This window comes from Hesperophylax consimilis, chromosome 3 (assembly GCF_061612785.1).
Source record: "Hesperophylax consimilis isolate HC1 chromosome 3, BYU_Hcon_1.0, whole genome shotgun sequence".
Lineage (NCBI taxonomy): Eukaryota > Metazoa > Arthropoda > Insecta > Trichoptera > Limnephilidae > Hesperophylax > Hesperophylax consimilis.
The window spans coordinates 37,357,734-37,459,611 of record NC_142838.1 but is presented as its reverse complement, the minus strand read 5'-3'; the positions used below and the strand labels follow the sequence as shown (position 1 = coordinate 37,459,611).

The 101,878-nt window shown below is 32.9% G+C and overlaps 2 protein-coding genes across 2 annotated transcripts; both read right to left on the bottom strand.

Moving 5' to 3' along the window:
- Positions 1-7,404: 7,404 nt before the first annotated feature.
- LOC149425425 (myrosinase 1-like) lies at positions 7,405-22,297 on the bottom strand. Its single transcript, XM_089651114.1, has 7 exons — positions 22,171-22,297; positions 21,129-21,226; positions 17,301-17,879; positions 17,113-17,207; positions 16,319-16,627; positions 9,038-9,276; positions 7,405-7,678 (listed from the first exon to the last, which is right to left on the bottom strand). The coding sequence occupies exons 1-7, from the start codon at positions 22,215-22,217 to the stop codon at positions 7,453-7,455; spliced, it is 1,593 nt and encodes a 530-aa protein (XP_089507240.1). The 5' UTR covers positions 22,218-22,297; the 3' UTR covers positions 7,405-7,452.
- A 5,945-nt stretch (positions 22,298-28,242) lies between these two features.
- On the bottom strand, positions 28,243-95,274 carry LOC149425424 (myrosinase 1-like). Its single transcript, XM_089651113.1, has 7 exons — positions 95,093-95,274; positions 37,607-37,707; positions 34,952-35,539; positions 33,041-33,135; positions 31,496-31,801; positions 30,932-31,170; positions 28,243-30,368 (listed from the first exon to the last, which is right to left on the bottom strand). The coding sequence occupies exons 1-7, from the start codon at positions 95,122-95,124 to the stop codon at positions 30,068-30,070; spliced, it is 1,662 nt and encodes a 553-aa protein (XP_089507239.1). The 5' UTR covers positions 95,125-95,274; the 3' UTR covers positions 28,243-30,067.
- Between the last annotated feature and the right edge of the window lie 6,604 nt (positions 95,275-101,878).

Genomic DNA, 101,878 nt, shown 5'->3' with positions numbered 1-101,878 from the left:
GCTATTGAGAGATGATTAATGATTTTTTATAGCCTAAATTGGATGGTATTAATCTACGTGCCACACATGCAACGAAACTATTGATCTTTTACGGGAAATATATCGAAATAACACCTCTTATTGGAAAACGCTGTATAATAATCAGAAAAAAATACTTTCAATCGTCCACATATTTTAATGGTGGTCATAGTTTGTGAAAATACCTGGTTAATGTGAATGCTAGATAAGTGTCCCAACTGCTTCTAACCGTCTGGAGACAGTCAGAATATGGCATTCTCAAATTGTGTATGTTATTTATTTTATATTATAGAAACAAACTGTACATTATTTACAGAGATGAAACAATATACAGGAATAAGATATTTCATGTTGGGTACCTATGATATGTTTCCTTGTAATGTCTGCTAAGTGGCATGTTTATTCCCTAATTACCGGATGACGTGTGTAGTATGTAGATGTGTGTGTAATGTAGGTGTGTATTGTGTGGTATTCGCATTGAACACCTTATATTATTGACATGATGTCACGTTTTAATTTGTTACGGGGCTGAAGGTAGGGGGGGGGGGAAGGAGATAGGGATGATGAAGGTGGAGGACTACCTGGATATTAAGATCTGGTCACAAAATACGGATTTTTATTTTGTTTATTTATTATTTATTTAAGCATTTATAAAAAAACGTTGTAAGAAACAAAAATAAAGTAGAAAAAAAGATAAAAGTCCCTATGAACTTAATGGTGGTCTTTTGGTGGTGGTTCTGACAGCATTTTGCACTCTGGGACAGTATATATAAAAGGACCTGGTTGGATTTTATTTTTCAGGTGATTAATATTATTTTTAATAATATAAAGGTGTCTATCATAGGTTCGACAGAGAACTTCATTATTATTGATCTTTTTTTCTATCTGTTCGATTGATGAATAATTTCTATATTTATTTTTTTGTTTCATCTAGTTCTCCATAAACGCTTATACACCAATATATTACTGAAAACATTACAAATTTGAGATACATTTATGTTTAAAAAGGTCATGGAAAGCAGTTTTACTATTTTCTCACATGCGTAAAAAGATAGTTGCTGAACAAATGTCAGTGTCAGCAAGTGACGAAGAAAATGTCGATGGTCAATACAGAATCTTTATAAATTATTATTATTGTCTGTACAACACAGTTGAACACTTCAACAGCGGCTTTTATACTCTCGTCTGAATGTGGTTTCAAAATCTGTTTTCAATAGAACAAGAGCTATTTTAAATGCAGCACGATTTTCTCATTAAGTACACATATTTTTAATAAAAATTGAAGAGATAGTTAATACACCAGAGAGTTAAAGTCGGAAACTAAACTGAAAAAATAACCTTTGCAAAAAATATATATAATATTTGAAATGTGATCACACTAGTCACTCAAGTTCTATTGCGTCTCCTTCACCTGATATACAATTTCAACAATAGTGAGATCACTTTATGGGTTCACTGAAGAAACATGTTACACCTGTATCATTCCCCTCAAAGGAACGTAAAATGTTCCCTTTCCTTTGTTCTAGAAAAAGGGTATCAACGAGTATTTTCTCTCTCTTGGTTAGCTAGCTGATCGCTGATGACGACGATTTACGAAGCGTCGCTGGAGTCTGTAGCTTAAATTTCTAGAGTAAGACATGACCTTTTACAGCTGTGATATACCTAGGGCTGCCAGATGGTCCAGATAAAAAAAATTTATCAAAGGGTCCCCCCTTTGATATTTTTCAGTACAACTTTGGTAATCATAAACCCCTTTGATTTTATTATTTTTTGGTAAACTAAGTTTAAGACAAGATTTTTTATGCATAGCACAAAGGGTAACAATTATTTTATAAGCAATAATTATTAGCCTGAAACACCGAGTCCCGTTGGCGTCATGTATCTTTTATCAGGAGATTTTTCAATGTAGATGAGTGTTTCAGGCTAATAATTATTGCTTATAAAATAATTGTTACCCTTTGATTATGGCCAGAATAAACAAAGAGAATTACTGAGGGTGAACACAATGAAACACTTAACATTAAAACTTATATTTATTTATACTATTGCCAAGCAAAAAATAACTTTTTAACATATTTGGCACTAGATGATACTGCTTTTAATAATCGTTTATTGCCTGAAATTGTATTTTTAAATTCAGTGCAACTGACATTTAAATTGAAAATAACACATAATTCGCTTTTTACGTTATTCACACGTATTAGATTTTTTTCATAAGTCCATACATTACCCATTACACTAAAAAATCTTTCTACGAAGGCTTTGGAGACGCGAACACTGCACACATATTGTACCATTTTCAACAGAAAACCTAAACCACATATCAATGAATTTTCCTTCAAGTAATCAAGAGACCTAATTACATATAAGTAAACAGTAGTCTAAAACAAAATCGAATGACCAAATCTTAGTTGATAAGCGAAATGGACCTGAAATTGGACTTCGGACTATGGAAGTAAAATGTAATATTATAATAATCATTCAATATTTGTACTCACTGTTGGTGTGTTTTCAAATCTTACTGACCTGTGATAAATATTGTATTATTTTCATATAAAACAAACCACTGTATAATTTTAGTCAGCAGGCCAAGCTGGGGTCAAAGGTTCTCCATTGCAGCGTGTTTGATATCATTTTATCTGTTTTACAATGTGTATGCAGTTTCAGTGCCAAACTATATCTGTAACATCATCATCATCATCAGGGCGTTTCATTCCTATACGTTTGTCCTTCTTCATAAATTATTTATTTATTAATCTTTGGGAAATAAACATCTGAATTTAAAATTTTCTAACAGAATTATATAAAACAAAAATGTAAACAAATGTTGTAATACAATACATAAAACAAATTACATTCATGACAGAAAAGTTACTCATGACGCGATAGAAAAACAATATTTCATGGACTTTTATATTTTATCAGCTCGCAATTGAAAATTTCCACTTTTCATATCATGTAATTGTAATTAATTAAGAGTATGTATGAGACGATGTATGAATGTGATTGAGGCAAGAAGTGTGTGCCAAGAACGAGTTGTTTGGCGGTGCGTTCTCTCTGCCTACCCCTGCGGGAAAACGGCGTGATGGTTGGTTAGTAAGTTTATTGTAGTTCAATCATCATTTTGTTCAGAATTTGATTGATTAAATTATGGTTGTTGCGCGATTTGCGAAAATATCATATTTTTTACGGAAATTGGGCTTGTAAGGCTTGGGGTGTACTTTGAAAGCCGTTTCAGTTTCTGACAGAAATTTTACTAAGGACGGGTTGTTTCGGAGAATTTGAACAATTCATCAAATTTCAACGTTCATTTACGGGTTTTGTGAAAGTCCTACTCAAATTCTGTTATTATATTATCATAGGCTAGTTGCTTGACAGAACTGAAATAAAAACAGAACTTAAAAATATCTTTCACAGAACTTGAAAATTAACTTTGAAAATTGAAGAATTGTTCAAGTTCTCCGAAACAACTCGTCCTAAGTGCACTAAGAATTATGTTCTAATGTCGAATCAATGACAAAATTAAGTAGCATTTGATTCCATGACAGATGATCCCCGGACAGTTATCCCACCGACAGTCGATTCCCCGGACAATTGATCCTTCTGCCAGTTGATCCCCTTAAGGATTATTTCTTCCATACATCCTCATTGGTGTAACAATAGTCAATATACTTATAACTGCAGGTGTCTTGAGTGGAATTCTGCCATATAAACATGTTTAGTAATAGTAATTCCGTGTGTTCGAAGAGGTAATCAGTGAAAATATAGGCCGAATAACAAAATACGACTAATATTTTAGAATCGTACTAAGAATTACGGTCTAAAAGGGAATCAATGACAAAATCTCAATAAAGTAGCATTTTTGGAAAAATCATCATTTTAAGGGCATAAAAATATGTAAGGCTTGGGTTCGAACTTTGAGAGCCCTTTTCTTATGCTCTATGGCGCCGAACGGACTGAAATTTTAGAATCGTACTAAGACTTACGGTCTTAAGGCGATGCCATACGTAGTAATGCAAAATCATGTGTTTTTGGTTTGAAAATTTGGTCGCCTAGAAATATTTCAGATGCTTTAATTAAATACTGCGAGTAGAATACATCTTGGCCTTTGAAATAATCGAGTATTTTTTAGACAAGTTTTTTTATAGGCACAGAAAAAAAAGTACAAGGCCCATAAAAACTTCTTTAAAGTTCAAAATCTCCTACTTACGAACTCATTTTTGGTTATAATTTTATTGTATAATGTGGCAAATTAAGTTATTTATAAAATGATCGAAAAAAAGATTTATGTTTGAACATCCACAAAATAAAATAAAAGCCACTTTTTGGCCATGTTTTTTTCTTGGATAAATCAAAACAGGCGGATGGTGTTAAGCGGGAATTTAAACCTTATCACCATCTACGTAAGGGTTGTTATTGATAGCGGTTCAATTTAAAATATTACACGACGTAGTGCATCGCCTTAAATGGAATCAATGACAAAATGTTAGTTAAGTCTTATTTGTGGAAAAATCATTATTCTTTCGGGCATAAATGTAATTACATGGTGAGTTTGAACTTTGAAAGCTGGTTTGTTAGGCTCTATGGCGTTGAACGGACCGAAATGGAGTTATGGTCTGAAATACGATCCTAAGAGGATTAAAACGCGCAACACGGTCGCTTCTACGCAGTTCACATATCTCTTCAGCTGTTTACCTTTGGTTGGCTTCCACTGGTGCAAAAAATGTTTAGCATTTTGTCATCTGGCATTCTTTCACCTTGTCCAGCCCAATGCAGTTTTTGAGATCTGCGGAATCTTACGATGTTTCCATGCTCAATTAGATTTATGATTTCATGGTTCATTTTCATTCCTAATATTTCAATAATTTTTGTTTTTAAATATATTTTGAAAATTGTCCCTATTTTGATATTATTTTCAGTAATGGTAATTATGTAATATTAACGGATCAGTAGGTACAGCTTCAGAAAACGTAATAAAGTCCTGATGAAGCTTTGGTACAAACAATACCTAGTAATCGTCTAAATTCTTAAATAGTACTAAAGTAGGTACCCAGTGGTGTTCAAATTAAGTTTATTTTGTTTTTCGTACAGTTATTTTTAATGTTCATACGAATAAAAAACCCTTTCAAGAATAAAATATTTAAGAGTTATATAAACCAACAAAGTATTTGATTTGTACTTTTTACAAAAATGATATGATTTTATTTGTTTTTTATTTTTTATTATTTATTTGGTACAATATTTTTTACATTTCAAAGTTTTCCTGTAATGTTGGCCTCACTGGGTGGCTTGCCCGTGCTGAGGCCTTCATTTTATAATATAAAAATATAATCTACATAATAGATTTAAAGAGAAAATAATACATTTAAAATATGATCTTGTGTGTTTGTAAGTGACGTGTGTTTTTATTGGTTTTGTGTATTACGTGTAGGTTTTATTTTTATTTTATGCTATGACATTTTGGTTATATTGTCTTTTTTGTTCTTCAATCCATTTTGTAATTTTGTGTGTGAATTTATTTTTATTTTCCTCATTTTAATTTAAAGTTTTACACCGTTGAAAGCTTTTATAGCGTGGTATTGGTAGTGTCTTTGTCCAAAGCTTGAATTTACTGTCGGAGTTTTCTTTGTAGGCTTGTCTAACTGGTCTGTTGGTGTTATTTTGTGTATGTTGAAATTTATTTTTATTGTCAAAAATGTAGTTTAGTAGTGTTTTAACGTATAATTGGCGTATATCTAGTACGTCACAGCTGTTGAATATTTGGTCTGTATCAGTCTGTATTAGTAATAAATATAGGATGTTAACATTTAGGACACTTTTTACATTAGCTACACACAGGAAACCGAGAGGAAATTAATTCTCCTCAGGGCCTGTCATCTTTAGGGATGCTGTGAGGAGGAACTTTTTAGGATATTAAGAATAGGTAATTCTGTGAAGGAAAAGGTGTGAGGAGTGGGTAGGAATCTGGGGATCAGTGTGTCCAGGAGTGACTTGCGTATGAATCCATCCCTCTCATTGCGGTGCAAGGCGATGTTTCGCGAGAGTCCTCCTGGAGGGGTCAAAAGGTCTCCTTCAACCAGTTTCTCCCGATCCTGCCTGCTATGCAGTTGATGGGAAGAGGCATCGGCCCAAACCCTTGACAGAGGTGTTAGTTATCCAACAAATGGTTTCTGGGGCGGCGGTACCTATATCCCTCCCAAATTGAAAAAACTCTTAACACAACTCGATTAAGAAATAAAAATAATGTCTTGAGGTGGTTTTATTTACATAATGATATAGCTTATAGCTAACATATTTACACGTTATTAATGAAAATTGTAATACATTATATATCTGTAAATCATTCAGTGAAAGTAAACACAGACAAAATATTAATTTAACTTATTTTAATATCATCATGATTTCAGCTACCTGTGATACTGTTTGAATTTGATGATGTCGAATATCAGAGTGGTACCATAACAACCTGCTACCCAAATATTTTTCGAATAAAATTGTATACAACAAGGACATACACAAACATAAAACTAGGACGTACAATCAAATTAGGCTACCAAAGAAGGACAAAGCGAATACCCAGAATACTATATTATATAAAGGGATGAAATACTATAACGCGCTGCCGGAAAACCTTAAGTCTGCCCCAATTGAAAAGTTCAAGATGTTGTGTAGGAGCCACATCAAGCAAGAAAAAAAACATAGTATATTTGAATGTAATAATTAATTAGTCATTTGTAAACTTAAATGTACAAATTACTAAAATAAAAACAATAAATAAAAAAAAAAAAATAGTGTTGCATATATTCTTTTATTTGCTAAAGTGTTAAATACAGGGTTTTCCAATAAGAGGTGTTATTTTGAATAGCCCGCTATTTCGCTAGGTGTTACTTTTGAAGCAATCATTTTTTAACATTTGACAAGTAAAAACTACGCCATTAATAAAAATGGAACGATACACGCTTCAACAACTTATTGAAATTATTATAATTCACTTGAATGATTCAAATGCAAATCATCTTGAATGATGAGGCCCATTTCCACCTCGGTGGCTTCGTCGACAAGCAAAATTGTCGCATCTGGAGCTCGGAAAACCCAAGAGTTATTGTTGAAAAGCCTCTCTATTCTCAACGTGTGACTCTGTTTGGTGCGGTTTATGGTCCGGCGGAGTCATTGGACCTTACTTTTTTGAGATTGCGCTATCGAGAGATGATTAATGATTTTTCATGGCCGGAATTGGATGGTATTGATCTAGACAACGTTTACTTTCAACAAGACGGCGCTACGTGCCACACAAATAACGAAACCATTAATCTTTTACGATTGAATATCAAAATAACACCTCTTATTGGAAAACCCTTTATATGGCATTAAATTTAGGGTGTCGTAACTTTAATTTCCTGGCTCAAACAATGTATTTATTTCATTTTATATTGATTAAAGACAGAAGAACAGTACTAGATGAATGGTGACAAGAACTGACACATATTTTAAATTGACTGCAGCAGCTGATGATGAGAAAATGCTTCTTGGAATCTCAGGCGTGTAAAAAGAATTCACAACTTTTGTTTCAATGATATTCTTGTAAACCAATGCTGAGACTCTTGTGGTTCGCGTCTTCTTCTTACTGTTGAAATCCACCTCGAACAGGCCAAAACGTTCACTGGAAATAATTAATAAGAAACCATTGATTACCATTGTTTTACTAGGTCTTATTATGGAAAGGTGAGAAGTCCATGCGTCGCACTTATCAACAACTGGAAGAATGTTCTTTTCACGACCTGTTAAGATTTTGAACACATTTTGAAGACTTCCGTGGTCGAGGGGTAAGGCCTTAGACTAGCAAGCTGGTGGTCGTGGGTTCAAATCCCGGCGTGCGCAAGTCAATTTTATTTGATTAATTTGTGTTATAACACAACTTACTAATTAAAAATAATGTACAGTATATTTGCTGCCCGTTTCAGAGTGGAAGATACTCTTAGTATCGCCATGGTGTAAGACCATCATTCAGACTTGAAACGTTGCTTGAAATGGCTTTGACCGTGTTTTGGACCAGATCTAAATAGCCAGGTACTTCCTTAGCTTCCTCTTCCACATCTCCTTCCCCTTCCCACTACCTCACAACGATTGGGGGTGCCATAGTCTCCCTGGTTCCAGACGGGAGGAGAGCGGTTTCACATAAAAAAGGACAACTAAACAAAATTTTACAAGGTATGATTTGAGATTTTCACGGCCAAAAGTATTATAGTGATTTGTTTTTGGGGTATTATGCCGTGTTGCGCTACCTCCTTTTTTAGCCAACGTTTCGGACAGCATTGAAGTCACTGTAATATTAAAATTTGAGGTTTTACTCACTAAGTTATTCCAAAAAATAAATATTCTTCCTAGACTTCCTAGAAAAGTCAATAGATGTCGCACATTAAAATAAAAATAAGATATTTTTATCTAAAGACACTCTCTAGATTGCATTTAGTTCGGGTTGAATCTTGCGATCATAAATAAAGATAATTAAAAAGAAGACAATATTGCTAGTTCTTATTCGAATTATGACACTGTTAAATATAACCGAAAGAGATAGGGTCCCATTACCTCAGTTGTTAGAGCGGTGCTCCGGCAAGGCAAGGGTCTTAGTCCTAGATGTGACCGTATCTTTTTCTGTCTCTGATTTTCGTTTAGGAATCGCTAATATTGTCTTAAATAATTACATATGTTTTTTTCACTACTTTTCTGTTTACTAGTGTTCTGTTTTTCACTGTTCTGTTTAGTCATGGAACCATTATTTAGGTTATGTAGGGTAGGTAAATGTGATTGGATTTCCTTTATAAGAACCATGATGAATTCATATAAAAGATTGAATTAATACACGACTGTGAAACATAGCGTATAATTCATTATCGGGTTAACTGCTAAGGTATTAGGGGCCTCTCAGACATGCATTCATGCCTTCTGTTACTTTTTTATTCTTCTCTTTCAAATGGTTTATCAACATCTCAGACATACGTTCAATAAAGTAAGTACTGACGTGTATCCGCTGGTCCACTGGAAGTTGTCCATGAGTGACCAGATGGCCAGGGCTGTCACGTTGCAGCCGTCCTGAACTGCTAGCGCCACGTAGCCCAGGGTCTGTTGCAGGAAGGCCACCCTGCCTAGGTCCATCAGACCCTGTTTGGTGGACAGCCCTGTCTCGGTGATGATGACCTCGGGGTTGTCATACTGGACCTTGATCCAGTTCAACACACTGCGGATTCCAGATGGGTTGATCTGGAATACAAAAATAATAAAAAATGCCTTACCTACTATGTAAAAATTATTAAATAAAAATAAATAAAAGAAATGTAATAATATCATAACATTTGTTCATCCACCTGCGTTTGTCCTAATAATACATGATGTTTTTTATGAACACTTGTTGAGTACACTAAAAGTTTATCAAGAAACTTATAAATTCATTCGTTAAGGGCCTGCAATCCCATTTTTAACCGGAATACTAACAATTAGAAGAGATTCTTAAAAAATAGCAATATTTTTGATCTGTAATTTTTCTCTGTGTATGCCAAGCCTGTTTCGATGTAGTAGGTGTCCTTATCTTTGCATTAAAATTTCGATTTCATGATAACTCTGGACAGTGGCAATTCAACACACTTTTAAAAAATGATGAAAAGAACCTAATCTAACCTAAAGTTAAATATTAAGTGCAGTTTTTTCATAGTTTGGCACGACTTTTTATCACTTTTAATTGCTGAATTTGAATTGTCTGGTTACCAAAATTTCCAATTATTTTATTGTATATTAAAATAGTAGGTTGTGCAATGTGTTTTTTTTAATTCTCTTAACTTGATTATCAAAATTGCCTCAAAAATGAATAAAAATGGATTTCTTTAATATCCTATATTTAAAAAAAAATAACTCAAATAAATAAAATAACTTTTATCAGTACCTGCAAGATATTTGCTATTTATTTTGATTTAGCCCGTTGTCCCACGGGTCGGTAATCAATCTACATAAACCGAGTGCTGTAAGACCCTGCGCAGAAAATTAAGCTCGTTATTGTAAGGTAACAGTCTGCAGCGCAGTTCATTGTTAAAGTTTTCTGCGCAAGGTCGTACAGCATTTGGTTAATGTCGACTGCTTACCGACCCATGGGATGTCGTGCTTAAAACACATTATTCAGGTCGGTTGGGTATTTTGGCCCCAAATCCAAAACAAAAAGAACAAGTAACAATTTCCAAGGCCATTTTCTTTTTAATTAATTAAATCGAAATCGAAGTAATTTGACAAAACAGATTTTTAAAATCTATTAGACATCGCCATCTGTGTATTGTTAGCGTAAATAAATTGTAAAGTACCTACCTAATAAAACTGTACGATAGGTTTGATAAGTGTTTCTTCTTCGAGCAGAACACACTCATTGCTGTGCATTAGGCACTTCCACACGTACACTTTGGAGCGGCGGTACCACGCGCCACTCCAGAACGCCGCGCAGAAGATTAATGTTCGAAAGTAAGACTTTTCTGCGCGGCGGCCTGGAGCGGCGCGTGGTACCGCCGCTCCAAAGTGCACGTGTGGCAGAGCCTATTGTAATTATAGAATTAAATCAGTAACTGCTATTTTACTTAATAACTAACAACGGTAAGTTGTGATTGTAGCTCTGTTATTATTTCATAATGACATATTTAGGAAGAAGGAAATTTGTGATTTTCACTGTTATTATTAATTTTTGATTATTATTTTTTGGTAAACTAATGTTTAAAACAAGATTTTTTATGCATAGCACAAAGGGTAACAATTATTTTACAAGCAATATTTATTCGCCTGAAACACTCATCCACATTTTATCAGGAAATTTTTCAATGCTTGTAACTCTGACCACTCAGCTATTTTATCAGGAGATTTTTCAATGTGGATGAGTGTTTCAGAATAATAATTATTGCTTATAAAAATAATTGTTACCCTTTGTGCTATGCATAAAAAATCTTGTCGTAAACATTAGTTTACAAAAAAATAATAATTAATATTTGACAAGTTCTAGTATTTCACCTAAAAATGTAGACAATTTGTCTCGACGCCATCTAGTGAGAGAGTTAGCACTTACAATGTCTTTCTCATATAAAATAAAGTTGGCTGTTTTCAGGTGAAAAAATGTAACAAGCAGTAATTGTTGAATGAAACACTAGTATATATTGAATTATTTCGCGGATAAGAGATAAGCCGCCATTAATATAACTATCAAATATGTGAACTCTGTACCTAAAATTATTGAATGTGCGCCAAAAAACTGAAACAACAAAAAATAAAATGCTACTACCAAAATGTGAGAGGGATCCGCACTAAACTTCCCATGTTGCTGACTTCGGCGGCAACTATCAGCAGTGATATCTTCATTTTAACCGAAACATGGCTCGACTCAGGAATCAATTCGGCCGAATTAGGCTTCCCTAATTTCAACATCTACCGTATGGATAGGAATTCTAAAACAAGTGCCAAAACGAGAGGAGGTGGTGTAGCCATTGCTATCTCAAAATATCTCAGTTCTTCAAAAATATCCACAAAAAACACATCCATCGATCAACTATTTGTCAATGTGAACACTTCTAGAGGTAAAATAATAGTGGGATGTGCATACTTACCTCCGAATTCTGATGTCCAAAGCTACAGCAATCACTGCGACGAGGTTGAATCAATTTGTGCTAAATATCCTAATACTAAACTACTTCTAGTTGGTGATTACAATCTGCCACATTATGATTGGTGTAATATGAATTCTGTCAATTCTTGTTCTAATGTTAATATTCGTGTTATTAGAGATATGGCACTGTTCTTAGGTCTAACACAATGTAATAATGTTCATAATATAGGAGGTCGTACGTTGGATTTGGCACTGTCAAATGTGTCTGACATCTGTGTTGTGAGAAGTACCGAAATTCTATTACCTGTCGATGTTTACCATCCACCACTAGAAATATGCATGTCTAATCTCAAACCAATTCCTATCGTAAAAAAGGTAGTAGAAACTCGAAATTTCAAAAAAGCCGACTATGTTAAAATTTCAAATTTCCTTAAACAGACTGACTGGTCATTCTTTGATAGCGACGATGAAATTAATGTACACCTTAAAAAATTTTACTTCATCGTTAATTCTGCAATTGAACAATTTGTTCCTTTAACGACTTACAGAGAAACTCTATACCCAAAATGGTTCTCAAAAGACCTGATAGACTTAATTTACCTCAAAAAATTATCTCATAAGAGATTCAAACAAAGTCGCCTGGCCATCGATTATACTGCGTTTCAAAAATTGAGGGCAGAGTGCAATAAGCTCTCCGCAAAATGTTACAAAAATTACATTAGTGATGTCGAAGGCTCTATCATGGACGACTCAAATTTCTTTTGGAAATATGTTAAATCCCAAAAAGAAAATGGTACTTACATACCTAGTAGTGTGTCATTCGATTCTAAATTATCCCAAAATCTTCAGGAAACTGTTAATCTTTTTGCTGATTTTTTTAGCGGCGTTTACATTAATGCAAGTGAAGACAGCAATATTTCGTGCTTTGATTTGGTTGAAACTCTTGATATATCTGACTGTAATGTAACCATAGACGATATTATATCTAAGCTGAAGAGTCTTGATTCCCGAAAATCCGCAGGACCTGATAATGTTCCGCCCAGGTTTTTAGTAAATTGTATGCATACATTGTCATATCCTATTCATAAGTTATTTACAAAGTCACTCTCATCAGGTGTATTCCCGGACCTTTGGAAGTTTAGTCTTTTAACGCCCATTTTCAAAAAAGGTAATAAGAGCGAAGTAACAAATTATAGGCCAATATGTATAATGTCTACTTTACCCAAACTTTTTGAAAGCCTAGTACTAGATAAGTTGATATCCCGAATCAATCGAACCATCTCTCCCCTTCAACATGGATTCATTAAAGGTAGATCTACTCTTACCAATTTGATATTGTACACGAATGATATCGTTAATGCCCTTAATGCATCACATCAAACTGATTCCATATATACTGACTTCAGTAAGGCATTTGATAAAGTAAACCACAAAATATTATTACGTAAACTAAAATTGTTGGGAATAAGAGGGAGTATGTTGGAATGGTTTAAGAGTTATCTATTAGGAAGGTACTTAGCAGTCAAGATAGATTCGTTCACTTCTTATACATTTGCTGCCTCGAGCGGAGTACCACAGGGATCTCACTTGGGCCCAATTTTATTTTGTTTGTTTATCAATGATATTGTTAATATTTTTACCAATGTTAAAGTCCTGTTATTTGCCGACGATCTGAAGATATACAGAATAATCAAAGACGATGACGATCGCGCAATTTTGCAGTTGAACCTTAATAAACTATGTGCGTGGTGTTCTGTCAATGATTTGCAACTAAATTTAGGTAAATGCCAGATTATCAGTTTTTACAAAGGCAAAAATCCACTTAATTTTTCCTATTTTATGAATGGTGCTAATCTTCTTCGTGTATCACAGATTCGTGATCTTGGTGTTATATTCCACGAGAGTCTACAGTTTAACGAACACATCGATGAAATAACAAGCGATGCGATGAGAATACTAGGTTTTATTTTGAGAATGGGAGCAAATTTTAAAAGTATGTCAACATTAAAACATCTGTATTGCTCGTTAGTACGAAGCAAATTAGAATACAATTCCACCGTATGGTCACCGTACTACAAGGTCCATTCTCAATCATTAGAAAAGGTACAAAATAAATTCCTTCGGTACATTAATTTTAAAATGAAAATTCCAATCGAATTTATAAATTACAATAACTTGCTTGCTGAAACTAAACTTCTTAAATTATCTGATAGAAGAGAGTTAATTGATTTGCTATTTTTATTCAAAATTATTAAATCTTTAATTGACAGCCCTAATTTGTTGGAACTTATTTGCATTAATGTTCCTGCTAGGCAAACTCGCAGTAAAGATACTTTTAAATTTAACAAGAACCTCAACACTAATTATTCTATTTTTTCACCAATTCCTAGAATTCACAACCTTGCGAATAAATACTGTGAACTTATAGATATATTTGGTTTTGACAATTTTGTGAGCTTTAAAAGGCAACTTATTTCGATTCTATCGGCTAATAATTAACTTTTATAGCTTTAATAATTTTATTACATCTTCTCCCATTCGAAACCTTTCAAGTAAATTATATCCATATTTGTTTGTTTTTTATTTGCTCTACTATACACTTATAATTGTATGCATATACCTACTAACTACTTTTTATACATAACACTATGTTCCATCTCAGATCTTATTATTTCTTATTCATGTCGATATTGCTAAATTCTATTAGTTTTTGCTTTTTACAGGTGCAACTCTTATTTTGTTATTTTTTTTTTTTTTTTTAAATCTCTGTTATAATGTTCTTTACCTCACGAGTAAGTTACACTCTAATTTATATTGGTTTATCGATTTGTTAAACACACAATTAATACTGGGTTTAAACACACCCACTTACTTACTTTTTATGTTGAACTTTCTTTTACTTACTATTTCATGCTTGGGTATATTTTATATTGAATCCATCTTATTAGTGTTTTGCTAATTTGCACAAAATTTTATTATATGTGTTGCTTTCTTACAATTAACTCCATTTATCTTCTTATGTTCAATTATTGTAATCAATGTAAATGTATATTTTCATGTAAAAGCCCATAAGGGCGTAAATAAAATAATAATAATAATAATAATAATAATAGCTCAGTGGTCAGAGCTGTCGACCGGAAATCGAAGGCACACGGGTTCGAGTCCAGTTGGCGTCATGTATCTTTTATCAGGAGATTTTTCAATGTGGATGAGTGTTTCAGGCGAATAATTATTGCTTGTGAAATAAATAATTTTTGAGTTACTACGCCGTATTACGATACCTCCTTCTTTAGCCAACGTTTCGGACAGCGTTACCGTGTCCATCAATAGGGCAGATATATAGATTGTGGTGAAGTGTGTGTTTACGCATGTAGATTGTAGAAGCTATCGTCTTAAGGCCCTTATTTAAGTATGTTGCCGTCAAGTACCAGATACCAAGAACTATTAAGTTTAACCACGTTGTCCCTGATAAAATTGTAGTGTTTTTGTGGATTTCTTGTAATATTTTCATTTTTATAATTATTTTTCAAAACTTCTAATATTTCTATTATGTAGTCAATTAATAAATAAAAATCTTTAAGTAGAAATAAAAATCCATATCGTATAAAGTTATGTGGTAAAATTCGAAAATCTCTTTAATTTAGATTTGGTCTCTACTGCTAAAAGAACACATTATTTCATTGATGTTTCTTACAAGCGGTGCAAATGCATTTTGTAGTTTAACTTTTGACTCAAAAGAAAAACAGACCAACATAGATTATAGTCATTTGTTTTTGGGGTATTATGCCGTGTGGCGCTAACTCCTTCAGCCAACGTTTGGCTAAAGAAGGAAGTAACTCAACACGGTATAATTACCCCAAAAGTAAGTCACTATAATAGACCATGTTTGTTTAGAAATCGGTTTTGAAATCTGCTAGAGAGTTGATTTTACAGTACCTAATTTTTCCAGGTTCATATTTGTGAGTTAGGTGAACTGAGAAATGAACCTAATCGGAAATTTAATGTACCAATTTTCACAGAATTGTATAAAAAACACCATAATATTATATCAAATTAATAAAGAATTTTTCATCAATAAAATACACCCCTTAGATAGCACAAGCAATAGATTCAAAACAAAGGGCCTAATGGGCATCCCAACGCTCGATCACGACTCAGAACCCCACTAAATATATTTAGGTGTGAAATGGTACAGTATATTATTGTCCAAAAATAAAATTAATGTCACGGAAACATTGAAATATGAACAATTCAAAACGAAAATTAACTCCCTAAACTTGGATAATGATATATTGTACCCTTAATATACGAATACATTCTATACTATCTAGCATTTAAAAAAAATCTTTGGCTATTGTTATAATACTAATTCTTTAAAATTATGTATATTGAATTATGTTTATAGTCAATTTAAAGATTGAATTATGTTTGTAGCTCATTTAAATATTGAATTATGTTAATTTGTAAGTTGAATTACGTTCGTAGTTTTTAAGATTAGACTTTGAATATTGTTCACACATCACCTTTTAAACATTATTTTCTTTTTGTATTAACTTACTCCTCTCATAAACACCAGCTCCTGGAGCTAACCTTATGGAGTAGTAGAATAAGCAGGAGAACAAATATTTTTCACACTGTTATAATTTGAAATCTTGTATTATTTTGAAATAATCTCACCCTTAACCATTTTGAAGCTGATTTCTCCCAAAATTTCGATTCCAACAATTCCAATCCCAGATCATCGGCCACAGATGGTTCGGGGTAGTTTGGCCTTTGCCCTTTAAAATCCCGGTAGTACAGAGAGGTGTAGTAGTTCAATCCCAGGAAGTCTGCGGACCCCTTTAGACGCTGTATCTCCTCAGCTGTGAATTCCGGGAGACGGGACGCGGAGTACCCTTGCAGAACACTACGGTTGTACACCCTGGCCTTCATCAGCGCCGGGTAGTCTCCATCCTTGGAGAAGATTGGGTTGGCTTGCCATCCAAGCTGTAAAATAAATAAACTGTGAAAGACTCCTGGTCGATACATGGTTTTAGCTTCGTATAGTGCCAAAAAAGTAAATATTTTGGAAAATTACTTTAATTAGCGTCATGTTAGAAGTATTGCTACTTTGGATTCTTTTACATACGTGTGCAGCGCCTGCAACACAATTTGAGATGAACATCCTTTCTAATAATTTACTTCTTCCCAATTTTTACTGATGCTTTCATTAACCTTATTGCCACAGTCATCACGCATCATGTCTGAACAGTGAGCGTAACTAATCCTCAAAAACATGTCTCCAAACATAGGTCCTCAAAGCTTGCGAATTATTTAATATTTACGTGAAATTTCTTAAAATTCGGATTGACCACTTTTGGCATTGACAAATACCGAGGAAATACATTTGGAAAGCTAGCTCGGCTCAAGGGACGATCATTAATGTCTCATGGTGCAATTGGGCTATATTGAGATAAATGTATTGTGCTTACTGAAAACTGCATGGCTTTTTCTGCTGCTTCTTTGTCCTCCGTTGAATTGGATAATGGCTCTACCCAGGGAGAGTATAATGCAATGCCCACACGTCCTGAAATTAATGATGAAAACATATCAATGGTCAATACATTAATAGCCTAGGGCAGACACTTCATAATATTCTTAAAGTGATCAATGAAGTTACCTTGTTGAATGGGCTTGTAATCCTTGTTGTATAACTGGTATACTGCGGAGTGAGCTAACAAGATATGATGGCCGCACAAATACTCCATCACTCCCTGAAATTGCACTGATGGTGCATAATCCATGTCAGTTCCATAACCATTGGTACAGATCAGGGTCGGTCCGTTGAAGGTAATCCAAGTTTTAACTTTGGTTCCAAAGTACTCAAAGACTACTCTTGCGTATTCCAAGTAGTACCCGGTCATTAGAGGATTGCTCCAACCTCCTAGCTCCTGCAGTCTGTTTGGAAGATCCCAGTGGTATAAAGTGATGACTGGCGTGATGTTATGCAGGAGGAGTTCGTCTATGAGGTTCGTGTAGTATAGAAGTCCATCGCGGCTGACTTTGTCGCTGAAGCCAGAGGGGAGGAGGCGAGGCCAGGAAATTGAGAATCTGTAGAAGTCCACGCCAAGTTCCCGCAACATCTGGACATCTCTCTTGTAGAAATGATAGGAGTCGCAAGCCTCGTCTCCCGTAGAGCAATCAACTATTCTTGAAGGCTTTGCATGCGTGAAGTTGTCCCAAATGCTCTCTGCTTTGTCTAGAAACATTTAAAAATAACCATAACTGCACATAAATAGAAGTATGGTAGATGGCTACCGCTTATGAACTTTTCCTAACCATGTGCTTCTCCAATTTTGGAGTATTGTCAGGCTGAAGGTAGCGAGGAGGGGAATCATATAGTGAAGTGGAAGGTGGAGACGTACCTAGCTATTCATGGTCAGCAAACACGCCTAAAGTAATTTCAAGCAACGATTCTATAATTTCTCAATAATATAACAGTTTCCTAAATGGGTAATTCTTTTGCCTTTATAAAAATGTAAATGTACATTATAGGACTCGTGATTGAAACCTATTTTTGCCTTGTTTGTCTTTATTTATATATATTCTATGTCCATGTGAGTTTTTACAAAGATTTGATAAACATTACCTAAAATTTTCGCTGGTACATTTCCTTTTTTTGGTATTTTTTTTGGGGTGTTATGCCGTGTTGCGCTAACTCCTTCTTTAGCCTAAAGCCTTTAGCCTTCTTTTTGGCTAAAGAAGGAGTTAGCGCAACACGGCATAACACCCCAAAAACAAATAACAAAAATACTTTTGGCCGTGAAAATCTTAAATCATATTAGTACATTTCCTGTTCAAATATAAAAACAAAACTCTTTTACAACACAACTACACCACCAAAATAACCAACGGTCACTACAAAGTACCTTCCTTATTACATACCACGTCAGCTCAAAGACAAATTTTCTTCCTAGCTCCTAAAATCTTTAACCTTATCCCTGAAAACCTAAAAACCGTGAGTCAACCCCATTCCTTTAAAAAAACAAATTACGAAATGGATCCTTACACACGGAATACATTACAACTACAATACCCATTCATTGTACACTCTATCCACTTAATCACCTTTCAGACAAAACATAATATATCCATATTCCCTAACTTAACGGTATAGTATGTACATAATTAATTAGTGTGATCTATTTACTAATAATTCATCAAATTTTTCATCTTCTTATAATTCTCTAACTTCTCCATTCTCTTCTTGGAACCCAAACTAGCTTTACATCATTTTTCTTTTTCATGTTATAGTAATGTATAAATTCTGTAAAAACTGTAAAATTCACCCGCTATAACACAGGGTCATCCCTAGCATGGAGGGTGAAATATCACCAAAACTATATGTACCCTCTAAATCATGTATTAATAAAATAAATAATAATTTAGTGCAAAAGTAATCTTGAAATAAAAGTGTGATATTAGTTATACATATATAAATTCAATGAGAAGAATAGTATTATGATTAGTATAGTTATTAATATTATTAAGTTATTTTACTATAGCCTTCTTGTAACTATATTCCGTGCAGTTGAAAATCTACAAATTCAGCGAAATTATTGCTATCTGCATGCAATCTAGGGGCAATTGAATATCTAAATGACTCAGTCCTGATATTGTTTTTGTAATTAAAATAATTTTCGATAGAGCAGTTAATATGTTGAAGGTGATTAGGCTCGATAAATCAGGGCTGTCTATAATTCCACTAACAATTTTAAAAATAAAAGTCTAGTAAGAAACGAGTCCTATTATAATTATTTGAATTCTTTCACCAATGGTTGTAATTTAGAGTTTCTATTGGTAGACCAAGTTTAAAGTTGACATATCTTAGAAATTTATGCTGAATTTTTTCAATGCGATCAAAGTAGATTTTAAAGTACGAGATTAAAAAATCAAATTCGACTTGACTTCGAACTAAACTATTATCACTTCATAGATGATACGAATCGGATACGAAGTCAGATACGACAGTCAGATTCGGTACGAAGTTGACTAATGGTAAACATCTATTCGGTATTGACTCTAATTGATTAATTAATATTTGGAAAGTGGTCTCAGTTTGCTAAACAAAGTAGGTACAATGGCATAAATAATTTGTTTTCACAGAACTCTGTACTTGTAAATCTTGTTTTCCAACGATTGTAAATATTACGTAAAGTTATAATGGTCTCTCATAATTAGTTACGTTTCTTTGGTCATTAGTCACAAGTCATGGTGATAAGAAGATCTTGTGAACAGACATTACAAGTTATGCAGATATTCCATTACTCCAGATATGTTTTAATACATTTTAATACACTCCAGTTTTTTTCAATACATTACCATAGTTAGTATCAGAAATTAAAAGTAGTAAAAGAAAATTTTAAATTTCATCTACAAAATACACTGTACACGAATATGATACAACAGTTTCTTCTAAATAAGCAAAAAAATGGGCTGGCCAAAGTTAAAAATTAAGGATACCAAATTATTATAAGCAATAATAATTAGTCGCATGAAATTCCATACAAATTGAAAATATCTCCCGATTAAAAATAAATGCCGCCGAAAGGAATTTTATTTTACTCGGGAGATATTTTCAATTTGTATGGATGTTTCGGGCGACTAATTATTGCTTATAATAATAATTTGTTATCCTTTGTGCTATGCATAAGAAACCTTGTCTTATTAACATTAGTGTATCATTTATATTTTTTTTTTACATTACGGCTCCACACAGGAGGCCCCGATATTTGGGGATGCTGTGTGGAGGGTCTTTATTATTTACAAGGTTTTTTATTATTGATTATAATTGTGATGTCTGTACGAATGTGGATGAGTGCAAGCGAGATGGAATGCTTGCAAGATCTTATAAAAGGCGATGCGCGTTAGTTGTGTGCCTCTTTTGTTACAAACAACTCCCCAATAAATACCAGTACGATCAGCTAAGAGTATTATTGCATACTACCCGACACGTTACAATAAAGGCACGATAATACTCCATACACTACAATAATTATATGTTGTCCTTTGTGCTGTGCATAAAAAACCTTGTCTTATAAACATTAGCTTATCATTAAAAAAAAATAATGATAAATAATTTTGAAAAGTCAAAATATTTCACCAACAAATGTAGATATAATATGTCTCGACGCCATCTAGTGGGAAATTTAGCACTAACAAAGCCTTTCCTACAAAAATAAAGTTGGTTGTTTACAAGTAAAAAAAAATACATATATATTATAAGCAGTAATTGCTATTGAGGTACTAGTACATATTGAATTATTTCGCGGGTTGGAAATAAGCCGACATAACTCAGTGTTTCAGAGCACCTGACCGGACATCAGAGGGTACGGGTTCAATTCCCGTTGGCGGCATTTATTTTTACTCGGGAGATATTTTCAATTTGTATTGATATTTCAAGCGACTAATTGCTTGTAATTATTTGTTAAAAAATATATGTATATACCGGATGTGGCCCAGGCTCCCTCAATCTGGTAGGCAGAAGTCGCGACGCCAAACTTGAAACTGTCGGGAAACCTTTTTTCTCCATTGCTTTGCTGTAAACTGAAACACACCATAGATGAATTTTTTTGGTGTTTACAACGTAATGTTAATTTTCAAAATTTCACTTTTATTTCACAATTTGGGACGCCGGAATGGGTACCGCCGCCCCGAGAACCATTTATTGGAAAATCAACCCTTCTTCCATAGGTCACTCTAAGTGGTTATATGCGCTTGGTAACTTAGCAGAGGTGCCCGGGCTCATGGGGTGAGGTTTGTCTAGGTTTTGAAAACGGGTGCGTCTCACACCTATCGGCCTGATCAAGAGACAATGGTTGAGGGAGGCCTTTTGACCTCTCCAGCTGAATTCTCGCGAGGGATGGATTCATAGGTCCTTAAGGCCTGGACACACCAACTCAAGTTCCTACCCATCTCTCTCACTGTATTGTAACAACAAGTAACACGGCACTCCCCATATCTGTACAGCATCAAGCCTGAGGGTTATATCACCACATAGTTGGACGTCATTGTGAGGCAGGTTAATTAAGGTATTGTAAGAAGTATTTTGTTAATCCTGGTCTTGAAGAGAATCGGATTATATAAGAGATGAGGAATGTAATAAATATGCAGGTAGCACGTTCCACAGACGTAGAAGAAATGAGTTTTTAATTGTCTTTCAAACTTGTCAAAGCCAGTTCTGTTACAAGAGATGTCACTTGTATAATGAAAATAATGAGTTTTAGATTCAACATTTTCCCATTCTGCCAACATCAACTGAAAATTAATGTGTTGTATAGGTACTTTCTCTTTATGCATACAAACATAAACTTTTGTAAGTATTTTCGTTTTACAATACAGAAAAAAAAATACTTGTAAAAATATTTTTTAATGAAATAAGATAGAGATTTGATATGGATTTATTTAAGATAAAATAATAATGTATTGCATATCTCGTTATTCTTCTCTAAAAGGCTATATTGTAAAAATAAAAATTGTTAAATGCTTACCTGTTTCCAGCGATTAAAATGCACAAAAACACTCTAACAACTTCCATTAGTCAAATTCAATTCCCAACTAGTGTTGGGCGAATCGACAAATGAGTAAAATATGTCTGAAACGTGACTAAAGTTACGAACTTCAGGTAAATGAGACTTAAACAGTATATTTTAGTTTTGTATGCATATGTTTCAGAAATTAATATGCTATTTCCGTACTTACTTTTGCTATCTTAATTACTGTTTACAGTTTACATATTGAAAAGCGTGTTATAAAAATGATAACGTACTAGCATGTACATCTACTTCTAAACTAACGAGACGTCCCCAATTCAATAAGACTTTTTCTAAATTTAAACTCCACAAATGTCGTCTTTAGGGATACTTTGTGAAGGGTCATTTTGGGGAGAGGAAGGAGTGAACGTAAAGAGAGTCATGTTGTAGGAGGGAGGAAACGCAGCGTAGAAACAACCAGTTCTTATGTGACAAATCTACACCGTGTACAAATGTTGGGTTCTCGTTTGGCGTTGACACTAGTTTATCAGAGCATTATCAATTGAAATACTTGTAGAATACCCATTTGACGCCTGTGCTCTAAATCTTACAATTTGTTTGTTTAAATAGAGAAATGTATCAAACGGACATAGTCAAGGGGTTTAGACATAGGTTTAAAGTATTTTGGGGTTCTAGACTAGAGGTGGCTACCAATTTCATTGGAAGGCATGTTGGGAAGATTGCTTCCGTTGGCGGAGACTATGTTATCATTTCGATCCCTTTAAGATATAATCAGACATGATTGAGTCTTACATTCAAGTTATTCTTACCACAAGAGGAAACCATCTCGAGGTAACCATCCATTCTCTGGTTCAAAGCCTTTCGACCTATTGGAGTTTGTGTCCTTTGTGGGATTGTCAAACAAAAAGCTATCGTGGACTATACTGACATCCGCGTAACAATTGATTGGTTATTAACGTCAAAAGGTTGTTGATGTGCAGCGAAAACAAAAAAGTCGGAGAAAGGACCGATTTTGTGGGACGCACAGTGGGCTGAAAATCGCCTTTCATAGACATAGAGACTTGAATTTTCAAGGGTATTTTTTTGGCTAGAAATGTTTTCTGCTGATCATTAATATGCCATAAAATTTCGTATGAAGCAATTGCGTGTACAAATGAAGGAGTTTCCATTTCATTTTTTTAAGAAAAAATTGTATGGCACTGACATTAAAACAGAGGCTATCTCTGGAATCATAAGGTCGGCCATTATATCCTTACACAGATGTATTACTATTTATTTGTATTTTTATAAATACTTCGTATTGAAGCGCAACTTGCGCTTTTTTTTTTCAAATCCTTAAAGTTGAAAAAAAACTTTTTTATGTTGATGATTCATTTTAATGCTTAAATGCTTTACATATGTGTATGCTTTGTCTAGTTTACAATATTTTATTTACACTGCAAGCCAAAACAGTTTAAAAATTATAAAAGTTAGTTTTTTAATTTATTGTTTTTCATAAAAAAATGATAACTCCTTCATTTGTACACGCAATTGCTTCATACGAAATTTTATAGCATAGATGATCAGCAGAATCCATTTCTATCCAAAAAAAGACCTTTGAAAATTCAAGTCTCTATGTCTATGAAAGGCGATTTTCAGCCCACTGTGCGGCGCCAGCATTTATTGATTGTGCGGAAGAAGTGAAACCATAAGCAACCGTCTGAATAGACCTCCCTTCCAAAAAATCGATAATCCACCTGCAGAAGGATGCGGAAAGGTCCTAAGACGGCAGTTTGTTGATGCGTCCTCGATTAAAAAAGGCCTTGGAAATGTCGAGTTATATGTCTTAAAAAATCGTAAGTAAACATGTCTCGATTTCGATCCAATACTTATTTTTAGGAATAACTTAATGAGTAAAACCTCAAAACTGTAATACTCGTATTTAATTATTGAAGACATTCCTTAAAGAAGCGATTCCTAAACGAAAAGTGGTGCCCCGGCAAGGCAAGGGCCCTGGGTTCGAGTCCTAGATGTAACCGTATCTTTTTATGATTTTTCCCTTTAAAAATTTTTGTTTAGGAATCGCCAATATTGTCTTCAATAATTAAATACTTATTTATTTATTTTTTTGCTGCTCCCGACGATCCTGAGATAGTGGGACTATGGCAACCCCCATTGGGGGCTGAAGATAATAGGGAGGGAAAGGAGATGGGTAATAGCAAGGTTGGGAAGTACCTGTCTATTCAGATCTGGTCACCAAACTCGGCTTAAGCTATTTCTTAGCTTACTTTACTAACTTACTTCGTAGCTTACTGTTTTAAAGTTATATTACTGGTGATGGTCGAGCGATTAGTACTTAACTTATGTATATTTTAATATTGTTCCAGCGTTTTTTAACAGATGGCAGTACCTAATCAGTTACAACACATAAAATACATAATATTATGTTACGATTATTACATTACTTTTCGTACCCACATGTAATAAAAATACTGTTGTGTCTTAAATATTTTAACATAAAATTATTCTAATTGTCTTTTTTATATTTTTTAGAATTATAAAACCCTGTTATTTTTCACGGGTCTGCTCTAGGGGGTTCATAATATTGCACACGAATCTGGTTATTCTGGGACACTCACAAAATGTAATTTTACATGAAAAGAGATTCATAGAAATAAAAGTTTATCAACAGTGAATAAAACATGCTGTACGTAGCTTGTAGGTACCTCATAATATGATAAACTGTACAAATATTTGTGCCGTATTTTGTTACACTACATTGGTGCCTGATTGTTTCGTTTTTTGTTAGCGAGAATTAATCCCTTTTACTGCAGTGCCTGATTAACCTCTCTCGTCTTTATTGCGTAATGCATGTCTTACATTAAATATTAATAAAGTACCTATAAACCTCCATAATCAAGGATAGCAAATGCTTCTAAAACACTGAATAGAAACACTGGAGATTCCAGAAGTGCGATCTACACAGATTTTAAAGAATCTCATCGCCCTTGGAACAACAAGGTTCCGTCTGACATTTTGGCCAAAATTGCTTTTCTGTATGAAAATTCTCTAGATTATTTCTCTTCAAAAACCTATTTAAAATATGTTTTAGTTTTAATAAAAACTCCGCAGATGAATCATGCAAATAAGTTCTGTTTAAAATACATTATATTATAATTTTTTAAATACACGGAGGAAAATGGGCATCACTGATTTATTGAAATCCTATTAAAAACGTGATTGCAATCCATTTCCTAGTAAAATATTAGTCCATTCATAATATGTATATCGGAACACATGTTCGTGCAGCTGTGATTTTTATGAAAAATATAACGACGAAAAACGTCAATAATACAATTTTCATGAACACTTGTTCTGACATCCTAAGAACATATCCGAGTTTCACCGACAGTTTGTTAGGAAACCTGTCAATCCATTCGTTAAAGGCCTGCAGTCCCGCTTTTTTTTACAGAAATACGAATAATTTGAGCAGAATTTCAATAAATTATATTATTGTATTTTAGCAATATTAAGTAAGTTTTCTCTGTGTACATTACAGCGTCAGTTAATATACGAAATAAACAATGTCGAACCTACCCGATCAGCATTTGGCAAGGTTGATAGAGATGTCGAATCCACTTCTTGCGTAGGAAGGTAGGAAGTATAAAAAAAAACATTTTGAAATAGATGTACGAAAGATTAAAAAAAAAATGTAATTGAATTTTGATTTTTTTTTAGTGAATGAATTAATGCAAATCTTTGAAGTGAAAATTAACACACTTTCCGACATCTGATTGAGCTGAAACTCTGTAGATAGACTCGTTATCGATGGCAATGCATTCTGATCAGGATTTGGCTTGATTTTTAGCGCATTTGAATCCAGTTCCCTTCTCAGATAAACCAAAAAAAAAATATATATATATATATATATATATATAAATAAGTTGATTTTTTAACAACTAGATTTAGTTTTCAATTTACGAGAACATTAGCAACAGTATTATTTAAAAAAAACTTTTATTAAGAAGTGAAAATATGCAAAAACGTATTGTAATTTAAATAAATTTACGTGAATATTCCTTTAGCAAACATAGTATTTAGTAAAAAAAAGTTATTGAAAATAATCAAGATCCCCGTTGCTTTGAGTTAGCCTGATTTTCAAATAGACAAAGCTAATCCTTATTTTTTTATTAGTTTTTTGGCTAAATGCCATCATTTTTTGCATGCAATGTTTTCTTACACATATAAAATTCAATTACAATACGTTTAAACTTTCAACTTCAAATTTTCAACTTCATAAGGTACGTATACATTTGCGAACCTGAACGCGAATCCTGCCACGTATTACGGGAAAGGATCAAAGCAACTAGACAGTCAACTTAAAGCAACTTGACTGTCCTAAAACGGGAAACTTTCCTAGTTGGACAGTCAAAAGCTTACTTCCATATAGTGTAATGTATCTTTTCAAAATTAATAAATAAATCAAATAAATTGCATGCGGCGTTTCGCGCCCTTTACGCTTGCTTTGGTCCTTTCCCATAAGTTGAGGTTAAGTTCGGCAGTTCGGCTCGCGTATGTATAGGGGAGACCGGGGCTAGTTGACCCACTTTTCACTTCGTGATTTAAAAAAAAAAATGAAGGCTCGTCACCATGGACTGTTACTCCAATAATGTAACATACACATTTGACTATGTGATCAGTTGATAAAACAAGTTAAAACATCCACCTACAGGTCAGCAATTATGTTTACAAAAAAACCCTCCCACTGAGTCAACAAACCCCGGGTGTGGGGCTATTCGACTCATAGTAGTGGGTTAGTTGACTCAAATGAGTCAATATCGAATTGAAAAAGAATACAGTCAAAATTTACACATGAAAATTTATTACACATTATAAACATTACATATCGTCATCTGAATTACAGTTGATGCATTGGTAGTAGGTAGCATTGCCAGATACACATTTTTTTGTGAGCCCATAATTGGCAGATCATACACTTCACCCATTCTTCCCCAGGAACATTACATGTGTAGGGCTCATCGCAAATCAGGCATGAAGTTTCATCTTCAGAATCCTCGTCGTCATCAGTAAACAAAGTTTTGGTAGCCATTGTTAATTTATTGTTAGTTTAATAGTGTTGGATTTCTTTTTTTGTTAGTTTTTCCAGATTGCTTCTCTTTTTTTATTTGTATCGCAAGTTTTCCCTTATCGGTTTTTCTTTTGTATTTTCTCATTGATCGAAATGAAAAGTTCTCTGTTAAAATTATACGTATACTAGCGACTTACAATTATATGGATTACAAAAATAAAATATTAAGTAAATATGCAAATAAATTCAACGCGCTGGGGTTAGTCGACTCGCTGAGTCGACTAACCCCAACGCCACTGAGTCGACTAACCCAAGTTGCCATTTTTAATTTTAAAGCATTATTTCCAGTAAACGACCAGTCCCACAAAAAACACAACTATCGCTATTCACTCACAAAAGAAGCACAATTAGAACCCAGTTTATGTTAATATGATCTTGATTAATTAGGGCACAGCAATAATAAAATAAATCGCAATAAAAAAGTTACTCACCAAAGCAAAATATCGAAAATCAGAACTATATAAACCGACACGTGCGTAGGGATCCAAAGGAACACAAATACTAATCCACACCGGCTATTTACATGATGGGAAGGACTTACAGCGCCCTTTCTTGAGAACCGTTCAAGTTATCACCGCTGAGTCTACTAAGGCCTATAGTCAACTAACCCCGGTCTCCCCTACGTAGCATTACATAATGGTAAATGCTATTTTATTATTCTAAGGACTCGGTGTCTGATTGACCAGGTGCTTACCAGCATTCAACGTCACTATTTACTTCCCCTCACCACTTCCTTCACCATCATAACAAACCTCAAATTGAGAATGCCATAATATGGCATCATTGGTATGGCAATTATATATTATATAATTTACATACCAATGAAATACCAACTACCAAGGGAACAAAATCATCAATAAAATCCTCATTTTTATTTTTAGGTATGTACCACATACCTTTTATATTTATTAATTAAATTATTGAATCACATAATACGTCAATATATAATCTTATTTATAATTATTATTGTCAACAATCATTGTTTACCGAAGAGTTTTATAAAAGTATAAAATATTAAAATTAAATCAAAAATCTTAATTATTAACACTTATAAACAGGGCAAATCTCTAGGCACAGGAATAATATTGTCGATGAGAACATTTACATAAATATGTCTCCTAACAAATAATATTCTAATGATTTTATATAATTAATATCTATTAATCTATTTAGGCAAAAGGGCGGTACAAACGTTATATTTATTGTTATTAAATCTTTCTGTTTATTGATGCACAAAAATCGATCACTCTAGCTTCTTCAAGACGGTGAATTCAATCCTTAACTCCTCAGCAGGCCTCAGCCATATTCTGTCAGACGGTCTAAATATTTTCGCTTAGCAATAAAATCAAAAAAATAATATTTCTGATTCCTAAAAATAAAAATTGGTTTAGAAAGGTGTTGAAATATGATATTATATTTTACTGATAGAAATAAACATATATGTGATGTATGGTAATAACTTGAGTATTTAAGCGATAGATGGCGCTAGTCATAAAGCTTACTCCAGAGTCCGACAGATGTCGCTAGAGTGTAACAATTACTTGTGAGATGAGATTGAGAGGGAACAAGCTTCTCTAACCAGAGAATTACCAACCCTCGGGTAATGAACAGTGTAGCTAAATCCAGACCTATTATTTGTAACGTAAATAAACACAATTATAAGTAGAACCTTTTGCTTTTTAACAATGAGTTCCTAACACTTAAATCTGCAAAGTAAGGCAGATATAACAATATATTTTTGAAATATTTAAATATTGTTGCAAACATAAAAAAAATAAAATAAAATGGTTCACTTTACGTTTTTGTAACTTAAATTACCGCTAACTTGTCATGTAAAAATCACTGAACACTCTGAATTATATCCAATTTTGAAAATTACACGATAAATATTTTTTGTTCAAATATTATAAAACAGTAGTGAACAAAAGACTCGTGCAATATCGTTACTACGACTTGACTACTCGCAACAGTCGCAACGCTCATGCGATCTGGCGGAATAAAGAGGTAATATAAAACACGACTACCATCTTAACAGGATTGACCGCACACGGAACACATGAACAAATTTACAGACAGAAATCAAAACAAAAGATAATAGATAGGTACTTTAAAATTTGTCTGTATTTTTCGCACAGTCCGTTCCATTTTTGAAAATGACTCTTAAATTCAAAGCAAATTTGAGTTCAATGAATCAGAATTACAAAGAACTCACAGATAATCGAAATTAGGATTTTTGATTATGTAGGTAATCACGCAGTTTTATGGAAAATGACAGTAAATTATTCACAATCGGTCTTCATCAAATACTGTTGTTATTTTAAAAGACATTAATATAAATCTAAAACTAAACTTACGTTAGACTATTTCTATGATCTTCAGAACGAGCATCCAGTGCAGAGAACAAACTTCAGGAAATGTGGCTACTTGGTAGCAAAATAACGATTTGGTCGTATAAATAGAGATTCATCTTATTCTAGAGTAAAGATCAACTTCACTGCATTAAAGAGGTCAATACTTCTAATACCATTTCTTAGGCTACTTGGCTTCTTCCTGAGACAACCCTCAAAATACTTAACTAGTAAAATGTCGTTTGTTTATAGTGGTACTGAGCATTTCTTGAGTCGCAATTGCTTCTCCTTTTTGAGACAATTTTCCGACAGCATTGCTGTATCCATCATCGGGGCAAATAGACAGCGACTCAGTACTTCACAAATTAACATAATCCCATATTTTTGTATATTTAGCATCCATTTAAAACATTTTCAATCAGTACTCAACGCTGTCTGTTTTGGGGTTCTTCTTCAGGAGATCGTATTTTTTCTTATATGAAACGAACTTAATGGCTAGGAAAAGTGAGATGACGATGAGTAAAACGATGGTGATCAGCAATATGAGCATTTTGTAGGGGAACTCCTCGACGGCTTCCATTGGCACCTTAAATTCTGGGCGATAGTCGGAATCCAATGTTCTTGTTCGGAAGAGTTCTTGCAGCACGATGGCTGACATTCTCGGAGTCCTGGTCTTTTGAGGGCTGGTGAAGTCCACTTGGTAGAGTCCGAACTGATCTCTGCGGGGAAAAGAAATAATACATCAATGACAAATATAGTGAACATTTTCTGCGTTTTAGCTAAAATTTTATTCAGTTTTTTCCCAAAATTTTTTAGCATTCACCCTTCAAGGGTGTTCTAGGCCATAATTTCGAACTATAGAGGGAGGGAATCAGCCACTTATTACAAAAAGTCCGAACACATTCAATGAAAACATTTATCATTCGATAAGTAATGGAACCTTTTCTTCCATATGTTTATGGCTTTCACTCTTTACAAGTGTTCTAGGCCACCATTTCAAATAATAGAAAAAGGGAAGGTTGAATTTATATTTTAATTTTATTAAAATGGACAAATTTCATAATTAAGTAGAAGATTGGAGTCAAGTACAGAGATAGAAGAGATGAGTTGTTGAACGGAAGTGAGGAAATTTTAGATGACTCTTGGTTTAAGGGAAGATATTTTTTTAGCGAGTTTAAAGTTGAACAAGTTGTTCGTAGCGCATCGGCTTGAAGCATCACAAGGCGATGATGGTCAGTACTTCGTCGCTTTAATTTAAGCCTATTAAGCAAACAACACTTACAAGTATCCGTTGCTCCACTCGAAGTTGTCCATAAGACTCCACAACGTGAAGCAAGTTACGTCGACTCCATCGCCGATGGCGTCCAGGGTGGCTTCCAGGTGCTTGTTGAAGAAATCTATCCTGCCCTCGTCGAGGAGACCTCCATTGGTGGAGTACCCGATCTCCGTGATGTAGACTTCCTGATTTCCGTACTTCTTCTTCACCCAGTTCAGGGTATCACGAAGGCCATTAGGACGGAGCTAAGGTAAGAAAACATCATGTCAGATATGATCAAAATATCAAAGGCTCCACTGGGAGCGACATGTAATAAGCATGGAAGAATGTGAACCATCAAAAAGCTTTCTGTATTATAATCCTGCAAATAAAGTAAAGTGTTTAGTGTGGAAGCAAATATCACAGTATTAGGCGTAGTAAACTGAAGGGAAATAACAGGAGACTGGCATGCGTAGAGGCGTTTCTTAGAGATAACCAGGAATGTCGGGAGTCATGATCCCATCGCCTCCGGCCAGTTGAACTCGTGAGGGAAATTCAAAATTAAAAGAAAATGAGAGTTATTTAACATACCTTTAACCAAGTAGAGAATCCCTTGTCCCACTCCTCGGGCTGATAGGCAACATGTCCCATATCGTTCTCGAACGATGGCACCTGCCTATCGGCCCTCTTGCCGTCATTGCGGTACACAACGGAGGTGTAGTAGTTGACCCCAATGAAGTCAGCGGTGTTCTTCAGGGACTGCACCTCCTCGGGCGTGAAGTATGGCAGCCTGGAGTTCTTGAAGCCCTGTTGCTTGCTCATCTTGTCGATCTCTTCTCGCATAATCTTGGGATAGTCGCCTTCGGGGGTGTGGATTGCATTCAAATACCAGCCGGTCTGAAAATATAAAGTAATTCGTTATAATTGTATAATTTGTTGTAATTCCTTGTTCTAAACAAGGCTGCTATCCTTGATTACAATGCCTTTGAATCCTTCCATTTTGTGAGAAACTTGTACAAGCCGTGATCTGTACGTGATCTGCAATAAATTAAAGTCTGCGATGCGCTTACAATGTGAAAAGAAACATGCAAAATCATTATTGTGTTGGTGCCCCAGACAAAGGATTGAATACCTAGGATTGGAGCAGACAAGTATGGCTTAATATTAGTATATTTGTGTTAAAATTATGTGCTTACGTATAATTCATTTCCTGATTCCGGTTGACTTGTACGTTTCCATTAAATAATTTAGGTCACAGAATTAGAAAGATCGCAAGAATTATTCTATGCCCCACAAATTTCCACAAGCCCTTATCAGGGCAGTTAACATTTTCACGAAAGATACCTATAATTTAGATACCGATATTAATGTTAAAGCATGTCTTATTGTTTTTTTGTTAGATACTGATTATGTTCTATTACTCACAATAGTTTATCGACAATAAAATGGAAAGCAATCTGAATTATTGCATACTTTATCAATACATAATAAAGCAAGCCCTTCACCCAAGACAACCTTGCTTGCAGACATTAGACATGGTGTATTAGCAAAACAGCGTAAAGACTTGTTGTTTGTCAGACAACCAGTCGGAATGCGTGACAAGGCGTTTTCATAATACAACAGCCTACCGTGGGAAGGATGTCCAGGATGATAGGAATATATTTTAGTAATGCAGATTGTAGAGCCTTTGCTAAATCAGCATTAAAGATATCAAACATGATCCACAAAGGACAAAAAAGTTCCATAAGAAATATCTAATAAAGGTACCAATCTATTTAATATTTTCAATCTTTTCAGATGTAATAATTTTCATCGGTTCAATTAATTTGAAATAGTATTTATCTGCTATATGTATAAATACGCCCAGCCGTTGAAGAGCTTAAAGCTGGTCAATACAGGTTACACGCCACGCGGGGCAAATCGAAATTTGTATTTGTTGTTGACTTATTGTTCACAAATGGAAATTTGGGTTGGTGGTTAGTTGTGGTCAGCATTTTTGCCTACCAAGCAGATGATCGGAGTTAGATTCTCGGCCGAAGCATTTTTTGAGTTTATTTTTTAAACTTTTATTTAAAGAAATAAAAATGATATCTAATAATATCCCGTGGTTTCATATATTTATTAGGTAATTCTTACCGTGAATTCCAAAGCCTTTTCAGCAATAGCTTTGTCCTCTTCGCTGTCTGTTTCAGGTTCTGCCCAAAGCACTAGAGTAGCCATACCAACTTTTCCTAAAAAAATACAATTTTTTTAAATTATTACCAAAACTTAATAGAGTTTTTTAGCCGGTAGGTTGCTGTCTCTACTAGTAAAAAAATATTAGTAATTATATACTTTGTTTAATTTGTTTCATATCCCTATTAGCCTACAGGCATTATTACCATCTCGACGTTACGTTTATTGTTATGTTTGATGGAATTTAAGAACTGGTTTTAAAGCTATCTGAAAGAACACTGGTAAACAAATACCAATCAAAATGAACGAGAGTTAAAACCACGGACAAAAAGTAATAATATAAAGATACATAGTACGCAAACTTGGAGGCACTGCTGATAAAAATCTTGGGTAATAAATGTTTCTTATTTTTTGTCGAGCAGCGACACCTGTGGGAGATTTATAAAATATTGATTAAAAAAAACTAAACTAGTAATAAAACATTGGTTACTACAATTCTCTTGGAATGTGTTCAGAATCTTTAAGCACATTAATTATTGAGGGAACGGTTGCAACGGGATTATAACGTTTTTATTTGGCCTTAAATAATATTGACTTAATATCTCTTTTATTTTGGGAATAAAATAATTTATTGATTGTGCTTGATTTTAAATTTATTTGAATTTGGCTAAATAAATTAGAAATTAAGTTTTTTTTGTATGTGTGATTGACACCGAGTATACAGTTTATTTCTGTTTGATTAAATTTAAACACTGAAATGATAAACTAATATGTGTGATATGTCTAGTGTCTTTGTGCCTGATGTAGGCTCAATTTTTCCTTACTTTACTGAGAGTAATCAAAGATCGAAATTGTTTTCCCAGACAATTCCACTGACTTGTTTGGGGTCGAAAGCTCTTATGTAAATTGGAAAAGTTTAAATATTATTGCAATTGATTTCATTACATTTCATGTTCCTCCACGAGTTAAAACTGTCTTTTACTTGCTTATACCACGCATAATGAGTTTAGTTAACCAATATGCAGAAGTATGCAGATATTTTTAGAAGCCCCGAAAAAACTTACAAAATTTCACTTATTTTCAGAAAATATTTATTAGTGAACTTTTTGTTTCCTGATTGTAAATTTTCTTATAAGTATGTTTACACTGTAAAACTGTGTGGAATCCTTTCTTTGGAATTTTTAAAATTCTGTTTAAAGCTACGTGTACCATATACCAGGTGTTAAGGGACGTACTTGATTTACTTTAACCAGTGATTCGTGACATTATTTGGAGTTAAAATTAATAAAATGAAATTACTTAAAATGAAATTTTAGTCTCCGGTAACTTTTTTTTTCGGCTGAGTGACCATTGTCCACATGTGGAAGAATTTTTTTTAAGATTGTTTTAAAATATAATGTAAAAATTTTTGAAAAAAAAACATCAAGAAATCACCGGAGATCAAAATTTCAATTAAGTTTTTTACTTCGAATAATTTCAGGAATCACCGGTTAAAGTAAGTCAAGTAAATCCCTTAACACTCTGTATACATAAATAGTTATAATACGCTACTTTAATAATAATAATTTTATTATAATATTCCTATTTGTAACAAATAGAAATAATGGTATCCTTACTGAGATATCCAGTGATGAGGATTTAATTTACATATTATAAAAATTTTGTAGTAGAGATAATATCTATTAATTAAAAATATATTATACAGTTTTTTATTCTATTTCTGATCTCCTTGTGTTTTGTATCCAGCTTTTTATGTGAGATTTAAATGTTATAATATTTTTTGAGTTTTGTATGAGAATGGATCTTGTTGTAGAGTTTAGTACCATAGTAAAGGAAGATTTTTTGCCCAATTGTTGTATATGTTTTGGTTACCTTGTTGAGTTGGCTTGAAGGTGCTGTTATAGAGGTGGTAGGCGATGGCGTGGGCTCTGAGGACATTGTGTGTGCACAGGTATTCTCCGAATCCATGGAAATTCATGTCTGGCGCAAACTGCACCATCAGCAAACTGGTTCCGTACCCCGACAGGCACATGTTGTAGGGCTCGTTAAATGTGAGCCAAGACTTGACCCTGTCTCCGAAGTGGTGGAAAGCCATCTTCACATAGTCTTCAAAGTAGTCCACGATCTTAGGGTTAGTCCATCCTCCGATATCCATGAATTTCTGAGGCGTGTCCCAATGGAAGAGAGTCACCATCGGGGTGATATTGTACTTGATGAGTTCATCGATAAGGTTGTTGTAGTATCGAAGTCCGTCTTGGCTCACGTTGGTACCGTAACCGTCAGGTAGAAGTCTGCTCCAGGATATGGAGAACCTGTAGTAGTCCACTCCTAGCTCCACCAACATCTGGACATCACGCTTGTAGAGATGGTACGAATCACAAGCCACGTCCCCGTTGCTACCGTCTTTGATCTTTTCACTGTGGTAGTGCGTGTAATGGTCCCAGACCTGCTCTGCCTTGTCTGAAAAGATCGATAAAGTTGATCGAACAGGGTTGATGATAATGGATTAGGTTTTTTATAAGTATGTTTCTATCATTATTCTACCTCCATAAATTAAAGTCCAGATGTTTTATATCTTTTAATAGTCCCGTCCGCGGCGGAGGTTATTAAAAAAACACGAAAGCCTGCGAAATGTATTCACTGCATGAAAAAACCAACGGAAACTACATATTTTTTAAAAGTTTTTTGTTCTCGATGATATTCAATTAATCCTTTGTCTATTTGCAATTAAAAACCATTTTGTATTACTTATTTTACGTTTCTAATACGTAACTTGCATTGCGCATGTTTAGCAATTTAAATTATTTAATAAAAAAACTTAGCTGAATAAATTGCACAGTGTAAGAACACCTATTTTACCTATTTTAGAGGCGGTGTATAACTTGTTTTTTGATCAAATGCTTTTTTAGGGTTGAATTCTTCGATTCACTGCCAACGACTTTTTTTACAACTTCCTACTTTTTTGGTATGGAAAAAAACCGAAATGAAGTAATATCCCCATAAAAGAGTAATCTATTGTATTCAAAATTATCTCAAGCATTGTCAATAATATAAAAAGTTTAGGGGCCTTTCCGATTTTAACTAACAGAACGCTCATAATCACTGTTTTACTATGTATTAACTTGTCCCAACTTTTATGACGTTTTTCGACAGATGATACTCAACCAAAACGTAGAAAATGGGTTCATTACAGAACTTACAGTAAATTAATTGAAATCACCCAAGAAGAATTTTTATAGAACAAAGACAGCCACTATCAAACTATTCCAAGGAATGTTCTCGGAGTATAGAGTACCTAATATATGTTCCATGTATTGTCCCATACCAGGTAAATTGCTTTAAAACTGCCTTCAGTTATGCGGAGATGTTCCTTTCACGAGGACAAAGACCTTTGATGCACAGAGCCGCCATTAGCGATCCTTTGGTAAGTACATTTTTAATGTTTTAACGTACCATTAGCATACTTTTTAAGAAGCCTAATAATTCACGGTTACACGGATATATACTAGAAAATATTTCTTTGAAATCAGATGACATTAAGGCAGTTAATATATTATAAATGTCTGTCTTACCCGGTTATTTGTTTAGTTTTACTGCGGATTGAACCTTTATCCCGGGGACTAGTGGACAACTGCGCCAGATCGCGATTGGATATGGCCGACTTTATATACGAAATAAAGTCGGCCCTATCCAATCGCGATCTGGCGCAGTTGTCCACCAGTCCCCGGGATAAAGTGGCGCAGTTGTCCACTTTATCCCGGGGACTAGTGGACAACTGCGCCAGATCGCGAAGGTTCAAACTTACAAACGATTTTTTTTTCTTAGATGTTGGTTATCAGCCGAGCCAAGAGATGGCGTAACTAGGTCGAAAATTTGAAAATACTATATAGTTATTATATAGACAATATAGATATTATTGTAAAAATATTTGTTACTAACATGTTGATTTTTTAGTAACAATTACAATATTGCAATCCGGTGAACTACATGCAGTGATTACAGTGGACCGCAAAATTACAATATTGCAATCCGGTGAACTACATGCAGTGATTGCAGTGGACCCCAAAATTACAATATTGCAATCCTGTGAACTACATGCAATGATTGCAGTGGACCGTAAAAAATAAGCACGGAGAAAACTCACTGACATAAAATACTGTTAATTTATTAAAAATCGTTTTCCTGGTTAAAACGGGACTGCAGGTTTTTAGCAAAGGGATTGACAGAGCTCCTCAAAAAGTTAGAAGCGAATGTTTTATGAGGATGGCGGAACACGCGTCCACACAAATATTGATATTGACAATGACATACTGATTTTGTCGCAATCATGGTATTTAATGGGAAAAGAACACATGTTCTCGATATATTCTAAATGACTAATATTTTATCAGGAAATCGGCATGCTATTAATTTTTTCAACAGGATCATTTCTCTCCGTGTGATACAGAAGGGTGCTTCTTAGTCTTGGCGCGGTTCTGTGTTCTTGCATGTTAGATAAAACAAACAAAACGTGTAAGTTGCACTCACCACTGACATTCCAGGCTCCTTCCACCTGGTAGGAGGCGGTGGCTGTTCCAAACAAGAAGTTCTTGGGGAATTCCCGCAGACGCTGAGACGCTGACGTCACCCTGTAAACAAATGCATTCACATATTCATTTCAGGTTCAAGGAACACCCATAAATACATCTACATTCAATTATAAAAATAAAACCCTTGACTCAGAAGACTGTGCAGAAACGGGCGGTCCGTTTGGTAGATTCCCTACTCTTAACAAACGTATTACAATGCTTAGAACGTCAGGTAGGTGTGCTGACCCTGTTCTACCGGCATTACAGTGGAAGATGCTCCAAGGAATTAACTTCATTGATCCCTTCGGCACCGATGCATCGTCGGGAAACACGTCAAACGCGCACCCAACATGTGTACACATTCGTTTGACCGAAACTGGCCAATATTTTATTAGCAAAGCATTTTTCCATAATGTCACCATCATCAATCAAAAATATACAAATAATAATTTGCATAGCGCCGTTTCTTTTTTAAATCACCTCAAGTGCACCGGTGTAATTTAGAACTCGTTTGCTCTGAATTTAAGTGTACTTTAATCAGCCACGCGACAAAGCAGCTAAGAATATAATATTTTAAAGGAAAAAATATTTTTATTGTCTTTTACAAAATAATAATTATAATATCCCGTTATTTTTCAAGTTGTTATTATTTGTGCTTGTTTTCGTAGTGGTGCTAATGACATACTTATTATACATAAAAATTAACAAAATAATTTATCGTCAAAATGAGAACCTGCCGGCAACAATACAATATCAGGAGCGCAGAAATGATGATTGGGTAATATTAATTTTAATATTATTATAACCATGTATTGCTGAATGACAGTATACTGAGGAATCATATACGTTTAAAAATTCAACCCGTAAATAACATTTTTTTAACTATAATATTTACATTTATTTTTAATAATACACGGTAAAAAGTGTGCCAATTTCCTGATAAAATATCAGTCATTCAGAATATATATCATGACAGAATGAATTCATAAATTACAAATATGAAATTAAATTTGTTATCACATATTATAATTAACATTACAACATAGGATACGTACTATCAACTTTCTACACAAAACCTACTATGTCAAAACTTCAGTAGGTAAGTACTTGACATTGTTATTTTGTAAGTTTTTACCTCTAAATCAATCACAGTTAATAATTGTAATCCATATGATTTATCGATAAACAAAATTATTTTTATAGGACTGGTTTTTTTAAGGATTTTTTATAAGTATTTATTTATAAATTTAACAAAAAAACGTACATGACCTAATATTATTTTGGGATTGAACTGTTCACTGTGGGTGGGTATTAAAAAAAACTCTTGGGTATTAAAAAACTGTTTAAAAAAACGTCACTTAATAATAAATTAATATTTTTATTGAATTTGAATGGTACACTAGTTGAATTTTACTTACGTAATTTATTGCGAGACGAGTAAATTTTAAAATATCATTGATGGAAAACTTAACAGTAACTAACAGCGAAACCTGTTTTTGATCAATAAAACTGTATTATCTTGATGATTTTATTTTGGCATCTTCTTCAGACCTTAATTCAAAGATTTCGTGTAGAAAAACTTACTTGTCACCCAATTCGAACTCTTCGAACCGAAAGAGGAAATGTAAGTAATTTGGATGGTATTATTTTAGGCATCAGATAGGTGTTGTGTTCAACAGCCAGTGTGTTGGTATTAAAATTATATACATTTTTGTATAAAATATTACTTAGTTATATTGGTTATGTATCAAACACATGATTCGTGATGTTTTATTGGTTTTGCAATCTTACGACTCATCATTTTGAAATATTTATTATAGACTAGCTATACCTCGCTACGAGTTGCTGTGGCTCAGTCTATCTGTGCAGATAGAGAAACAATAACGCGTATTGCTTTAACGTCTAACAGATGGCTTTGTTTTTTAAAAAAGCATTATTTACTTGTCATAGGTGACAAAAAGCATATTTGTACCTGTCATAGGTGACATCTATATAATATAGGAAATTATATTATTTTAATGCAACTTTGTGTAAAAGTTTCAAAGAAATCGGCGAAGAACTTTCGAAGATTTAAGATTTTGAACAAACGAACTTTCACATTAATATAGATAGATATATGTTCGCAGAGGGAATGGTTCATGGTTTCGCTGCCTTGATGCTACCGACGCTACTCTTGTCCAGGCCGTCTCCCAGTGGCAGAGCGCGCCCCTACACCATAGATGGAGATTTTCCTTCAAGCCACCGTCGTACAAATATGTTAACCATTTTTTACATACATATCAACATAATTATTATTTTTACCTACCTACTCATTATAAATAATTAAATAATGAACAGGTGCGTTCTCCAGAAATAGATTTATGTTCATCAGCTTTTTAATTAAATCTGTTTTATATTTGGTCTGTTACTTAGATGGATATGTTGAGGTCTTGAACTATAAATTATAATTGATCTCGGAAATCAATAAATTGATAGACAAGCTGTCAGCTGGATAAACGACTAAGCAAGCTAATCCTTGATGAGTTCTTGTGACAGCCCAGCGGTGGATTAATCCTTCAAATTTTAATTACCTGCAATCGTTTATTCATCAAGTAATTACAATGAGCAACCAAGCAATGTATGATTTGCGCGTCTTATTTTGATTTTAAATATTAAAAATTCATTATTATTTTTGCACGCTGTGTGAAGTAACATTTATTTCATCTTTTTTATTTAAGTGTAGCTGGAATGGGTTAACATAAAAAATCTATTACATCATTTATCTTGAGCAATCCAGCTGTTTAAAAAATCAACCCGTAAATAATAAAAAACAATGTTTTTTTACGATTATTGAAATTATTTTTAAAATGATTAATTCCTTTATTGACAACTCTGCATTATTAACATTGATTTCAATTGATGTTCCTAATAGAGTAACACGAACTAAATCTATCTTTCACTGTAACAATAATATATCAAATAGCAGTTAAAAACTCGTTCCACTGGTTTCTTGATGCTAGGCCCTGCGGGCGGCACTTGGTTTGGCTTCGCCCAGTTTAAGTGATACTAACAACATTTACATTTAATAGGTAGATTTTAGGTCATTCACAGAGAGAGGGTGAGTATATATTGTTAAAACGGTGACCGGATAAAACAGCACAATGATAGTTCATCACATCTTTAAAAAATTATATAAAATCATGGAAAGTGATGAAACAAAAACTTTATTAACAGGGTTAAAAAGGTTAAGTTAGGTTAAAAAAAAATTCACATAAAAGTTTCTGATGACTTTATATCACTTTTTAAAAGTGTATTGAATTGTCACTGTGTTGAGTTATCATGGAACCTGTTAAAACACGGAACAGGAAAGAGTTAATGAATAATAACATGATAAATTTAGGCATAATAAGAATGCCAGTTGTTTGGGTAAAAATTTACCTTCAACTACCGTTTTTAATACGCATTTAAAACTTAATGACAATAAACAACAACTTTTTGCATTTACGATGTTGAAAAATATTAGACTTAAATATTATATTTAAATATCCAGACGTTAATTATATATTTTTTTTATTTTTTTTTATTTAAAAATATATTTCTTTTATACAAAAACATAAATATGTTAAATTACAACAAAAAACTAATTACAATAAAAATGTTTTCTTTTTAACGTAACTACCCAATTCAAGAGAGAAAAACGTTTCTCGTGTTTGATTTGGGGAGTAGTGCCATTACAATATATTATATTGGGTAAAGAAAAGAAAGAAAGTTTTTATTTACAAAGTAAGAAATAAACATATATATTAGCGTAATAATACTATCAGATACCAATTCTTTTATAAACTCCCTTACACCAATCAAACACAGCTTAGGTAACCAATATGCAGAGGGAGCAGATATTTTTAATAGCACCGAAAGAACTTAGAAAAAAGCATTTCACATATTAAAAAATATTTATTAGTTAATAATTCATTTCCTCTAGTATGATCGTAATTAATTGTTCAATAATAAAAAGATTGTTGGAACTCTGCCAAAGCTGGGCACTAAACACTACGATTGTAACATTAACCGGAAAATAATTTCACCGAGTACTTTTTATTAGTCGGATAATGTGAGATAACAGGTCCACTTTTTTATTAAGTTTAGTAATTCCTCAGGTATCAGACAAATAATTACTCGTGTATAAAGAGAAAGACGAATTTTCAATATTTCTTTTACTTGCGTCAGCCGATACGCCATTTAATTTGCAAGGTTCAATCCAGAATAAGTAGTTGGTAATGCATATCCAATTTAATGCCTCAATAATAAGGAACTACTGTGAAAAATATTATGTCTTAAAAGTATATAGATACACTCATATAGATCAACGATCAAGTTTTATTGTACATTAACGTAGAGTTTATAAATCGTCAATAATATTATTAAAAAAAATAGAACAAATAAAAAAATACCATTTGTATTTACTTTACTAAGCCAAACGAATTTCAATTGAATATCAGCTATGCTCACATTTTCCAGATTGATATTTAGTTGTTTTCTTTGTCACGAAGACTTAATCATTTGCTAAATTTATGGAGATCGAACGGAGATACAAATCAAGTCAATATTGTGCAGAGAATGAACCTATATACGGTGACGCAGAAACACGTTGTACAGCCAAAGTTATAACCACGATTTACGTGAATAGCATCACTATGCTTATTTTATAAATAACGGACACGTTTTTCATGATAGTCGATAGATCTCATGTTATCTGGATCAATTTTTTCTACAAAACACTGGTTCGCATAAAGATTATAATTGTTAAGTTGTGATAATTTAGTGTGTAGAATTTAGTAAAGCAGATAAAGTTGAATATGATCAGTAGAAGGTTCCGGCTTTGCAGTCCACGTGTAAAAATAATGCTATTACTTAGGTTTTGTATATTTTTATACGTGCGAGCTTTGGGCCAACTTTAAAAGGACAGCGTGGAAAAGCTACGCGTGCAGTATAACGCCTACTGCATGATGTTCGGCCTTCCCATATACTGCAGTGTTTCCAACGTGATCATGGAAGGGCGAGTACCGGGTTTTACCGCCTTTATTTAAACCCCCGCATACCCAATTTCTACCGATTTATAACCAGTTTCTCGTTAATTCTTTAAATTTTTAAGTTCCAAAAAACAAGTTATTTTTGAAGATAATATCTATACATTTGTTATGCCGAAACGTTAACTATATGAAATTCCCTCGATAGAAAAAAAACGCAATGTAAGCTCTGAAAATTATTAAAAACATATTTTTTTCTGTTATTTAATATGTTGTAGGCACAGACATAGGAATTAATAGACGAGAAGATAATGGCGAGGGGTAAAATCAACTGTTGAAGAACGAAGGGGGTTAAGCTGACTGTGATTCGTCAATAAATCAATCTGACAGTAAATAGGCATCTCGCATTATAATATCACCATTTAGTTCTTAAAAGTAAAATCTGCTTTTGAATGAATAGACATTTTTACATGGGAGCGCAAATTACTCGCCACGTTATGAACTAATTTGCGAAGTCCAAATTCGGCAAAGTAAATTTCTTCTTATTAATTTTTCGGAATAACTTAATTGAGTAAAACCTCAAATTGTAATATTTAAATATTGAAGACAATATTAGTGATTTTTAAACGAAAATCTGAAACAGAAAAATCAGAAAAGGAAACGGTCACATCTGGGACTCGAACCCAGGACCCTTGTCTTTCCGGGACAATGCTCTAACAACTGCGCTAATGGGACTCTATCCTACTCGGTCACTTTTAACTGTATCATACTTCGAATAAGAACTACCAACATTGTCTTCATTTTTTTTTTTTTTTTTTTTTTTTTCCTTTTTTTTTTGTTTCCTTTTCTGATTTTTCTGTTTCAGATTTTCGTTTAAAAATCACTAATATTGTCTTCAATATTTAAATTTCTTCTGTTTGCAGAGTCGTAGTTAGTTTCAGAGTATTTAGTTAAGACACTTTTACAAATGTTTCATAATTTACTTACCCCAGTAAACAACGATGAGCACACTTGAGAATCGCTACATTGTGATGTGATAGTATATGTTTCTAAAACTGATCCATATAATACGGTGTGAATAAGCTTAAAATAAAGTAAAATAATGCTTACTTATGGAATGTAATACGACAATTGGGTTTATTCTCTTTTTCACATCTATTTTTACAAGTTTTCATATCACAAGTCAACATTTTGCCGTGTTATTTCGTAAAATGAACCGATGATGCCTCGACCATAGTTCGCACAAGAATGATGACGTCACGTTTTCAAATTTCACTTGAGGCCATACGCGAGCACAGCCGGCTCCAATGGAACCGGTATGGGGAGTGGGGATAATACGCTTTTAATCACTTAGGGCAGGTCTACTAATATTCATATGTCTATGGTTGTAGGCTTAGAAAATTCACAGTGTATCTTTAAATACAACTAAAGCATCCGTCGAGAGATTTTTGCTCTATTTCAAATGAGTTGTGTTTTATTAAATATTTTCACCATTCGCGCTTAAATATCACCGTTTTTTAATATTAGCGCGGTCTTTCTGACATTCGTATTTACATATCTCCCTTTCAAACCATCTCTGAACGTTTACTACGAGGCCTCAGTTCAAACAACTCCAAAGATGTCCTCATCATGGAATACCGCCAGAGTCCAGGTTCAAAGATCGTATCGCACTGGAGAAAGTTGTTGGCCCTATTAATATAATGCTTTTAGGTCTATTTGGTCCTCGTACACGGAGAAAACTTAATATAAATATTGCTAATGTATTAAGAATCTCTTCAATTGACAGGTGATCCGGTTTAATACGGAATTGCAGACCTTTAACTAATGATTTTATAAGTTTCCTAAAAAACTTTCAGTAAAACGTGAATGTGTTATGATGTGTGATGTCGGAACACGTGTTCATAAAAATTCTAATATTTTCGCATTTCGTCACTGTGTCTCGGGACAAATGCATGTGCATGAACATGTGTTCCGATCAATTAGGAATGTATTAAAAGTTTAATAGGAAACGGCCTCCCGTTTTAATAGTATTTAAAAAATCAGCAATACTAATTTTTCTACGTATACATGTACTAATATAAACTATAATATTAAAAAAAATATTTCCTTGCTTGTATATTCTTACTTTTTACGTGTATGTATGTATTATGCTTTATGGGATTTTATTATTGTATTACTATTGTATATTGTTGTATTATTATTGTAATCATATTGTATATGCTTTTTGGCATGTTGTTATTGTATATTATCGTAATATTATTGTATTATCATTATTTTATATGCTTTTCGGAATGTTATTATTGTAATATGTAACAACACAAGCAACATTTTCAGCTTACTGTGGTGGTAGTAGGAGATTTTCAAATATTGTCAGGTTATTCGTAACCCGGGAATGTTTGTCCTTCTTTAAAAAAATATATATTATTAATATTATTCCATTATTTATTTTTGTATGTGCTTTTTACGATGTTAATATTATTATTATATTATTATTCCTTATTATTGTATATGGGTTTTGGTATGTTATTATTGTAAAACTATAGTATAGTTTTATCATAATATATTTTATAAAATTCGTTTTCTAAAAATGAATTTGGTTCGTATTCATAATATTAATATAATAATATTAATATATAATATTCATAATTAGTGTAATATTATTGTTTATACTTTTGTGTATGTTATTATTGTATATTTTTGTTATATTAGCGTATTATTATTGTATATGCTTTATGGGATGTTATTATTATATATTATTGTAATATTATTGTGCAATTGACAGATCCATGATCAAAAATTTTATAAAAATCCCTTCATAAGTATGTACTCCAACTAGATGCTGATTGACAAATTTATCATTTATTATTTTTTATCTTTTCACAATGTCATTTAATGTAATGAAATATTTTATGTATCAAAAAATATGTAAACATTAATTTTGTATCAAATACGTCTGTCTCGACACAGGTTTATCCTAGTGAGACAGACATCGAAAAAAAAACCTGTAAAAAAACTTTATATTGATAATAAAAAATGATTAAATATGCTTTATGGGAAGTTATTTTTGCATATTATTGTAATATTATTGAATTAATATTGTATTATGGGACGTGTGGGATCACACACACCTCCCAACATTCCGGAATAAAAACATAATTTTTAGAATTATTAGTCTACTTATTTTCCCCAGACCTTTGAATACTATTTACCATCAATTATATTTTCCATGATGTGCGACGTTATCAGTTTTGTAACAGAATTTGAATTAAATAAACGTTTTATTAAGTTCAGGTAAATGGATATCCGGATATGCCACATCCGCTCATCCAAAGACCATAGCCGGAAAGACGTAAAATTTTATCAAAACCGCGAAAAAAATACTGTGATGTTAGATTGATTAATCATCACAATTATGTGGTTAGATTTGGGCTACGAATATAATAGAAAAAACAGGTAAAATTATAAAAATAATGGTTAATAGGAATGTACCTATAAAACCACAAATGCCACAAAATAAAGATATTTTAATAAATTCACATTTTTTTACTGTAAAAAGTATATACATCTGCTGTTAATTTTAAAATTTTCAAAATATTGTTTAGAAATCAAAACCAATGTTGTGTTTCATTAGAATTTGGAAAATGAAATTGACATAGTTCTCTTAAATTAGTGACAAGCGTAATCAGTATTAATTGGCAAAATCAACATTGTCCACATGTGTTCGACAAGTAAAATCACCATTATTGTCCAGCTATTTACGACAAGCAGAATTACCATTGCTAAATTGTGTTCGAGAAGCAAAATCACCCTTGTTTACTAGTATTCTACAAGCAGGATAACAATTATTCCCTTGTATTCGACAAACAGTTACCATTGTTCACTTGTGTTCGACAAGTAAAATCACCATTATTGTCCAGCTATTTACGACAAGCAGAATTACCATTGAAAAATTGTGTTCGTGAAGCAAAATCACCGTTGTTCACTTGTCTTCGACAAGCTCGATTAAAATTATTCAACTACATTCATAGACATCCAAATCGTATATTTGACACGCTATTGTTCAATAGTATTCGACAAGTAGTATCGCAATTATTCACTTGTATTCGACAAAAAGGATCACAGTTATTGACCGGTATTCGACAAGCAGGATCAGAGTTATTCACCTGTATTCGACAAGCAGAACCACAGTTATTCACATGTATTCAACAAAAAGGATTACAGTTATTCACCAGTATTCGACAAGCAGAATCACAGTTATTATTCACCCGTATTTGACAAGCAGGATCACAGTTATTCACCTGTATTCGGCAAGCAGGATCACAGTTATTCACTTATTCGACAAGCAAAGTTACCATTGTTCACTTGTGTTTAAAAATCCGAATTACATTATTTGTTCACTTGTGTTTGACGAGAAAAAAATTCCAATCCTTAATAGTTTTACCAGTAAAATCACCACAGTCATTGACGTCAAATTATCTTTATTTTGAAATTTTTCTGTAAATATTATGCTCGAAAAGCTTATGATCTAAAGAGTAAAGAATCAGGAAAAGACCTTAGTGCCTAAGACGTTACACCTACTGTAAGTCCGGCGCAGTACTTATATATGAGCATGAGATATAATAATGGTTTATTGTTGCGGAGATTTTTCCCTCCGAGGCGGAAAGTTAAAAGTAATCTTAGAAAATTGTTAAATGACTTGCAGTTCTAAGGGCCCAACTGAGGGACACATTCGCTTTCACCAACATGATCATATTTTTACTGGGCGGACCAAATATAATTTTTTAGTCCGCTAATCCGTAAAAGCCTTGAAATAGTAGAATGCTCCTTGGTTCCGGTCCTAGAGGTCACGGGTTTGAAGTTTGTACGAATGTTGTCACAGAATATTAGGAGCTGGCTGGATATTTTTGTTATTTGTTTTTGGGGTGTTATGCCGTGTTGCGCTAACTCCTTCTTTAGCCAACGTTATGATACGTTTAATGATACGTTAATGATAGCTCAGAGGGTTGGAGCTGGCAACACGGTATCACAACCTCATACATAAGCTCACATTTCACCACAACCTCAAATAACACATCTGCCCTGATGATGGACACTGCAATGCTGTCCGAAACGTTGGCTAAAGAAGGAGTTAGCGCAATACGGCATAACACCCCAAAAACAAATAACAAAAATACTTTTGGCCGTGAAAATCTTAAATCATATTTGGCTGGATATTATCAATATTGTAGTATTTGATGCTGAGAGTATTTTTTTACTTCAGAAATTTACCTTTCGAATGAACACCGAATAAACTTGATAAAAATACGTTTGCTTTCTAAAAATTAAACATAAGAAACACTGTTTCAGATACAAATTATTAAATAGTTTTGTTAAAAGCTCTCTATCGCTGAATTTCTTATTTTGCTTTTAATCGTTTCCAAAATCAGTTCCAATTTTGAAAATCATAGCAAATCGTAGATTTAGAGGTCGGAACACAGAGAAAGACCACCGAAATCATTATTTTTAATTATACTAAAATTAAATTAAACATATATTTGCACCCCGTTTCAGCGTGGTAAGTGACAGAGTTATTTATGATTATCACCTACAATTTTTTTTAAAGTTATTGGTAACTAAACACGTGCTCTATTCTTTTTTTTAATTTTTTTATTTTATTTTTTTTTTATTTTATTTATTTTTATTTTTATAGTGAATACCTCACAAGAGTCCCAACTGCTCCCGTCTGGAGCCAGTGAGACTATGGCATCCCCAATTGGGGGATGTTGTGAGGCTGAAGGTATGTGGGGAAAGGAAAGAGGAAGGTGGGGAAGTATCTGGCTATTCAGATCTAGTCACTAAACACGGCTAAAGCCATTTGGAGCAACGTTTCAATTCTGAATGGTGGTCTTACACCAGGGCGATACTGGTAGTATCTTCCACTCTGGAACGTGCCGCAAATATACTATATATTATTTTAATTAATTAATTGTGAAATAACACAAATTAATCAATTAATCAAATAAAATGTGAAATAACACAAATTAATCAATTAATCAGTGTGTCGCCCAAACCTCCAACGGTGTTGGACGCGAGCGAGCGCCGTAAGCGGTGAATAAATAAAATAACACCTTCAATCCAAGACAAATTATATAAATACATAAATTTACGGAAAATATATTTTTTTAACCTGGAAAAATGGAGGAAGCGGTTGATCCGCATGCCTTCATAACAAAGGCGAAACAAAACATAAGTGACTTACATACAATCATCGAAGAAAATAAACTTACCAAAGAAACCAAATCAAAAATGATGAAAGAAATAAATAACATCATGGAAATGATATCGCACATGGCAATAGAATTAGCTAAATTACAAGAATACAAAAATACCCTTTTTCATACTCTTCTGCAGTAAAAAACTTAATACCACAAACGCAAGAAAAACGATTTCCTATAATAATTAAAAGCTTAAAAGAAGAAGACACTGAAAAAATAAAAGAGAAAATACAAAAGATTAAAATATCGCAGTTGGGAATTCGAGTATGCGAAATTAAAAAAACAAAAAAAAACCTTATAATAACATGCCCAGAAAAAGAAGACGCAAAAAAATTAAAAGATAAGATAAATGAAGTCGACAAAACCATAATAGCGGAGGTACTTCTGAAAACGGATCCATGCGTAATATTCAAAGGTCTTGACAAAGACTATACCGAAAAAGAATTCTTAGAAGACATCATTGAACAAAACAACGACATCAAAATGATATGTGAAAAATACCAAGATAAAGAAATATTACAAGTTAAGGCCATCATTACAAACAAAAAAACTAACAGCAAAAACTTAATACTACAAACAAATCCCGAAATGAGACTACATCTTATTAATAAAAAAAAAATTCATCTAGGATTCATGAGAATCTATGTAGAAGACTGCAATCCTCTTACCCAATGTTTCCACTGTCAAAGATTTGGACACACAGCACAAAAATGCTACAATAGAATGAATAAACCAACATGCAAACACTGTTCAGAAGATCATCCCATCTCCGAGTGTAAATCCCTGGAACTGCCACCCAAATGCGCTAACTGCAACTCAGCTAACAAGAAGAAAGAAATAAACTCCTTGAACAGTAAAATGAATGAAGTAGACCACCGAACAAACAGCGAAACATGTAAGTTCCGATCTTACATGCTTAAATTAGCCAAAGAAAGAATTAACTACGACATTGAATAAAAATCTTTTAAATAATTTTGTAAAATACAACCGAAAATGCATTAAATGGATGATTTCTTAAGTAACGAATTAGATTTAAATATTAAAATTCGAGAATATGAATGTATATGTACCGATTCGTGTAACAAAATTATTTCTAAAAACATCAATGATATAATTATTATGCACATAAACATCCGTTCAATTCAAAAAAATTTAGATGAATTAATTCTAAAAATAAATAATTTAATTAAAAAACCGGACTTTATAGTGTTATCCGAAACATTTACGAACGCTGAGTCACCGCCTTATCACTTACCTGAGTACAACTATATTTCTACCAAAGTAGACATCAATAAAAATTCGGGAATAATAATATTTGCAAGCAATAAATTTAGTATTGTTAACATAATAGAACATCCAATACACTTAGTAAACTGCATCGAAGTACATTTCAAACTCGGCAAATCCATATACCATCTAATAGCTATCTATAGAACGCATGGCTCGAGTATTATTACATTTATTAATGACCTCAAATACATATTATTAAAATTAAAAAATAAACTTTGTTTTGTCGTAGGAGATTTTAACGTTAATATTAATGAAAAAATAGAAAATAATAACAAAAATGAATACATCAATTGTATGACTGAACAAAATTTTATATCTTGCATAAATAAAAATACTAGGGAAATAAAAGAACATACTCCATCTTGTTTAGACCACATTTGGACAAATGTAAACATTAAAGATCTTCACAAAATAAAATCAATTGTTTGGAAAACTAACATAACTGATCATCACTCATGCTTACTTCTGTATAATAATAATATATATAAAGAACACAATTTTAAACTTTTTTCCACTTGTTTTTTATTTGACCGTGACCGGTTTCAGCCTGTTAGGGCCATCTTCAGACTGGTACAATTTTTGTCTTAAACTAGGGTTTATATACATAGGCAAATTACATTGAGGGGAGGGGTTAACATAGTAGGTTGATATGAATTATGAGGGGTTTTTCGTGAAATATGATATTTCCCAAATAAGTATTGTTATTAAAATCAAATGAATTTATCTGTAGAACTATGGTAATTATGCCTATTAGGGCTATCAATTTAAGGATTTACCCAACATAAATTTATGGGTAATCTATTGTGTGGTTAGGAAACATATTTTAATGGATTTTATATAATTCAAATACATATTTAGGATAGGTGACACACTGATTATAATGGGTATAGCAACGGAGATTTAGCAACTGATTCTAATTTTGTGTTCATAACATTGTTGGGGTTTACTTTTTTAGTTAGGCGGGTTATCTCTAATGACTCTAGCCTATCTAATTTATGACCTTTGTCGCAGGTATGTAAAAATTTTTACATCTCTATCCTTGTCAAACGAGTGTTTATTCTCAAGTAAGTGTGCCGCAACATTCGACATCTCGCCTTTGTCATTTACCCAGCTTGAAAAATGTTCTTTTATGCGGGTTTTGAATGATCTACCTGTTTGGCCTATATAGTAAGACGGGCAATTGGCACAGTTGATTTGGTAAACTCCTGAGTTTTCCATTTTATCCCTTTTGTCTTTGTTATTTATTAGGATTTTACCTAATGAATTTACATTATAGAATGCTGTTTTACAATTGTCTTTATTGGTTATCCTAGATATTTTTGTGGATATATTACCAATAAAAGGTATTTTAACCCATTGTTTTTTTGTGACATCATTTTCATTGTTGATTGTCAGACCTTGTGATATGATTGCCAGTGTGAGTTTTTTATTCTTTTTCTTTAATAAACTATCTATAAGTTCACTACTATATCCATTATTATTTGCTATGGTTTTAATAACATTGAGTTCATTATTATAATTTATACAATTCAGGGGTATATGTAAGAGTCTGTGAATGAGTGAGTTAAATACTGATAATTTGTGAGAAATGTGGTGTCTAGATGTGTTATGTATAATGTTGTCGCTGTATGTTGGTTTTCTGTAAATTGTAAATTCTAATTTTTTATTAATTATTTCAATACCTATGTCTAAAAAATTAATTTTATTTCCCCCCATTTCCATTGTAAATTGGATGGCTTTGTTGATTTTATTAATTTCTTCTAGGAAATTATCTAATTGTCTGTGAGTTCCCGTCCAGATAATTAAAATGTCATCTACGTATCTACGATAGAAGGTAACATTTTTAAATGATTTTAATTTTTCTATCTGTTCTTCCATGTGATCCATGAAAAATTCGGCCAGCACCGGTGATATCGGGCTGCCCATGGCTAGTCCATTAGATTGAATATAAAAATTATCATTAAATCTAAAGAAGTTTTGTTCTATACATGTATTTAGTATTTCAGTTATTTCTTTCCGTTCTATCAAATTAGTATTACGTTTTTCCATGTAGTTGTTAATAATTATCTTTAATTCGTTTGTCGGTATGTTAGAGAATAGGCTGACGACATCAAACGAAACCAGAGTGGCATTGTTAGGTATGTTTATGTCTTTGATGAGGTCTATAAGTTGTAAGGAATTTATTATGCCGTATTTTGATTTAAAATTGAGAGTGTTTTTGATGATTCTATTTCCAAATTTTGCTAATTTATAGGCAGGAGCTGAATTGTATGATACTACTGGTCTTACTGGCATGTTATTTTTATGTACTTTAGGTTGTCCATAAAGGCGTGGGCATTGGGGGTTCATAACAGATAGACTATTTTTATGGAATTTATTCTTAATAAGGACTTTGCTAGAGTTTAAGATTGAGTTTACATCAGATGCGAATTTCGAAGTGGGGTCCTTTTTCAATAGGGTTACTTTACTAGTGTCCAGCACATCTTGGACTTTTTCTATGTAATCTGATTTGTTTAAGATTACTGTACTATTTCCTTTATCTGCTTTTGAGATAATAAGGTTGTTTTGTTTGATTTTACTTTTTAATGATTTTATTGTGTGTGCTTCGCTTGAAAATTTACCCTCAGTCGTTGCTTTTTTAATTATTTTAGCGCATAGGTATTTATTGCTATAGTCTGACGTTGCTATATCTGTGTCTATAGCTAGATTCTCGAGATCTTTTAATTGAAGTGGTAAGTTTGGGCAGTATTTTAAACCTTTTTCAAGCATTTTAATTTCGGTATCATTAAATTCTACATCGGTTGTATTTACTACCTTATCGTAAAATAATAGGGTGGGTGAATTTACTGTCTTTTCCGTGGGTGTTAATTTAACTTGTTTTTCTGTCCAATATGTTAGTTTTTTAAGTTGTCTTTGGTAAGTTGCGTGTATTTTATTGTTAACCATAAGGGTAGTATCATTAAAAAGGCAGTCAAATTCTACGGGGTGTAGTTGTGATGTGAGTGCAGTGTGTACATAATATAAATAATTATTTACGTTATCTCTAATGTTGTACCATTTCTTCATCTCCTGTGTGGTCCATATTCTGTGGGCTGCGGTAACTGCAAGTTTGGCTGCTTTGCTGTCCGTGTTCGTCTTGATGTTGATGTATTTAGGTATTATACCCCGTTTTTTGCATTCTCGATTGAACCACAAATGTTGTGAAGCCATCCGTCGTTTAAGAATGAGTTTTTTGTAGAGTCTCTTCAGTGTCGCTGTGTTTGCACTTTTTAATATTTTAATATTTGAAACTGTTATTTCATGGTGGAATTCCATTATAAATATATATAAAGAACACAATTTTAAACTTTTTTCCACTTGTTTTTTATTTGACCGTGACCGGTTTCAGCCTGTTAGGGCCATCTTCAGACTGGTACAATTTTTGTCTTAAACTAGGGTTTATATACATAGGCAAATTACATTGAGGGGAGGGGTTAACATAGTAGGTTGATATGAATTATGAGGGGTTTTTCGTGAAATATGATATTTCCCAAATAAGTATTGTTATTAAAATCAAATGAATTTATCTGTAGAACTATGGTAATTATGCCTATTAGGGCTATCAATTTAAGGATTTACCCAACATAAATTTATGGGTAATCTATTGTGTGGTTAGGAAACATATTTTAATGGATTTTATATAATTCAAATACATATTTAGGATAGGTGACACACTGATTATAATGGGTATAGCAACGGAGATTTAGCAACTGATTCTAATTTTGTGTTCATAACATTGTTGGGGTTTACTTTTTTAGTTAGGCGGGTTATCTCTAATGACTCTAGCCTATCTAATTTATGACCTTTGTCGCAGGTATGTAAAAATTTTTACATCTCTATCCTTGTCAAACGAGTGTTTATTCTCAAGTAAGTGTGCCGCAACATTCGACATCTCGCCTTTGTCATTTACCCAGCTTGAAAAATGTTCTTTTATGCGGGTTTTGAATGATCTACCTGTTTGGCCTATATAGTAAGACGGGCAATTGGCACAGTTGATTTGGTAAACTCCTGAGTTTTCCATTTTATCCCTTTTGTCTTTGTTATTTATTAGGATTTTACCTAATGAATTTACATTATAGAATGCTGTTTTACAATTGTCTTTATTGGTTATCCTAGATATTTTTGTGGATATATTACCAATAAAAGGTATTTTAACCCATTGTTTTTTTGTGACATCATTTTCATTGTTGATTGTCAGACCTTGTGATATGATTGCCAGTGTGAGTTTTTTATTCTTTTTCTTTAATAAACTATCTATAAGTTCACTACTATATCCATTATTATTTGCTATGGTTTTAATAACATTGAGTTCATTATTATAATTTATACAATTCAGGGGTATATGTAAGAGTCTGTGAATGAGTGAGTTAAATACTGATAATTTGTGAGAAATGTGGTGTCTAGATGTGTTATGTATAATGTTGTCGCTGTATGTTGGTTTTCTGTAAATTGTAAATTCTAATTTTTTATTAATTATTTCAATACCTATGTCTAAAAAATTAATTTTATTTCCCCCCATTTCCATTGTAAATTGGATGGCTTTGTTGATTTTATTAATTTCTTCTAGGAAATTATCTAATTGTCTGTGAGTTCCCGTCCAGATAATTAAAATGTCATCTACGTATCTACGATAGAAGGTAACATTTTTAAATGATTTTAATTTTTCTATCTGTTCTTCCATGTGATCCATGAAAAATTCGGCCAGCACCGGTGATATCGGGCTGCCCATGGCTAGTCCATTAGATTGAATATAAAAATTATCATTAAATCTAAAGAAGTTTTGTTCTATACATGTATTTAGTATTTCAGTTATTTCTTTCCGTTCTATCAAATTAGTATTACGTTTTTCCATGTAGTTGTTAATAATTATCTTTAATTCGTTTGTCGGTATGTTAGAGAATAGGCTGACGACATCAAACGAAACCAGAGTGGCATTGTTAGGTATGTTTATGTCTTTGATGAGGTCTATAAGTTGTAAGGAATTTATTATGCCGTATTTTGATTTAAAATTGAGAGTGTTTTTGATGATTCTATTTCCAAATTTTGCTAATTTATAGGCAGGAGCTGAATTGTATGATACTACTGGTCTTACTGGCATGTTATTTTTATGTACTTTAGGTTGTCCATAAAGGCGTGGGCATTGGGGGTTCATAACAGATAGACTATTTTTATGGAATTTATTCTTAATAAGGACTTTGCTAGAGTTTAAGATTGAGTTTACATCAGATGCGAATTTCGAAGTGGGGTCCTTTTTCAATAGGGTTACTTTACTAGTGTCCAGCACATCTTGGACTTTTTCTATGTAATCTGATTTGTTTAAGATTACTGTACTATTTCCTTTATCTGCTTTTGAGATAATAAGGTTGTTTTGTTTGATTTTACTTTTTAATGATTTTATTGTGTGTGCTTCGCTTGAAAATTTACCCTCAGTCGTTGCTTTTTTAATTATTTTAGCGCATAGGTATTTATTGCTATAGTCTGACGTTGCTATATCTGTGTCTATAGCTAGATTCTCGAGATCTTTTAATTGAAGTGGTAAGTTTGGGCAGTATTTTAAACCTTTTTCAAGCATTTTAATTTCGGTATCATTAAATTCTACATCGGTTGTATTTACTACCTTATCGTAAAATAATAGGGTGGGTGAATTTACTGTCTTTTCCGTGGGTGTTAATTTAACTTGTTTTTCTGTCCAATATGTTAGTTTTTTAAGTTGTCTTTGGTAAGTTGCGTGTATTTTATTGTTAACCATAAGGGTAGTATCATTAAAAAGGCAGTCAAATTCTACGGGGTGTAGTTGTGATGTGAGTGCAGTGTGTACATAATATAAATAATTATTTACGTTATCTCTAATGTTGTACCATTTCTTCATCTCCTGTGTGGTCCATATTCTGTGGGCTGCGGTAACTGCAAGTTTGGCTGCTTTGCTGTCCGTGTTCGTCTTGATGTTGATGTATTTAGGTATTATACCCCGTTTTTTGCATTCTCGATTGAACCACAAATGTTGTGAAGCCATCCGTCGTTTAAGAATGAGTTTTTTGTAGAGTCTCTTCAGTGTCGCTGTGTTTGCACTTTTTAATATTTTAATATTTGAAACTGTTATTTCATGGTGGAATTCCATTATAAATATATATAAAGAACACAATTTTAAACTTTTTTCCACTTGTTTTTTATTTGACCGTGACCGGTTTCAGCCTGTTAGGGCCATCTTCAGACTGGTACAATTTTTGTCTTAAACTAGGGTTTATATACATAGGCAAATTACATTGAGGGGAGGGGTTAACATAGTAGGTTGATATGAATTATGAGGGGTTTTTCGTGAAATATGATATTTCCCAAATAAGTATTGTTATTAAAATCAAATGAATTTATCTGTAGAACTATGGTAATTATGCCTATTAGGGCTATCAATTTAAGGATTTACCCAACATAAATTTATGGGTAATCTATTGTGTGGTTAGCCAAAAAGACAACTTAAAAAACTAACATATTGGACAGAAAAACAAGTTAAATTAACACCCACGGAAAAGACAGTAAATTCACCCACCCTATTATTTTACGATAAGGTAGTAAATACAACCGATGTAGAATTTAATGATACCGAAATTAAAATGCTTGAAAAAGGTTTAAAATACTGCCCAAACTTACCACTTCAATTAAAAGATCTCGAGAATCTAGCTATAGACACAGATATAGCAACGTCAGACTATAGCAATAAATACCTATGCGCTAAAATAATTAAAAAAGCAACGACTGAGGGTAAATTTTCAAGCGAAGCACACACAATAAAATCATTAAAAAGTAAAATCAAACAAAACAACCTTATTATCTCAAAAGCAGATAAAGGAAATAGTACAGTAATCTTAAACAAATCAGATTACATAGAAAAAGTCCAAGATGTGCTGGACACTAGTAAAGTAACCCTATTGAAAAAGGACCCCACTTCGAAATTCGCATCTGATGTAAACTCAATCTTAAACTCTAGCAAAGTCCTTATTAAGAATAAATTCCATAAAAATAGTCTATCTGTTATGAACCCCCAATGCCCACGCCTTTATGGACAACCTAAAGTACATAAAAATAACATGCCAGTAAGACCAGTAGTATCATACAATTCAGCTCCTGCCTATAAATTAGCAAAATTTGGAAATAGAATCATCAAAAACACTCTCAATTTTAAATCAAAATACGGCATAATAAATTCCTTACAACTTATAGACCTCATCAAAGACATAAACATACCTAACAATGCCACTCTGGTTTCGTTTGATGTCGTCAGCCTATTCTCTAACATACCGACAAACGAATTAAAGATAATTATTAACAACTACATGGAAAAACGTAATACTAATTTGATAGAACGGAAAGAAATAACTGAAATACTAAATACATGTATAGAACAAAACTTCTTTAGATTTAATGATAATTTTTATATTCAATCTAATGGACTAGCCATGGGCAGCCCGATATCACCGGTGCTGGCCGAATTTTTCATGGATCACATGGAAGAACAGATAGAAAAATTAAAATCATTTAAAAATGTTACCTTCTATCGTAGATATGTAGATGACATTTTAATTATCTGGACGGGAACTCACAGACAATTAGATAATTTCCTAGAAGAAATTAATAAAATCAACAAAGCCATCCAATTTACAATGGAAATGGGGGGAAATAAAATTAATTTTTTAGACATAGGTATTGAAATAATTAATAAAAAATTAGAATTTACAATTTACAGAAAACCAACATACAGCGACAACATTATACATAACACATCTAGACACCACATTTCTCACAAATTATCAGTATTTAACTCACTCATTCACAGACTCTTACATATACCCCTGAATTGTATAAATTATAATAATGAACTCAATGTTATTAAAACCATAGCAAATAATAATGGATATAGTAGTGAACTTATAGATAGTTTATTAAAGAAAAAGAATAAAAAACTCACACTGGCAATCATATCACAAGGTCTGACAATCAACAATGAAAATGATGTCACAAAAAAACAATGGGTTAAAATACCTTTTATTGGTAATATATCCACAAAAATATCTAGGATAACCAATAAAGACAATTGTAAAACAGCATTCTATAATGTAAATTCATTAGGTAAAATCCTAATAAATAACAAAGACAAAAGGGATAAAATGGAAAACTCAGGAGTTTACCAAATCAACTGTGCCAATTGCCCGTCTTACTATATAGGCCAAACAGGTAGATCATTCAAAACCCGCATAAAAGAACATTTTTCAAGCTGGGTAAATGACAAAGGCGAGATGTCGAATGTTGCGGCACACTTACTTGAGAATAAACACTCGTTTGACAAGGATAGAGATGTAAAAATTTTTACATACCTGCGACAAAGGTCATAAATTAGATAGGCTAGAGTCATTAGAGATAACCCGCCTAACTAAAAAAGTAAACCCCAACAATGTTATGAACACAAAATTAGAATCAGTTGCTAAATCTCCGTTGCTATACCCATTATAATCAGTGTGTCACCTATCCTAAATATGTATTTGAATTATATAAAATCCATTAAAATATGTTTCCTAACCACACAATAGATTACCCATAAATTTATGTTGGGTAAATCCTTAAATTGATAGCCCTAATAGGCATAATTACCATAGTTCTACAGATAAATTCATTTGATTTTAATAACAATACTTATTTGGGAAATATCATATTTCACGAAAAACCCCTCATAATTCATATCAACCTACTATGTTAACCCCTCCCCTCAATGTAATTTGCCTATGTATATAAACCCTAGTTTAAGACAAAAATTGTACCAGTCTGAAGATGGCCCTAACAGGCTGAAACCGGTCACGGTCAAATAAAAAACAAGTGGAAAAAAGTTTAAAATTGTGTTCTTTATATATATTTATAATGGAATTCCACCATGAAATAACAGTTTCAAATATTAAAATATTATAATAATAATATTAAACATAAAAAACATAATTTAATAACCAAAAAATCAACAATAGATATGACTATTCTCTCTGAAAAATTAAAAAAGGAAGATTGGAATAATGTTTTAAACAGTGATGATACTGAAATTTGTTCGACTAACTTCGAAAATATTATGTCACAACACATTAAAAATTCGACAACTGAGATAACAACATACATAAAATCAAAATTAAGATGTTTAAAACCTTGGATTACCAAAGGACTTATTATATCTATCAGAAATAAAGAAAAACTTTACAAAATAACTTTAAAAAATCCCCGAGATGAAAAAGCATATATTTTCTATAAAAAATATAAAAATAAATTAACATCTTATATTAAAAAAAGTAAAGAAGAGTATTTTAAAAATAAAATATTATCTTCAGAAAATAACCATAAACAAATGTGGAAAACTGTTAATTTCGCCATAGAAAATACAAAAAAAACACAAAACATTAAGTACATTGAACACGATAAAAAAATTATAGATGCCAATATACAGCCTAAACAATGTGCAAACATATTTAATTCCTTCTTTGCAAATGTTGGGAAAAATCTTGCGAAAAATATTCATAAGCCTTCAAACCAAGAAAACCATAAAAATAAAAATATACAGAAACGTAATATACTTTCAATGTTTGAAACAACAACAGAATGTGAAATCTCGAAAATAATAGAAAATATGAAAGGAGGTTCGTCCCCCGGTTTTGATTCTATTACGACACACATGTTAAAAACTATGAAACCTCACTTAATAAAACCTATCACTCATTTAATAAACTTAAGTTTAACAAATGGAATTTTTCCAATGAACTACAAAACCACAATAATCTCACCTATTTACAAATCCGGAGATCCACATCAAGCAACGAATTATCGCCCAATATGTCTAATTTCTAATATAGGAAAGATCTTTGAAAAAATAGTAAAAAAACAATTGGTAAATTTTCTAGATAATAATAAAATATTACACAAAAACCAGTTTGGCTTTATAAAATCACTCAGCACACAAGATGCTATTGCTAACGTAACTTCATACATTTACGAATCATTAGATAAAGGTAAAAAATGTGCGGGTATATTTATTGACCTTAGAAAGGCATTCGATAGCATATCCCATGAGATGTTATTAAAAAAATTGAATAATATTGGCATAAAAGGCAACGCAATTAAATGGATCACCGACTACTTAAAAAACCGTCCTCAAGTAGTAAAAATCAATCGTGTTAATAGTGATCAAGAGATTACAAGCTTTGGAATCCCCCAAGGTACAGTGCTTGGACCAATTCTATTTACTATATATGTAAACGAAATTTTTTTTCAACCCTTACATGGTCAAATTACGTCATACGCCGATGATACAGTATTAATAATAAGTGATACGAATTGGGAAAATGTAGAATTAAAGGCCACAGAAGACATCAACACGCTCAAGAATTTTTTCGACACTAATTTACTGTCACTTAATAAAGAAAAGACATTTGTAATTCCATTTGCAATCCAAACAAATGATACTCCTAAAAATTTTAACATTGTCATACATAATAATACTAAAATTCACAGCCAAAACTATTGCAAATCAAACTGTACAGTACTAAAAACAACAAATAAAATTAAATATCTAGGAGTAATTATTGATAAAAATCTGAAATGGAAGGAACAAATATGTCAAGTAGTAAACAAAATTAGAAAATTAATATATATATTTTTAAGAATTAGAAACTTTCTGTCGATAAAAAATCTATATTTAATTTACTATGCCTTAGTTCAATCCACTTTACAATACGCTATTATTAGTTGGGGATCCGCGTATAAATGTAACCTTCTTCCAATTGAAATTATACAAAGAACAATTATTAAAATTATATTAAAAAAATCCTTTGACTACCCAACAGAACGCCTGTTTGAAGAATTTCAAGTACCTACATTTAAAGACCTATATATTAAAAACTCATTAATCCAAATTATAAAAGAAAAAGATAAATATCAATTTTTAAATGAAAACAGAACGCGACTTAGACATGTTTTTCTATGCCCAAAACTAAATACGTCTTTTGCACAACATCATTATACTTATCAGGGAAGAACTTTTTTCAATCGTCTACCAGAAGAAATCAGAAGCATTAATGATAAAACCCGAATACTGCTCTCTGTCAAGAGACATTTTAAAAATATTCTGAAAAAAAAAACTACTGTCACTTAATTAATCTCACAAATATCCTTAGTTTTCCATAACTTCCTTTCTTTTTTAAATTTAATAAATTAATATATTATCCTTCACTACTATCAAAAAAAATACTACAGCAAACATACATTTATGTAAAAAGAATTATTTAAGTACCAACTAACAACAACATTTTTGTACACTCCCCTTCCATACACAAGCAAATGCTTTCAATGGAAGAATAGTAAAAAAATTCAAGATGTAAAATGAATTATAAATAAAAAAAAAAAAAATAAATAAAAAAAAAAAAAAATAAAAAATAAAAAATAAAAAAAAAAAAAAAATTATTTGCGCACGCCGGGTTCGAACCCGCGACCTTCGGAATGGCAGTCCAATGCGTTACCACTGGACTATGCCGGCCGTCGTATTCGAAATGCACCAAAAGTTTATCACAAAGATCTGCAGTCCCGTTTTCAACCGGATTACCAATAATTTAAAGAGATCTTTAATAAATTAACAATACTAATTGTTCTCCGTGTATATTATTGACTTATTGGAAATACATAATCTCCACTTATTGAAGTTGGCATTACGCGGAGTGGTATATACTCTCAGAATCTCCCAGGTGATGAATAGATATGAATAGCCAGGTATATCCCAACCTTATTCTTTCCCATCTCCTCTGACTCCTGTGCGATCAAAAAATAAGTGTTGTCAATGAATGATTGTTGATATTTTCAATTCACAAAAAAAGTTTCCTCGTGTTCTACATTAACATTTCAGGACATCGATTCTCCAATCCAGGCCGCTCGCAATTATTCTTATTCTTGAGTCTCGTTGAAGGTACATACTTACATACGCCAAACGTCAAAAATCATTCCACTCGAACAACGAGTGGGTCAAATCACTCGTTGTTCGAGTGGAATGACTTTTCTTAACAGGTACCCAGGACGTTTCTTAACCCTCGACGCATTCTACCAGATTAATTGCCCCTGACGGCAAAAACACGAGATGTTATGACTATTTATGTTTAAGTGTGTATATATATTTTAAATATAGAGCAAAGCGTGATTTATTTATTAATTTAATCTCTTCATAAGCCTTTAAGCTGCGACCTTCAATTTTACAGCACCGTCCAGTCAACATTCCGTACAAGAGCGATTAGTAAAATAACGCCTAAGACCTCAATTATTACAATTTATTTACTCAAATAATCACTGCTGACTTGCGCAGGGGCGCTTCATCCTCGTGCGCCTTGTGTGCTGTGCACTCGGGCGGCCAAACAAGGGGGGCGGAACAATTTCAGTATTTCACAAGCGGCTACTCGATTCGGCGGTCCTTTTTGCTGATTCATTTGGTAATTTTATTGATTCATAATTTTTAGGTGTTTGGTGGCTGAACCAATGTGCGAATGCCATGTCTTGATATCGAAAATATTATTTAACCTTTAGTAATAATTATCAATGTATTCGAGAATGTGGGAAGGTTGATGCAATCTCACACATACCACAAAGTGTAAATGGTTAATATACGTAATTATACAAGTTATAACATTAATTTAATGTAATTTTTTTAATGGAAAAGAGAGTAAGAAGAAAAAAAAGAAAAATTTACATTATCTATTTAACATGATAAACCTGTATAAATTGAAAAAATCTTCCGAGAAAAAATAAATGCCGCCGACGGGAATTGAACCCGCAACCTTCTGATTGACGGTCAAGTGCACTACCAATTGCGCTAGGTCGGCTTTTTTTTCAATTTATATAGGTTTTTCAGGGTAATAGTTATTGCTTAAAAATAATATAATATAAATTAATTTAAATTAGGAAGTATCACCGATTTTCATTTTTTTTGTAGCTATCGATGGATTGGATTGAATATTATTAAGGCTAATATAATATAAACAATAATAAGTCAATACAAACATACCACTGAAACATATCATAGGTACCCAACATAAAGTATCTTATTCCTGTATATTGTTTCATCTCTGTAAATCATGTACTGTTTGTTTCTATAATATAAAATAAAATAAAAAATACCTTTCTCTAATTTGCTTCCATACACAAACCTGAACTATGATGGGATCCCATGATGATGATTCCATTTTTAAGAGAAACCAAAACCAATTTACTGTTTACATGAGTGGTATATCTATGCTCTCTGCTGTCATTGTGAAATCCCGAGTTTTCAAAATTTTTATTTACGAATTAATTTGTGATAAAGTTTTTTTAAATTTTAACTGACTTTAATGTGAGTCTTCCTGAAAATATCACGAACTAACCGTTGAAAATAAACTGTCTTGACATTGAATTTTTTTTAATCCCTTACCAGAGTATTTTAGATCGGTAACCAATAAATAGCATTCTGATAGAATTAAGAAATTTACAATTAATATTTTTATTTTTGTGATTTGTTTTTGGGGTGTTATGCCGTGTTGCGCTAACTCCTTCTTTAGCCAACGTTTCGGACAGCATTGCAGTGTCCATCATCAGGGCAGATGTGTTATTTTGATGTAATATTTTTATTGTTAATTTCGGTGAGATGGAAGTATGAAATTATTTACGTAAGGGTTAAGCAAGTTTGACATGTGACTGATAGTGCCGCGGTATCAAAAAAAGGAACTATTCTCTCACTTATCAATGCTTGAGCGGCAGATTAAGCAATGTCTCGGGGATTCCGATTCAGTCCGCTTAAGTTTGAGCGAGGATACGGAATGACTGATATACCGGGCCTTAGAGAGTTAAAAAGTATCATCAAACTCATTGGAAGATTTGTTTAATACACGTTTACCAAATCTTGAAAGTTTACGACCACTGTCTCAATCATAGATGTACATGATACTCTAACCATATATTTATATAAATACATTTTTTATGTAGGGCGGAATTTTTTTTCGCACACAGGCGGCTATACCACTTGCGGCGAACCTGATCTTGCAGCTTTTACAAGCGCGGAACAATAAAACGTAAACAGACATGAGAACGTCAATTATAATGTCAATCATATCGGCTCCATCGATTATAAATTTATCTCGGGGCATGCGTGAAAAACTCTAATAACATCCGGCCGAAGTTTCAATACCTTTACCGCTGGATGCCTATGCAGTGAAAAAAATCAACCATCAAGCTACCACGGTACCAAGCTGTACCGTGGTAGTGTGAAATAGAGAGAAGTTTTTAATAATTATTTCTAAAATTAGTAACGCTATATGTATGGCACTTAAGGTACGTACTTGACTTACCTTTAAAAATGATTCCTGATATTATTTTTAGTGAAAACTTTAGTGAAATTTTTGGTCTCCGGTGACTTTTTTGTGTTTTGATACCAAATTTAAAAAAAACTTTTTTTAAAATTTCAACCTATTTATTTATTTATTGGACAATTTTTATCGCGCCGCTTTTGTGAGATATCACTTCAGGGGCGCTATACAGTTGATGTAGGTATTACAAAAAATATAAATATTACAAAAATAAAGTTAAGTTAAGTTAAGTAAAATGAAGTACAGGAACAGGTGACACGAAGATAGAAGATGGAGACTCTGCAGCAAAAATTCTAGGTGGTGAGGAAACTGGTCCAGCTGATGCAGCAAAAGAGTCCACCGCGTCCACCAACAGTGCCAGCACGAAGTTAGTCATCCGTTCAGGTATGTGTCTGCTGCTAATAAAGCGCTGACACAATATCCTCTCACAGATACCAGACTTTGGCAGCACCGCTGTGACGTTCGACGAAGATAGAAAATGGAGACTCTGCAGCAAGAATCCTTGGTGGTGAAGAAACTGGAACAGCTTCTGCAGCGAGAGAGTCCACTGCGTCCACCAACAGTGCCAGCATGAGGTTTGTCATCCGTCCAGGTATGTGTCTGCTGCTAATAAAACGCTGACACCTTACATAGATAAGAGACCTTGGCAGCACTGCTGTGGCATTCAGCAAGTCCATCATTCATCTCCATGTAATCTTGTTCCTGGTGATTGTTGAAGTGGTGCATTCTGCCCGCAACCTAACCTAACCTAACCTAACCTAACATAACCTAACCCAAACCCTCAAATCAACCCTAGCTGTCCAATTCCTACTGTTTCCTATATTTTTTATTGAAAAAAATATATAATTTACATTTTTTACTCCAAATAATGTCAGAAATCACTGGTTAAAGTCAGTCAAGTACGTCAATTAACACCCTGAATAGGAGGTCTTTAGGAAAATAGTTTCCCACGTGGCCTATGTCATCTTTGGAAATGCTGTGATAGGGTTATTTTTATGTAAAAGATGTATGAGGGATAAGTAGAAATCTGGGGGCTATTACGGACCAGTAGTAACGGACGTAAGAGTTCATCCCTCATACGCGTCCGTCGCCAAGCCCGGGACAAACCTCACCCCCATGAACCCGGTACCACGGATAACCCTCCCAAAACGTTGTTTGTTGTTGGGGTAACCTGCGGCAGAGGATTCATTGGATAACCTATTCAGGTTATCCAATAAATTACTCCCCAGGCGGTGGTACCCGCTTCCCAAAAAGCAATACTGAAGGCACAATGATAAAATATATATGATTAATGTAAGATTTTTGACTTCTCAATACTGAAATCAACTCATTGATTTCAGTATTACTAAATGAGTGAAAAGTTTAGGAACCCTTGCAAAAATCCATCAGTGATTGCTACAGATTTTTACATTTTTCTTAACCATCCAAGTAAAAGATTTCCTTGTCCATGCTACTTCGTATGAGAACCTCCTTTTTTGCTGAAAGCATCTCCGAATAAATTCAAGATGTCAATTTCTCACCCAGGCGACTCTTCTTAATTCCTCGGATGGCTAAGTCCTCTATCACGACACAAGCAACATTTTCAACTCAATGTGGTAATAATAGGAGATTTCAAATTTTAGGTTATTCTTAACCCAGGAAAATAATTTTCCTAAAAAAAATGTGCATCGCAATAAAAATACATCACGCACATCTTATAAGCACAAAGAGTGCAAGAACTCAACCATAATGAAAACAAAACAACAATTTAGTACGTGCCTTAATTGACCTCCTCGTTGAACGTAATTATAAAATTGATTTCATCTGATAAGAAAATGCGCTAAGAATGTGCTAATGGAAAAACAACATTAAGTTATTTACGTCGGTATGTCGGTATGTACAATGATATTATATCAGTATGTAATTACAGGAATATCATTTAGGTTATATACCATCTGTTTTGTGATAATTCTACATCCCTATATCCAATTCAAATTGTAATTTCCTTTTGTTCTTTTCATTTCCCAAAAGTATTAGGTATCTTGGAAGAAACAAAAACTCAAGAAAGAATACCGACGCGAATCATTAATTTGTTATTAATACACATATTTCATTTGTCTCTAATTTAGAGTGCATATTATTTTTCTAGACGTATCACGTATTCGTGTTGTGTTGCAAAATTTAACATTGATGGTGATTGTATAAGATACCTATGAACTATAAGCGCCCCACGAAATCTTCCAGAAACCAACAGGACTCAAAAGAAAATAACATTCTCACCAGGTAAAGTCTTCCTATCCTCTCTCCTTGTATTTCCTTGTGCGGATAATAAATCGATTGATCTTTTCTTTTCATTTACAAACAGTCCCAATTATAACTACCTTACGGGTATCAAACACCTACAAATATAATTATCGAATACATTATCGAAAATTATTTTTTGATATGCATATGGAAGAGAGACACCGATTCAGAGTCGATAAAATTATATCTCACTAAGGAATTCATGTTTCAAGATGTGCAGCGTTACAATTAAATTTAATAATAAATAAATACATGTGAATTTAATAAATATTGAAAATATAAACCTACAAAATAAACACTAACATGATTCAAACTAAAATTACAGCTTGGCAGAAAGTTTAAAGTAGGCAACAATAACATTCTACTGACTAAATAAGTATTACAAAGTACCATTGCTGGCTTATCAGCCACAATTATTGGGTGACCATACTGGCAATGACAAAAGGGATAGTATGAATAATTATTAATAAAAATAACTATATATATATATATATGAAATTTAAAAAAATAGCTAAATATAACAGGTAACACTATAAGGAAATAATAATACTTAGGTAATAACAGCTAAATTAATTATATAATAATGAGTGCATTAAGTACATAATCTATATTATTATTAATTAAATGATAATAATAAGTAATTTAAGTACGTAATAACAAGTTATTCATAATAAATACGTAAAGTATAAAATATTAAAAAATTACATAGTAGAAATTAAATACGGATAATATCGAATATAGGGTTTTTACACTGATTTATGGGTAATCCAATATCACCGCTCTCTGGTAGTATTATTACGGAAGGTAAAACCCTCCAGGAGTTAAAAATGGCGATGAAATATAAAAAAATCGCACCTACCGAATAGTAATTTCCTTACTATCTCCGAGTTATTATTGGTAATCATTTGCTACGGTAAATGCAGCGATTATTGTGGGTACTAAATTAACACGAGAGAATATTTTTTTTTATTAGAGTAATGCCTTAGGCACATAACGCTATATTATGGGCGCATATTTTGAGCGTGGCATGTACGTACTATATGTTGGGGTGACACACTACGCTAAAGTCTTCCCCAGGAGAGGGGATCAAATCAATTAGGGAACTGCCGCCGAATATCATTTCTTTGTATGGGATCTGTCACTTTGACAAATGACAGCCGCATAATTACGGCGCTCCGTAAATTGTTCTGACCCCCCTCCTGCCCGTGGCATAATTTTCAAATATCGCCTGGCTAGCAGATCGGGAATGAGTTGGTAGATTGACGGATTTCTATTGTTAATAGCAATGAGGTCTATCCAAGATTAACTGGCGCTTTCACCAATCGACAGGTGACAGAATAAAACATTACTCTTAACAAAAAAATTGATAGATTTTAAAACTTAGCGTTCGCTCAAAAAGTTGCCTAGGTAAATTGTTTTAGTGTTTTTTGTCGAATCTCTAGAAAATTCCTTAAACTGTTTTATACGCTAGGTACCTACCATTCTATTCGTTCATTGTTTTTCAGTTCGTATTAAATGCTTTGTACTGTGTTGTAGGATAATAGACCATAAAATAATTTAATAAATCATTAAATCTACAAAAGTTTAATAACCATGGAGGTACGAATTGTATCTTAAACAGCCAGTGTTATCTATTTTCAATCTACTTGAATAGGCCCCAAATTATACACCAAAAGAACTTATTTTTTGCATAAGTAGTACAACTGTTTTGTATCAAAGGCAGGGATTATTTGTAATCATTTGATTAGGTGTTTTTTTTAAATGTTTTAAGATGTAGGTCGTTTGAGAATTTAACTTTATACAGATATTATTTGTCAGACTTTGACAGTTCAACGCTTAATGGCGATTAAATCATGCTTGTTAAGCCGGTATAATACCCTAAATAATGTCGGAATCTTAACGACGTAAGTGAAGAAGCCGTGCACAAAAATATTCGTCGCGCGGCCTTGTCCATTGGGAAGACCTACGGTTGAATTTGCCTTAGCAGGCCTTAAAAATTACATTTCCAAGGGGTTTGATTGAACTATTTCCGATGAATCAATCTAATTAAAATCTTAGATTTTTCTATTAAGGTAAGGTTCTATTTTTATTAATCTTAAATATAAATAACTTACATCGGGTATCGGTCTAAAAACATGTATATTATCGTAACGAATTAGTCCAAATCAATTAAAATGTGAGCCTTGAGAAAACCTCCGTTGTTAGAGTCTCAAGTCCACTTAATGGGTATATCGTTATTTATCTAGATGGCACCGAAACCCCTCGGTTTCAATGGATAAATTGTTTTTTTATAAACTGGGTTACGATGACATTATTTACGTTTATTGTTATATTCGGTTACGATAACTATAAAATAGGACTGTGGGAATAGTTGTTTCTTTACAATATCTGCGTTTTATGAACAAATGCGTTCTGTAAAATTATTAATTGCAAAGTAATTTTTCACATTATACAAACCTATTTATTATTACAATTTAATCATTTGGTTCAGTGATTTTATCATAAAAGAAGTTTATTGCAGGAACTTTAATGAGTGGTAATAAAATACTGTTAGTAAATCAATAAATTAAATTATTACATTAATCAAGTAATTATTTTATCGATCAGTACTACCGTTGACAAGGTCCACTCCAAGACTGTTTCATGGAATTTTATCTGCTTAACGATGATTGATTAATGATGAATTATTAATGTCACTGGAAGAGAGGATTTGGTGAGAGGTACTTAGGTGGATTATGCAGCGCAATTAGTGTTGATAATATATTCAATTCCGACAGCAATATACTTGTCCAAAGTCACTGAAACAGCATTTTTTGCGCTTCCGCCTACTTTTTATTAATAGCAAGTGACCAACATATTTATATTACGATTACAGTGGCGGCTCGTGACTTTTGGGTGTTTTAGAGTATATTAAAAAAATTGCATTATTGATGTTGTTCTAGCTGAAAACGATTTTTTTTTAATTCGATTTTTTATGTGAAGAGTTTCAGGAATACCGTGCGGCGCACGATCAAACTGAAATTTCCTGAAAATCTTCTTTTTCAAAAAAACATAAAAAAAAAGTATTTATATATTTATTAGGTGAACAGATATTCTTTAAAGAAAGGTCTATTGGACATTATTTCAGCGTGGAATTATTGGATGGGGAGATGCATATCAAAAACTGTACATCTGTAAAGTATGGTACAAAGGCTTATATTATTAAAATAATAATGACAAAACCATCGATGTATATTTCCACCAGCAAAATTGTTAAAAATATTTCAAACTCCAAAAATTGAAGAAATTTATAAATTAGACTCAATATTACAAATATTCGAAGATATCAAAAAAACACTTTGATTTTATTATCAACAATATGAAGTATTAACTTAATTAATTCAAATGATATTTATATTTATTTCATAGTGGTTTCAAACAAAATATGTGTTTGTATGTCGCTACTTGCAAAGTCTTCCATGGCGTATAATATTTTCAAAAACCTTCAAAATGAAAATTATTCTTTTTTTAATTCGATCACCTCTGTCAATATTACTTCATCGAACCAATTACTTCCGCCATCAATACCTTCTCACAAGTAAAAAAAAACTTAAGACGAGACAATACCCTAAAATAAAACCACAATCTAGTGAAAACGAAGTAAGTGAAGCTGCCGTGAACAAAAATAAGTGACTCGCTGCCCTGCTGTATTGGACAGACATGCAGTTGAATTTTCCCTGTCAAATCTGTAAAATAAAGTGGGAATCTTAACAACATAAGTGATGAATTTTTGTAAAAAATTATATATTCTGGCATGCCTAGAAAGTCAATCTTTCCGTGGTGCTTATTTTAAGAATTCTATAACGGGGGTTTGCTCGACGCTCACATTTTAATTATTTCTGACTTAATCAGTATCTGAAGTAAGTATTAGTACTTGATAAGTCAAGTTGTGAAAAATTGTTAAGCTAGTCTCACGTCAGGAACTTGCATATTGCGTAGTACGAATTAAACACCATTTTTTATCTCTGCGGTTTAGCTAATAATTTAACTGAACCCCATATTACGAACAGCAAAAAAAAGTATTTCTGCAAACGCAAATTATTGTGTATTATTATGTAATTATTATGTAACTGTCTTTAACTATATAGGATACTGATTTATTGAAGTTCAAGGATTCTCAATGAAATTGTTTCTAAAAAACAAGACACGTTTAAGAAACCCCTTCACTTATTTGAGTTAAAAATAATATTTGATAACTATTATACTACTATATTTTTAAATCTTCAATATTGCAAAATCACTTTGTGGGGTTATTTTAATCTAAATAAAATAGATTACTTTGTAAACATCATTATTCAATGAAAAAAGGATCCACATTTTTCAAAATGGTTCAATTGTTTCTTCGTCAGGATAAACGTAAATAAAGGATATCCTAACGAAAAAATTATTGGTTTTGAAGCATGTGGATTCTTTTTAAAATAGTGGCGTTTACAAAGTTACGTATTTGAATTAAATGTTAAAAAAAAAAATTAAAATGATGCTAGTGAAAGATAGTATAGGAAATCGTATTTAAAACATTCAAATCATCCCAAAGATTTTAGCTAAAAACATTTCGTTAGAGCTTGTCAACACTCCATGATTTTTATGACCTAGATACTTTACCTGCTATGGTGATTCCTGATCGAGAGCTTTACCACTCGACCTCAGAGGCCATCAGCAAATAGTAATATGTAGATACTTATTACATTTACAGTGAGTAGGTAGCAGGAGTAGGAACCTATCTTAAACACTAACCCCCCTACTTATATAAACGCGGTGTAAATATTACGCGGCGCGTAAGATCAGTACAGGAAAAATCTTGACTTATTACCATGACGTTTGGTAATAACAATTAATCCAGGCTCAAGGCCGGCTTTACTACGCCAACGTTGAACGGGCATGTAAGAACCTAATTAGTAAGACGGTTAATAACTTAGATTAATGTTTTTTGGTTTTTTTTATCATTATTCATTATTCTCCAAAACATTGTAAAGTTACTGACGGAACTTAAAGGTAACATACCTTTTTAGTTTTTTTTGTTATATTTTTACTGTTATCCAATATCGGCATCCTGATAGGTATTTTAATCTAACAAGCGTTACACTTAATAATTAGCAAATTGTGAAAAAGCTAAAAACTACTTGATTGTCTGCGTTTGTATGATCGTGATTAAATGAGAAAAAAACTGTTTACATCATGTTTTATATAAGTATATTGGAATTTTTAATCTGGCGTTTCCTTTAATATCAAATGCGCACTAACAAGACTTATTATTATATTTTATAAAAAAAACATTAACCTACACAGTTCCGCAAAGTACTCCATTCAATAAGGTATTTATTTCTATAAATAACGATTGTATTGATTTCCAACTTTTCCGGCTCAAATCAAAAGTAATTAAACTAATTTAAACTAACGCAGTTTCCTGGTTAATATCTTTAACGATATAATCCAGAACATACAATAAAATTCTAGTATTGATTGACGTAATGGAATTATTTATTCCGTTTTGGCCTCTCGTATTATTTTGTAAAAAACTGTTATAAAGGCTAATTAAAATTTTTATTTGTTACGTGTAATCATAATCAAAATAGGTTTCATTAGAATTAAATAAACATCATGTTTAAACTAATAGTGGACCAGGACAAAGGCCTTAAGGCATACCAAAGCAACGTTTAATGGGCTATATTAACATTTAAAAATGTGTTTTTTATTTTGTCAAGAAAAGTGAATTAATTTCTTACCAATTCACTTTTTATATTTATTTGATTTATGAAAAATATTTAGTTTATGCTTTTGGCGATACATTGTTTTTTCGTGCATTTTTTAAAATTTGATTTTTTCCAAATATTTATTTTTTAAATTAATATACGATCAAGGTAATTATTACACAGTACAAAGTAAATACATAAATATTTGCTTTTTGCATTGTATTTATTATCAATTCTTTTTAAGCATTGAGTATTACAAAAACGTTTTATTTTATAACTAGTATTAGATATTGTGAGTATATACAATTATGGATAGTAAAGAAAAATTAAACTGCTCACAAAACTTTGCTTTTTATGCATTATTTAAAAAATATATGTTTTTACTAGTCGTGAAGAAGTAGGTTGCGCTGTTGTCGAGATGTAAAACTTTTTCAATGAAATGTAGTGTTTTTTTTTCAGATTTATCAACCACAACCACAAATTTTAACTTCTCTATACCCCTCCTCAATATTTTTTGATGCCATTTTAAGAATTATTTTATAGAAAATCAGGGTCATAGTTAATTTTTTTTGAATATGAGTTGAATAAAAAATTAAATAAATAATGTACCTACATCAAAAGTATTTTCTATGGATCGTATTTGTCACTCTGAATTCTGCCACACTGTGAAATATGGTAACCGGATAAATCATGACAATGATAAATCATCACATCTTTAAAAAGTTATATAAAGTCATGGAAAGTGATGAAACAAAAACTTTATTAACTGGGTTATGTAGGATATGTTAGGTTAGGTTAGGCTAGGTTAAAACAATTTTTTTTCATGACTTTATATCACTTTTTAAAAATGTGTTGAATTATCACTGTGTTGAGTTATCATGGAACCGTGAAAGATATATATGAGGTTTTTCCAATAAGAGGTGTCATTTTAATATTCAATCATAAAAGATCAATGGTTTTGTTGCTTGTGTGGCACGTAGCGTCGTCTTGTTCAAAGTACACGTTGTCCAGATCAATAACATCCAATTCCGGCCATGAAAAATCATTAATCATCTCTCGATAGCGCAATTCCTTCACCGTAACTGTTGCTCCAGCCTCATTTTCGAAAAAGTAAAGTCCAATGACTCCGCCGGACCATAAACCGCACCAAACAGTCACACATTGAGGATAAAGTGGCTTTTCAACAATAATTCTTAGGTTTTCCGAGCCCTACATGCGACAATTTTGCTTGTTGACGAAGCTACCGAGGTAGAAATGGGCCTCATCACTAAAGATGATTTGCATTTGATTCACTCAAGTGAATTTTAATAATTTCTATGCGTTGTTGAAACATGTATCGTTCCATTTTTATTAATGGTGTAGTTTTTACTTTTCAAATGTCAAAAAAATGACAGCATCAAAAGTAACATCTACCGAAATAGCGGGCTATTCAAAATAACACCTCTTATTGGAAAACCCTGTACTTCAAGGCAGTTAGTTAAAAGTATAAAACGATATCGGGCGCATTTTTACTTACTTTCTATCGTACTGAACAATAACCACAATCTGCTGAAATGATCGATATCAAATGAAACGTCAAGACAATATCTACGATGGATGTGACATGCGCATGTATTCTATGTTTGTCAAATGCATAAAATATCCGACAAAAGGCGGTCTAAATAAAATAAGGTCTATATAAAATGTGGTCTACATATAAAGCGGTCTGTGACAGGACAAATTCTGCCCGTCCCAAGTGAGCAAACTTAGCGGTTACAAATTATACTATTTTTCTAATTTCGAATATACATAAGTATTGTAAATCTTATAGCCATAAAATAAAGAAAACTAGAATTGCCTCCCACACAAATTTAAACAAAAAATATGTGCCACTGACTTTTTTTTTATTTTTTTTTTTTTATAGTGAATACCTCACAAGAGTCCCAACTGCTCCCGTCTGGAGCCAGTGAGACTATGGCATCCCCAATTGGGGGATGTTGTGAGGCTGAAGGTAAGTGGGGAAGGGAAAGAGGAAGGTGGGGAAGTACCTGGCTGTTCAGATCTAGTCACTAAACACGGCTAAAGCCATTTGTAGCAACGTTTAAATTCTGAATGGTGGTCTTACACCAGGGCGATACTGGTAGTATCTTCCACTCTGGAACGTGCCGCAAATATACTATATATTATTTTAATTAATTAATTGTGAAATAACACAAATTAATCAAATAAAATTTATTTGCGCACGCCGGGTTCGAACCCGCGACCTTCGGAATGGCAGTCCAATGCGTTTACTACTGGACTATGCCGGCCGTCGACTTAGTACCTTTTGGTTCTGGACCATTTAGAACGCGGTCTGTCTCTCTTATTTGAATTTCGTATTCATGATAAAACAATTTTCGTGATAAAACACATTTTCACAACACGCCCACAAGGCACTTCTTGTGTTATCCTGTATTCTATGCTTTTATATCTTATAGGATATCCCACGATTTTAAAATTCTTAAGGAAGTTAATATATATATAATAAAATGCATAGTAATTAATGATTTTCTGTGATGTCTCGGAGTACAAACGTGACCAATAAATCTTAAAGCAAAAGTCATATTGTTGTTGTCGATAATAATTTATTGTAGAATGCCTCGTATGTTTTAGAATGTGATTTTGTAAATCAATATCCGTTTATTTCGTTCATAAGATTTCTATCTAGAGGCTATATTACAAAAGTTACTCATAATCACATTTGTTCAAAAACGCGGAAGTTTTTTAATTCTACAGAAATATGAACAATATTTTTTTTCCCTTACAAGGAAATTTTAATTATTTTCCTAGAATCACCTCAGTCGTGATTTTCCGTATTATACCGGAAAATACTACGTACCTGTTGAGTGGTCAAATTTAGCCCAGTTTCAACTATGAAGTGTTTATAAATGCAGTTCAGTTAAGATAATTGAAGACGCTTTTAAAAACAGTGGCAGCTTATTGTATATAAGTTGTTTTTTAAATCCTTCTTTTCGTAAATATCTCAGTTTTTTTTCAATCTTATACATCTTTCACATAAACGTCCCATTAGCTGTCATTATAATAGTGGTACGTTAGGATAGCTTTAAAATTTTATGCTTGTTACTTAATACTTGTTTGAGTTTTTGTACTTTCACTATTCTTACTTTTGTTGATGGCATCGTTATTTTTATTTATTTATTTAACGCCCAGAGGGCTTTTACATGGTTGGTAGTATAATTTTAATTTGACAGATACTTTGAAACATAAAAAATAAGAATAAAATTACATTTGATAAAAGCTATGCAACAAGTCATACAAACAAAAACAAAAACAGAAAATTACAGCTATTTGTAGGTTTACATGATGGGTTTAGGAGTATTGTTGAAATAAATGTTTTAAATGATCCACAAAACTTGCCAAGTTGGTATTGAATATGTCAACATCACCCAAGTAATGATTTCCCATGGTGTGAAGTCGTTGTATCGGAGAGTGGGCAATGTAGTTACGCTTATGTGTGCTGCTGTAGAATATTGTATTTTGTCGTGTTGTTACTGTGGGTGTATGTATGTTTATAAGTTGTAGGAGTTCACAAGAGTCGAATTTAAAGTTAAATATTTTGAATAAGAACGTTAAATCGTTTATTTTACGTCTATCTTCTAATGTATTTAATAAGAAATTGTATTTTAAGTCTTCGACAGGGATATTTATATATATGATATTTATGTCGTATATATAAAAAAAATAATAATTGCGGTCATGTATATTGGAATACCCATAGTTCTGCCATACGTCACCGCAAGTAGTTTGCTACGTTTGGTGACTTAGCAGCGATTTCTGGATTCAAGGGGCCGCGGCGGATGCGTCTTCTCACTAACTATGTGGCGGACCGGGAAGACCGGTTGAGAGAGACCCTTTGACCTCTCCAGCCGGACTCTAGACCCATATTCGTGCACCGCAATGGAAGGGATGGATTCATACGACGTTCTACCCACCCCTCATACATTTTTCCTAGACAAAACTTTCTTTCCTTAAAAATACACTCCAACACAACATTCAGAGATCAGGTCCTAGCGACAAAAACTCATAACAGCTCAAGACGAGACAATACCCTAAAATAAAGACGACGTAAGTGAAGCAACCATGCAGAGAAATATGCGGTGAGCCGCCCTGGTGTATTGGACAGACCTACGGTTGAATTCGCCCTATCAAATCTCTAATAAATAATGTTGAAATCTTAACGACATAAGTGATGAAGTCGTGTAAAAGCAATATCCGGCGCGCGGTCTTGCGCAATGAACGGACCTAAGGTCGACTTTGCTCTAGCAGGCCTAGAAAATCGATCTTCCCATGGGGCTTATTTTAATTATTTCTGATGAACGTATTAACAAAATCTCATTTTAAATTATTCTAAAGGATCCCTCGGTTCATTCATCTTCTAGAAAAATAAAATGTGATGCTTACCGCTAAATTTAATTAATCTTAAGATTATTCACATTTTATATAAACACTACGTCGTGTAATATTTTGAATCGAGCCGCTATCAATAACACACCTTACGTAAATGGCGATAAGGCTTAAATTCCCGCTTAACACCATCCACCTGTTTTTATTTATGCAAAAAAAAAACATGAGCAAAAAGTGCCTTTTTATTTAATTTTGTGGATGTTCAGGCACAAATATTTAAATGTTTTTCAATCATTTTATAAATAACTTAATTCGCCACATTATACAATAAAACCATAATCGAAAATGGGTTCGTAAGTAGGAGATTTTTAACCTTAAAGCATTGTTCATAGGCCTTTTAAAAAGGCTTATCTAAAAAATACTCCATTATTTCTAAGGCCAGGATGTATTCTACTCGCATTATTTAATTAAAGCATCTGAAACATTTCTAGGCGACCAAATTTTCAAACCAAAAATACATGATTTTGCATTACTACGTAGTGCATCGCCTTAAATATAAATAACTCACATCCGTAGGGATCCCTGTAGAAACATTTGAGATGTTAGTAATACGTTCATCAGAAATAATTTAAATGTGAGCGTCGAGCAAATCCCCGCTATAAGAATCTAATGTCGCCTTAACATAAGATTGAATTAATTCAATTCAGTGTATACATTATTAAATGGGCGTGATATATTTTCAGTCGTTCATTTTATTACGTAATTATTATGTATTCCGCTGATTTAATATATTCCATCGTGACCCCAGACCGGAACGACAATATAAATGAGTACAGGTAATGTATTAATTATTGCAGATAATAATAGACCATTACAGAGCAGGCGAGATATTTAACTATTCGGTCCATTTAATTCTATTATTATTTATTGTAGTTGGAATAGTTTTTTGTCATGAGTTGTATCATTTTCAATGTCTTGGGAAATATGAACACAGAGACAATAATACTGGTATATCCAGTGTTTTTTTGTAGATTAAATTAATCCGAAACCCACGTTGACAATTTAGGTTCTGGTTTATTTTAATCTATCGATCTTAAAACTCCGCAAGTTCTTCTCCGATTGTTTTGAAATTTTGACACAACGTTGAATTTGAATACGGGCGTGTTTTATACCTATACCATATACCTATATTATAAAGGGTTCCATGCTAACTCAACACAATGACTATTCAACACACCTTTAAAAAGTGATATAAAGTCATTGAAAACGATGAAAAAAAAATTTAAACCTAACCTAACCTACATAACCCAGTTAGTAAAGTTTTTGTTTCATCACTTTCCATGACTTTATATAACTTTTTAAAGATATTATGAATTATCATTTTGACGATTTATCCGGTCACCATTATAAAGATTTCACATAGGATAGGTAAAAATATGTTTAAAAAAAAAACAGCGCTATCTGTTGGACAAACATGCTCTTTTGAAAATCAATGCCATCTGTTGGACAAACATGCTCTTTTGAAAAACAATGCCATCTGTTGGACAAACATGCTCTTTTGAAAAACAATACCATATGTTGGACAAACATGCTCTTTTGAAAAACAATGCCATCTGTTGGACAAACATGCTCTTTTGAAAATCAATGCCATCTGTTGGACAAACATGCTCTTTTGAAAAACAATGCCATCTGTTGGACAAACATGCTCTTTTGAAAATCAATGCCATCTGTTGGACAAACATGCTGTTTTGAAAAACAATGCCATCTGTTGGACAAACATGCTCTTTTGAAAAACAATGCCATCTGTTGGGCGTAAAATATTGTTTCTCTATTTGCATAGACAGACTGAGACACGTAGGTTCTTCAAACAGGGTCTACGTCTGAATTTTGTTCTTTGGGTAACCAACAATAAAGGTTATCCGAAGAAATTAAGGGCTCAAGTCAGATGAGAAAAGGGTGAAAATTAAATCCATCTTCGAATGGCCGTGTTCACGTTAAATTGAGATGATAACTGAACAATTTTGAAAATGGTAACATACGTGTGCGTGGTGATTTTTTTTGTAATCTATATGTTTAGTTATTAATATACAGATATATGTGAGACACAGTTAATTAAAATAAATACGGACAAAGTTAAGACATATAGATAACAACGAAAAAATATATATGTTTAGTTTGTATACAGATATATGGGACACAGTTAATTAAAATAAACACGGACAAAGTAAAGACACTTTAATTAATTAAAGTACCCGATTAACTTTAATTAATTAAAGTGTATTAACTTTTTTCCGTGTTTATTTTAATTAGCTGTGTCCCATATATCTGTATATTAACAAACTAAACATATAGATTACAACAAAAAAATCTTATAATAGTTTTTTGTTGTTGTAATCTATATGTTTAGTTTGTTAATATACAGATATATGGGACAGAGTTAATTAAAATAAACACGGACAAAGTTAAGACACTTTAATTAATTAAAGTTAATCAATTATTTACTTTTACGTTTCAACGATAAAAAAATAATGTTATAAGTAGGTAATAAACAAAGTGCAGAATGTTAAAAAATTACTTTAAAATATTGGAAAAAACCGTAGAATGCCGGTTTGCCGTTCCGGCAAAACTAGCACTGGGTAGAGCATTACAAAAGATACTATAGACGGTGTAAGTTAGTATTGAAAATCAACTAACCTCCTTTTGATATAGAAATTATTCACTTGGTATGTTGAGAGGTTCGAGATGGCTTACCTGGGTTTATGCGCAATCTGAAGTTTGGTTTTCCCAAAGATTTCTTTTCTAAAAGTCAGAGCTACAAATGTTAATGGGTTTTACCTCAATTAAACCACACAATTTTAAAAACAAACCAATTATAAGTTTCTGGTAAAAAAAAAATATTTAAAAAAATGGTTCGCAAACTTTATATTGTACCTAGTTAAAACTGATTGTAATTTGTCTATAAAATAGATTATGCACCTAATTGTTCTGACTTTCTAGGTTTTGCATAAGGGTTTAATTTTATGTAATAAAAACCGAGTGCCTTTATTGCGTTTGGAGTGCCAGCACTTACCTCTTCCTCACCGTGTCATATAACCAGAAGCGGTAGTGCATAGTTGTTAGTAACTACACAACTTGTTATGTTATTAATTATGTAAATGCCAGTATTACAAAGTAATTAAAAAAATGCTCGTGATTCTTTATGGAATAAAAATTAATTAAAATAAATTCAATGCATGTTACTAATATGAAACAATGTGGCACTATTGATTTGTAAATGGTTTTGAGAGATTGTAATCAGCAAAAGCATTGTGAAAAATGCTAGTTAACCCTTGAATGACTTTTTAAATTAAAATAAATTTTTATTTTATTAAATACATTTTTAATATTGTTTTAAAATTTAAACAAAAGCGCAACACCCGTTCACAGTTGAGGTTAATTTCATAAGAGTGTCTTTTTCCTCCTTAATATAATCCGGGCCTCTTCAAGACCAACATTCATAAATCCCGTTTTACAGCCCTTACCTTAACCCGCCTCACAAAGCTGCCCAACCGGGTGGCGACATAGCTTCGCTGCCTTTACACTATACAGAAAGGGGCACTCTTGTGGGGTGTGTAGGTTCAGCTGAAATGAGTTCTTGAACCCGAGTCTTTGCGGGAAATGAATCCCACTCCTACTCCTTTTTAAAATCAACCACTCCCAGAGAACTCGGACCCGCACTCGGACCCGGACCTGGACTCGGACTCGGACTCGGACCGGGACTCGGACCCGAAAGACTCTTCGTATGTACCCAACGCAATCGCGTCACTCGCGCGAGTTCTTGGAGAGTGGTAACACGTCGGTACGGAACCGCACAAGGTCCCGCACTTATGCGTGTCCTGGTCCGGGTCCGAGACCAAGTTCGGGGCCAGAAACGTGCGTCATACGATTCGTACCCTTGAAGTCGGAACCCGGATCCCTTCTAGAACTCGAGTTCTTTTAAAAGGAAGCACTCCTCTAGGGCTCATAAAAATTAATAAAAAATTCAGTAATTTTGTTTTCAATTTCTTATAAACATCATATTTTTCAGGAAAATATAAATAGAAGGGAAAAAATTTTTCACGAGAAATTATAAATAATTCATTTGTATTGTTTGTATGCAAACATAGACTCTCGCTGGCAAACAAAAACAAACAATTAAAAAATATATACGAAAATTGTTTAAAGCCTGACAAACAAACAGATAAAAGTAATTTTCAAAAGCGTACATTTTTTTACAAAAATATGCAGTCTCGTGAAGTTTTCAATCCAATTTTTTTGTAGGTCAAATATTCATTGTTATGTTGCAGGTCTATCGCTTGATGGTCCACAAGCATTGTTTATAATGGTCCGGTATATTGTCTGCCTGTACAGAATATAAATAAATAATATTATATGTACATCCTCATGCAACACCACATATTTCGCATTAAAATATTGAAGAACGTGATGTGTTTTCATTACATAGTAGGCGTTTAACGCATCTAGTTAATCTGAGTTTTAAGAACCAGTTTTCAGTTATTCACTTGACGAGCTTGCTAAGGTCAATAAAATGCTGTATAATAATTTAATATTCTCAGCAATAATTGTAATCGATTGATTGATTAATTATTAAAACTTGAGCAATAGGCAGGGGCCATAAAATAAACATTAATGGCAATTGGAGTAACAATAGAACTTGCATATCTGAAAATAATTAATGACGCAAATCGGTCGGTCATGGGTAACCTGCTTTTATTTACATTTACAACCTTTTATTTTAACGCTCTTCATCACGCAATCATGCAAATTTCATGAATAATCTCATGATAAATGATAGTATTTATCAAGGATGCGATAAAAACTGCAATCCACATGCAATCCACTACAGGTATAAAAACAATAAGATATTTTCATAGAGGGATTCTGTGTGTATTCTGATCGTCTCACAAAAAATGTAATAATTTAATGCTTTCACTATCCAAACTCTAAGATGGTAGCCGTGTTGAAGAGTACCTTTTAATTCCGCTACAGCGCACGAGTGTTGCCAGCTGTCAAGTCGGAAAAATCAACATTAAGAGGAAGCTACAAGCCAAAAATGTGCATATTCTGGGTATACCTTACATTGTAGGTAATAGGCATTATAATCGTTTGACAAACGGAGTCTAAAAACGTTCAATTTCAAGCACAAAACTGGTTTTCATTTTTATATTGTAAATTATTTTATAAGAAAGCAAAAAAGTTAATGAAGTGAAACTATCACTGATAATCTTAGCTATACTAATGTATTTTTAAAAGTTATTTCCTTTATGCGTTCATACATTTCTATTGAAAAAATATAATAGTAGTTTACATTTACATTTTTAATGAGTAATTTATTTTTTATTTGTATTCTACTCAAGCGAAACGATAGGAAAACCTTAAATTTATCTAAAGCATAGTTTTGGTATTCATAATGTACACCAATTCGTTATAAAGATTAATCAAAATAGTGATTTGGCATTAAGCTTCGCCTTGTACTGTTCACAGAACTACTAGTTTAAATTGGTGTAGAAAAAATATTTGTCAACGTAAAAATATAACATGAACAGCATTAAATTCTTAATTATTTTCTTTACTTTTTTAAGAATTGAACTGTTGAAAACAGTTTAATTATTTTAACTTTGTTTAATTTTTTAATCTCTTTCATAGATAATCCACTGCTAATCATACTAAAAGTCGGTATTTTAAGAAGTCTTAATTTAAAAAAATTAAGCCATTAAAAAAAGAATTTGTTTAATTTTGGTGTTGAAGCAGAATGACTTAATATAAATAAAGTGTACGTATGTTTACTGAAGTTAACATACACCCGCCCCTGGCAATGGCCTTGTCGTTCAGCTGTAAACAGTTCATGTTATGATTTCAAGATCACGATTTGCCCCCTGTAAAAACTGGCCTTCTTTGTTTAGCGGTAAAGTTATCGCATTTCAATCTCAAGTTCACGGCAAGCCACTGAAAATGGTTGGCCTTTATTTTGTATTTTTTTTATAGCTTTCGTTATCTAATTTTAGTATTACGTTTTGCCCTTGGAAACGCTTTGCCTACATGGTTAATCGGTAACTTTTTTAATTGAGGCTCACGGTACACCCGTAGAATTCTTTTTGTTATAAATTTTCGTTTGACGATAAACTTTCGTCATTACAATCTAAAGGTCACGGCAAGCCCCTGAAAATGTTTGTTTCTGTGGGCTTGGTTTTCGTAATCAAATCTGAAGATGATAGTAAGCCCCTGATTATATCTGCCACTACATTTAGTTTTCGTAGGTCACGGCAAGCCATTTGTAATGGTATCAAACGTTTTCAATCAGAAAGTCACGGCTACCCACCGTAACAGTTTTATTGCATTCTAAAACGTTTTCGTATTCTGATCTGAAGTTCACGGCAATCCCCTCATAATTAACGACTGCCGCGTATTTTTTTATCGGTTCAGTTTTCGTAATCTATTACGAAATACGAGGCATGCCCCTGTTCAGCTGTTTTATTTGCAAGCAAGTTCAGTGGTCGGTACAGGTTCCAATTTGCTGTTCATCGCTTATCTGCATAATGGTTGTTAGCCGATTTGAAGGTCACTGCTTGCTTACCCGCGGTAAAGGTTCTCTTTAATTGTTTAACGGTAATTTTTTCATTTTTCAATCTGAAGGTCACGCCTTGCCAATGACGAAGGCTGACATTTACGATTTTGCGATACAGTTAAACTCATTTTGAAGGTCAGGGGTTCGCTGAATGAGAAACTATTTAAAATGTTTCGTTTAGTCGGGTAATTAAATACACACGCTTACGTAATAATAAACCGCTTTGTTTTAAGCATTCTTTACGTTTCATTCTGGCCGTTGTAATCCAATTCACGATTGAATGTGATTGCCTTTTGCCTCTGGCTAAGAATCTTTCTTAGAACAGGTGTGCTGTGTCACGTGAATAGTTATTTTTATAAACAACACGAGTCGAGGATAATCCGTAAATGAGAACCGACTCGAGAAATCAGGTTTACTAACAACTCAACTCAACAGGTAGGTAGGTAGGTACCTGTTGAGGTGTGTCTTTTTGGGATTGTGGGTTTAGCCTTTTGTACCCGTAAATGCGTCATAAAACTGGTTATAAATACATTTTTTAATTTTCGCAAAAATCAGTTACGTTGTGGTTGCCATATTTAGATCAATTGAATCAACAACTTCGACCACTGCCAAGCTAGTTCAGAAGAACCCTTACTTAGTGTGGTTCAATTATGGATAATTGCCCCAACTGCTCCCAACCGTCTGGAGTGAGACTATGGCATCCCCAATTGGGGTAAGTTGTATGGCTGCAGGAAGTGGGGAGGGGAAGGAGATGGAGCAGATGAAGGTCAGGAAAAACCTAGATATTCAGATCTGGTCTACAAACATGGCCAAAGTCAAAGAGTAAGGCTCTCGACTAGAAAGCCGAAGGTCGCGGTTTCAAACCGCGGCGTGCGCAAGTAAATTTTGATGGATTAATTTGTGTTATTATAAATTTAATTAAATTAAAACTAATATATATTATACTTGCGGCAAGTTCCAAAGTGTTGCATTCATCACTTTACCTCGTTCTATTTACTGATTTCTGATTTTCAGGTATAATTTGTACATTTTTGTAAAATATTATATTTAAACATTTAAAGAGGACTTGTACTTTTATCTTTTAAAATAGGCTTTATACTTCCCAATTTGAATAGGACCTTTACTTATCATTTTAAATAGTACTTTAACTTACCATTTTAAAACATACCCTAACGTGCAGATTGAACCATACGCAACCAGCAAGGACATCATTGCATAAGGTTCTAAAAACATTTCCTTAATGTCATTCCAAGATAAGGCTATGTTCTAATTAAATATTACCCTCCAAGCATGATAAGCTAAAATACTTCACACAAAAGTAGAAAATATTAAATGGATTATGAGAAATATTCCTCTCAAACTTTGACATCTCAGAACAATGTAAGGCGATATTACAACCCTATCCAATTAAGATGAAGAATTGAACGATTAACTGTCATATATGCAAAAACTAAAATCATACAACTATCTACGGAAATACAACGGAAATGGTGCTGAAAGTTATTTCGGTTAAATATTGAGCAAAAGAAACGGTTTTGCATTCAAAAGTCTTTTTTGAAAAAAAAAATCAGTTAGAACCTTGTCCAACTCAGGTAACGAGTTGCTTTCGATAACTGTGTATGATAGAGATATACTTTCCAGTCATTATACAATCCACCCCTTACACCAATGCTCTTTCTACCTAAAAATAATTCATTGTCAGTTTCACCTGTTTAACATACAATCAATAATGTTATATTCAATCTGTTATAAATATTGCAGCCCATTCCTATTGACTAACAGATGCCTGAAAACTTAAGCCGTAATCTTCGCCAAGACTTTTTTAAGATACCACACGCCGAACAGATGTTCTGACACAGCACAGCATGACAAGAGGAACGGTGCTATTGAATAAAATGTCTGTAATAGAATTTTAAGAATTTTAAAATAAGGAAACTTGTACTGTAACAGAATGAATAATCTGTCGTACAAAAAAAAGAATGACACACACGAATTAGAGATTAAAGCCTTAGACACATTGCGCTATATTATGCGCGCATAATTTGGGCGTGGCATATACGTATTATATGTTGGGGTGACACACTACTCTATAATCTTTCTCAGGAAAGGGGTCAGATCAATTGGGGAACTGCCTCGGAATATCATTTTTCTGTATTGGATCTGTCAGTTTGACAGATGACAGCCACGCAATTACGGCGCTCCGTAAAGCGTCGTATTTCAAATATCGCCTGGCTAGCAGATCACAGAGCACATCGTTGCAACGCAACACTTATAAAACATCATATTTTTAGGTGTGACAAGTCTCTACTGGATTGTATGGCAAGCAATATAGAGTTACATATTATACAAAACGCTTTGAACTTATAGCGTTATCTGTCACCCCCTTAAATAAAAAAATAAAGATATGTATCATTAATGTTTGATAATTATAATACATTAAAAAGGAATAAGGAACTTGAGGCGTGACACCTTATTACTGTGTCCGTTTAAACTATGCATTTGTTTTGAAAGCCGATTTCGTGTATAACTTTTAAACGATTGTAGTCCTTGAAACAGGTTTGGTTCGCATTTAAGGAGGTGAGGTATTTTTGCGAAGGTTGTACTAAGTTCAACAATATAAACCTATCCGCTATCAGTGCAGTTCAATGGTCCTTTGTTCCAATCAACTCGTCGCTTTACGACTCAAACGATCCGGATGTAGAAAGTGCTTTAGATTGGGATATCGTTTGTAAATTTTGCAGGTACTTTTCTTTGTTCCTTTTTCAGTAATAAATAGGCAGAAATAAAATTAATTGATAAGGATATATCCTGCAACTCATTTTAGTATTAACATTTGTTATTCTGCATTTAAATCAGTTACACCAAATAGGTAGCAAATAGAATGACGAAAACTTTGTTTTTTCTCCACCTTCTAACTAAATCTTCTAACAAGAACAAGTTTTTCGTGGATGTTTTAGTATAATTCGCTTTGGAAGCATAGATTTTTGATCTTTTTTTATCATTATGTCGTGCAAGTAGAGTCGACTCAAACAAGTGCGATATTGCGTGTGTTTGTGCGTGAATACGTATTCACTACTGACGGTGATGTCCTTGCCAGACGTTAATGAAAAACAGCCTTTTGTTTTGCTCACGCCTGTTTATATCTAATAATTAGCGAGAAATGGAAAACAAGTGTTCACGGACTTGTAGATACTTTCAGTACCACTCAGAAACGAAATGTTGCTGAAAGTGGCTTTATCCGTGTTTGGTGACGAGATCTGGAAAGCCAATTTCTCACCTTTCTCAACCCCATCTCTTTTCCTCTCAACTACCTTCACCTCCCAACATACCCCAATAATTGGTAGTGCCCTAGTCTCACTGGCTCCAGACGGTTGGAAATAATTGGGACATCAATCATATTAATAAATGTATATATTATATACATATTATATGTATACGATCATCGAATTAGAAAATTATAATAGTCAATACATCAATCAGCTGTTGGTGTATTAACTATTATATATTACATCAATCAGCGGTTGATGTATTAACTATTATATATTACGTCACTCAGCGGTTGGTTTATTAATTATTATATATTACATCAATCAGCGGTTGATGTATTGACTATTATATATTACATCAATCAGCGGTTGATGTATTAACTATTATATATTGCGTCACCCAGCGGTTGGTGTACTAACTATTACATATTACATCAATCAGCAGTTGATGTATTGACTATTATAGATTACATCAATCAGCGGTTGGTGTATTATTTATTTTATATTTCTTCACTCAGAGGTTGGTGTATTCACTATTATAAAATAAATAAATCAGCGGTTGATGTCTTGACTATTATAGATTACATCAATCAGCGGTTGATGTATTAACTATTATTTTTACAAGCAATAATTATTATCCTGAAACACTCATCCACATTGAAAAATCTCCTGATAAAAGATACATGACGCCAACTCTGACCACTGAGCTATTTTATCAGGAGATTTTTCAATGTGGATGAGTGAGATATTTTACAAGTTCAAGTATCTTCACCAAAAAATGTAGACAATTTGTCTCGACGCCATCTAGTGAGAGAGTTAGCACTTACAATGCCTTTCTCATATAAAATAAAGTTGGTTGTTTTCAGGTGAAAAAATGTAATAAGCAGTAATTGTTGAATGAAACACTAGTATATATTGAATTAATTCTCGGATAAGAGATAAGCCGCCATAGCTCAGTAGTCAGAGTACCTGAAATCGAAAGGACACGGGTTCAAGTCCCGTTGGCGTCATGTATCTTTTATCAGGAGATTTTTCAATGTGGATGAGTGTTTCAGGATAATAATTATTGCTTATAAAAATAATTGTTACCCTTTGTGCCATGCATAAAAAATCTTGTCTTAAACATTAGTTTACCAAAAAAATTAACTAATTATTAACTATTATATATAACGTCACTCAGCGGTTGGTGTATTAACTATTATATATTACATCAATCAGCAGTTGATGTATTGACTTTTATATACTACATCAATCAACGGTTGGTGTATTATTTATTATATATTTCTTCACTCAGAGGTTGGTGTATTCACTATTATATAATACATAAATCAGTTGTTGATGTATTCACTATTATATATTACGGGATGATATATCAGAAGAAAATCAATTAAAAAATAAATTTCTCGCAAACTTTCAATCAAAATTACTTGATATTGGTAGGAACCTATTGCTTCAATGTCTGAAGTCTGAAGATGCACACTTTGTTAAAATCAACACAATCGTAATATGAACCACGTTGAGTAGCCAAACATGTGTGTTTTTATCAATTTAATAGTTTTTCAGATTGTTTCCTGCGTACTATAATTTTGTTTACGGATTGTTAAATTTTACTTCTTTGTATAAGTTGTGGAATCAGCAAAGTTTAAACAATGTACATTATAATTATATAATGCAATGTTCGCTTTGCTCAGCAGTAAGTAAACCGTAAAATGAACTGGTTTGTTTTCTATTTCAGAAATTACATCAAAAATATCAATAAATAAATTCGAGTTAATCATTTTGAAAAAGTTTCATTATCCAAACAATATTTTTTTTAATCTATTAGAAATAAATGAAAATCATTTACACGCAAATTTAAATCACATTTCCTATAAAATTCAGCACAAATACATAATCACTGAAAGTTACTTGCTTCATTAATCATTCAAATTTGCATATGAAGAAATCGTCAGTTCACAAACGATAGCAACTAATTGCTGACTTTGAAAAGGTAATTTCTAGAAGTGTGAAGTATACAGGTTTGATAGAAAACGTTTGTTGCCGATTGAAAAATTTTGTAGATTCACAATGTAAGTAAAAAGCATAAGATAAGAATCGATCACAGGTTTCACTAAAAATGACTGTTCTAAGGCGTATTTTTGAATTTGATTTCTAGTTTGTCTACTTTGTCCTAATAATATACGCAAGTTGATTATCACTTTGTTATTTCCGCATATTTTTACATTTGATTTTAAAATATACATTTCTGTTATTATATTCTTGCTTTCGTAGAGCATATATGTGTAGTTTCGTAGCATAAAATTGGATAAGTGTCTTGTGTGTCCAAAAAAAACACTGAGAACCGAAAACTGAGAATAACCAGTATATGTTGGCTTTAGCCGTGGTAGGGTAGTTATGTTGGTCAAACATGTTGTATGTCGCAAAACCTTTCGACTCCTAGGCCTTTGACAGGCCATAAATTTTTTTTTTTTTCTAAGAAAAAATTATCAGTATTTGAAAATATTAGATCGATTTCAATTGAAGTTAGAAACAAATGAGCTTACTTCGGGCAAACGGACACGCCCACAAGGCACTTAATTCGGTTTATTTCCTCAGTGGTTGCTGATCAAATAATTAGTCATTGTTTATTAATAATTATTTATTTTCTGTATGTTAAGTACGTAATTTAAATAAATCTCGGGGAAAGAAAGCGAAATATAACATATTTGAGCAATAGTACAAGACTAATTTTATCACGTACATAATGTTTCTATGATAACATATGTGTACACACACACACAAAACACATACCTACCGCGTAAATACGCGCGCAATATAACACAGATCTCACATGAAGACATGTTTAACCCTTTAGGCAAATTTGTTCGCATTTAGAGAGTTATTAAAAAATTAAAAAAATATGGAATAAAATGGAAAGAACTGGAATGGTTTAAAAACTACTTAAGCAACAGACAACATACAACAACAATAAGAAACAATATATCAAATCCAATTGAAAATAAGCTGGGTGTACCGCAAGGATCTGTATTGGGTCCGATATTGTTTATACTCTACATAAATGATATGGTAAAAATATTAAAACATTGCAAAATAAGACTGTTTGCAGACGACGCACTAATTTATATTGCAGAAGATAATTATGAGAAAGCAATCAAAAAGATAAATAGTGACTTAGAAACATTGTCAAAATGGCTCAAACTAAATAAATTAAAACTAAATGTAAATAAGACAAAATACATGCATATAGGCAGAACAAATACACATGAGGAACCAAAGGTTTCTATAAATGGAGAAATCATTAAAAAAGTGGAAGAAATTAAATATCTAGGTGTTATTATAGACTCAAAATTGAACTTCTCAAAAAATGCAGACTATACAATTAAAAAAATTGCAAAAAAAATATCATTTCTTGGTAGAATCAGAAACAAAGTAAATAAAGAAACATGCCAGATAATATACAATACAATTATATCACCACACTTTAATTACTGTTCAAGTATTCTTTTTCTCCGCAATAAAGAGAAAATGAAAAAAATGCAAATACTGCAAAATAAAGCAATGCGAATAATACTTAAGCGCAACATATACACACGGATAAGAAACATGTTAAAGGAGCTGAATATTTTGACGGTGAAGCAAACTGTGTATTTGAATGTACTTATTTTTATACATAAAATTAACTTAGGGATGATGTCTAAGGAACTGAAAAGAAAAATAAATTACAATAACGAGATACACGGACACGGGACGAGAAATTCTAAGCAAATTAGATTGCCAACAAGAAAAAAAACAAGCACCCAAAAATCTCTGATGTACCAGGCCGTTCAACTCTATAACAAAATCCCGAAGGAAATTGCTGTGATAGAAAATATTAATAAGTTCAAAAATGAATTAAGAAAATATGTCTATCTCAATTGTTAATGTTTATAAAACTATTAGCACACACGAAGATGTGAGCTAACTTAAGATTAATAAATAAATAAATAAAATAAAAATAAATAAATAAAAAAATTGTGAACAACTCATTTGGTCTCACTTAAATCGTTGCTTCTTCCTTACTGTTGTTGTGAGAAATGTGACTTAAACGATATTAGAAAGAGAAAACACCACGTTTTATATTCGAATTAATTTACCACAAGCAAATTGAAATGTTTACCTATATGAAACCAACGTTTCCGACCGCAATTCGAGAAAAAAAATTATGAAACTTTGTGAAATGAAACAACAAACGTTTGTAATGCATTTGTCTAATAAAAAGTGTGTTATCAGTAAGTTAAGTTACAAAAAAGTAAAGTGAGCCATTTTTATGTTTACATAAAAATTTTATTTTAATAATTTCGGATACGTTCCGAAATATTCCATTTATTTGGATTTTATTGCAAGGCGGAAATACTCCAATTATCTTACAGAATATGGCTGAGACCTGAGGTGTTAACACAGAGAAGCACCTGTTAAGTATGATTCGAATATTACGTTATCATTATGCATTTGTGACCAATAACTTGGTGAGCTAACTTTCTCTAGAAATATGTTAATATTAATTAATCACTGCGATTTCACTTTGAACTCAGCATAACGTCCAATAAATTCATAAATTTATCGCCAAACAAATGATAATTTCGGTTGTCTGTGATGTTGTCTGTGTTGTGCGCGACTTGAAATATTCCTGTGAAATCAACTGAAACTTGCTTTGAATTCAAATTTCATTATCAAAACTGCAATTGAGAGATCATACAATAAAAATACATTTATTTAAAAAAAAAATTAAATGTGTATTTATTTTGTTAAAATTGTTAACAGATTTACCTGGCAGGTCAATTCTAAGTCTTAGCAATCAGACACTATTAAAAACACTGCATACAGTATGATTTAAAATTTCCATTTTATTCTCCATTACCTAATTAATGATGTTATTACATTTACTAGATCTCTTTAATTTGTCAACAAAAAATATTAATATATTATAAAGAAAATTGACAATATTTGTTTATATAAGTCAATTATACTAACGAATCCCACAATTTTAATATCCCTTGATTTGTCACGGGCCTGCGCTAGTAAATAAACAATTCTGTTCTGTTGCGTTCTGTAGGTATGACTTCGATTCGACGAAAGAAACAATATATTTGTACACTTTTTTAAATTAAATTCATTGGCTCCACGAAGTCTGGGAAGATTGTTGATTGTTGATTGCAAAGTTTCAAATACCTGCTTTATAAATAAGTGGTTTTAAAGCTGCACGAAGAAAAATTAGTATTGCTAATTTATGCCAAATCACTATTTTGATTAATCTTTATAACTAATTGGTGTACATTATGAATACCAAAAATATGTTTTAGATAAATTGAAGGTTTTCCTATCGTTTTGCTTGAGTAGAATACAAATAAAAAAATAAATTACTCAATAAAAAATATAAATGTAAACTACTAAAAAAAATATTTTTTCAATGTGAACGGATAAAGGAAACAACTTAAAAAATAAGGTATTATAGCTAAGATTATCTGTGACAGTTTCACTTGATTAACTATTTTACTTTCTTATAAAATTATTTACAAAATAAATAAAAACCAGTTTTATGCTTGAAATCGAACCTTTCTAGACTCCTTTAGTCAATCGATTTTAATGCCTATTATCTACAATTGTATATCAAGAATATACACATTTTTGGCTTGTAGCTTCCTATTAAGAATCTCTTCAAATAATTTGTAATTCCAATTAAAACAGGATTGCAGGCTCTTAACGAATGAATTAATTTGTTTCATTTTTTTATGTGAATACCGCACAAGAGTCCCAATTGCTCCTGACTGTCTGGAGCCAGTGAGACTATGGCATCCCTAATTGGGGTATATTGTGAGGCTGACAGTAGTGATGAGGGGAAGGAGATGGGGACGACGAAGGTGGGGTAGTACCTGGCTATTCAGATCTGGTCACCAAACACGGTCAAAACCGTTTCAATTCTGAATGGTGGTTTTACGTACCGCAAATATGGTATATATTATTTTAAATCAGTAAATTGACAAATAACACAAGTTATTCAAATAATTAATTAAATTTACGTGCGCACGCCAGGATTTAAACCAGCTTAAACGAGAACTTAACCCCTGGACCACGGAGGCAGTCATGAACTTACCTGATAAACTTTTATTAAAATACGAATATATTATCACGATGTCGGAACACGTGTTCATAAAAATCCTAATATTTTCGCATTTCGTCATTATACATTATCAAGGAACATGAACACGTGTTCCGATATATTAGAAATTTACTAAAAGTTTATCAGGAAACGGTCTGCAATAACGCTTTTAACCCGATTTCCAATTTTTTTAAGAGATTCTCAATAAATTAACAATACTTGTTTTTCTCCATGCGCGGTTAGGAATATTATCACAACCAAATTAAATAACAGAGTTCCACAACACGTTGTGGAAATAAATAATAATATTTAATTTTAAAAATATTTGCACTGACCCAGGCCAAAACTTTCCAATTCGAAAAGCACGTTAATTTCATGACGCAGTTTTCTAAGTTACTATCCATATCACGTTACTTAGCTAGGAATATTTTATTAAGAAATATGTTAACAAAAACATTTTCACGCATTAAATAAAAATAAATTAAAAATGGTCGGTAAATAAATGTTCATGCTATTCCACGTTATTTAGAAATTAACTGGCTGTCTAATTAAAATAATATAAATTGTTTACGTTTTTAACAATAGCCTCTTTTTTTGCATGATTGATTGGCTATAATATCCATTAACAGTCTGTTGGCAGTAGTACTACAGCAAACGAACATGGTAATTTTTTTTCCATGTAAAATGTTTTACCTGCATTTAAAACTACAATTTACTAATCAATTAGAACAAAACCAACCAACCAAAGCTCAACATATCATTGAAAAATTCAAGTTCATACTCGTAGTAATCAAACATACTTATTTCAGCGTGGGTCTGTCTGTTATTGTAGTATGTCTGGCAGTATGATTTTATTAATGCTAATTACTAATAGTAATCAAACATACTGATTTCAGTGTGGGTCTGTCTCCTGTTGTGGTCTGTCTGGTAGTAAGATTTTATTTATACCGATTACCGATAGTAATTAAACAAAGTGTAAAAATTTCTGTGTGGGTCTGTCTGTTATTTTTGTGTGTCTGGTAGTAGGTTTTTATTAATAATTTGATGATAGTAATCATGCATACTATTTTTTGTGTTGGTCTGTTTTAAAAATTGTAACTGATTGTGTCAATAATTCAGACAGGCGATAAAGTAAGTACCTAAATTTGAAAAGAATGTTATTTATATTGTCTTTTTAAAAATTGGAACGTGTGTGTCAAGAATTCAGAATATTTTTTTTATGGTGCAATTTTTATAATCACGGCTAATGCGCTTATGTTCATAGAAAACACCTGATTCCGATATTATCAAGTAATACAAAGACAAAACATAGACGTAACTAATATATTTGCTGTAGAATTTATATAGGTGGAATGTACAAAATTTATATAGGTGGAATGTACAACATTTATATAGGTGGAATGTATAAAAAAAAGGTTTAGCGTGATACAGAGTCGGGGAACAACCCGTTTATTACAGGATTATAAAAATAGTTCTTTTGCCCATGGCTAAAAGGTTTACCGAGTTTATGAACCAACATAAAAATACATATACAAAATAAATAATACAATAACACAGTAAATACAATTAATAAATATAAATAAATAAGAATAAGAGATGATTTGAAATTTTTACGGCCAAAAGTATTAAAGTGATTTGTTTTTGGGGTATTATGCCGTGTTGCGTTGAAACTATGGCTAAAGAAGGAGATAGCTCAACGTACCAAAAAAATCCCAAAAATAAATATAAAAACACGACAAAATAAGAATAAGTAAAAAAAAACTTTTGTTTGACATTTTCCACAATACGACATTATCAAAAATGATATAAGGCAATAAAATAAAAGCAATGATTTTTAATTACTTATAAGTATCTCTATGGAAATAATATTACATGTGCAAGCGTATACCACAGTTCGATAATGCGTTCAGCAGGCGAAACAGTCGTCATGCGAGATATTGTTTACACAGCAAAACTTGTTGAATAATTGAATAGTAATAATATTATTCAATTAATAAAAAAAAATATAATGGAGTTCTACAAATTAAAGTTGATAACAATAAATAAATAAATTACTTACCCTATAATCACAAGTAAAATGAAAAGCTTCATGTTGATGCACTTTGTTTTTAATATTCACTATATTATAATAATATAGTCTAATATGAATTAAAGGTATCTTGCGGAACCAACAACTCTACTCAATAACTTGAAGTAAGCACTAACTGTTGGCCGCAGTGAGAGAGCTCTTTGCCTGAGAGAGTCTGTCTGTGGACTGACTATTGGTCAATTGCATATGCTTTTTATTATAGTAACTGAAAGCGACACCGGCAGTAATAGACCATCATTCAATGCGTCCAGTGTATCGCACACCTTCCTGCAGTCCGCACCCCACAGGGCCGCAATGGGAGAATCTCACGTATGAGAGAACAATCCAGTTATAAAAGGTAAACCACTCAAGCGATTTTCGGCATATTATGGCAAGTTTGCAGAAACGTTTTGAGTTATAGCTTGTCAAAATGTGTGAAATTTATAGAACCTAAAAATATGGGAAAAACGATTAAATGTATGTGGATTCTTTGGCTTTAAACCGCAGTAAGCAGTTCATATGTTTCCATATTAATATTTTTAGGAAAGATATTATTTAAATAATATATACCAATCACTCTAGTAGATAATACATAAATAGGTACACGCAATCACAGAAATCTACTCAGACATAAGATACATTAATTTGCATAAAGCCATATAAAGATTCAAAACAAAAATAAAAATACAAAATTACATAAAAGCTCACTCAAATGACAGCAAGTAAAAAGAGATGCAAGAGACAAAAGAGACACAAATAGAGACACAGGAGACACAAATAAAGACACTGGAGACGCAAATAGAGACACAGAAGACACGAATAGAGAAACAGTAAAAACAAATAGAGACACAGCATACACAAATAGAGACTCAGGAGACACTAATAGAGACACAAGTAATACATACCATAATTAGCGCAATTTGATGGGTTTAAACTTAATTTTCAAAAAACCAACTCGTTATCCGTATTTAAATTTTAAATTTAATTTGCATGTAATAATTATTATTAACTCACAAAAAATTGTCAAAGTTGCCTCTAAAATTGTTAAAAATTTAATTATTTAATGGCCTATATTTTCTAATTTAAAACATAAATAAATAAAGCAGCACATATCCGTACTAGACATTTGCTATGCCTTAGGATTAAAATTTATTTTATTTAGTTTGGTGAAGTTTTGTGCCTTAAAATCCAAATTTATGTTTTTGTTTTGCCGTTGCTCTTGAACAAATAATGAAGTGTAACAAAAATCAAGTATATCAGAAATACAAACGACTATTCTCTAATCCATATCAATCCATAGAATACGGATTTACTTATTTACATGTTCAATAATGCTTTAATTTTGTAGAAGGTATATTTCTCGTAGAAAAACGCCCACCTCGTGAAGGCCAAGTCAATTCTGTCTCAACAAATTCTTATCAGTTCTAAACTGGTCTAGGGGTAATACCGAGAGGTCTCGAGTCTCGAGTCCTGCTCGAGTGATTCACTTGTTCGAGGAAACGGACTTTGCGCTGGGTTTATTGGACAATAAAGGCTCCTTCCGGTCAATAAGACTTTATGACACTTTTCGTGGTTGGATTAATGGTTTTTTTATAATTTTAATATTTTTTTGCGAAATTAACAAAGTGCGTCTTGGATATAATCATATTTTACTTAATTGGGTTTCATTCTAGTCTAGAATAGAAGTTCCCAACCTTTTACGCCATTGTTACCCTACGTTAACAACATTGCGGAACATATGGAACCCATTCGAAATATCAACAAGCGTACAAAGAAAGTACAGCAGGTGAAACTTTTACTAAAAGGTCCAAGGATAAATCACTAAATGCTGTCGATTCTAATCGTTCGCAAAGTCAACAGACAACATCAAAGTCAACAATCTCAATAAAATCGTTGAATTATCTGCAATGGTTCATGGTAAGTAAATCAAATGCACAAAGTATCGACCAAGGGACATTGAAATCGTCCCACCAAAGAACTTTTAACTCTTTTCATCAAAACTTACTTAGTTTTTGCAAAATTATGTTTTTATAAATTGTAACGTCTTAACAGACGATGTCTTTCTACCAAACGTAGTTTCCCCAGAATAGCTAAATTTATTTAACAATATTTTTTTAAACGTATCATAAGATACGTTGGCGTATAAGAGGTGAATAGGTGATAGTTAATCTTCGATTGAATTTAATGACCTGTTTATACAAAACCAGTATTTCATAGCAACTAAACCTTTTAGTGGCTAATGGCACTGTTTCCGTGCGGACAGTACGTTTTAATGGTTTAACTTACATTTTAGTAACTAACCGTTTTAGCTACTTATGTATGCAGTTGCCACTAATCAGAATTTGTCCTCGTGTAAGCAGGCCATTAGAATAATTCTTTAATTTACAAGGGTTTGGTATGTAGTATGGAAAACTGCAAAATTTTCTCCTACGGTAATATTTATTTTCACAACCTTATTTATACGAGGGTCTAGCACTGTGAAATCTATAACTTATCAATATCGGATTGATAGGCGTAAAATAAGATAATTTTATACCAATTTCCCTAGCACAGTTGCACTATTGATATCCAGACCGATATTGATAATACAAACCGACAACACTGACGCATCTGTCTATGAATTGACACTAAACGTCAGACGGCTGCGTAAAAGTTAAAAATACTGATAAATTGACAATTTCGAATTGAAATAATATATACATAGTCAGTTAGCATGTACTTTTTGACACTAAAGAGGGAGTTAATTAATCATAAGTCATAATTTAACAACAATTTTTGTTTATCGATGCTGGGACGAAATCGATTGCTCGCATTTTAAATAAATTGATTAAGACACAGTTCTTAGAGCTTCGTTAGTTCACCCCCAATCATTTAGAAAGTATTTACTTTACAAAACGAACGACATTATACAAAAAAATGTGCATATTGACAGCTTATCATCGACACCTTGGAGGCCGCACTAAAAGTAGCGGCTTTCGTCTACCGACTGTTGGAATCATATTCTGTCCGTGCTCGAAAATATCGCTATCTGACCACAGAAGCCGGATTTAGTCAACATCCTATTAACACGCTTAATTATAAAACAAATTCAGCATCTAATTCGCCAATTAACCGAGCTCTTCATACTCTAAATGATATTTGTCTAAACTCTAACATTGAAATTTTTTCAGATTCACTGCCCAAATTCAATCGTGGCATCATGTCAATAATTTTAACTGTTCAATGCGCATACATGCAGAAACGCACGCACGCAAACACTGACTTATACAATACACACACATATATACGTCACCTGGTAATTAAGGAATAAACATACCACCTACCAGACATTACAAGGAAACATATCATAGGTACGGACATGAAGTATCTTATTCCTGATTGTTTCATCTCTGTAAATCATGTACTGTTTGTTTGTATAAAATAAAACACAGTGTTTTGTCGACCGTTAGTGCTAGAAGTCCAGTAGGTCCAGATCAAAGGAATTTTCCTCTCCGTCACGGAAGTCTTCGAAATAATTTATTCTATTTTCTCATCCAGGTTTACTCCTTACAACATTTAGTATTTGAATACGTTTACACTTTTTTTCATTTCCTACTACCTACACATATACTTATGTGTAAACTTTTACTAGCTGTAAACCTTGATTTATTTTCTAATTTCCGCATTTTACAACACAATGCGCTATCTGTTTGGTTTGTACTAATATAAGACAAATAGATTACTTTGAGATTAAAAATTCGATAACGAAAAATAAAACAAATTGCTGGCGGTTACCTTCGATAAACAAAGATATTAATTATTTTGGTTTGTATAGAAAGAGTACATATTCATTGAAAGACGTACCTCATTGTATTGTCCTTTAAAAATAAATTATTAAATTATATTCTTTTTTATTGAAATGGAAGTTTAAGGTTGTCAAAAACATATTGAATAATAATAATAATATTATGAAATAAAAAAAAAAAGAAATCAGATAAAAAATAAGAATAAAACAAAATTACAACATACGAAAAATGCGGAATTGTCCTGAAAAAATAATAATAATTGAAGAATATGGAACAAACAATATTGCGTTTTTCTTAACTAAAGCTCATTGCTCAACTTGGTTACGTTTATTTAGAAATCCCAGACAGAAAATCTGTTCAAAACTCCAGAGCTCATTCGAGAGTTTTTCTGCTTCCAATGAATAAATTTCCACTTTATAGTCATGACGTTAGTGAAAAATGAAGAATTTTTTTTTCATACATTTGACAACATAGTTAGGTTTGGATTCGAGGTGCTTCGTGTAGTTAGGTACCATGGCCAAAGGGTAAAACTATCGATTGGCAATCCGGAGGTCGCGGGTTCAAATTTTATTTAATTAATTTGTGTTGTTTCATAATTAATTAACTATATATACAAGACAAGGGTGGTCTGAAAGTATAGCTTTCTCATGTCTAAATCTAGATTTAATATGTGACAGACACGTTCTTTGGACATTTTCATAACCTCTGCTATCTCTCTCACTTTAATTCGGCGGTCGTCTAACACTATTTGGTGAAGTTTACCAATGTTATTGTCAGTAGTTACAGTTTTTGGACGCCCCGAACAATCATAGTGTCCCAAGCTTTTAACGGCCACGTTTAAATTCAGCTTGTATTGTTTTTAAAATCCCCCCTTTGGTTTTTTTTATCGAAGTCGAATTATTATAAATTCTTCCGTCTGTTTCAATAACTTCTCGCGGTTCATCAACCATTCAATCTTAACGAATTAATATGTCACGTTGTGTCAATTTTTTGTTTCGACAGTGATTAATTCATTGAAGGATCCTTTTAATTGGTTGTGGTAACTTTGGTTCTTTTTAGATGAGGCGTGTTACATTCTGTATGGTTTGAAAATAAGACAATGACCGACTACCCTGATTTTAACTACCTTTTCCTACCTTGTTTGCTCGCCCAAACGTTTCAGGTTGCTGCAGTCGATAATGTGCTAATATAATGAGACAATTAATTACAATTAGGTACATGAAATTCTCTATAGACAATTCAATTCAAGATGCACAAGATTCTAGGTTAATGATCTGACTATGGATTGTTAGTTTTGTGAGTTATTTCTATGAGTAGGTATTTTTTGGAATAGCTAGAGACAAAACATGTGTTGCTTTCGATTGGTCTCCGTCCAAATCCCACCCATCAACGTGACCAGCTCGAGAGCAGCCAAATTGATGGTCCAATCCCAACACCTCCAGAAATTAATTGAATATCGCTCAGCGACAGATGAAATAATGACATGTTTTGCCTCCTGCCGGAGGGTGATGAAGGTGGGATATGGGTCCTTGTTGGTAAATGATGATGTTGATGATGATGATGATTGAAGAAGATTCATCTTATACCGTTAGGTACAAGGAGCTGCTCCGGTCCGGTGGCATGATAGCCTGATGTCAGAAACCATTTGGGTCACGTGGGTAGCGCGAGGTTTAGGTCGCGTCAACCTCCCCCAAATCGATGATGAGTTAAGCTTCGCCAGTATGCCGAAAGTTAGGAGTCCACTCTACTAACTTCAAAAATAAACATATACTGAAGTGGTTTGCATCAGCAACGTCAGGAGTTCGGGAGTCCCGTGAACACCCCTCTGGTTTGCGCTTGTAAAAATAAGTTAGATCCAGCTTCAGTTTGTTCGTCTTCGCCTCTGCAGTCACGTTACTCCAAATAGCTCCTGGCTCCAGTCTATACAGCTTCTCGTTCCAGTAGAGGTAATGAAACATATTTATCATATGTACAATACAGAACATACTTCAAGTGTTTCGTCCACACTCAAAATAGTCATTTCAATATTTAATTTGAATGAGGGCGTCCATCCGACATAACGAATGTTTCCGAGACGGGAGATTTTACCCCACTTCAAAGTCATGGTCATTCGCTCTATCGTTTGTTACCCTCCGTTCGCTTCAAATATCAAAGAATGGTAGAAAATGATATCCTCGACTTCCGGCGCTAAGGATCAGGGATACTGGAATCATCAGGTCGTGAATCTGAAATCATCCGATCTCCGTCAGCTCAAACGGTTTCAGTCGGAGTCAATTTCCAACCTAATTCTGGATGACTTCTCCTCCTATAGTGGGGTAAGTACTTATTGAATTTGACAGGAAGGACGTCAGAAATCGCCGAAACAACTTCAAATTCGTCACGATCCCTTCGTTCTGTCAGCGAGAAAATCCTCCTCATACGTCAGAAAAGAATAGCATAGCCATTATCCGCTTTGTTCCTTCGTCTACCAAGCTGACTCAAGTAGGAAAGCCCATTAGCAATCTTCGTTCCCTTCGATTGGAACTCCGTGAAAGCGTCCTCTCACCAGCTGAAAATACTCGAAACAGGGGTCTATCCAGGGTAACTATCTAAGGTTGGTCCTCCAACACCTTCGACAGAAACCGATGCTTTTACGGGAATAACTCAACCACACCAAGAGCACGGGAAAAGGCCGGCGCTGTTCTACTGAAATAGACGTTATCTCGGTACCCAGGGTTATCGACTTTGCTAACACCAAAAGTTCCTATTAGGCAAGCCAATTGCTTATTTCGATTCCTTCGCTTTCGTCGCTTTGATAAGATAGGACAGCCTACGGAAAATTCGTACACTTCGTCCCCGCCAAACTTATGAAAATGAAAATCTCACTTGACAGAATAGGAATGCCAGACAGATGTGTTCCCTCGACGGTAAACTCCAATCCGCTGCGTTATCCCGATTCAAAAATGAATGAAAATTATATGCTAACAGGGAAACCCCTGTAATAATTACGAAA

What these genes read in the sequence shown, in the direction of transcription:
- LOC149425425 (XM_089651114.1), bottom strand. Translation starts at nt 22,217, where the DNA reads ATGGAAGTTGTTAGAGTGTTTTTGTGCATTTTAATCGCTGGAAACAG. An exon ending in ATTTTAATCGCTGGAAACAG is followed by an intron (nt 21,227 to 22,170) that starts GTAAGCATTTAA and finishes GGTGTGTTTCAG; the next exon opens with TTTACAGCAAAGCAATGGAG. An exon ending in CAGTGGACCAGCGGATACAC is followed by an intron (nt 7,679 to 9,037) that starts GTCAGTACTTAC and finishes AATTATTTCCAG; the next exon opens with TGAACGTTTTGGCCTGTTCG.
- LOC149425424 (XM_089651113.1), bottom strand. Translation starts at nt 95,124, where the DNA reads ATGAAGCTTTTCATTTTACTTGTGATTATAGG. An exon ending in ATTTTACTTGTGATTATAGG is followed by an intron (nt 37,708 to 95,092) that starts GTAAGTAATTTA and finishes ATTTGTTTACAG; the next exon opens with GGTGACGTCAGCGTCTCAGC. An exon ending in GAGTGGAGCAACGGATACTT is followed by an intron (nt 30,369 to 30,931) that starts GTAAGTGTTGTT and finishes TTTTCCCCGCAG; the next exon opens with AGATCAGTTCGGACTCTACC.